The sequence below is a fragment of the Chenopodium quinoa genome, unplaced genomic scaffold (assembly GCF_001683475.1).
Source record: "Chenopodium quinoa cultivar QQ74 unplaced genomic scaffold, ASM168347v1, whole genome shotgun sequence".
NCBI lineage: Eukaryota > Viridiplantae > Streptophyta > Magnoliopsida > Caryophyllales > Amaranthaceae > Chenopodium > Chenopodium quinoa.
This window is the reverse complement of record NW_018745190.1, coordinates 611,500-755,678: the sequence shown is the minus strand read 5'-3', so window position 1 is coordinate 755,678 and position 144,179 is coordinate 611,500. Positions and strand designations below refer to the sequence as shown.

The window sequence follows — 144,179 nt, the reverse complement described above, 5'->3', positions numbered from 1 at the left end:
ATAGTTGCAAATAAACATCGCAAAGCAACAGGCAATTGACTGTATTTTGCCTCTGACATACACAAATCACCAATGTCATCATCTTCAAGCAATCCCAACTTCAAAGCAGCTTCTTGGAATGTTTCATATACATGGCCATTAACAGTTCGTAGGTCCTCAAAAGATGTTGGACTCCGAACATTGATCAAGAGTAATCTAAGAAAGAAGCGTTCTCCTTCGCCTGGATACACAAATGCTAGTCTTCCAACCACAATCTTTTTTGTCTTTCATTCACACCATTCTTTAGAAGAAGGATCCCACCGATAACGCTCACAGAATTCAGAATATAAATATCTAGTGCCTCCTATCAAAAACAATAACTGAGTACTGCCTAATTGTTGCACAACAAATAAATAAACTATAGACATATTAACGATAACCATTCTACACATTATATATCAAATGTCCTGCAGCCTCACCTGACAATGCACTTATGGCAAGTATTTTCTGGAATCAACCTTTTATCTATCACTAATCCTAAGGCAATACATCATGTGAAAGAATATGGCAGATTATTATATATGGTATTTTGACAATCCAAATCAAATTCTTTATTCATAATTTTCATTATTATATATACTATTTCTTTTCCATAATCCAAATCATTTGAATCCCCTTAGACTTTTACTCTTACCAGCCCTGCCATATAATTTTCCCTAAATACCATTTCTTTTCTAAGCAACACTATCTGCTTCTTTTGCTCCTTTATTCCACTCTTTACATGGTTCTCTGGAATCAGAATGACTGTAAGTATTACACAATTCTGAATATCCAAACTCTTGGCCTTCAGATTTGTTTAGTCTTTAGGGTTATTCTGATTCCAGAGAACGGTATAAAGTGTAGCATGAACTGGTAAAACAAACTGATAATGTAGTCTTGAGGAAAAAATGCTATTTAGGAATAATCAAATACCAAGGGCGGTAAAGATAAAAAGAAAGAGAGTTCAAAAGGGCTGAAGCATGGAATAGGAAAACACAATGAATGGAACACTACATGTAACTAATAATCTTAAATACTTTACATCATAGAAATAGTGAAGAGAAAGGAAATACAAATACCTCGAAATCCTAAATTGAACAGGACATTCAATGAATATCTATGAGGCAATATAAAAAACCTGTTAACTCTATCACACTTTCTAAATGATCCATAATCAAAACTGCATTACAGAAAAGTAAACTACAGCCACAATACAATAATGATGAATTAAGAAGATAGAATCGCATGCTTGTCATAAGGACTTATAAATTAATAGCAGTAAAATTCCAGTGTAACATATTAGGAGTGCACTTTTACCGTTCACTCAATAAAATATGATACGCCTAGTAGAACATTTACATCCAAATGAACACTCGACCATACTAAGTAACCTAACAAGAAACCAAAGGAAAATGTGACTAATAAAAAATGGGCACACATCACTGATAGCTTAATAGGAAATGCATAATCTAAATATAAATTAGTTAACTATCAATATTGGTATACAATGCTTGTAATATGTAATACCTGGAACATCAACATTAACTGCAAAGAACTCAGCCAATGGAGTCCTGCTGCGTTTATCATCTGCAACAACAGATCTAAGTCGTTCATGTGGCCTAAGAGAAATGCTCTGCATATTTGGAAAATGTACTGGCAAGAGGAACACTGGTGGATGCATTTCAAACAAATCAAAACCGAAAATCCTCCATGCAGCTTCACATGGAGATATCCATCTCCCAGATTGATATTCTTCAATTTCATCCATCACATTCTCTTGTTTAGAGGTAATATTATATTGAATGCGATCATGACCCTTGTATACATATTTATATAAATACTTGACTGCTTTAATAGTTGAGCAGACCTCAACATTAATATGACAATCGAACAACATCGATAAATATGGATTGTATGGTATGACCCACCGATTATCAAGCTCAGCACCCCGTATATTTACAGTTTCACCGGTATTCCTCCTCCTATATAAAGGATAACCATCTTTGTTTACACAAGTGTCATCACAAAATTGTCTAGGAAACCTAGATTTGCAAGATACTTGCATTCCAAATTTTCGCATGCTTGAACATTTTGGATTTAAATTCCCACATGGGCCATGCATCATATGACGAAGCACAATCTTTTGCAGAGCAACAGATGAAAGAGGAGGTATCTCTGCAGATACAAACTTGTCATAGTCTTCAATACATTTCATCTTGAATTCTGGATTTAAAATTACCAGAAAATGAGCATGTGGGAGACCACGCTTTTGGAATTCAACTACATAAATCATAGCTGCAACTTCTCCAAAGCACTTATTCTCCATGATTTCTTTTTTCAAGGCTATCAACTTAGCACGAAAGATGCGGGCTACTAAATCAGGACGATCCTGTGCCTGCTCCCGACCACTTAAGGCAGCTTTAATTTCTGGCCAATTACTATTACATGTCATGGTCACAAAGAGATCAGGCTTCCCATATTTCTGCACCAAAGCCATTGCATTATAATAGCGACGTTTCATATCTCGTGGCCCACCAATATATGTAGGAGGTAAAATAACTCTTCGACCAACATTTGCTGCTAACGTCTCACCACAATATAGAGAATCCAGTACACCTTGATATAGATCAGCTCTGATAGTATCCTGATGATTCCGAAAATAATCAAGCCGCGAGTTCTCTATTTTCACATACATGTCAACAATGTACTGTTGAAAGCATCTACCAGCCCGAAGAAGCAAATTATTTGGCCTAATTTGCAATTTATAAGCATAATACTCTCTTGCAAACACATATTTATCTGCCTTTGTGTTTTTCCTTTCAGAACCTATCAATACATAAATGATTTAGATATATCACAAAAGATTGCTTCTGTAAAATTAAATACATACATTTTAAAATACATAGCATTCAGAGAAACTTACGAGTTCCTTCTTCACCAAGGAGTTCATCAGCAGTATGAACAACACAAGACATCACTGGGTCTACTTGTGTGGCTGCTTGATGACGACCACCCCATGTTTTTTTCTTAAGCCCTTGTGTCCATCCACATTCACCTTTTGGAAATAGAAGTGGGTACTGCAATGGATCATATCAGCCAAATAGTGCTGAATTCGGTATGACTTTGTAAGCTTCCCTTGAACTATAACATGAGGACTACAATTTTCACTGGAAATAGAACTTTCTGGCAATATTCCAGCAACTTCATCAACAGAGGGAGCGTTGTAAATTCTCTGATCAAGTACCGTGTTCTTGTTCAGAGCAATCGTAGTTGTTTCATCTATAGGAATCTCTCGTAGAGATCTGAAAAACCTAGCATATGGATTCTCCTTGCTAACTTCCATCAGGATAGATATCAAATCATCCCTTATCTCTGGAAAACTTTGTGTGCGGTTATCAGCTTCATGCATTCCATCATAAAAGTACAGCTGCAGGTATTTTGGTTTTCCATCAGCAGGAATTAAATCTAGCAAAGAATGATACATCTGATCGTGTGCCTTAAATACATAGATTCCTTTATAAGACCGAGCATCTGTTTTTCCTCCCAGTGAACTAAAAGCAAAGAGATTGTTGTATAGGCGAGCATACTTCTTAAAATGTATAGCATCTTCATCATCAATCATAAAAAGTCTTCGTAACTCAGTAGGATATTCATTTGTAGCTATCTCAATTTCACCATCGCCACAACAAAAATGTAAGCTCTCATATGCAAACTTTTTCGCATAGCATTTGTGACAATAATGCGGAGCAGGAAGCTAAATAGATCACGCAAGCAGTTCCAAGCCAATAGTTGTTGCTGGTAAAACTGCATTAACTATTATTTCTTAGGTAGTATATAGGCAGAAATTGTGCATTATTATAAATTATATCCATGTAAATCACTTCAATTAAACTAAAGTTTACCAGTGTTATTTTTACAGTTTTGCCTATGTGGTTGCTCGGACATTCTGATGATGATTTATCAACATATATATAGCATAGACATGTAAACAACAGCATAACTATGAGTAATGAAATCAACAAAAATGCATAAGTACAATATTAATTAAGAAAATGTTTCATTATGGACTAACCTCAAAACCAGTGATTGTGACATGGCCTCAGTAGTCCTCATTCTTTTACTTCTGCGTTGACCACTCCGTGGCATAATAGATGCATCACATATGAAGTTACATCCAGTAGACACTGGTGACTGACCTGTAACAGATGACCAACATTATGTGAAACGTACTATGATTCGATAATCACTACAAAATACTAAACTACATAATTCAAAATACAAAATACAGTAAACCACGTCTACAAATACTGGCTACATAAATTAATTTTCACAGTGACTTTATGTTCTCATCCTCATTTTACAACACACATGACACAACAATTTAACTATCAAAAGTCAAAAGACTTTTCATTAAGGAACATTAAGCATAGTCCTCCTTATGTGTAGCAATTCTAAACCTAAATTTATGATCATACGACATTGATATCTTTAGCATACATAATCTACATTTACACTTATTATCAATAACACAAAAGGAAAAATATACCACTGTCATTATTATCAACCAGGTGTCCAGCACCCAACTGTTGAGGCACTCTAGCAGGCATACGACCTCTTCCCCTGTCACCATACAAATACACAAAATTGTCAATACACCCAGCTGCTTACTGAATAAACAGCTTAAACCACAACGAACTGCACTTGCACAAAGTACAGATTATAATTACCTCAAAAGTGCAGTTTGAGGCATAGCCTGTATTCCACGCCTTCGCCTAATTATATTAGGTGGAGCTTGTGGGAGCATTTTCAAATGAATCTATTGACCATATACTATCAGTTACAACAATATAATATAATAATAATTAAAGTATAAGAACACTGGAATATATATATCGACCACGTTGTAAAAAAAACAAGACATAAATCAAAAGGGCAGTAAAGCATAACAAATAATACCATTTTCATAGTACTATAAAATTTGAATAAGTAAAATTACAAAACTGAATTCCATAACATAATTTTAAAATACTAACATTCTGAATACTGTCTTACATCAGCTTGCATCTATATCTTACATGAAATTTTAATAAGCTTACAAAATAAATGGGCATAGTAATAATAACAATCACCCATAGACAGATACAATTAACTGAACCTAACACGTTTTGCAGATGGATTCTTTCCTACAAATTCTGGAGTACATGGTGATCCCACCGGGCGCTTAGGCACTAATTTAGCAGGGGTACTCGGAGCAGCAACAATGATCACATCTTCTGAACTCTCGCTAGATGGACTTACATTAACTTCTTCAACTAAGAAAGGCATAAGCCTCGCAGTATCCTTTTGTCCTTTCTTCCGTTCTTCAAGAGATAAGCAACTCTCCCTCTCTAAAGCACAAAATACACCTTTCAAATTTGCACCTCCATAATTTGCATCCACGATGTCCAAATTATACTGATGCATAATATAATATATTGCTTTTTTCGCAGCCATCTGTTGGGCCTTAGTACTATCACCACACAGTTCACTAAAAAAACACTCCATACCAGTCTTACTATGTGGACATGTGACTGTAAGCCAAGATATATACCCCTGATCAGCATAATACGCTGTTTCTATACTTGTAATCTGAACTCCTGTCTTTTTAATAACTCTAGGCATAAATCCCACATAATCAAGTGAAACATGTACAACTCCACCATACACCTTACTACCACACAACTTTGATATATCACCAGATTCCATGGAAATCCGCTTCAATCTATATAACTTCTCACAGAATTCATACATACGAATCCTATCCATAGTGAAATCACCAACACAAACACTATATTTCCTAATTAAGAAATTTATTGCTCTTTGAGCTGCAAATTCTCTAGGCTCATCAGCACTTAGTGCCTCTTCACCATTAAACCAAAAGATACCACGTTCACCCTCGGTCCTTATATATACAGTTGACCTAAACTTGCCAGCAACATTAGTCACTGAATATGTAGGCTTAGGAAAATCAAGACAGTCAGTGATCTGAATCAATAATGGGCAGAAAGGGATACAAATCTTTTCACCAGAAGACGAAGCCATAACCTGAAACGATGACATTTCTAACGTTCAGCAGATCTTACAAGGCAACACAAGTGATTACCATACATGTGTACCAATAAATGTAGGCTACAATAACTCAAATTCCATAATAAGAGACCTAAAAAGAACTTATAATAACAAGGTTTACTTAACTCCTATGTATAATGGATTAATTGATTACCATTAACATACATACTTAATTAATGAATGTTATTATACTATATACTATAGCCTATAATTATATCAATAGCAATCAACAACAACAAAGACGAACCAATTTCACATATATATCATATATCATATACTATACTACCATAAACCAATAAGTACACCTATTCTAGCAAATACATTCCACACATATATATATCATACATACTATACCACCAAGACCAATAAGTAAAATTACTCTAGCAAATAAATCCTATACATTAACATAACCAGTAATACCAGTACACAAAAAAATACATGCAAAACTCTGTAATATATAACTTGCAAAGCTCTTGAACTCACCAAATTGTAAAACCTCAAACAGAAGCAGCACCTTGAAAAGAATTCAACCAACACCCCTATATCCAGAGGACAATAAACCTGCAACCCACTGTGAACAATTAGTGTTCAGGGGATAACATGCAGGGGAACAATTACTGTAATGAATTGGGGTGTAATTTATTTTACTGTAATCCGCAAGTAAATCAAAGAACAGAGAAAAAGTGTAATATACTAACCAAAAACCACTGACCTCTGGAGACAGAAAAGTAAACCTAACCAGATGCAAAACTAATGTACTCAATCGCTATATATATATGTTAAAAGTCAGCCCATTGATTAGTTTTTTTCAAAAATATTTACTCTACTACTCTGAAGTACAAAAACAATATAATATATTGATTTGATAGTACATGAATAAGGACAGAAAATCAATTTTAGATTACAAACCTTACACTCCAAGCAATCACAAGTACAAAACACCAGAAAACCCCATGATAAAAGTGAAACTTTAGTCAACCCATAAACAGTAAAATAAATTACTCCCCAAATCATTACAGCTGTAAATTTTACCCAGAAATAACTATCCACAGGTATATATATATATACATATTCCACAGCTAAATTACAATTTATCAATAAATATCTCTATAATACTAACATTTGCCAGAAAGTAGATATTCATTAACCAATGTAACAAAACCAGTTAAATTACAATTTCCGGAATGTTTTTAAAAACACTCTAATAGCCAATTTATACAATTAATTTAAACAGTATGAAAAATACCTATCTAAGCGCCATAATGCATGTATGACAAAATACTTAATTGAACCGCCACAATGAGGTCGCACACCTAAATTAGAAACGAACTCCATTAATATATAATATATATGTATTAAGCAATAATTAATAGAGGGATTTATTTATATGAAAAAAAAACAAGCGATATTAATAGAGGGATTTATTTATATTTAAAAAAAAAAAACAAACGAAGCATTTATATAATATATAGCATTTGATTTTAAAATTAAAAGGGTTTTAGATAAATCAATATTAGTTTTTAATAAAAAAAATGAAGCATTTATATAATATATAGCATTTGATTTTAAAATTAAAAGAGTTTTAGATAAATCAATAAATATATAGCATTTGATTTTAAAATTAAAAGAGTTTTAGATAAATCAATATTAGTTTTTAATAATAATTGGAACAAAAAAACCGATGCTCACCTCATTGCTTCTTGATCCTTGACTTGATTAACAGACACCATCTTCAAGACAATCGTAAATAAATAACTTATTGATCTCAAAAAACCCAAAGAGGAGGTGAAATAGAACCCATCAATAAAACAGCCCATCAAAAATAAAAAGGCCACAATAACAGCCCAACAGAGCCCAAAGCTGAACATAAATCCAATGGCAAAAGAGGAGGGGCACTATTCATTAGCAGACAACAGTAGCAGAAGTTCGCATGTTTATTAAAAGGGTTTTAGATGTATAATATAATTGAATAAATAAAGGTAAAATCTTTTAAGAAAATAACTTTTCTATAAGAGAAATTAATTAAATCCAAATTAAAACATATTAAATCTAATAAATATGATTAAAATTAATTAAATAGGCTTTAAAAATATGAGGTATTACAGTTTGGATGGCACAAAAAAGAAAACCCATTGGAAAAATTGGGATTCTCTTTGCGCTCCAAAGTTCTTAAGAGGTTTGGGGTTTCGGGATTTATTGGTATTTAATGATACCCTCTTAGGGAGACAAGCTTGGAGGCTTGTTAGTCATCCTCATTCACTGCCGAGCCGGGTTTTTAAAGCAAAGTACTATTCTAGTACAGTTCTTAGTGCTCGTTTGGGATTAGCGGGTAGCTATTCTTGGCGCAACATCTGGTCTCCAAAGGCCCTTGTCTCGGAGGGGGTAATTTGGAGAGTTGAGAATGGTTCAAAGATTGACATATGGCAAGACCCATGGGTTGCTAATAATAGGGGGCTTTTTATCACATCAGAGAAGATCCCAAATATCAACTTAGTTGATGATCTGATAGACGAGGCAAATGGGTGCGGGAGGTTCAATGTCATCGAGGAGCTTTTCAAAGAAAGAGATTGTCGCTGCATTCAAGCAATTCCCTTGAGTGAAAGTGGTCAACAAGACGAGCTGACATGGGTTTTCTTAAAAATAAGAGATTATACTGTGAAATCTGCCTACATGCTTGGGAAAGGTTGAGAATTGGATAATTTTCACAAAGCTTGGGTCTAAATCTGGAAAGCGGAAGTCTCACCTAAAGTGCGCCACTTCTTTTGGAGGCTATGTACGAGTACCCTGCTGTAAGAGCCTTGTTGAAACACCACCACATGATTAAGGTAGCTAGCTGCTTGTGGTGTTCTTCAGTGGTTGCTGGCTGCATTCGAGTCAAAGAACTGTACACCACACTTGACCTGACATGACCATAACTCTGTTTGTGATATGATTGCCAAGGGAAAGCTTGAGAAGAAGATGGTGCAACGTGGGATGTTCCTGAGTATTTAGTCATAAAGAAATGTCAAAGTTTTTCAGAATAACTTAACCCCCATCCATGTAATTATTGATCGGGTGTTTAGGTATGTTGATGAATTTGGGAAATATTTTGTTCGTATTATAATTCTGTGATCAATAGTACAGCTCGCAGTCCCAACTCCCGGGTTGCTCCTCCTGCACACATGATTAAGTTGCATATGCCTTCTTAACAGAGGAAGGTCATGTTGATACGGTTTTAGAGAGTAGTCAATTCGAGTGTCCGGATCATATCTAATTTCAAACTTGAATCATGCTAAATTATCGTGTGATCGTGCTTGTATAAGGCTTTGTTCACTTTACCTTAATTTTACTAAAATGACATTATTTATACTGAAACAAAATTATGTTTGCTGAACTTAAATTATTTTTACTCAACTTAAATTAATTTTACAGAACTAAAATTATTTTTACTGGTTTTCTATTATAATTTTTTTTGAATAGATAATTTTTCTATAAGATAACTGAATTTTATTGAAATGAACTTATTTTTAGTGAACTGAAATCAATTTTACTGAAGTGAAATTATTTTTATTTAATATTATTTTTTTTAAGGTGAAGTGAATAGGGCTAAAGTCAAAATTTAATTTTTTTTTTTCATGTCGGTTTCAACTCAGAATGGTCGAATTAGATTTTGACATCTCAAATCATCATAAATAAAAAATTGAAAACGTTGATCGAACGATTTCTCATAATATTGTTGAAATTAAAATCAATTCCCATAATACATTGATTTAAAAATAAAATTCCCTACATAGTGTCCATGTAGGATCGTTTTTATTGCTTTTGGTTCAACTTAAAACCGTTAATGGTAATAGCGGTTTTAAAAAAGAGACCGCCTCTAACAATAACAGGTCTCTTTGCGTCATTGGTTAATTCACAAGGCACAGTCTACAGGAAAATTATTTCAAAGAGACCGCCTTTCAATATGACAGGTCTCTTTGTGTCCTTGTTAATTCTTAGCCCACAACAAGAAAAGAGAGCGCTGGCAAATATATTTATAACTTTAAAGAGACCCCCTTTCAATAAAAACAGGTCTCTTTGACTTTATTTTACAAAAATTGCAAAACCGCTAATACCGTTAGCGGTTTTAAGTTGAACCGAAAACCAATCCTACGTAGACACTATTTTGGGAATTTGTTTTTAAAACGAAGTATAATGGGAATTAATTTCTATTTTAACAATATTAAGGAACATCGTTAAACATTGATCATCAATTATTCAAAAAAAAATAAAAAAACAAATTGTAATCAAGTCCACATGGGATGTAACACACCGGAACATGCACTTAAATCTCTTACACTACAAATATCCCCAAATCGTTTGAACAACGACCTTCCAAAATCCGAATATTCGAATTAGGGCTCCATTTCTCCAACCCTTTTTATATTTTCAAAATTTCAACCTTCTTACAGCAAAAATTCCACCAAATCAGAGGAGAGAGAAAGTGAAAGAGAAACAGAAAGAGAGAGAAATTTCGCGAATTCGGCAACTCAGTTCCTCCGCATCTAATCGTATGTTATTAGAAGCAGGTATGTTGATTTGGGGAATAATTCAATGTTGTTGCTTTTCAATTTAGGGTTTCTTTTGTTGAAAATTTCTAGTTTATTTGTTAATTCGAGTATTATGTAGTGTAATTTGGTGAGAATTCAATTCTCTATCTCTTATTGATGTGTTCATAGCAAGGGTTTTCGGAAATGAATCTCATTTTTCAAATTGTTGTTGAATTGACTTTTTTAGTTTTGCAATGTAATTATAATATATTCATTTTCAATGATTTTTGTAGGTATAGTTCTCAAGGATTACTATAGAACAAGTAGACCTCCGCCGCCTCCGCTACCGCCTCGAAATCCCGTCTGTAGAATCGACTCTCAATTAAATCATGAAGTTTCTCGAATACACTCAGTTAAATCGGTATCTATTCGTAATTTCTAGTTTATAGAGTGTTTTATTGAGCATTTGTAGTAGTTGTATGCAGCTGAGACCTGGAGATTGTCTGTATGATTGGTTTATTTTTTATAATTTTGATTCTTATTTTAGGTTTTGATTGATTGAATTGATTTAGTAACAGTTTCGGTTTTTATTTCCAGTATAAACGATTTCTTGAGTCATGTAAATCTCGGCGAGCGTACTATTAAGGGATGTTTGGAGGCATATTCTTGTAAGCAGAAACTCATCATGAATATATGTTTGATTATTATTGCCTACATGAAGCACTTTTATAATTATTGTTAGGTTGAATGGATGTCGTTAGGGTGCGGTTTTCGTCGATCTTAGTATGTGTTTTTATTGGTTAACAGGTAAGCACACAGGTTTAGACAAAAGACTTTCGTTGAGTTTAGAACATGAGGTAAATTAATCATTTGCTTTTGTCTTTTGGATTTTCTTTGTGCTGTTGTTTGCCAATTTTCAGTATTCCAATGTCTTTAGAAAGTTGCGACATATGACTGCAGACCTATAGTGATCTTAATCTATGCTGATATTTATTATTATATAAAACAAATGAAAAAAATGTACAAGTGAATAAACTAATAAATAAAGGTTTGGATCAGGAAGTAGGACACAAGGAAATTTTTAAATGGTTGCATTAGTTGCTCTTGTTTTTAGAAGTGATATTTCCAATTCCATTCAACTTCTATTGGACATAATATTTCTTTAGCATGGGTTATGCTAGGGTTTTTGCAACTTTTATATGGGAAGAACCGTAGTTGTTATTAAACTAGTCATTTCCTTCATACGCATGAAGAAATCTGAGACATACCAGTATCAATGAGATATTATGGTTGATTGAGTGTGAATGCTATGAGCAGTCTTTAATTTAGCCTCAGAGTATTTGATGGAGTACTTTGGTTACCAAGGTATGTTTAACGACAGAGATAGTTACTCTATTTGATGCTTGTGGATGTTGAGACCACACAAAGAGTGTAACTCTTTTGATTGGCCCACAGGATTTGACTTAACCTTGGCCATATGAACCTGTGTGCTCTTTTATCACTTACAATCTCCTTATAAGTGTTGACACAATTTATCTTCCTTCATGTTATCATATCCATTGTATTCTTTCGTTCATAGATCCCAAGCTCTTTTTTGGAAGTTCAATAATATGTTCATTATGTTGTACTCTTACTAGTCTAGTGGTAACATTTTAGATCCTTTCTTTTCAGCTTTTATATGAGCATGGATTGATAATCAATAAACTTTATTTCTGTTGCATCATAGTTTAAGTATTTGACATTATAAATGAATGGGATAAGGATGACTCATTAGATGAATGGGATTAGGATGCTTCATTGGTACTCATCACTTTTTATATAGGTGTGAATGTTTTGTGTTGTGGTTCTGGTGGAGAGGACAGGGAAGAACTATTAGGACAGAGGGCGGCTTAGTGACTTCTATTATGATGTTCCTGCTTATTTTGTTCCACTCCCTTTTAAATTCATATATTAAGCTCATTTGTGAGCATATATTAAACAAGTTTGCTTTCTTATTCCTTTCTTTTAAGCTTTAACCTTAATCAATGTCTCCAATGTAAATGAGGTGCGCTGAGGTGATTGAAATGTTTGGTAAATATTCCATAATCCATATCCTTGCCGGAGGGTCAAGTGTTCAATATTGGTGTCTGTGATAATGAAAGAGGCAAAGTAACTTAGGTGCTAATGCAGTCTCTGATTTCTTTGACAGAATTATATTAACTCTATTATAAGGTTACTTCTGACTTTTCTAGTCCACATCTATATACATCATGTATTCATGTTCACTGAGGCCATGCTTCTCTCTTGCTTCCTGGAAATGCATTCTGCTTTCTTTGCTTTTATATTTTAATAAAAAAACTTAACTAGTTGTTTACGTTTACACATAAGAAAGTTGTGGTGTTATGTTTTGCTCGTCTCCTTATTAATTGACCTTTTTGAATGTTGAAATATATTGATGTTACTTATCTAAGGATAACAATTACTGTGATTGTATTCTGCAACTGTAATTGCATTAATTTTACATGTGGATCTTTCTTCATAGCTGCCAAAATTTTAATTTTACCTGTGGATATTAATTGACCTTTTTGAATGTTGAAATATATTGATGTTACTTATCTAAGGATAAAATTACTATGATTGTATTCTGCAACTGTAGTTGCATTAATTTTACCTGTGGATCTTTCTTCATAGCTGCCAATTTGTTTTTTGCAGATCCTTGATCAACTTGGAAGATCATCTGACACTGATTCTCCGTCACCTGCAGAAAATTTGATTAGCAGATCCAGGTTTCTACTTATTTTTAGATGAGTTTGGCATGATATGCCTTTTGGAGTCAAACTAACCAAACTACTGTTCCTTCAGCCGGAAGACACTGATTTACTTGGTCCTTACTCTGTACCACATGTACCCAGATTATGACTTCAGGTAACTGGGTTTGCTGATGTTTAATTTTGAATTTCTTTAAAAAGAGGATTATGGGTAATGTCATTGTCAGCTTTATGGGCGACATGGCAACCCACATATAATCCTCTCGTAATTGGTATTGGGAGTGTTGTCAAGAGGTTTGACAGACGGTTCTGAAAACTGTCGCTCCTGTAGGAGCTGAGAGTTCAAGTCTCTCCATTTCCCACAGTAAAGTTTTCGTAGCAAGTTTTGACAAATAAGTAAATCTTTTTTTTTTTTCAATATTTTTGGGTTTGGAGCCTTCTGGGGGAGGGGGTGCATTCAATTGCAATTCGTTATAGCTATGTGGTTTTGTATGTTGTGATATTACCCCACTTTGTTTGCTGCCTCGCAGTGCAGTGAAGGCTCACCAGTTCTTCATAGATGAAACCTGGGACAGTTTTGTGCAATTATTTGATTCTTACATGAGAGAAGCATCAAAGGTATCTATCTTTTTCTTGTTTTTATGATAATCTGCTAGTCAGCTACCCTAGAACCTGGTAAAATAGACATTAGGGATAAAGAACGAGTTTTTTTCCCTTTTTTTTTTTTTTTTTTTTTTTTTTTTTTTTTTTTTGTTTTGTTTTGTTTTGTTTTGTGGTTGGGGGTGTTGTACTATTGTTGCTGCTTTAGTGTAGGTATTAAGAAGCTAATTCTAAATGCTGGTGTACTAGATGGGTTGATGAAATAACTATCCGTAAGTTATTTTTGTAAATATATATTATTTATGTTTATATTCTTTTTTAAAAGTAATTCATTTATTTTGATAAGTATAAGATTGAGGATTCAATCATTTTATAATGGAAATCTCATTGTTATTGGGGAGTCTAGGAAAAGTTTTGTAGGGAGTTAGGGACAAAATTGCAGAGGTCTTTACCTATGTTTCTTATCTTTGACTCACTTAGTTTAGCTTGTTACTTAAATTTATTTGTATATTATTGCTTTTATGGTGAATGTATTGGTCTAAAGAGTTAATGATATTAGATTTTTAGGTGAGCTTTTGCCTTCATGGTTATTGTCGTAGTTGTTGACCTTTTTTTATGGTGCTTGTTACCTTTGCTGCGTATAGGAATGGATTGAAGCTAATGGTGGTAGTTCACTCCTCGAAGATTTGTACAAGGCCTTAGATGAAGTAAGTTTTCAGCAGTTATCAATTATGTCAATGGTGGCCTTTTATTTCATGAGAATTTATATTGCTAATATAATCTGTCATAACCTTTTAATTCTTAGTGGAAGTCGTTGACTCAGGTTGATTTGTTTGACTAAAATATTTGTTATATGTATTGCAGGTGGTGAAACTCTCTGAATGTGAAATTTACAGTTATAATCCTGACTGTGATGCAGACCCTTTTTTACAAAGAGGAGCCATGTAAGATTCCATCACTGTATGTTTATTACTAATTTATCTGCTTGACTATGGGTGATCATTATGACAATGTTGTGTTTGTATTTTCTCCTTTGCAGATGGTCGTTCAATTACTTCTTCTACAACAGAAAGCTGAAGTGTGTTGTGAGCTTACGGTTCTGCTGCCTGAGGTAGATTTTACAGTATTTTATATCCTTAGCGGCATGTTAGGCATGGGAATAGGAATAGGATGATGGGATAAAAATTAAAGGATGTAATTTCCTTTTTATTTTTTATTGGTATGGATTGAGATCAATATTGGGTTTAGAACTAAGTAACATGAATACCCTAATAAATCTCTCTCTCTCTCTTACTTACTCCCTCCGTGCTTCATTTTTCCATGTGCGGAGTTTTAGGAGAAATTGGAGAAAGTAATAAAATATGGAGGTAGTGGGGTTGGTGGAAAAATAAAAAAATTGTAAAAAGCAAAAGTAGGTTAGAGTATTAGAAGAGAGAGAATATGAAATTAATTAAATATGATTTATGTTGGGTAACTAGTTGAGGAGATAAATGAACTAAATATTGTTAAAGTTTTCCAAATAAGGAAATGGAAGTATTTTAAAATGGCCAGAAATGGAAAGTGGAGCAAATATTCAAAAACGGAGGGAGTATAAGGTTAAATTTGTATTTTCTTCATTATCCTTGCCCCTCTTCCCATTTACGAACTACGTAGTATTATCTTGGCAGGATAAGAGGGACTTTTTCCTATCCTTGTCTTCCTGATTATCCCCATGACATCTTCCGGCCATCCCCCTTATTATCCCCATCCGTTTATAGTATACCAAACAGCCTAAGCATTTTCCATTTTCCATTTTCTTCTATCCATATCCGTTTATAATATACCAAATGCCTTCTAAGTGAGAATTGTATAGGAGTATTCTTCTGTTTAGTCTGGTTATGTGCTTTGTTCCGTTTGATGGGAATGGTAATCGTATAGTAACTTTATTTCCTCAGATTAGTACTTAGGAAGTCTTTAAACATCAGGTGTTGCTCAAACTAGAAGTATTTTACATCTATAAAGTACCTAATTATTTACGTTATGTTGAATCACATAATGCCTTTTCTCAAAAGTGTTGAAATAAGGACAGTGTAAACTTAAGTGAAAATATGATTGAAAGGTGATGATTATTTTGAATTTAGAAGTTCCCTTTTATGTTGATTCTGATTGTGCAAGTGGTTTTTCTTGCAGCAACTTGGTGGCTGATGAATATCTGACTGATGAGTTGGATTTTGAGGAAGATGGGGAAATTTTCGACAACATGGATATTTGAGTGCGGAATCATGTTCGTACGACCTCTGTATGCTTGTTGAAATTATGTGATCTCAGGTCTGAATGCTTATAGTAGCCTTTACCTTTTGTATCTGATCTCAGACACTGTTGTCAGACCCTGTAATTAAGGTAATGTGAAGTTTTTAGAGGTTAGAATTGCTTCCCAACTCGGGATGCTGTGATGTAAATATGTATCAGGTTTCATCCAGGCCTTAGGGCTTTGGATTTGAATTGCTGAATCATAGACTAAGACACCATTTAGTTTCATCGCACTATCAGTTGTGAATAACTGAATCGTATGCCTTCATTTGTTATTCTGTAAAGATTGTGAGTGCCTTTGTTATTTTATCATGTGCTGAATTTGATCAGCTGTGTTAACACTCAAAATTCAAGTGGACATCAGAATACTGACAAAGAGACTGGAAATATTAGAGCAGTATAATTTTGTTTTATCTTCAGCAGTGTTGTTTTTAACTGGAAACCTGAGCTAACCCTTGTTTTGCAATTTCTTGTTGTAATGATAAGTGAACACGTTCATTTTGTGAGTAAGCCTTAGCTGGCTTCTATTTAAGTTTAACACTGTGTTTGGATAAATAAAGGGGAAGGAAAAGAAGGTGAGTTTTCCTTCTAAATCTCTCCCTGTTGGAGGGATAAATTTCTTGTAATTTAATTCCTCCATTTCTCTCCCCTTCCATTTCCTTCCTTCCTCATTTGTTATCCAAAAGATATTTCATCTCTTCATTTCCTTCCTCTTTCTTTCCCTCCATTTCTTTCAATCTAAACACACCGTAAATCAGTAAATTGTTCCAAAAAAGAGAATGAAGAGAAATATGTAGTATTAAACTTAGGTTTATGTGGGAAAAAAAAAAAGTGGATTTCATCACTATTGCACTCTGACACTTTGTTATGCATACATCTATTTAACAGTTATCTAAAATTTGTTTGGCCAAACTTTTTATGTTGGGTGGAAGATATGATTATGAATGATAGTTGTTTATGGGAAATCTTAATTAAATGTCCAAACCCAAATCCAATTTCTTCCATTTCTCACCAAATTAGTAGTGGATATTTTTGAGGTAGTTCCAATTTCCAAGGTTAAGGCATCACTCAAGATAATTCAATCCATTCTACAGGTACAATTTTCAAGTTAATTATGGCTCATCAATTGGGATTTATTGATAAATTAATTGTTATATTTTGAGAATTCTATCCCGTTTTATTTTAGAAAAATGCTATATATAGCGGGATTGTTTATAAAAAGCTGAAAATGAAAAAAAAAAAAGAAAAGAAATGAAATGATAATATTAATTATACTCCCTTCGTCTTTTTATTAAGGAACTACTTATTTTTCACAGGAATTAAGGTTTTTGTATATTCCTTAAACCATATAATATGGAAGCACCAAAATACACTAAGTGCATTAAATGATAAATGAAAGAAAAAAGTGAAATGAAAATAAATACACTAATCATAAATAGGATGCATATGTAAGCAATCTTTAACAAATGAAAAAGACGATCACATTCAATGCATGGGACAAAAAAGAACTAATCATTTGCTTCTTTAACAATCACACAGACTTTGCCAAATGAAAATTTTCAAAAAAAAATGAGGAATGAGGGAAAATCTTCAAAAAGAGGAACAAGATAAAACTTTCAGAAAAAATGAGGAATGAGGGAAAAATTCCAGATTGAAAATCTAGGTAAGGGAGGAGTTTTTTTTTTTAAAAAAAAAAATAAATAAATAAAATAACCAAGGAATTTTTTTTGGTAAAAAATTTTCTCAAGATCCGTAATAAACCATAAACCCAAATCTAGGATTTTTTGAAGAGAGAAAATGTGAACAGTGCCCGGAGTAAACTTCAAATCTTAACAAAATGAGCGATAATAAAGCCAAATTGATATAGGCTAAAGCTTTTGTAGAGGGGATTATTTGTAGAGGGAACCTAAAAAGATGAAGAATCCAGAATAATGAAGAAGAATCGGGAGAGAGAAAATATTGTCGGTTGACACAATAAATGCCAAAAATATATGGCACAAAAAATTAAAAATGACAGGACAATTTGGGGATTAAATTAGGAGAATGAGGTTAGAATTGTAAAAAACCACTTACTAAAAAGGGAAACATTCTAACAATAGGTCCTTAATAAAAAGAACCTAGGGAATATTGATTTGTGCTTGATTTTGTCATGCCCTCTTAAATTCATACCAAACTAGTTTTGGGCCTGGGAGATGCCCTGAATTATATTTATATACAAAATGAAAAAAATATCTTGAGTATAAATAATATTTTGGAACCAATACCTTAAGTTTAAAAAATAAAATAAAAATGGTAAAGTTAGTTGGGGATAGAAAGAGAGATGCAGTAGTTTTGGTTTTACAATTAAGTAGGAAATTGTATAAAATGCTTTAAAACTTTTAGAATCCTAAAAAAAAAGTTACAAATCATGTATGAATGTTAGTTGTGGAATAGTGGTAATGAAAGTTGGGAATTTCAAGGGATGTAATGGTTCAAATCTAATCCAAATATTAATGAGTTGTCATGTCATCATCTATGTGGCGGTATGTCATAAATTTTATGATGATAAAGTATGACACATGTCGTCAATATGTTAATCCCTTGGGTTTTAATAATATTATAGATAAGAAAAGTTATTAAATGTTTATTCATAGCCTAAGAGCTACAAACAAGTAAACAACATTACCCTTTATTTTATTGTTTGTATTCATATTAAATTAAATTGACAAATGAAACAGGTTGTAATAATTGAAACACATATTTATAAGGAAAGTAACTTAAAATAAAAAGAACATGTAATTGTGATGAAATAAAATGGGACACAAAAGACATACATGAGATATGTTCTTTTTACATATCTCTATGAGCTTATCACTTTGAGTTATATATATACGCTTTTCTAAAGTAGAAGTTCAAATTTTGAAGAGACTCGAGGTTTCACACAGTATAACATAACTATAGTTCCCTTCAAGAATTTTTGTACCTTATATCAATTTCACAATCTGAAAAAAAAAAAAAAAAAAAAAAAAAAAAAAAACTTCACAAAAAACAGTGATAAATTAAACAATTAACTAAGTTTAGTTGAGTCCCTCGCTTAGGGTTTGTATGTCCCTAGATTAGGCCTTGTTACATTTGCTCTATCTCACTTTTAATTCCAGTTCCTCAATTTTAATTCTTAATTGTTGCTTGCTATCTTCTACCTTTGTTTCTCAATGACGGAGGAGGATTTGCTAACAGAATTTGAACGTTTCTAGTTAACAGAGAATGAGGTTAAGGTTGCAGGGGGAGATGTTGAGGGAGATGAAGATGCCGGCGAAAACAACAATAAGATCTCTTTGTCGTTAATTGGAAAATTATGGGCCTCAAAATCTTTCAATTTAGAGGCGATGAAAAGAACATTAACGAATGTTTGGAGACTGCAGGACAAAATTGCCATTAAAATGATTGATACAAACTTGTTTGCTTTCCAGTTCTTCCGCGTGGCGGATAAAGAAAAGATTAATTATCGAAGGTTGTCCATGGTTCTTTAATGAAAAACTTCTGGTATTGAAGGAAATTACAGGAGATGAACAACCATTAGAAATTGAATTCAAGCAATCCCCAATGTGGGTTTGATTATTAGATGTTCCTTTTAACAAGCGCTCTTTGAAGGTTATGAAGGAGATTGGTGACTATCTGGGTGGTTTCATCGAGTTTGATGAGTCATAACATTTAAGGTGGGGAGAATTCATGCGAATCAAGGTGCTTGTTGATATTGAAACTTTTTTGCGAAGGGGTCTATTCTTGGCTACCGGCCTCACCTTGTCAAAATGGATAACCATTAAATCTGAACGTCTCGTGGATTTCTATTTTTTCTATGGACGATTGGATCATACAAAGAGTATTTGCTCTTTCAAAGAAGAAGCTAAAGACTCTAGCAAGGACATTGTTTTCAATTATGGCCATGTTTGGTAAATGGCTTTTTTGTGGCTTTTTTGGTTTTTTTATGAGGTCAAACAGCCAAAAAATGTGTTTGGTAATTGGCTTTTTAGCCAGTGAAAAAGCTGGCTTTTAAGCCAAAATGAAAAAGCTGCTTTGAGTAGCTTTTTTGTTGGCTTTTGGCTTGTTAGCCCACAAATTATCTAATAAACAGCCAACTACAAACAATTAATTTACCAAACACTTTTATAAACAGCTAGCTTTAACAGCCAATTTCAAAAGCCATTATAAACAGCCAAACATACCAGCTGGTCAAACAAGCCAAGTGAACCAGCCAACAGCCACTTGCCAAACAAGGCCTACGACCCATGCTTAGAGAATCTCCTAGAAAATGGGCACGTCAATCCTTGGTTGAAATCGAGAAGGAAAAAAGGTTGAAAGAAGGGTTATCTTTTTCTATGAAGAGCAGAGCAACAAGTTACAATGACTCTGACGCTATTAAAATGCCCCCCCTGGGGCTGCTCGAAGGTTGTGGTTTTCACCTTCTGTGGAACGTGAGCTATCGCAGTCACCCAAAGCTAGAGAAGCTTCTCTAATCAGGGTATTTGACCAGAGTAGCTCGAATTTAGTTTAGTTATCTCTTGGTCTAAGGCAATAAGTTTAGTTATCACTTTGTCTAAGATAATATGCAACTTGCCCTAATTAAGCACGAATGAAATAGTTAAAGATTCAAGGGTTGCTTTTTTAGTGTTAATAAGACAAGAAGATGAAAATTATCAAATGAGAGGTGAATACGAAGATTATTTAATGGGAAAAGAAGATATGCAGGGTTGTTTGGTTCATTAGGAAAGTGTAAACTCCCATGATATTTCAATGTGCGGGGATTAAATTTCATCATCAAAATCATGAGAATTCAATAAATTTGTTTGTTTAAGAATGGAGGAAGTAAATTCCCATAGAAATTTTAACTTATTTAGGGGGAATAAGGTAAGTAAATTCCCATGCTTTGTGGGAAGCCAAAATTCCCATGAATTGTCATTGCCCCCATTTTCACTTTTTTGTGTCAACAAAACAAGAAGTTGAAAATGAAATTCATGGGAATTTTGAATGCCCACAAAAATTTGAGTCAACCAAACAATACCGAATATTAAATGGAAGAAGAAAGGCGTATTATAGAAGATTAATTGAGGAGAGAGAGTTAAAGTTTTTTTTTTTTCCCTTGTGTAGTCAATTAGTTCTTAAACGGTAAAGTAAAGCTCTATTTTTATTTTTATTTTTATTTTTATTTAATTTTTTTTTATTTAGGATTAGTTAGGTTTTAATTGGATTTTCACTAGAATATGACGTCATAAAGGCCTTAAGTCACTAAAACAAATGTTTAATTAAGGCGGGTGTACAATAATTTAGTGAATAGCGAAAAGAAAGAGGAAAGAAAGTGGGTTACCATACGTGTCACGTAAGACATTTAGCCACCCAAATTCATTTCATTACTTTTCTCTCTCCTCATTCATTTGTTTCTTCTTCCTGAAAACTTTATCCCTCTTCTTCAATTTTTTCACTCTCTTCTTTTTTTTCCTCTTGTTTCTTTGGTGGTTCACTACAACTATGTTCACCGGACTCGGCTGAAATCCTGGAGTGTCCGTGTTGACACGACAAGACACGGACATGAAATTCGCGTCAGATTCGATTGTGTGCGCTCGGACACTTAAGAGAGAGACTGAAACTCCATTGTTGATGACTTGATGCCTGCTCGATCGAGTGAAAGGCAGGGGTAAGTGAAGACTTATGTGTGGGAATAGTGAGACAGCTGGCAACAATCCGGCAATTTTTGATAAATAAAATGTTGGTCATCAATTATTATTTTTTTAAATTGAAATGTTGACCCCAACATTCTGTATATTTTTCTTTGACAAGACACTTGTACAAATAAATGGAATCGCGTGACTCTTTTTTGTTAATCCTAGCTGTGGTCATTCTTTTTGACACTTAAACTATTTGTAAAACTTATTTTTAGTTTTCAGTTTCTATTACTCCCTTTTAAATCATTGTAAAATAATATTATATTCTAATTTCCTAGGTATTAGATAAAGAAAATTAATGAAAGATTTAAATATTTTGTAATGTGTGTGTATATATATATATATATATATATATATATATATATATATATATATATATATATATATATATATATTTGCAAAAAATGAAAGTGTCATGTCTCTGCACCTGTGTCCAAATATAGGACAGAGTCCCCGTGTTCTAAAATTTTGGAAATTGACAAATCAGACACTCGACCACGTGTTCGTGTCTGATACACATACCCGAGTCCATGTAATATAGCACTGCAAATATGCAATTTCGAAGATTGAAAACTACGAAGAACTATGTTTTCTAACCTGTTTTTTCTTGAAATTTGTTGCCAAAGATTGTTATCTTCTTAAATTTGTATGTTTTTGGTGGTACGGTTTTGGTAAAGTTTTGTTTTAGTTTTTAATTTAAAGGTAACTTTTGTATATTTTAAGGTAACTTTTGTATTTTTAAGGGTAACTTTTTGTGAGATTAAGAGTAACTTTATGTGAGATTAAGGATAATTTTGTGAGATTAAGGGTAACTTAATTGAGTTTGAGAGTACCTTTTATAGATAAAAGGGTAATTGAGTTTGAGAGTAACTATTATGGATTAATGGATAACTTTTCTAGAGTTTATATGAATTTGTTCCATTATTCAATTAGTTAGAAGAATGAGTTATATTTTGATTTAGACGTTTGGTCTAATTTTTTCTAATATATGAGGAACAACTTGATTTCTATATTTTCAATTACTACATAATGATTTTAAATAAAAAAATTCAAAAATTTAACAAACAGATATCTTAAAAAAAAAAAATCGAATACTCTCAGTGATAACTTCCTAAAACTTATTTTCCCTAAATTTAGAGTTTGAAATGCTTTTTCCATCATCAATTGAATTTATTTCATATCCAATATAATTGCAAAATTTAGGTTGATTTCAATGGAAAATTTTCAGTTCCCAGATTATTTATCAATGGAGTTACGCCTCTATCATCAATTGAACACGCCTCTAGATTAGGTTTTTTCTCTTTTTCTTTAATGGCAATTTTTTTTATACTGCATGGTCTCACTTTCTCTCTCCTCAAGCAGAGTGGCAGCGTACATTAATTCAGAGGGAATTAATTTGGCACGTGCGAGTTGATCTACCCGATTTACATTAATATATTGTAAACTGGGGAATGCAAAATTCTACCACTGGAAAAAGGAAGATTGTAGTAATAATAAAAATTATACTTCCTTCGTTCTTTTTTTATTGCACCATAAAGGATTTCACGCTTGCCAATGCCTTATTTTGACAATTAATATATTTAATTATACTTTTGAAAAGTAGATTTCAAGACGAATCTAATTAGATCTCACATGATTAAGTTCTTCCTAATAGATAAATCGCAAAAGATAGTCTAAGTAAATTAGGTGAATAGTGTAAAAGTCCTTATGGTGCAATAAAAGAAAAACAGAGGAAGTATTAGTTTTGGGGTAGTAATTAGTAGGGGTGAGTAGAATTGGGTATGGTACTCGGTCAACAACAATGTAACCAAAATCGAAATTTGTTAGAAGTAGGTTTAAAATTGGAATTGGTTTTGGAATCGGTTCTATTCAGGTCCATTAATCATGGAACTAGTCTCGAAATCGGTTGGATTTAGTTCCAAAATTGGGTATTTGATTTATTTACAAGATAAAATTAAAAATAATGGGCAAATTCAGATACATCAGTCGTGTAACATTACCAAATCAGATAAATTTTTTTACGAGAGATTATAGATAAAATTATCGTCAATTGAAATGATGAAAATTAGGGTCTGTTCTCATACGTTTATTTTCAGTTTAGTTCAGCTCAGTTCAGTTCAGCTCCTAATTTCCTTCTCTTATAAAATATTCATTTTAGTTCAGTTCAGTTTAGCTAAGTTCAGTTCAGTTCAGTTCAGCTGAGTTCAGTCAATAAGAACAGACCCTTAATAATTGAAAAAAAAAACCTTGAAGTTAAACAAAAAATAAAATGAAAATGAAAAAAAACTTCATACCCCCTCCGTGTTTTTTTAAGTGTTACAGTTTGACCGGCACATAGTTTTAGGTAATTTAATTGACTTAAATAAAATAATGTGTAAGTGGGGTAGTTGGAGTATTAAAGAATTGTAAAAAAAAGAAAGTGGGGTTAATAGTTTATTGAAAAGTAATCAATGTGAGAAAAAAGTAATAGTGGGTTTGGGTGGGGACAATGAGAGGAGAGAGATATAATATTTTAATGTATCTTTTTGCCAAAAAAGGAAGTGTGACACTTAAAAAAACAAGGAGGGAGTATAGTATTTCGCATAACAGATCATGAATGATTAAATTGCTATTCATGACTATCGTGCAAGACATGCATATATGATAATTCAGTTTAAATCTATGGATTAAAAAAAACAATGAAATTGTAATGGGATAGTAATATACCGTATTTTTATACGTATTTTATTAAAGAAAGGGATTAGGAAAGAGTAAAAAGGGAAAGTTTGGGCAAGGGTTTCTAGAGAAAGGGGTATAAATATTCAACACTTGGGAAAATTAAACTTTGCCCAGAGTGGAGAAAAACCAAGGTAAACTTTCTTTTCCTTCTCCTTTATTTTTTCTCTCTTTTTCTTTCTTTTTCCCCTTCCCCTTTTTTGGATCACCACCGCCGGCCACCACCAGCGTAGCAGCGGCGCCACAAACAGGCTGGTAGCAGCCGGCTGTGGTGTCGGCCACCCTATTCTAAAAAAAGAAAATTAATCTTTTGTTTTTATTTTTGTTTAAATCCTAGATCTAATTATAAATTATGGGGTTCGTGTTAATTTTATGATGATTGATATTAAGTATGGTGCAAATTAATTTTCAGATTTTAATTCTAATTAAAAATCCCCAATTTTAAAACTCTAGATTCATAAATAGTTGATAATTGAAGGATTATGATTTAGGGTGGTTTAAACCTTTAATTCAAGAGTTTTAAAGTATAATTATAGCAAGTTTTTATTAATATATATTGCTGGAATTTTTGGTAAGATGCTAAAAATCAAGTTTTTTTTGTAAAGGATTTTAATTACCCATTAATTGGAATTAAAGTATAAGGTTTTAAATAAAATTTCAGCTTATTTTAATTAAATTATGAGTGGTTTAATAAGAGTATATATTGCTGGAAATTTGTGCAGAGTTGATTTTAATGCTCGATTATGATTTTAATTTGTAGGAGACTTTGAAGTGAGCGATTTCTATTAGTCGTGGCGATATTATGATCGTATTCAAGGTATGTTCGCATACTTAGCATATTTTTGATGAGGTAGTAGCATGCTAGATGTGATTAATTAATTCTAAATAGTATCACGCCAGATTATGATTGGAAAATTGTGATTTGGTTGTTATTGGTGATTGAATTATGAAGCATGATTTATTTGTGATGGATAATTGATTGGAAATAATCGTTTAGCACGTTGAATATGAACCACACTTTTATTTGTGGCATGATAGAAAGCATGTTTAATTAAACTAAATGTTTAATTTGGTTTGGAATATTAAAAGGAAATTTTATTATGGTTCATATACTTTTTACTGATGATATAAGTATGAGAAATGAGCTATGTAAGTGTAGGGAATAAATTTCAAGCGTTAAACCCTTAGCTTGAACCCCACTGTGATCATACACTAAAGTACGGTGGCGTCCAAAAGGGAAGAAGATAGAGCAAAAGAGTCGTCAACAAGTTTTAGGAACTTGTAAACCGTTCACAGGGTGAAGGTTACACCCCTAAACAATCCAAGAGATCGTCAACTCTATAAGGTCTTGAACCAAATAAGGGTTCGGGGATGAAGGTACAAATCCAACCTAAAAGAGATTGAACCTGCCCTAATAACAGGCCTCTACTTTATTCAGATCGTATTCATGTGCGCTTTCTGACTAACATGCAATCAATAGGATTACCCTAAACCTGTTTATCTATGTTTGTTGAATATTAATGCACAAACAAATCTATTATTGGCGATCACTTGAAATTATAATCAAATTAACCCTAAACAAGATTATCAATTATCTTATTAAGCGTGATTACAAGTACAAAATCCCTTTAAACATGCATAAAAAGGTGTGATCAAGCAATAAATATAAATCAAGCAACATAATAAATAATCATCATCATAATAATCATGAAAATAACAATCATCATAATAACAATAATATTAATCATAATAATAATAATATCATCATGAATAAAATAATCATCATCAAAATAATAATAATATTCATAATCATCATAAATTATAACAATTATAATCATAATCATGTTCATGTTAATATTAAAGCATAATAATAGCAAGATCCTAGGCATGATACTAACAAGATTAATAACAAACCCTAGCATGTCACTAAGCAATAAAAATCAGCTTTAACCCTAACATGATACTAACAATCATAAATATTAGGAAGAACATAAAAGACATCGTAACAATCATATTTAATATTAAAGTTACCCTATACATGATACTAGAAATATCATAACAATTTAAACATGATTTCTACATCATAATATCAATTAAAACCATTAAAGCACTTACTTTGATGCCTCGTACCTCTTTCTAATAACAAAATACACACGTTAGTAACTCCAAGGAAAATAATAAACAAAACAACTAAATTAAATAATTGAAAGAGAGATTTGGGACCAAACCCTCAGAAATTAAACCTTTCACGTCTAGGGCGAAGGCAACTTCGAATATAGGTAGGTGTTTCTAGATCTTGCGAATGCGGAATTTTGTATGTAAAAGCTAGTTTTAGAAAAAGAAAGAAGGATGAATGATTAAGGAAATCTCGATGATTATTGGTGAATGAAAGAATAAGAATTAGAGAGAATAAGAGAGAATTGAAAACTGATTGTAGGTAAATCAAAACGGAGTTTTTAATACGTTATTTATAGAGAAAATCAGCCAAAAAGATAAAATTAACAAAACAGAGTCTGGCGCACGCAAAACAGAGCTGGCGCCAACCCTGGCTAACTAGCGCCAGACACCAACAATAGCGCCAGGCGCCAATGGCTGGCGCCAGGCGCCAGGCTTAGCTCCAAGCGCCAATGCCTGGAGTCAGGCGCCAGGCCTATTTTTGACGCGCTTTCTCAAATCAGATAAGTTTTGCCGTACAGGAGGATAAAATCGTATATTTTCCTCAAAAATGCTATTTGATTTTAATTAAAACTCTGAAAAGTCAACAAAAGTCAATTTATCAATGCTAATTGAATTAGGATTGAAAAGAACCTTCTAGAAGAATCTAGAAGACTAAAACCATTCCTAATTGCACTAGGAATGATAAATCATATTAGGCCCTCCTCTAGATCGTTGGGCCGCATATAAGGCTCAAACCGGGCCCAGTTTAGTAAATTGGCCATAACTTCCTCAATATTCATCGGAATTGAGCTTATAATATATCGTTGGAAAGATCTTGTTAAGCCCCATCCAACTACACTACTATTGGACCCATATCATGGACCAATCAAACTGGATTGGCTGTTTTCTTAAAATAAGTTTTCAAAAACAGAGAGAAAAGAAAAGAAATTAAAACTATCCGCAACACTAGACTTTCCACACTTTCACTTCATTCGATTATGATTCGACGCGAAAGGTACTCATCACCGGGTTTGGTTTTGGGGAGACACAAATGGGTGTCTATAGTAAGTGTCTTTGTACACGAGGAATAAATTGATGTTGATGCCTCAGTGCACTTAAGGTGTTTTTAATACTGAGAGATATGATTTTTGGCGCATTAAGCGTTTAAGGTGTCTTTGACACCGAGGTAGATTTAAAGAGGGTTCACCATTAAATATTATGTGGTCATTAATTATTCAAGAATTAAATTAGAGTGTTTAATTGTTTGAATAATTATAATGTTTGATGATTTTATGATTTGAGAGTCATCACCAAGTTTAATAATATGCAAAGAATGTAAAGTAAAAGAGATTACGCTACAAAACTCTTGGAACGCATATACCTTGACTATGAACATATGTGGGATAGTTATGCGAATTTATATTTGACCAAAACTTCTACTGTGAGTACAGGACGCTGTATTTTCTTTTTATTATTATGCGCTGGAATTCCGCCACTTACGAGTGGTTCTTTTATACTGGCATAGTTAGCTCTCGTGTTAGTACTCCTTCATTAGGGCAGGTTAGGGGGGAAGCCCATTTGATGCGTAATCAAAACTAAATAAATATTTAGTTACTTAGTTGAGAAGTTTTGTTGTATGTTGTGTGATTGAAAATAACAAGGTAAGTTGTGTGTTGATAGGTAAAAGCATGTTAGTGTGTTTAACTACACTTATGTACTCAGCTTTGTTGATTGTGTGTTTTATGTGTTTGTTGGCCTTGTCTTTACCTTAGCCCTATGTTGACCCATTTTTAATGGAGAGTAGTGGAAACAAGTAGAGAGAAGCTTTTCAGGTGATGAAGCATATTCATATATTCATGATGGACATTTAGTGAAGAGCGAATCATGCTAGTTTCCATAAGTTTATGATATGTTTATTGCTTTAACTATTTTATAATATTATTGTTTGTGATACTAACGCAACGGTTTTGAATTTGATTTGGTTTTGTTTGGCTTGACTTTTTAAGTTGAGTCATTTTAAATATTTTAAAGGAAAGTTTTCCGCTATGTGTCTTTTGTAGTTGTCTTAGTCGTTCTCACGGTGGCGGTAATGTCTTATATTTTCCTATTTAAAGTTTTAAACAGGTCAAAATAGGTATTTTAAAAGATAGGAATTTCTAGGGTGTTACAGGGATAATACAATGAAAATGAAAAAAACAACCAAAATAAAAATTACATATGATAATTAATAATTACATAAACACAAAAAGTCCAAAAAATCTAGAATTTAGAATTGGAACTAGTTCCAACTGGGTCAAAAATATTGGAATCAGATCAGACCCTAATTCGTTGAGATTGCGACCAAGTCTAGACCGGGTACCCAAAATTGTTGCTCACCCCTAGTAATTAGAAAATTTTTTAACGGTAGAATATGACAAAGGCCTTTTTGGGTAGTAAACTAGTACAATTGACAAATTTTCTATTTTAAAATGAATTATGTCATAAATGATATCAACATTACATATTTTTATAATTGTTTGTTTTTCTATAATAAACAATATCTTTTTAATGATTTGGGAAAAATATTTTATAATCCTTAAGTTCATTGAAAATTAAATTATAAAGTTAGCGTGGCAGACACTGCAGACAAAGTAAGGAAAAATCGCTTGGGTTGGTTTAGGCATGTAAGACGGAGACTCAATGGTGCACCGGTACGAAGAGTGGGACCATTGAGGGATTAAACGAGGGAGATCGAAATTACTTGGTTGGAAGGAGTTAGGAAAGATATAAAATATATGGATTTGCATGAGAATGAGGCATTGGATCGTCGGGTTGGAGAAGGAAATTTTTTGTCGATGACTACACGAAATAATCACTTTTGATTCATGTAGTCGACCCCACTTATGAGATTAAGACTTTGATTGATTGGTTGAAACAATAATTTTAGGAAATTTTGATTTTTACCACCTTATAAAACTCAAAAATTGCTTTTACCACCTCCACATCCAAAACTTTTATTTTACCACATGATAAAAAAATTAAGCATAGCTTTTACCACCACAATCGTACTCCGGTGACGAAAAGTTGTTGTGGGCCCCACAGTAACAACTATTTTTTCAAATTAACCCTATTCTTCCTCGATTTTCTGTTATAAATAGGGATGGCAACGGGTCGGATCTGGACCGGGTCCGGATGGACCCGGGTCCAGATCCGTTTTTGTATATAGGATCCATATCCGACCCGGATCCTTCGGGTCCAACGGATCCGGGTCCAATATATTTTGTCTAATTTTTTGCAATAAATGTAATGTTCGGGTCAAAAAATTTATTTCAAACTTACATTGTTGGTTATTAAGTTCAACCCAAAATTAACCAATTTGTACACTCATATTTTGAGTTAAAATTATAAACAAAAAAAAAATATGATGTTACATATGAGCTAGTGAAAAAACAACAATGATGTATATAATATGAGCATCCACAATTCATCCCTTGAAAGGGTCAATCTTTATCATTACTAACATTATCAACATTTTTAATAAAGAAACAAACAATTTTAGTTTTTTCTAATAGGAAAAATTAAAAAACGGGTCCACGGATCTGGATCCGAGTTTATGGCCCAGACCCAGATCCAGATCCATTTTTGTCAGCAGGACCCGGATCCGACGCGGATCCATCGGGTCCAAAATTTGAAGACCCAGATCCGTGAAAAACGAATCTGGATCCACGGATCCGGGTCAGGTCCAGATCCATTGCCATCCCTAGTTATAAATAACCCAGGTGACTCTTTTCTTAACAAAAATGATTAAATCCTTGATTTTTTTTTTTGCAAATTTCTTCCCAAAAACCCAAATTCGCTGTACCTAATCAATCCCAACATCCAATTGTTCCAGATTTGTGCTCATTTAACAAAGTCCTTTGAGACAGAAATCGAAAGAAGGTACAAAATTCAATTAAATTGCAAATACCATGAATTAGTATGCATTTTTTCGCAATTCTCGTCTTAATTATGTTCCAACTCTTATGTTTGATTGTAAGTGTGGATATGAGTTATGAATTGAGCCCCAATTTCAGATTTAAAAAATTAGGGTTCATGTTAGTGTCAATTAATTTGGTGTTTTTTAATTTAGAATTGTTTAATGTAATTAGGGCTTGACAATGGTAATTGTGTTCAATTAGAAGTAATGTTGATGCTGGTATTGTCAATTACAGCAGGAAATGTCTTCGATAAGTGTATCACCATCAAAAGAAAAAGATGTCAATGTGAAGTACCAATGACAAGGCTTACTTCCTGGACAAGGGAGAATCCTGGACGCAAGTTTAGTTCTTGCAAGTTCTATGACCCTGTGATAGAGACAAGGGGTTGTAAAGCCTTTGAGTGGGTGGATCAGCCAGATGGAACACCTTGGCAAACAGAGGTCATTAATAACTTGATACTTGACAAGAAATTGATGAAGGGTGAGATAAATGATTTGAAGAGGGAAGTAGATGATGTTAGTGGGCAAAGGAGGTGCTTCCCGAATGAGATTGATTGCTTGAAGGTCAAGTGCAAGGCACTTAAATCTAACAGGAAGAAGATGAGTAAGGAGCTTCATGGAAAGGAAGGAACAACAAAGAATTTGGCTATTGTAATCAGTGTTGATGTGTTGGTTTGGTTATGGCTTTGTATTTTTCTAGATATTAGGATTAGTGTGGACATTTAGAACTTTAGTTAAGGTTTTATGGTTGTTGTAAGGGTTGCAATTCGTGTATTTGGATAGTTTCTTAATGAAATGAAATGACATGAATACTCTATTATTTGTTGCCAAGTAAAGCTTGCTCTAATTTTTAGTGCCTAATTTTGTCATTCCTTTTTCATGTTAGTAGCATAAGGCAAGTAAAGCATGCTCTAATACATACAAAATGTTGAAATTGTTTTCACCAAAAGAGCACAACCCAAATGCATCTAGTATTTTGTCCAACTAAGTAGTTGGTACACAAAAGATAACCTAAAAAACTAAGATGTTCATGAAGTACAAATTATCTAAACTATTACAAGCTGCTTAAACTCTTCATCTTGCTCCTGGTAAGTGGCAGCTTGGCTCTTGGTTGTGGTGGTGCTTGAGCTAGCTAAGATGAAATCACTGATGGGGGTTGACTTAAAATCTGCTTTTTGGCTCTGGTGGTGGGTTGACTCAGAGATGCTAGAGCTGCTGCTGTTGCTGAAGGCTAAGATGATGATGTTATTGCTGCTGTAGTAGGCTGGGATGATGCTTCTACTGTTGTAGAAGGCTGTGACTATGGAATTATCAATGCAGCCTACAATTCAAAAGAACATAGGGCTCAGTTTGCTATAACTCAACCTAAAACACATAGAATCAAAAGTGAATTGTTGCACACGTGTCTGGCAGTTTTCTGTTCACTTTTCTTTCTTTGTTCCTTCATCCAAGGTGTCTACAACTGTGGCCTTCCTCCTTTGGGATTTGGTGTAGGATGTTGTGGTTGCTCTGGTGTAGAAGCTTTCTTACATGTTTTTCCATAATGCCCAAACCCCCACAATTACTACATTGCTTATTGATTTTTTTCCTTGGGAAGTACCAGTAGAAGACCCTTCTCCATGTTCAAGCTTTTTTTTTTTTTTTTTTTTTTTTTTTTTTTACTTTGGTCTGCCTCGCTGCACTTTCATCACTGGTGGCAAAGGCTCTCTTAGCTTCACTCTCTCCCAATGCTTTGAACCATGCATTGGTTGAATGGGAGACTCATATGCATCTAGGTAAGTGACCTTATAGTAATGTGGATGCACATACAACTCTAGGTCCTCTCTCCTATCCATAATGCAAGCAAATGCATGAGTACAGGGTATCCCTGTCAACTCCCACCTATTACATGTGCAGGTCCTAGCTGACGAGTCAATAGTGCACTGATCATCCTTGTATTGCACCTCATAGTTGTCTTCCCTAGATGCTACCACTGTACATTCCCTAGCATACTTCTCTAAGCCATCAAAAAGCTTGTTCACATATGGGGTAAGTAGGCCCTCCCATTTGCAAGCAGCATCCCACTTATCATTACTCCTCTTCATCATGTACCTTCTTAACCATTCCATTTGACTAAGAATGTACTTATCCCTAGCTAATGACAGCATTAAACGTCTCACACATGTTGTTTAACAACATGTTTTGCAACTTGTTGAGAAAGCATGTCTTGACCAGTGTTGGGGGGATGTTTGCAAGGTATTCATAAGCTTCCTCATTCAAGAAGTTAATTGATTCCATAGCCACCTTAAATTTAAACTGACAGACACACACACATATACACATACACAACAGATTTAATAACCCAATTACTACATACAACCAAATGGAGGATACATTAACACAAGTATTACACACAGATGCAAAGAATGGGTCAAAGTTAAGAAATTACCACTGTGCTAGCCCTAGCTGCTGCCCAAAAAAGCTCCTTGAAAGTTGCCCCATGAAATTGCAACTTGAAATTTGCCCAGATGTGTCTCACACGGAATTTGAGCTTTGCTTTTAGGACAACCTTTGCAAATGCTTCAATTAATCCCTAAAACATTGCAAATCAAAGTGATGAATCACATTTATATAGGATTTATAGGCACGTTTATGCTAAGTTTGTAGTAGCTTTTTAGGTCTTTTTGTTGCTTTTTAGGACGCAAATGCATAAGTTGTTTTTTTGTGCTCTATTACGCCCCCTTTGTGTATTTCTTAATGTTTCGGGTGATTTTATAGTCATTTGGACGCTTTTGAAGTGTTTGGAGTTGATTCAGATGATATTTAGGTGGAAGCTGATGAATCGAGTGTATTAATCAAAGATACCATGTTTGTAAATGTTTATTTTGAGATTTATATGCACGAGGAATGAATATAGCATTCATAAGGGTCGCTATGCACCTTTCGGAATCAAATTTAAGTTAGAAACGAAGTTAAACGATTGTGTACAAAGTGTCAAAACTTACCTTTGTCCACTCTTTTGATCATAACTTGAGTTCTACAGATTGGATTGAAGCGACTCAAGTTGCGTTAGAAACTAGACTTGCAGAGAATTCCAATGATAGGTCAAACGCTCCCAGAAACTTCCTAGAACAGAAGTTATAGACGTTTGAATCCAAGTGATGCAATCAGCCACCCGCGGGATAATTGCTGCGCCCCTGTCCCGCGACCACTCGACACCAGCAGGCGCTACTGCCAGGACGCAGGATGTGCCTGCGCCCGCAGGTTTTGGCGAGCAGCCCACAAGCCTTCGTTGATTCACGTCCTTTGACCTCGCTTACGGTTTTATGCCATGTCATCATCTATCGCCCAATAGTAATATAATGCAACTTGTGTAATTTGTATTTTCTTATTTCTTTTCTTTAATTATTTTTAGATTAGTTTTAGGGTAATATACTCAAAGGATATTATTTTTCCCTTAAGCCATTTTTACGTCCGTTTTCTTAGCCCTAGTTTTCTCATGGGCAACTCCATGGATTGTTCTTGAGTTTAATATTTTTATTTATTAAGGTATTTTATTCTCTCTTTTAATTATGCTTTCTTTTTTAGATTTAGTTTTTAGTATTTATTTCATACTTGAGTAGTTTATTTCTAGGGTTTGGGATTCCATGTTTATACAATGAATCTTGATTGATGTTTTTAATATTTTGATTATTAGTTTCTCTAATTGATAGTGTTTTATTGTTAATCTTGCAACTTGATCAATTGTTTGATTAATTCATGTTAATAAGAGTTTGAATCGAAAGATCTTACTTTTAGAGACTTCCCTGCAATTAGCAATTCTGATTATGTTAGCGATCGAACTATATATGTTAAATTGAGAGCGTGAAGACCCAACCGTAGGCTTAGCAATTGCTCTAGATAATTGATTGATTGAATTGTTATTGATGTTTGATAGATTTAGAATTATAAGCATGGTGAACCATATCCCTAGGTCTTTTTATTAATTATTTTATCCCTCTTTTAATTAGATTACTTTCTTATCTTAATTTTGCGATATAGTTTAGTTTCTCCATACCCTAAAAGCTAGATTGAATAGCCATCTATCTGTGGATTCGACCCTACTTCAACTACTACATTGTTAGTTGGTTTTGTTAGGAATTTATTTTTGACAGGTGTACAGCAACCTATCACAAAGATTGTTAGAAGAGGGAGCTATTAATGCTACATAGAGTCAAAAAAGCTAGTAGAGTTATGAATTACGTACTTTCTGCCTATCAGACATGAAAGTAAGGCCAACTCCTTGATCAAAACAACCTAGTGACTCCATTAGACTTTGAAGAAACCACACCCAAGTCTCCTTATTCTCAATCTCACAAGTAGCATAGGCTATTGGAAAAAGGTTGTTATTTCCTTCTTTGCTTACAGCCACCAATATTTGCCCAGGATATGCTCCTTTAAGATGGTACCCATCCACCCCTATGATGGGTCTACAACCAAAAACAAACCCATAGCTCAGTGGAGCTAGACACATATACATCCTCATAAAGATAGGCCTTTGAATTTGGTCCATTGAATCCACAACCACATTGCAGCTGCTGCTTGGGTTATACTTCAGGAAAGCTTTACTATAGTCCCATACCCTAGAATATTGCTTAGCTGCAGGCCCATATATGATGAGTTCGGCCCTGTTCCTTGCTAACCATGCCTTGAAGTAGCCAACCTTAATCCCCAAATCATTTAATGCCCTCTCTTGAATCTGTCTTATCTCCCACCCTGGGTTACTCCTAAATTCTTCCAAGTACCCGTCTGCCAGAAATTCAGCTGTAACCTTCTTGTTTATCTTTGTCCTAAAACACATATGCTTCAACCTTACAGACTTAATCTGCCAGGCTTCTAATTTCACTAACCTAGAAACATAGAACTTGAATTTACACTTCCTCCCTTTCACACATGTACACTTAACCAACCTACAACTTTTTTTGTTGTAGTTGCAGCTGCACCTTCTTCTGCAGTAAGTTGTAATCCTTTTCCTATCATTATGCAATAGGTAGTACTTATACTTGTTCTAAATTTCATGTTGCCTCAATGCTTTCCTAACCACTTGAACATTGCTAAACCTTAAACCCACTTCAAATTGGATATGCTTACTGAAATATGTGTCAACATTAAACCAAGTACAACCAGCATTGTCATCATCTAACTCACCATCTAAGCTCCTAAGCTCATCAAAATCACCCTGAACTTCTTTTTCAATACTCACTTCAATAGATCTCAAATTGGTGTCAATTTCAAACCTAGGATCCTTAGCCTCCTCTGGATCTTCATCTTCACCTTTCAAGCTGCCCTTGACTTCACTTCTAAGTTCCTCTAGGTTTTGCCTTAATCACTCCTCCTCCTCATCATCTTCATAAAAATACTCCTCTCCCTCCTCCCACTCTAGTCCTAGATCACTGTGTTCAGAATCAGAAGACTCAATTTCTCCCTCCCCATCCTCACCCTCTTTGTCATCCTCATACATCAACTTCTTCCCTGCTCTTTGCTTAGTTTCTGTAGCTCCCTCAACAACCTTCCTCTTCCCCTTTTCTTTTGCAGTTAACTTACCAGAACCTCCCTCAGCCAACTTTCCCTTTCCCTTATCTTTTGCTCTCACTATCTCTCCAGCTATGGTAACCCTATCACTCATGTCCTCACCCTCTTTGACATGAATCACAATACCCTTTAACCTTGGGCTTCTCCTCACTTCCAGGCCAGTATCCTTACTCTGTATTGGGCTGGTCTTTAGTTTTATAGGCCCACCCAACTTCTTTCTTAGTTTGGTCCTTTCTTTTGAAGTCAACTCATTACCATCTATAAGCTTAAAAGGTTTTTCTTAGTGGCCTGAATTGGCTCATGGCTAGTCACATACATCTCTATTTCCCCATCTTTATTCACTGTCTTAAGGAAGCCTTTACCTCATCTTCACTAACCAACTCCCTTTTACCAGTTACCCAAGACCTCCCTTTTTGTTTATACCAACAATTAAATCCCTTTGGCACCCTCACATTAGCATACACAAAACCATGTATAGCTGACTCCCTCAAGAAGTGTACATCAATATTAGAAATAGTAACATTTTTCCTCCAAAAAAAACCAACCACCATCCCAATATAACTGCCTTCTATTTTTACCACCTATTGAGGGTATAAAGGCACCCCCCCCCCCAATGTAATTTTAAGGTTCACTTTATCCATTCTAGTTGTAAAATATTCAACAACAAAACAAACACAACAATTCAACAATTTCAGTATTTAATTGCACAATTGCTAATTCCAAATTACATCTATTCACCGATTGCTAATGCAACAACAAAAAAATCCAATTAACCTTTATTACTGTGCACTTATTTAACAATATCCAAATAAAGCTAGCCCTAATTAACTAATTACTTAACAATTACACAGTGTAAACAAGTCAAAGATTTGCATAATTAGGGTTTATAATTGTTTAGTTCACATATTCCCAAAAATAGCTTATTTTACCCCAAATTACACCCAATTACCCACATAAAGTACAATATGGAACTTAGAAATACCTCTTTTGTCAACAAAGAATCAAGCTTTTGGACCCCTACGCGTTGAAGATGACACCTTCCTGCTGAGTTGTTGCGAATTTTGTGGTCCCAACTCTTCTCCAGATGCGATTGATGATTGTGAGACTTAGGGTTTACCTTTTTACAGTGAGAAAGAACAGAAAATGAGAAGAGAGAGGGTTAAATTTCAGAAAAATTAATGGAGGAAGGTGAGAAATTGATGACAATTTAATGGAGAAGGTGAGAAAAAGGAAGAGATAGAGGGAAATCGGGTTTATTACTCTTAAAAGTGGAGGGAAATGAAAACTGGTAGGGCTCACAGCAACATTCCGTCACCGGAGTCCGATTGTGGTGGTAAAAGCTATGCTTAATTGTTTTATCAGGTGGTAAAATAAAAGTTTTAGATGTGGAGGTGGTAAAAGCAATTTTTGAGTTTTTGTAAGGTGGTAAAAATCAAAATTTCATTCCTTAATTTTAAGAATTTCAAATTATATTAAAAAATACATACTTTGTATATAATAGTTTTTGAAAAAAGGAGATCACTTTTTTCCTTGTCAATGGTTAAGCTAACTCAACAAACCTTATGATCCTCATCTAAAAAAATCAATTTAACTTAATTGAAGTGATTTGATTTTTCCTTAAAAATAAATTAAAATAGATTTGGTTTATAAATTGACTTAAAGGAGAACAATTACTTAATTAAATACAAAATGATTTAATCCAAACTCGACTAATAGCTGGAAGTGACGAGCAAGCTCCCGTTAATCTTTACGATTAACAAATTTTGTCAAAATAATGACATTGTTGTAATATTGAAGAACAATACTCGATGCCACTTCACGAGTAAAGATAACGACCATTACTCTACCAACACCACCATTAAAATTCCCTCCATTTAAAACTTTCTGCTTCTTCCTCCGTTAAAGCTTCTACGACCTCAACCACTATTGAAACTTCCCCATCTCCACCACCATTGAAGCTTTCCCAACACCAACACCATTGAAGCTTTCCCGATCTCCACCCACCTTCCTCTATCTTCAACAAAAACTCTAAGAATGAAGGGTGAAATTAAGGGCACGGTCAACCCAAAGGGTAGAGATGACCATGTCTTCTATTGAAACTACCGTAAAGTCCGTAAATGGGCTTGATTTTTGAAGATAGGTAAAAAATGATGAAATAAGTTATGTTGGCGGCAAAAGGAGAGGAAATAGCAGATGACAATGGTTGTGATGTGTGGTAGTGGCAATGTGTGGTAGTGGCACTGAGGAATTGAGGTCGAAAATTTTGGAGTTGTAGCGCTAACTGTTGAGTTAGAGAAGGAAAGAGGAAGAAAGATCAACTAATAACGTTAAAAAGCAAGTCCCAGTAAATTTACAAATATATCCCAAATAATTACCCCAAATAATTTACAAAAAGATCAATTTTACCCTTATAATTACGGAGTATTGTATTTTGTCAATAATAAAGATTAACTTGTATTTATCTGAATTGACACGTCTTGTTAGAGGACCAACTCAACCAAAAGCTTAAGCTTATAGTTGAGGCCTAGAACTATGTTTTATACTCTATCACTTCCCCTCACATGAAAGGCCCTTTAGGCTTGAAATGTGGATGCAACACAGGCCCACCCATACCTGGTGCGAATTAATTCTATTTTGAAGAAGGGGCGGATGAGATTCAAAGCCGTGACCTTTGTATCACGCTGGTTCCGATACCATGCTCACGGGCCATCTCAACCAAAAGTTTAAGGTGATGGTTGAGGCCCAGAAATATGTTTTATACTTCGTCTAACTCGAAATGAGAGAGAAAGAGAGAGAGAGTGGTGGTTAGTCACATATTCTTAGGTGCACACTCATGCACCTAGAAATAGGTGTAACAACAACACAATATGAACATTAGCTTTTCAGAAAGTGAACATTAGATTTCTTCTCCTTTATTTTTCTCCTTCATTTTTTATTTTCTCTCTCCTCTGTTTTTTTAATTTTCCCCCTTTTTTACACTTTTTTGATTGAATTTGTTTCTTACAACATGAAAGTAGTTATTAAGTATGAATTTTTTCGATTTTGTGCTTTAATTTCGATTGATTAAGGTATATATGAATCTTTGAATTCACAAATTATACTCTATATTTTCTCCTTCCTTCTTTAATTCCCTTTTCCTTTTTTTTCCTATTTTTCTTGTTTTTTCGATTTAACTATTGAATATGTTACTTACAATATGGAATTGGTTGTTTATTTGATTTTTTGAATTCATATGAATTGATTTCTTTTTTTTTTTTTTAGTTTCGATCAATTTCATTTGTGTATGAATTTCATTTGATTTTCTGCATTTTTTTTATCAATGAACATAATCATGCAAAATATGAACATATGCATAGGTTCCCTTAAATGTGAACATTAGCTTTTCAGAAAGTGAACATAAGTATAAAACTATGAACATATGCATTTCAGAAAGTAAACATAACAATTCAAAATATGAACGTAAGCATTGGTTTCCTTAAAGTGAATATAACAAATTAAAAGGTGAACATATGCTTAAAAAATATGATCATATGCATTTAAGAGAGAGAAGATATGCATAAATAGACTTAATGAAAACAACAAATATTTACTATGAATATTTACATTATGAACATATAAAATATTATTATGAATATAAGGCATTTTATTATGAACATAAAAAATTGAAGAAATAAAAATAATATGATTATGAAACATATGCATTATAATTCATAAGTACTAAAAATATGAACATATGAATTCAAAATATGAGCATATGCATTGGTTCATTTTTGAATGCATATGAACATAATTAAGCATTTCAGAAGGTAAACATATACATAAAAAAATATGAACTTATGAATTTAGAAAGTGAATATAAGCATTTTAGAAAGTTTACAAACGAATTCAAAATATGAACATAAGAATTCAAAATATAAACATATGCATTTCGAAATGTGAACATAAAATATCCGTTTGATTTCACTAATTTTTTTGACAATTCCAATAATAAATTTCGAACAACATTCAAACAAAATTAAGTGATAATCATATAAATTCAAACAAAATTAAGTGAAATTTACATAAAATTGCCTTTTTGGGGAGGATCCTTTTGATTTTGCATCTCTTTCCTAATGTCCATTGAAGTTTTTGCAAATTTTTTAGTGAAAGAATGAAATAGAGGAGAGAGATAGTAAAAAAGAGGAGAGAGAAAATCATATAGAAGAAGAAGATTTTTGAGTTTGGAAATGACATTACATTTATTGGGTGTGGGTGGGTGTATTGCAGATTCCGTGTTTTTTAGTTTTAGGGTTTTTTTTAATTGGGTTGTGTGTAATTAGATTTTTGGGCTACCTTCTTACACCTATTTAAGGTGCACAAGGGTGCAAACTAATTGGTGGTTAGTTTAATTGTTGAAACTCCCGCTCGGGATCAAACCCCAAAACGGGTTAAAATCTGTCCCCTCAAAAAATTTCACTCCCACGTGTCCCCACAAAATTCTCAATAACAAATTAACAACAACAATAATGATTTAAATTCCCCCTTTTTTGTCCAATCTCAATTTCTTCCTTTCTTACATTCCTCCATTTTCTTCTTCTCTCTCCTCCATCTTCCTCCTCTCTCTCCTTCAATGGCGCAAGTTCATCTCTCTGAAACATACGCTTGCGTACCTTCAACAGAGCGTGGTCGCGGCATCCTAATCTCCGGCGATCCTAAATCAAACAACATTCTCTACTGCAATGGAAGATCAGTGATCATCCGAAACCTCGATAATCCTCAGAATGTTGAGGTTTATGGCGAACATGCTTATCCTGTTACTGTTGCACGATACTCTCCTAATGGTGAATGGATCGCTTCTGCGGATGTTTCTGGGATCGTTAGGATCTGGGGTACCCATAATGGGTTTGTTTTGAAGAATGAGTTTAAGGTTCTTTCCGGTCGGATTGATGATCTTCAATGGAGTCCTGATAGTCTTCGGATTGTTGCTTCTGGTGATGGCAAGGGCAAATCGTTGGTTCGAGCTTTCATGTTAGTGGTTTTTTTTTTAATTGATTGATTGGTGTTGAATTTTGATGGGTTTGTTAGCAATGTTGTTATGGTTGACTGATTGGTTGATTTTTTTGTGGAATTTGAAATTGTTTGATGTTGGATTGTGATTTTTATTTTTTTTTCTTCTGATGATATTGATTGTGAATTTTTGGTAATTGTTTATACAAATGCTGGGTTAATTTGAATTTTATTTGTGTTGTTTGGATATGTTTGTTGTCTTGTTGAATTCTGTGGTTTGATATGGTTATGATTTTGAGTGGCATTCTATATGGGTAAGCTGATTTAGAGAATTTGTTCGAGAATTTGTTGTGGTTTTGATTTTGAGGGTGGCATTTTATATGGGTAAGCTGATTTAGAGATGGTATTAATGGTAGGAAAGTTGTATTCTAATCATAATTGTGTTCTTAGCTTCTATTGACTTGTTTTATTGGTTTGATTTTTGATTGAGCTTAGTAGAAGTATCTATTCTTTTGCAGCTCTTTAATCTGATGGCCTTTGTTATCTTTGTAATCATTTCTCATAAGTATCTATGCTAATTTACTCCAATCATTGTTTCATGCAAGTTGCCAAGGAAAGCATATTTTCCCCATTAATCAATTTGATGATTTTTTCTTTTCTTCTCTTTTTTTCATTTGATTATCTTCCCAACTTCCCATAAGTTCTGCATGTGCTTGACTTTATCAAAGATTATCTTGCTGTGATGATTGAAATAGTAATCTTACTTTTCATGATGATCTTTATTCAGGTGGGATTCAGGATCTACTGTTGGAGAGTTTGATGGTCATTCAAGGCGGGTTCTTAGTTGTGCTTTCAAACCATCAAGGCCATACCGGATTGTTACCTGTGGAGAAGACTTTTTGGTGAACTTTTATGAAGGCCCTCCTTTCAAGTTTAAGCACTCTCAAAGGTTCTTTTTCTTATAGTACTTCTGTGGTTTGATGTGGCCGTTTTTGGTATAATATTTGAAACATTATGTTACATGCCGTTGTCTAATTTATAAGAAGATTGTTATATGGACCACATCGTATTGTGTCAACCTTCTAGTCCTATGTTCTTGTATGGTGTGTGTGTGTGTGTGTGTGTTTTTTTTTTTTTTTTTTTTTTTTTTTTTTTTTTTTTTTTTTTAAAGGGTGGGGGGCGCACAATGGTATTTATGTCCGATTCCAGATTTATGATATAGGATCATATGCCCTTGTACGGTGTGTTTGTGTGTGTGTGATTTGGGGGAGGGGGGACTGGATTGTCACATCCTTTAGAGAGGTGGACTGCCCTGGAATCCAGGTGTGTGTCTTACCAGAGAATATACTTCCTCCGTTCGCTTTTAGTTGCATTGTTTTGACTTTCATGCTTGTTAATGCATAATTTCAACCCTTTATATATCTAATTATAGATGAGTAAAGTTTGATATTGTGAAAGTACAAATTGAGACGCTTCTAAAAAGACCCCACATGATTATATTTTCCCAACATCAAAATCATCAATCATGGTCAAATGGCAGAATGGGAGAATGTGAATTGTGCAAACTGCAAATCTCCAACTGTTGCAACTAATAGAGAACTGACGAAGTTGTAAAAATGTGGTTTGATAAGAGGATTTCCAAATAGTACGGTGCCCTACCACTGTTTTGGCTCCGCCATGACATTGGGTTTGCTTTTCTTTAGTTTTGTCATACCTATTGATATCTGATGTGAACTTTGGAAGAAATGAAAGGAGGAACTTTGGTGATAGTATGGCTGGGTGTTTCTTGTTTTGTAGTCTGAGAAATGACTCTGCAATTTCAATCAAAGCTATGGTTGGGAGGAAATAGTATTGAATCTTGCATTCATCTGGTGTCGCTCTATGTTGGATCTTCCTGGCTGCATATGTTAATTTAGAGCATGATTGGGTCACTCTTTTTTCTCATTAATATGTTTAGAGGATTCCTTAACTATTGGGCTCTAATCTTCATCATATAATTTTCCATGTTTCTTAAACAGGCTGATAATTGAAACATGCTGATTTGTCAGTTTGCTGAACTTAGTTTTCATTGGAACTAACTTGTCTATTAATTTGTAGGGAGCACTCAAATTTTGTCAACTGTGTGAGGTTCTCTCCTGATGGGAGCAAATTCATTACTGTTGGTTCTGATAAGAAAGGTATAGTTTATGAAGGAAAGACAGGAGAAAAACTTGGGGAACTTTCTGCACAGGATGGACATCAAGGTAGTATTTACGCTGTTAGCTGGAGTCCAGATAGTAAGCAGGTAATTGTTATGTTGTAGGAAGATAAAGAATAAGCTGTGTTGCAAGTCATGCCTTGTTTATGTGTTATGTATGTACTCTGACTGTTTTATAATGATCTTCCCATTTAGGAATATCGATTGATTGCGAACATATCTAATTTCACATTTGCAAAAACTATAAAAATTGGATTTTAATAATGTTCTTACTGAGACGAACCAAACTAGACCTCTATGACTATGTTCTTATACATGGGAGAGGAATTTAGAAGATTCTCTATCATTTTTGGTAGTCAAAAGACTCCAAATGGTAAGATCATTGTGAAACGGAGGGATAACATATTGGTTACTTTTCAAGTGGTTCTCTTTTCAATATATTTTGTTGACTGACCTTTTTCTTCTCTTTTCTATTTGATATTAAAAGAATCAAGGATTTACTGTTCTTTGTTTTTTTTGGATTACTAATTGACAACATCAACTACGGTTCATTTAATTGATCATTCTTCTGTTTCCATCATATTTAATTTGACACTTTTATTCTTTCATCCTGCCAAAGGCAGGCACCTCTTTTGAGGTATTTGGAGTGTTGTTGGTGGGTTGGGGACGAGAAAATTCTTAGTAAAGTTATTTTTATATATGAGGAAAAGCTGACCACTTTCGTAAGACAGATGATTAACCAAGAAAACAGTTAAAATATCCTGATTTCACAATGTTGCTGTAAAATATTAGGCTTAAACCTTGAAAGCATCATGCTAATCTGTTACACTGCAGATGTTTATGTCAGTTTTATAAATTATGGAAATTAATATAGCCATAGAGGATAATTTTTTGTTAGCTAGAAAGCCTGGAATGTTAATTTTTCTTTAATGAAATGTTAGAAGTTCAAATGTTTAAATTGTTGGTTACCAGTTATCGTAGAATGTAGTGATTTCTGAGATAAAGACTATGGTTCTATAAAATATCTAGAGAAAGAAAACAATTAGATGATAGATAATTGGGTTTGCTTGCCTAACATTCTTGAGTCTTGCCTTAGTGTTACTGACATTCAAAATTTGATTTAAGGCTTTTTGTATGTCAAGAGTGAAGAAAGAAATGCTATTTGAGTGCCGAGTTTCGGTTCTTGCATTTCATCTTTGAGATTTTCAAGGGTCTCTTCCTAGTCACCACTAGAGGATGATCACAAGTCACAGCAAGTGATGTTTTCGATTAACAATTAAACAAGCAGTGCTCAAAGGATTAATTTCCAAAACAAAAACTTTGAATTTTATTGATAATTTTGTGGCCTATTTATAGGCTTTACAAGAAAAAGATATAATAGATAAAATCCTACTAAGTTTAGGAAAACTAATTCTACTCTAACTTGAATTCCAAATTTCCAAGTAAACCACATCAAACTAAACTGTCTAACTAAAAATCAGATTTTTTTAAAAAACTAGTTAATTGAAATAACACATGACTTATCAAGGAAACCTAAAGAACTTTAAAGAAATTGAAATTTTAAGGTGCTTAAAACAAGAAAAACCCTTTCAAGCGAAAGGTAAAAACTTGCGAGCAAAATTCTATTTAAAGAAACATTAAAACTTATCAAGAACGACTGAAAGAGTCAAGAAAGGAAATCTTAGATGCTCCTGCATCATTAGTGATCACTATTTGCATGGAATTGATATAACTTATCTAATCGAGTACATATTTTCTTCTTCACGTAATGTTCTCTTATAAAACAAGGCCCTTTAATCTAGTCTTTTAACTCTTCTTGTGTTGTACTGCAAATATCTTTTGCTTCATTGCTGCTAAAATATTCTAGTGGAGTTTTATAGCCTTAGAAACAACAGCTTTTCAACTGCACTGGTCATTATAGAAGCAATCAGGCAGACCTAGGTGCAAATCAACAAACCTGATCACTTTTCAAAGCTTAATGTAGGAAATGGCAGTAAAGCTCTTCTTAGGAGGTCTTTGTGAGCAAGGTTGGTGAAATGACCCCATAACATGTACAATCGCCTGCCATTTTTAGAACTTTCCTTAGATATGGTAGTTTTCTCTGTTTCCTGGCAAAATACATTATCCAGGCCCAACTTCCCCTTGTGATAGGATAGGACAAGAACTGTTTTTATTTTTCGATTCTTATATTTTAAAATTTAAAATATTACTTCTTATATTTTTAAAATTGAAAATGACTAGAAATGAATATAAAATTACTTAGAGACGTTCCATTAAGCATAACTTGTCAGTTGTCTCCTAAAAAATGACTTAGATATGGTCCATTTTTTCTATACTAAGTATGATTATGGCCAACTAGTTTGGATGTTGGGCTTAAATCCAGTATCACCAGCTTTCCTCATTCATTTATTTATTGCCATCTGCTTTTTATGCCCCAATTAGGGAAGTTCATCCTACATTTCTTAAATACGGAGTAATTGTTTATTCGTTCTCTCATTTGGTGAGACATCTCCTGTCTCCTCCATAAAGTTTGCATGATTATGGAATGATCTATAGTTAAGGGGTACCAGCTTGATTAAAGTAAAATGCAAATTTGAAGAAGATATCAAAGAGAAGGAAAAGTGGTCTGTATCGTAGCTCTCTAATTGGCTTGGTTTATGTCTCTTCCTAATTATAGTCTTTTGAATTTATATGAAAAGACTTTGAATATCATTTTAATTTTCTTTTGTGTTGCTGCATCTGCTTGTTAGATTATTCAAATTAGCCGTCTATGACTCTATACTAATGGAACCTTATTTAGGTACTGACTGTATCAGCGGATAAAACTGCCAAAATATGGGAAATTTCACAAGATGGCAATGGGAATGTTATTAAAACATTGATTTCTGGATCTGGCGGAGTAGAGGACATGCTAGTTGGATGTCTTTGGCAGAATGATCATCTAATTACTGTTTCACTTGGTGGTGTTATCAATGTATATTCAGCAAGCGATTTGGAGAAAGCTCCCCGTACTCTCTCTGGACATATTAAAAATGTCTCTTCTTTGATTATCTTCAAGAATGATCGAAATATGGTACTTTCATGCAGCTATGATGGAGTGGTAGTTAAATGGATCCGTGGTGTCGGATATTCTGGCAATATAAACATGAAGGATCATGCACCCATTAAATGTTGTATTGCTGTGGAAGGCGAGATCATTTTATCTGGATTTGATAACAAGGTAGGTATTATGGATTTTTCTGACCGCAAATTGTTACCACATATTGCTTACGTGTTAGAAATGATGATAGCCCACTTAAGTTTTATATATCTGCTTCAAGCACAATAATCTTTGTTTAGGTGCACCATGGGAAATTTTTAAACAGGTCACCCACCCTAAGCAACTCTTAGTATTGTTACATGGTTAATTGTTGCCTTGTTAATTCTAATATAGATAATACTCTGGCTTCTTCCTAGGCCGTGATTAAGAATATATGTGGTGCTTGCAAACAGTGACATCTGGCTACACAAACCAACAATTTTTTCCACTATACTTAATCCCCTCATATAAACATCCTGGGAAAGTTTGTAGGTCACCTATTCCAGGATTTGTTTTTAGTATATAGGTTTTCTAAACAGAAGATGCGTTATTGTGCTATTATTATATCATTAAGGACTCTTTCAATGATCTACTGGGCTAGTGGTATAAGTACCCTTTCTCAAAAATTCTATTTCAGGACGAATGCTCTATGCGGAGGAGTTGTTGGAGATTTCTAGTTGGTTGAGCTTATATGAGTCGATTTCTTCTACAATTTTTCACCTGCGATTCATTTTTTAAACATTCTGTAGGAAATTCTGTAAACGTATACAGAACACCTAAATTGCCAGTAGTTACCCTTTGATTGTTTTATACTTGAGCATTGCAAGTGTAATTTCAGAGTGTTCTATTTTTATGGTTACGTGATAATTGTTCTGATCCCTACTGGTGCACACTGGTATATTTGTGTCATTACTCTGTTTGAAGTTTCCATATATTTTACATGGTTTATTGATAAAGTGCAGTTATGCTGTATTGATATCTTTTAAGACAAAAACTGTCCACATTGTGGTGCTTTGTTTTCAACAGAAGCTTTCAACTTGTATTTCTGGGATGTATGGTAGTTTCTGATTCCATGATGTTTGAGTGCTAGGTGTGGAGAGCTCCCATCCAAGCAGATACATGTGGATCTGCTGAGCATGTTGATATAGGAAGCCAGCCAAAGGATTTGAGTGTTGCTCTAAATGTGCCTGAACTTGTGTTAGTTGCTACTGATTCAGGAGCAGTGCTTCTTAATGGTTTGAAAGTTTTGTCAAGCATTGACCTTGGATTTACTGTGACAGCATCTGCCATCTCACCTGATGGAACTGAAGCTGTATTGGGTGGCCAAGATGGAAAATTGCATATATATTCTGTGTCTGGTGATACTTTGACAGAAGAAGCTGTTCTGGAAAAGCATCGGGGTGCCATTACTGTGATACGATACTCTCCAGATGTTTCCATGTTTGCTTCTGGTGATGCCAACCGAGAGGCTGTTGTTTGGGATCGTTCTACCAGAGAGGTATGTTGAAAAATGGCCTTTTCTTTTCCCATCTTGTTTGTAAATGGAAGGCAGCTGGTTTGCTTTACTGAAATGCTGATGTCCTCCCCAATTGATTGATTTTTAAAGCTTTTTTCATTTGTTATATATTTACAAACCCCTTTCAAAGTGCTGCAGATTACTAGCAGGTTGCCCATTCTAATTTCTGGTTCTCCCTGGGCATGACACCTTGTACTTTCTGAGTATTTGACCACAGAACTGTAAACTTTGCTTTATCAATGAACAGTGAAGAAAAACAATGTATGATTAGAGGGTGATTTACAGTGCAATTTTGTAACACATCCATTTTAGGATAACAAGTGTCTTCTTTCTTATTGCAAATTCCCATAATAACCTTAGGGAGAAATATTAATTAATGGTTGTAATCACATCGTTAACATGGGCAAGTTTGTAATCTTTCTTTCTATCCCTTTCTTTTTCCTACAACCTAATTTTTTTGTGCACTCCCCTCATGTTGCAATTTTAAATGAACAGAAAAATCAACCTAAATTCCCATAGTACTATAGTTGGATTTATTTTGGAGGATAGTAGAATATGTTGATATCATAAACTACCTAAAAATTATACATGCATCAATTTCTTGTGATGTGATCTGTTTTTTCTTTAATTCTAATGTGTGCTTGCAGGTAAAGCTTAATAACATGCTGTACCATACTGCTCGTATTAACTGCTTAGCCTGGTCCCCTGAAAGCACTATGGTTGCCACTGGATCTCTTGATACTTGTGTCATAATTTATGAACTTGGAAAACCTGCTTCATCTAGGACAACAGTAAAGGCTGCTCACTTGGGTGGAGTTTATGGTGTGGAATTTGCTGATGAATGCAGCATCTACAGTTCGGGTGAGGATGGCTGTGTTCGTTTATGGGCAATAACCCCACAATGAAGAGAAATTAAGTTGCAATCGAAATAGCTACTTTTTGGATGCAGAATGAGTAGTATTATTTTGGATTTATCATGATGTAGTGATATATTTTTTTGCCTGGTTCATGATTTTCTGGATTCAGAGGTTGCATACTTTTCAGAGCCTAACGAACTGAGAGGATAGGGGTATTGGTTGAATGTATTTATTGCTCAAGTTTTCTGTTTGCCAGGTTGGTTTTCTTGCATTGCTATTAATAATTGTTGTTTTTGTGTTATGCTTTTGCTTGAGTGGCTGTTTAGGTCATTCCTAGACTTTCTGGTTTTGTAGGAAATACGTAAATTTGTTTGTTACAGCTTCACATTGGAAATATCTTTAGTTGTTTGCATTCATTCTGTTGCCTGATAGTTTTTCTTTGAAATTACCCTCTTTATTTTGAGTATTTGGAAACAGTTGCAACCTGCTTTTATCAATGGAAGATTCCCTATCTTAACATGCCCATACTTTGTTGATTTATCTGCAATTGCTCCCTAAATCAAGAAGGAATTTAAGCTGTGATGTGTGATCTAGAAAAGACAATTAATGGAGTCTATGGTGGAAAAATCTTGGAAATGGCGTTTCTTATCCTCTGAACTTGTAACAGTATAGTTGAACTAGATAAAACAGGATACGGAGTAGCATTTTTCTGTTCTTAGTGAAATATTTATCTGCTTAATGTAAATCAAATGTCTATATGATTCCTCTGAACTTGTAACAGTATAGTTGAAGGAGCATTTATTTGGAATGGATTTTGACGTATGTTCATTGCTTAATATCTCGCGCAGGCTCGCATTGGTGGATCTTTGTATTATGGTTTTTTTCTTCTATACTAGCAAGTATCATTTGTTCTGTTTTCCCACTTTCAGAGTTGGCTTTAGTGTGAAGATTGAAGAATTCAGACCAAGAAAGCGTAAAAGGGAATTATTTCCAGACTTGTTTAGTGCTGAGACATTGTATAGTCTCCCAAGTTTTCTGGAGTGTGTTACACCCTCTTCACTTTTGAAACTGTATAGCAACAGCTTTCTATTGGTTTGAGTAGATAAAATTGTGGTTATAACTAGAAAGATTTTGACAGTTTGATGCTTTTTGAAGTGGGATGTTTTATTTAATTTTGATGTGTTACTGCCATTTTGATGCTATGTTGCCATCTTATTGCAATGTCTATTTTCTAGTGCTGCTGTTGAATTGGCATTTTCAGTGTTACCTTTGTAGTGCACTGGACGTAGCTGCCGCAGTCACACAGTCTTAATATGGAATTAGAGAGTGGAAATCGTTGATGAACAATGGAACACAAACGAACTTATCTCTAAGGTAGTGACTTTAGGTCGCAAGTCTCAAATTCTACTCGCCAAATATCACACCAAATCCTCCCCCTTCCCACCTCGCCCCCTCAACACTCATCTCAGACATCGAACCGCCCACCCTCCCCCTTACTAATCTCAGACATTGAAAAAGAGGGAGTATTGTTTCTTACAAATTCTTAAATAAACCTGGTCCACAATAAACTTATTGTGGACCAACTACCTCTCACGTGCGTGTGGAGGAGGCAACAAAATTTCAGACAACTTAATTCTATTTATTACTCTTCCTTCCTTCGTCCTTTTTTACCCTCTTTTTATTTTTTTCCCCTCTTTATATTTTTTCCCCTCTTTATATCACCAGTCAATTTCTCTCTCTTCAAACCTTCTCTTCTGCCACTTTCTCTCTCTTCATAGCTCAAATTCTCTCTTCAATTCACAACAATAACTTCAATATTGCTCAATTTCTTCTTCAATGGCAAAACACAGAAGCAGTGGGATGTGTATGAGTAGAAGAGGTCTTCGGTTATCAGACGCAAAACGCAATAATCAACCAATTCCTGGTACAATTTTTGTTTCTAAGTTGATTTATGTACTTTTATGCTGATTAATTGCGGTTTTTTTTTTCAATTGAAGCTATTTGCATGATTTTTTGTTTGAATTTTGTTTCTTATTGAAGGATTTGTGAAGATCTAGGGTTTCATTTTGTTCGATTCATGTGTTTATTTGTATTTAAGTTGAATTTTGTTATCAATTAGTTATGTCATTCTAATTTGATGTTGATTTCATAAATCAGTAGTTGTTTACTCGTATTTGATTTCAGATCTTCTATATGTGTGTGCATTTTGTTCAATTGTTGCTTAATTTCTTTTTAAGTTGATTTTTCGGCTTTTTTGAAGGTATTTTTTTGGCTTTTTACCTTCAATTTCATCTAGTATATAAAAATTGGGTTTCAATTTTTTTTTTTTCAATCCGTGATTAATTGTAATTAATTTCAATTTCAGTGTTTATGAGAATTAGCTATATAATTAATTTATTTAAGATTTTGATTTCGTATTTCAGTGCATGCACTCTCATATTTGGTTGAGGCAGAAAAAGGTGAAGAGAGGAAGAAGGAGGTTACAGAGAGAGGCAAAAGAAGGCTATAAAGGCACCTCAAGACAAGGCTACGTATTAGCATAAATGCTACATTCCAGAACAAAAAATAGTAGTAAAAAGAGCTAGTTTTTTTTTTAAAAAAAAAAAATTAATAAGGTATTGATGTTATAAAAAAGGTGGCTATGTTAATAATAGGGTATCTATATTTACAGGTCATTATAATATCAAAAAGGACATTATGTTACAATTAAGGTCATTATGTTAATATTTTATGTTTCATTAGAGATAAATAACTGACAATAAGAAATTATCAAAATAGATTGTTATTTTGCATTTAAGATTTTATGATCAGCATCATTATAAAAAAAAAAAAAAAAAGATCAAAGAAAATTAAGAAAAAAATATAGAGTAAATAAAGGTTACTATGTGATTATAAAGATAACTATATCAAATTAATCAGTTCTACTATTTAAAAAGGTAACCATGTACCATCTAAATTTTTGTTGAGAGAAGAGAGAAAAAATTTCGAAATTATGAAATGATAATGCATTGTTGTTCGTGATGTGTATAAAATAGAAAAGATGAAGACCCTAATTTTGTCAAGCAATATCAGGGGCAGAGGAGAGAAAAAATGCAGTAGTTGGGTTTGGGGTTTAGAAGGGGTTTATTTGCACTTGGGCTGTTTGTATGGGCTTTAGACTGGGATGGTTTTGTGGCACGTGAGACACTTTGATCCACAATAAATTTATTGTGGACCAAGTCCACCCAAGATTTTTTTTATTGTTTCTTTATACCCTCGTATTAAAAATGTCCCATTTTTATATATGGCAATGTTAATTTCTATTTTAAAAATTTATTTCTTTGGAGTTTCTCTTTCATTAAAAAAATATATTGCATTTAATGAAATGTTCATTTCCAATTTTCGGATATTCATTTACAGTAGGAAAATTTGCCAAAAATAATACCACCTTTCACCGATCTTCCATAAATGAAACGACCTTTGATTTATTTCTTAATGAAACGACCTTAATATGCATCTGCCAAAAATAGAACAAAAAACATGTAACCTATTTTATAGGTTACATTTGACATTTGTCACTTGGTGTTTGATTAAAATATTTTTAATTTATTTTAACATTTTTTCTTTAATAATAATGATTTAAAAAAACAAAACTTAAATTAAAATAACTTTAAAAAAAATTTAAAACTAAAAACAAAACTGAAATTAAAAAAGAAAAATATCTTCCCCTTACTGGCAGCAACCCCACCACCCCACCACCGCCCAACATCACCGTCGGCAACCTAAGCCCTTTACCCGCGCCGGTGATACCCTCTTCTGACCTAGTGCCCGACCATCCAACCCCTCTGTCCCCTTTTCCTGAACCATCTTCCAACCACCCTAAATTCTATCTCTTTCCCCTTGAAAACACTCCTCTCCTCACCGAAAAACGACCAAACTCACTTCCGATGCTGGTGAACTCGTTTATCCTCTCTGTCGGCCGTCTCCAACCACTTCCCCCTTGAACCACCACATGAAAATCCTAAAACCCCAAAATCGAGTGGTGGTTTTAGGGGTTCTTGACTTTTTGGTGGTTCACGGGGGGAATGGGTGGAGATGGCCTATAGAGGGGCGAAATGGGTTTTCCGGCACCGGGGTGTGGATTTGAGCGCAGGGCGGTGGCAGGTGGTGGTGGGGTTGTTGCCGTCTAAGGGGGTTTGCCTTTTTAAAAAAAAAAAAAAAAATCAGTTTTTTTTAAGTATTTTTTATTTTAAAGTTTTTTTTTAAAAAACAAAATTGTTAAAAATATGGAAATTTTCATTTTTACCACCTTCGAATAATGACTTTGTCAAATTTACCACCTCAAAAAAAAAAACATTTACTTTACCACCTCATAAAAAAATTAAACATCAGTTTTACCACCTCATCTGAGCTCAGGTGACGGAAAACGCTTGTGGGGCCCAGCATAACGGCTAGTTTTTGATTTTTTTTCCCAAATTTCTCTCGATTTCCCTTTTATTTAAACCTAGTTCTTCATTTGTACACCAAATTCTTGCAGATTGGAGATTAATTTTTGCGATTTTCTTCACAAATCAGTATTTTTGGGCAACCTTAACAATCCCAAACCCTCTAATTATCAAACAACCAATTGAACTCCTCGACAACAAGCATCAAAAAGGTAAGCCATTGTCGTTAATTCTCTAGCAATTTTCCTGATTTCTGTTGTAATTTTTTGGCAATTCGTTGCGTGATTATGTTGCATTTGCTAAGAGTAATTGAAATTGGGCGTTTTGTGAGGTCAATTAAACCCCAATTTCAATTAAAATACTTAGGGTTCATGTAAGATTAAATTAGATTGGGGGTTTTTGTTATGTGAATTGGCTACTGAAATTAGGGTTATATTATGGTGATTGTGTTCAAATACAATTAATTTCATTCTTGTTCTTACTGAATTTCAGAAGGGAATGTCTTCAGTTAGCATGTCACCCTCAAAGGAGAAAAAATGCCAATGTGGAGTTCCAATGTCTAGGCTCACTGCTTGGACTAGGGAGAACCCAGGACGCAAGTTTAGGACCTGCAAATTCTATGATCCTATGACTGAGTCAAGGGGGTGTAAAGCTTTTGAGTGGGTGGATCAACCAGATGGAACACCTTGGCAAACAGAGGTGATTAACAACTTGCTGTTGGACAAGAAACTAATGAAGGGAGAGCTGAATGACATGAAGAGGGAAGTTGATGATGTTAGTGGACAAAGGAGGTGCTTGCTCAATGAGATTGACAGCTTGAAGATGAAATGCAAAGCTCTTAGCTCAGACAGGAAGAAGATGATCAAGTAAGTGCATGGCAGCAATGCAACAACAAAGAAAATGCTCACAGTACATGCTATTGTTGTGTTTTGTTGTTTTGGTTTGGTACTGGCTATGTATTTTAGATCTTAGGTTCATTTAGGAATGCTTAGAAATGTTGAATTATTATGTGTGGATGTTGGGATGACATTTCTTGTACTACTTTTAACAAAATCAATGAGAAATGGAACTTTTTGGTAGAAACATATCACATTTCGTATTAGTACTTGCAACACAATGTTTTTAATTGTTTTACATTGGCTGAGACAAAAGTTAAGGCACCTTTGTGCAAAATCATTGTTCAACTATCATTGTTCAACTACCAAATAAACTTGGCTGTCTATTACAAAATACTAATGAGTAGACCTAGGGTCACAGTTGATTGAGATCCTTGTCCTTCTTGCTTGTCATTACATGAAGCTTGGACCTGGTCTGTATTTTGACTTTGGGAGGAGTAGTTGTTGGCACTCTTGTGGGCTGACTCAGGCTCCTGTTGCTCCTGGTAACAGGCTGAGTTGGCAAAGGCTCTGTTCTTGTTGCAGGCTGGCTTGACACAGCAGTTGCAGGTGCAGCATTACTTGACCCAGCCTGTGCTGTTGTTGGAGGCTGATATTGTGGCAACTTCAGTGCAGCCTGCAATCACAGTATGACAAGACTAAAAAACAAAGCCACTAAATACACTCAAGTCACAAAATACACAAAATACCTATCTTGCTGCTTTCTCTTCACTTTTCTTTCTCTGTTCCTTAAGCCAAGGAGTCTACATCTGTGGCCTCCCACCCTTTGGATCTGTTGCAGGTGGGTTAGGCTGTTCTGGTGCTGCTTCAGCCTTGCATGTTTTGGCAAAGTGGCCAAACCCACCACAGTTCTTGCATTGTTTCTTCACCTTTGGCTTCTTGCCCTCAAGTGCTGCAGAAGTGCCCTCCCCTGGTTCAAGCTTTCTCTTTTTTGCCTTAGGTCTTCATGGCTGCACTTTCAGCATAGGTGGCAAAGGCTGTCTGAGCTTGACCTTTTCCCAATTCTTAGGGCCAGGCATTGGCTGTATTGGGTTCTCATATGCAGCCAAGTATGTCACCCTATAGTAATGTGGGTGCACATACAACTCAGGATCATCCCTTTTGTCCATTATGCAAGCAAATGCATGGACACAAGGTATTCCTGTCAACTCCCATCTATAACAAGTGCATTTTCTCTCTTGCAGATCCACAATGCACTGATCATCCTTGTATTTCACCTCATAAATTTCATCCCTTGAAGCTGTAACCTCACATGTCATGGCATACTTCTCCAACCCATCAAAGACTTTGTTGACAAATGGGGTTAGTAAACTTCCCAAGACTTTGCTGCCTCCCATTTGTCATTACTCCTCTTCATCATATATCTTCTAAGCCATTCCATTTGAGTTAGAATAGGCTTGTCTCTGGCATCTCTAATCACTGAATTAAATGTCTCACACATGTTGTTTAACAACATGTTAGACTTGCAGTTTGTAGAGAAAGCATGCCTTGACCAGTGCTGGGGGTCAATGTTTGACAGCCACTGGTATGCTTCTTCATCCAAAAAATTGATACTTTCCATAGCAACTTCAAACTCAAACTGATACAACCACACACATGACAACCATTCAATACAACATAGACACATGGCATACAGTTTTCACAAAATAGAAAGACATGCAAATATGTGCAAAACTAAATGTTCCTAGCATACATTATAGTTCACCATAAAACTGACATAAAAGAACCTAAATAGAAGCTTACCAGAGTGCTTGCCCTAGCAGCAGCCCAGAACAATTCCTTGAAAGTTGCACCATCAAATTTCAGTTGAAGGGTGTTTTGTTAGTCCCTTCAATTGGCTCATGACTGGTAACATACATCTCACATGCCCCCTCTTTGTTCACAGACTCTAGGAAACCATTCACCTCACCATCAACAAGCTCCCTTTTACCATTCACCCAAGACTTGCCCTTTTGTTTATACCAGCAACTAAACCCCCTAGGAACCTTCACATTCACATACACAAACCCATGTATAGTTGCTTGCCTCAAAAAGTGTACATCTATCTTATTTTTTTTCCACTTTTCTCATCCAATAAACCCACCCACCATCCCAAGTTAACACCCTCCTATTTTTACCAGCTAAAGAAGGTATAAAGGCACCCCCTACTGTAATTTTTAAGTCCACTGTGTCCATTCTGTAACAACACCAACAAAAGCACACACAACAATAACCAATTTCAGTAATTACAGTAAACAACAACAACCAATTCACCAATTACAGCAAGTAAAAGCAATTCACATTGACTATGCACTAAATTAACAGTAAACAAGTAAATCTAATTAACTAATTATTTAACAAATGCACACTCTAATTCAGTCAAAGATTCGCATAATTAGGGTTTATAATACTTTAATTCACAGATTCCCAAAAAAGGCATACTTTACCCCAATTGACAACCATAAATCCAACGAAATGTACTAATAAAGGGTTTAAAGTACCTCTTGTAGTCAGGAATCTCGATTTCTGTCAGCAAATTACCAAGCTTTTGGTCCCCTCACCCTGTGGAAGATGACAAGAGAAGCTGATGTGTTGCAATTTTGTGGTTCCAGCTCGATTTACCCCACCTAAATTGATCTAGGGTTTCAGTTTTTACAGAGAGAAAGAGAAAAATCAAAGGAGAGAGAAGCAGTTACAGTGAAAATCAAGAAAAATCAAAGGAGAGAGAGACGAAAATTGATGAGGAAGTGAGAAATTTGGTGAGACATTGATTATGGAAGGTGGAAGGTGAGAAAACGAGGAGACAGAGGGAAATCGATTTTAAAAGAATTAAATTGGAGGGAAGTGACAGTTAACTGGGCCCCACAAGCGTTTTCCGTCACCTGATCTCAGATGAGGTGGTAAAACTGATGTTTAATTTTTTTATGAGGTGGTAAAGTAAATGTTTTTTTTTTTGAGGTGGTAAATTCGACAAAGTCATTATTTGAAGGTGGTAAAAATGAAAATACCCTAAAAATATTGACCAATGATATTGTGACACGTGTCACATGTAACATATTAAACAGGTTACCAACCGGTCACGTTTCATTTTTGACAAATATGTGTCAAAGATCGTTTTATTTTGAAATAAATTAAAGCTTATTTCATTTATGGAAGACCGATAAAAGGTGGTGTTATTTGTGGCAAAATTTTCCTTTACAGTATCGATATTCCTCTCAAAATATGTTCAATTAAAAAATGTTTGTTCTAATTTCAAAATGAAGGATCAACGAGAGCGCAAATTTTTCCCTGGTCTCGAGACCAGCCATAGGAAGCTATAAAAATGAACATTTGCTAGAAACAAACTGAACATTTACTAGAAAAAAAAAATGAACATTTAGTAATTGAACATTGCACTATATAAAAATGAACATTCATAATATGAAGCCCACTCTTATTTGGCTGATTCTTCCTCTAAACGATGTTGCTTACTTTTTTAGCTAATATCTCCGATTTTATTTTCTAGCTATATTTGTTTCCTTTGTTGAGTATATAAAATATTCATTTTCATTTAATTCAAACTTTCTCTCTTCTAGATTTTACAATATTTTCTTTCTCATCGTTCATATTTGTTTTTTTTTTTTTTTTGATTTTTGGTGTTGAATCGTTCTACATATTCAAGGTATTCAAGACTTTTGATTTTTTTTTTTTTTTGTTTATGAATAACAATGGAGCTTGCTACTGATTGCTCATTTGCAATTCTTCCTTCATTATTGGATGAGTGTAAGTTTATTTATTGCTATTTTGATTCAATGTCGTTTTTTTATTTATTTTTTATTATTTTTGTTTATTGAATAATTTTGTGTGTTTTTTTTCCTTTCTTTACGGTTGATTGTGAGTATATTTCTTGTTTAAGTTTATTTACTAGAAAAAAATGAATATTTACTAGAAAAAAGAATGAACATTTATTAGAAAAAAATGAACATTTAGTAATTGAACATTGCATTATATAAAAATGAACATTTATAATATAAGAATAAAATATAGAGACTATGAAACCGAAAAAAAAAATTGTACATCTAATGTTATATAAATGAACATTTAAGTTGTAAAAAATAAACATTCCATTTCATAGTCTCTTTAATGTTATCGTTTAAAATCTATACAATAAAAAGTGCACATGTGATTTTGTACACATTCATGTAAGTAAGTGTTCATTTAGTAATGAACATTGCAACATATAAAAATAAACATTTATAATATAAGATAAAATAAAGAAACTATGACACTAAAAAAAAAATATACATCTAATATTATATATATATATATATATATATATATATATATATATATATATATATATATATATATATATATGTTAGAGGTGAAACAAGGAGGATATACCTATATACACTTTATTATACCTAATGTAACAAAGAATGTTCATTTAACAGGACACATATGTACATTTGGTTCACTTTCATGTTTATGAAACAATTATTACATGTAATAGTATAGTTATATCAAAATGCATTATTATTGTAATTAAATTAAATTTATTTTATATTGAAAATAATTTTTTAACAACGTTTTATTTAAATAAGTAGAATTCTAAGACATATGTATTTGTATACATCTTACCATGAGACTAACACATATCTCTTGAAATGAACATTTGATGATAAAATGAACATTTGTTGAAACACAAATAAACAAAAACTAGCATAGTGCTCGTGCGATGCACGGTTTATAAATCAAATTATTAAACCCGTAGGAAAAATAAAAATAAAAACAAAGGTAATTCATTTACTATTAAAGGACTTGGTTACTATTTGTCAATAAAAAAAATAAAGGAACGTTATTTGAATAGTATTTTATGTTATTTGAATTTCTTTTAATTTTTTATAATATTATTTTATTAATTGAAAAATAATTGAATAATACCCCACATAGCTATATAAGAAGTGGACTAATTTATTTATATCTCCTGTTGAGAAAAAACTAAAATGTTATTATCATACCATCCGCATCAGTAGCTACAATCAATCTAATATATACATGTTTTATTTACCCGTCGCACTCATTAAATCTATAGACACAATAATAACCTTATATTTGACCTACCAGAACATATATTTTCCTATGTTAACCATTGTGCCAAAAAATATATATTATATAATAGTCACATATATAACCAACAGCTGATTAAATATAGTATACAACACAAATACTTCGTATATAGGTATAGATACTGATAATTTTATATAAATAAAATATACGGAGTATATATTACTAAGATTTATCCCTACCTTAATTATAAAAAGGTTATCAAAACTCTTATAATAGTGCATGGACATTTATATATCTAAAAATGTTCTTTTTACATATATTTTCCCCCATTTAATTTTAAAAGCCTTAAAATTGTCTCTTGAATTCGCTAAATTGATTTAAAAGGTTATGTTTATTTCAATATTTAAAGCCATTTACTATTTTCATTTCCTTTTGTTTTAATTTTTCTATTTAGAATTTATTAGACTATTAGGTTTCAAGATCGAAGTCAATATCTTTTTACCGTACAATCACTAAATCAAAGTCGCTCAACTAAAGTTTTGGACATTGCATAGCTACACAACATCCAACACATTTAATGATTACATGCAAATGAGAGTGAGGTATAGCTCAAGTGGTTAAAGTTTCCCCCCCGATTCCAAGAGATTCTGGGATTGATTCTCACCCCCGCCCTTTGTGGCTCTCTAAACACCAAAAAAAAAATGATTACATGCAAATAAATTTAATAAAACTACGCATTTGATATAAGTTATTAAACAATTTAACTATATATACATTTTGATAGGTTTATATCTTTCATATTAACAAAAATTTACAAATGTTATTATTATATTTTGAAAAAAAATTTAGACTTTGGAGTTTTGTATAAGATAGATAAAGAATAAGTTGATTCCCGACATATATGCATTGAGTTTTGGGTGTTCTATCCGGTTCACCCTTTGAGCTAATCCAGATTTGAGGATCAGTTCTAGGTTATTAGGTTCCATTCCCCTTCCGATTGTTGTTGCAGGGGAGCGAACACAGGTCCTCCCTACCTAGTGTAGTCTCAGTCACCACTACACCAACAACCAATTGGTGTAGTGGTGATTGGGACTACACTTGGTATGGAGGACACGTGTTATAAAATATTATATTATATACATATACTTTTTGATATTATAAAAAATATTATATTATATACACATACTATTATAGTTAAAAGTATTATTATGTATAAAACAACATAAATTATTGCACATGATTGTTGTATATCTAGCATAGTACATGAGCAATGCACGATTTTTAAATCAAAATGTTAGTTTTTCTAAAAAAAAATTCATAAGTAATAGCATTATTATTACGAATATTACAATTTAAAACACGAGTAATAGTTATAATATATTTTATATCTGTCCCTTTTCCGTCAAATGTCTAATTCAATTTAACTTTTATTCTTCTTGTTTAGATTGGTTATTGGGTTTTTTTTTTTTATGCAAGAAAAACAAAAGGTCATTGTAAAAGACATTGTATAGAAAATGAAAGGCTGATTAAAATTAAATTTATGTTCAAGATTATGTATTTTATTTACAAGACAACATTTCGGCTCAGCATTCAGATTTGTCAAAGAGTACAACAAACGATAAAAGTAATTTTTACACTATTTTGTATCTTTATCAAAAACTTTTGGATTCATCCGATTACTTGAATTGAATTTAGGATAACTTGTAGACTATTTTGGGTAACTTTTATCAATAAATAACTTTCATTCATTACAGGGTATCTTTTATAATAGGTGCACAATATTTTATTGTACATCTGATTTTTTTAAAATGTTTGTATTGATTTCATAATTGACGTCAAACTAAATTTTATCGATTTTATTTAATTTTCATAAAAAAAATATTAGCCTTTCAAAATACGAAATATTTGTTCCTTAATTATGCCACTTTAATCATATTGCTTCAAATTAGTTATTATTCTTTAACTTGACTATAAATAAAGATTAGAAAGACTTTATGGATTATTTGTAGTATAGGAAAGTATATATTTATTATAAAAATATTAAATCAATATTTATGTTAGGAAATCATGAAAATCTTATGCATGTATAGAAACTTGCTTTTATTGTTTGAAGTTTAACAAAAATAACTATGCTTGAATATGTAAACAGTAATTATATAGATATATTTTATACATAAGATAAGCCAATGAGAGAGTAACATTTGTCATCTTCACATTGAGGCGCTTGTCTTTTAGTATAATATATAGATAGATAGATAGATAGATAGATAGATAGATAGATAGATAGATAGATAGATAGATAGATAGATAGATAGATAGATAGATAGATAGATAGATAGATAGATAGATAGATAGATAGATAGATAGATAGATAGATAGATAGATAGATAGATAGATAGATAGATAGATAGATAGATAGATAGATAGATAGATAGATAGATAGATAGATAGATAGATAGATGAACATTAGATGATGCAATACTTCTTATAATAAAAATGATTTGAATGCAGTAATCCTTATAAATAATTTTTTTTTCTCATTTTTATTTATAGAAAATTCTTAAAATTCAATTCAGATTTTATATTAATTTGAACAAAAAATTCCTTGTTATAAAAATGAGCATCTAATGATACATATATGGAGGATGATTCTAGCGTAGTCGTCGACTACGGACGACTATGAACGACTATGGTCGACTATAATAAGAAACTAAATCTAAACCGTTGATATTGTTTATTACTTAATCTTAGCCTTCGAATATTACATTTTAAAAAAAATTAAAAAATCTATGTTACACATCATTTAAGTCATGACAAGTCAGCGTCCAGTCAGCAATGAGTCATCTAAGTGTTGTTTGGTTTATTACTTTTAGAGGTAAATTTTTTTTTTCCCAAATTATACTATTATAATTTTATAAACAACCTTTCAACATTATAAAACTGAAGTAAGTCGTCCAAAATAAATTAAAAAAAATTTATGTATATTTTCATCCCATTTTAAAAGCTTTATCTCAATTTTGATAGCTTCATCCATCTTCAATGGCGCACCACATCTTAGATTTTTTAATGAGACACTTTATCTGATTTTCAATCTCCAATCTTCATTATTAATCCAAAATACATCAAAAAAAAAATTACTAAATTATATATCATATCAATAAGATTAATGTTTAATCACCATTATGGTTCAATAATTACCAAACTATATATGTATTGACATATTGTATCACCATTGTTAAGCTTTGATATTCTAAAAGATCATTTTAAGCCTATTATTTAGCAATTATACATCCATTTAAAATGATATTATATCAAATTAATTATTTGGTATTAATTCATATGTATATTGGTTTTGTGATCTAAAGGGATGTTTTCCATTTTTATTTTGTATCACCATAGATGAGATTTGAATATCTCAAGTAAATTGGTGGTAAAAAATAAACGATAATGCAATGGTTTTTTTTTTATTATTTTTTTTTAATTTTTTAATTTTGTTTAAAAAAAACGGAAAGAAATGAAACATGATAAAAGTCAATCTTCTCCTTCCTACGTATCAATCATTTTTTTTAACTTCAGTGATTTATTTTAAAAAGTATCAAACACTTTCCTTTAACTTTAGTAATTGATTTCTGTTAGCTGTAAATTATATCTTTGACTTTATTCTCCTAATTTGTATCTCTTGATCAGTACAACTGTATTACTATAAATTCGTGTATTATTCTTGTCAAAAAAAAAAAAAATCGTGTATTATCTACAATGAAATACTCAGCTTGTACATACAAATTTTTTTATGCTCTTTACAAAACAGAGGTAGAAGTTATTTTCCCGATGATATATTTGACTAAATATATCTTTAATTCTTTTTTTTAATAGCAAAATATATCTTTAATTATCTTTGCCAAAAATGATTTGTTAAAATATCTTAACAAATTAACATGGTGATTTATTTTTTGAAGAAACACATGGTAATTTATTTGATTAACACTGTTCTAATGATTTTTTACTAACAATATTATAACATATTAAGACAAATTAAGAATATTTTTTTTTTCCAATAAATTTGTATTTTTAAAATTTTAATTTAAAAAATATTTAGTTATAGTATACATATGATTAGTAATTTTTTTTTATCCTTTTGTTGTTATAACTTTCTAATTTGATTTGGCTTAATATTTTTTTAAAAAATAATTTGTTATATAAATATTAAAAAAATGTACATAATTTTGTTTTTTAAATGGTTATTATTTAATGCTGCATCATAATATAATATTTATTATGTTATTAAAAAAATATACTAAAATGATGGTTAGATTAAATATATTAATGTTGTATAAATGTATAATCATTAAGCTTATATGTTTAGAGCGGAAGCTAAATACATGTGTATTTACTATTAATTTTTATTTTTTTTAAAAGGTGTATTAATTTGTTCAGAAAAATGTGTATAATTAGCTACCCAGAAACACTTGCGTGGACCTGGTTCAGAATAATATTATTATGGACCCGAAGTTTATACACACGCAACTCACATTATATTGAACATAGTGACGTACCCTTATTTTTAACATAATAACTTTTTTTTAACATATTAACCTTTATTAAAACTTGTATAACGTTTAAAATTATTGTGAACTTGAAGTACGGCGTTATGACCCTAGTTTTAACATAGTGACTTTTATTATTTATATTGCCCTTATAAAATTTTTCATTAAAAAAATTAACCTCTTATAGCCTATATATTACCAAAATGACTTTTATTTTAAACATAGTGACCTTTATTTAATTATAGTGACTTTTTTTTTTATTAATAAAGAACCATAGTATCTCTAATGTTAGTGGTCCACAATAAATTAGTGTGAACCAGGTCTATTTAAGAATATATCTGTCTGTTTAATTAATATTATTGTAATATGAATATCCAAAAGTAGTGTGGAGTATATACAACAATATTGATGTCAAATTCAAGTTTCACACCTAATTGTATCTAGTTTCTAGGTATCTAGTTTCTAGCTAGAAAAGGCAAAAAAAAATTAAAAAAAATAATAAAAAAAATGATGACATCATATGTAACATTTGGAGGGAAATTTTTTTATGAGAGTTTGACACATAAGCACTTTAAGAAATTGATGTACATCATCAAGGTTTTGTTTTACTAATAGTTAATAGAAATATTTGTTTTTTTTTTTCAAAACCAATTTCACATATATTAAGATATACAGATACATCCTACAAACCTGTAAAAAAAAAAATTTGGTTGATGTATTTTATTTTATAAAAGTGTAGAGGTAGATGTGTTTTTTTTATTTTATTATTATTCTTTTCATTTTTTCTTTTGTTTGTTGTTCTGTTTATATTTCAAAAGTTAAAATTTTATGCAATAACATTTTATCTTCTCTTAGCACTTTATGATAAAGTAGTAAATTTTTACGTTTTTTTTTTTTTTTTTTTTTGAATAGTAGTAAATTTTTATGTTAAGAGTATTATTATCATTTTTTTAAAAATTTTTTTAAAGAGAATTATTACTCCATATCACTTTTTTTTTTTGGAAACAAATTCCCAACGGAAACATACTACTCATTGATCAACATTAAATCATCCAAAGCAAACTTACAAACATTTGAAGGAAAATCATTCTGCCAAACTCTAGCTACTACTTGGGACCCAAGGAATTATTATCACTTTAATGGAGGAAAAGATCATTATTTAATTATATTTCCTCCCTTAAATAATGCTCCTTTTTTATTCTTCAAAAAACATAACCCTTCATTTTAATTTAAGTGTTTTTGTCTTTAAAAAAATAGTTTTATTTAAAAACTTTGAATTAAATAAATAAATCTATTACAATATTTTACCTAAAATACGACCTTTTTCTTTTTCTTTTTTTTTTTGAAAGAAAAAAATACGACCTTTTTTTAGTATATGATTTAATGTTCAAATGTTCTTATCAGTTTATTACCAATAACAATGCTCTTAGTCAAAATATGTGTATTATATTATATAATAAAAATTTATAATTAGACCGTCCCAAACAATTATAGGTAGTCCCAAAATAAAAAGCTAAGATTAAATTGTCTTTAATCAAAATAAATAACCATTGACAATGGACTACCATATTTGATTGTAATAACCTTCAAATATTCTTCATAAGGATATGATTACACAATATATTCTCCCTCTGTTCTTTTTCATCTTCCTATACTCCGTTCAGCTTGCTATATGAACTTTTTTTTATCTTCCCATCACTTACCATTTATTTCTTTAATGGTTAAAAAAAAATCATTTCTATCACTTCTTATGTCACCACATAGCCCACACAAAACTCTATATATAATGGAACGGGGGGAGTACTTAAATAGAACTGGCTAATTTGATTGTAATAACTTTTAAATTTATTGGGACTCTACAATACTTAGGGCCAGTTCACATCTACTTAATTTAAGTTCAGTTCAGCTTTAATCAATTCAGGTCAGTTCAGTTTAGTTCAGCTCCAATCAGCCCAGTTCAGTTCAACTCTTAATTTTCCCCTCTCATAAAATATTCATTTCAGCTCAATTCAGTTCAGTTCAGTTCAGCTCCAAATATTGTTAGGACTGTCTAATGATTTGGTTTTAATGACCTTCAAATATTGTATTAGAACTCTACAATATTTATTTGAGACTGCCTAATTTGATAGTAATAATCTTCAACTAAATTTTTATTGGACTCTATAATACTTAATTAGGATTGCGTAATTTGATTGTAATAACCTTCCTATTTTTTTTTTATTGGGACTCTATAATGCTTAATTAGACGGACTAATTGATTGAAATAATCTTCAATTATTTTTTATTGGGACTCTATAATACTTGACTGGGACTGCCTTATTTAATTGTAATAACCATCAAATATTCTTAATCGGGACTACATATGACTCCCTCCATTCTAATTCATCTTCTTATATTCTGTTTTGCTATGTTCATTTTGTTTATCTCCCCTCTTACCTTGTATTCCTTTTACAATACAAAACTTTCACTTTTATCACTTCTTACGTCACCACATAGCTCACACAAAACTCTATATTTAATAATAATAATAATAATAATAATAATAATAATAATAATAATAGATTATTTCTTTCAAAAAAAAAAATAATAGATTATATCTCGTGCATTTTTTAACTTAATTTTACAAGTTATGGAATGAATAAGACTTGGAAAAAGACTTTAATATTAAGTAATATATTTATTTTAATCTATCCTTTAGTTATATTAAAAACCGTTCTTAAAACAGAATATGTGTAACATGTCACTTTTTTAAGCACTATAATATGCCATGTCAGCAATATGTGACGTGTCACACCTTTAAACATTAAGATGTCATGTTATTACCTCCACAACATGTATAAGATTCGATAACTATAAATGCTTATAACAAGACTTGAACCCCGAGAGTGCTAAAAACGTACGTACGTAATTATCAAAAATATCTTGTATTTTGTAAAAAGAACTGAATTCCTTTGTTTTAGGTATGCCTAAAAATATAACTTAGGTATACCCAAATTAGAAATGCCCAGTGAATCATGTTTTAATCAAGTCTTATCTTAGTCAATCCTTATGATTATTAACATATAAAATCAACTTTTGGGTACGCTCAAAATTAAAGTGGGGAAATCTAAAAGCAAAATTTATGTATGTATGCTCTATTATAAGGGTTGAGAGTTGTTTCCTACGCAAGAGTAATCCTTTGTCGGGAGCAATAGAGTCATTGATTAGATAGTATAATTGCTAAATAAAACGCTAAAGATTAGTTTGTTTTAAATCGAAGGATAACTATCGAAATTCATACATGCAAGAATTCTGACAATTTTGATTATATTGTTAGTGTTATTATTCACAACGAAGGATTCTCTTGCGTAGAAAAAAACTCTCAACCCCAATAGTGCAAACATAATTCCATATATAAAGTTCGCCTTTTGACATCCCCAATCTAATTTTAGGCAAACCCAAAATTTAATTTTGGGCATATCCAAATACTTTTTTTTTTAGTTAATTAGAATTGAACGATTGACAAATATAAGACTTGACCTAGACATAAATCACGGTGTATAAAATGTTTCCACTTTAGGTATACCTAAGTTATATTTGGGCGTACCTAAAACGAAGTGGTTTAATTTTTAATTTTTTATTATTTTAAATACAGAAGTTTAAGGTTATTTCAGATAAATTAAATAAAAATACATTCGTTTTTAGTACTCTTGAGTAGGTTTATCGGCACTCTATCTAACCAAGGTCTTATTAACTTATCACGGCTCTTATTAAAATTGAATGACCAATTTTAGATGCTGAAATAGGCGTTTAGCCAAAACCTAGGTTGCACAAGACTGAGTACTAACACGGATACGGAAAAACGTTTATCTCAAAAAAGGGACACATGTACGGAATGATAAAATTCATATAATATATTTTACAAAAAAGAATTTGACCATATTTTTGTCATTCCGTGCACTCATTAGATCATATTAACAATGAGATATTTATATGAAGGCACTCATATTATTTAATAATTACCTTATTTATTTTAGTTTATTTAAAAATTTTCACTAAAAAAAAGTTGAACAACCCATATCATAGTAGGATACGTTTTGAGACGTATCGTCGTGTATTCCACGAGTGTTGGTGTCCGACACGGTGTCCGATATAGACACGACAGTTAGATGAAGTGTTCATGCATCCTAGGCCAAAACATTACCTATTACATAACAATCCTTGTCTAAAACATAGATCACGGTGTATATAATGTTTCCCAATTTGGGTATACCTAAATTATATTTGGGAAACATGAGTTAGGGGGAATTTTTTTTATTTTTTTTAGGCCGTTTAATTGGTTAATCAAGAGTTAAACGCGGGTTAAGGGAAAGGATGACGTCATATATGGTCTAAAGGGGAGGCTAGTAGTAAAATCAAGTTTTTAAAAAAAATTAGGGTAGTAATTTACAAGATTTTTAGTTTGTGATAGTAATTTTCAAAATGACATTAATACGCGGTAATAATTGGCAAATTTTCCATCTAAGAAACCAAATTAGTTCAGTATTCATTTATTAGAAACGGTACAAAACGAAATCATTAGAAGTAAAAAATATAAAATAAAAATAAAAGTACAATAAACACTATGATATATCATAAGTTTAATAATACTTTTTGATAATATCCTAAGTAGGATTTTATATTATTACATAACATTTCTTATTTTGTAGCACTTTTTTTTTAATTTTATTTAAATTATTATCGTTTGGCATATCATTTCTAAATATAAAGACTAAGGGCCTGTTCATATTTACTTATTTTCAGTTCAGTTCAGTTCAGCTCCAATCAGTTCAGTTCAGTTCAGTTCAGTTCAGCTCCAATCAGTTCAGTTCAGCTCTTAATTTCCCTCTCTCATAAAATATTCATTTCAACTTAGTTCAGTTCAGTTCAGTTTAGTTCCAATCAGTTCAGTTCAGTTCAGTTTAGTTCAGTTCAGCTCCAATCAGTTCAGTTCAGTTCAGTTCAGCTTAGATCAGTAAATATGAACAGGCCCTAAACTTCTCCATGCAATATAACAAACTTATTTCAATAAAAAAAAAAACACTTTTTTGGACGGGAAAATTTATTATGAGGTGATCCGATGTGTAGTTAGGGGATAACTACGAGGAATACTTTAGTATATAAGTATAGATATTATTAATTTACGGTGAAGGGAACCCAACCCCCTCTTTTTTTCCAAGAACATTAACCTTATATTACAGTTTAACTTTAATGCAAAAAATAAAAATAAAAATAAAAATTGGACCTTTGTATTTTTAAAATTAAAAATAACTAAAAATTAAATGTATTTGCTTTCAATAAAAAAAAAAATCTATTCAAAAAATTTATATGTCGAATTATTTGAAATTTCCAATATATTTCATTGTATTTTAATGTACACAAAGTTTTATATGCGGTTACTTTAGGGGTTACTAATAGGGCACCCTGCCGCACCAGAAACACACTGTTTAATGTATGTATAGTTAAAAAAAAAAAAAGAAGTAAAAATATTGATACATATATTAATTTTTTGAAACCAATATTATTCCATATATTAAAAATATATGTTACTTTAATGTATAAATAAAATTACACCATCATGTATAAATTAAATTACACCATCATTTGATTTAGAAAGTAAGTAAAATAATCTAATAACAAAAATCTTATAATCTTATCTTAGGCAAAGCTAGTGGAGTATTGGAGATCAAAAGATTTTCGAGGAAGCCCCAGTTAATCAATTTGATAAACAAAATTTGTTTATCAAATGACAAAATGGTAAATAAAACAACATAAATGCCCAGTCATCATGACATTTTCGTAAATATATCAACAATAGTGGGACCCAAATTTACTAAAAAGTTGTTGATTTATTTACAATTTTGCCATTTGATAAACAAATTTTGTTTATCATATTGATAAATTTGAATTTCTCAAGATTTTCCTATGATCACGCATATCAATTACCAGACGGAAAACTTTTGTATACACCCGATTTTCAGTAATTTACTATACATCGGGTACACTTTTGTCAGATTTAGTGTCACTTTTGTCAAATTTAGTGTCACTTTTGTCAAATTTATCAATAAAGCATAAATAACTCTTATATATGTCACGGTAACTTTTGTGCGTTTTAGTGTAACTTTTGCACATTTTATTGTCACTTTATAACGGATGTTCAGTAATTTACTGAACATCCGTTTTATTTAAAAGTTTGTGTTACCAGACTTATCACGTATAATTTTTCATTTTTTTTAAGAAAATCAATGGGATGAATCTTTAATTGTTTTTTTAATTATGAAAATAACTGCTAAGCATTTTGACAGGATAATCATTTACTTATATTCATCAATGGCACCCCTAAAAAAAATATTCATCAATGGAAGATTACTAGATTAGACATAAAACCTATAATTATATTTAGGAAAATATCTTATAATATATTTCCCCAAAAAAGGCCTCTTAATCAAGATTATAATAACTTGTTTCCCAAAAAAGGCACTTAATGAATAGATTTTTGTAAAAAATATTTTACAATAATATTAGCCATCTTCAACCTTATATACTTCTACATTACAAAGATACTGTATGTATCTTCAACATTTAAGAATGGCGGATTAATATATCAAAATTAAGCACAAAATCGTTTTAATTAATACTAAAATAAATGTTATTCGAATCTCGAAATAAATACCGCAACTCGATTAATACTACAATTTTAAAGTTTATTTTAATCTACATAATATTTGAACAAATTTATCGTAAGGAAGAAGATGACATAGGTTGATGATTAAGTTCAATTTTGATGTAAAAGATTATTTAAGTTGGAAATGATACGTTTAAAATTTGCTATTTTTTTCGATTTTAGTTCAAATAAATTTCATGTGGTTAAAAAAATTATTTAGTAACCAAACAAGATCTTGATGACTGTGTAGCATAGGTGTTAGATTGGATGGCTAGGATTAGATGAATAAATATCAATGGTTTAGATTTAATTTCTTATCGTAGTCGAACATAGTCGTCCGTAGTCGACAACTACCAATACAAAAATGAACATGTTATAAAAATTTGCTGGAAATTCATAAATAAAAAGGGGCGGGGTAGGGCACGCACAGAGGGTAGGGGGGTGCAGGCAGTGTTCCCTATCGTGGAATGTAGGTAAAAATTTGTACAAGGAGGCAAGTCCTACGCATTTAATAGGATGGGTATAGACAAGTTGTCAAGCTAGCAAAAAAGAGTTTGATTTTGCTAAGAGCCAATTGCATAAGGCCATATCAATAATTCTCTTAGGGGCTGGACATCTTGTTGAGATAAATCCTTATCCAGTAGTGATTAAATATCCAGTTTAGAAAAGAATCGAATCGGGCTCTAATACCATATTAAATTTTGAGATAATATGAAATTGGCATGGGCAATCTGAACAAGGAGGAGGAGAAGAGTTTGGTCCACAAACAAGGCTTAGGAGCTTCCATACTAAAACCAATTGGCAATAGTAGACGGTTACTCATCTGCCTTATAAAGTAGAACCACCTCTTCTTTTTCTCCAAATTAGGACACTCACAAGTGGGCTACAATGGGTTCATCAGTACATGATCCACTAGACAATCAATTTAATTTGGAGAATAATTAAGCAAAAAGTGGTCGAAGCTTCATCTTGGTTTAAGGCTTCCTTTTGAAATCTGATTAAGTAAAGCTAGTTCAAAAAAGAGATTTTTAGCTAGCTAAAGAAGATGGTAGAAAAAAGTAGGGTGGTCTCAAAAATATTATTCTTCTATCTTTTTGAATATATACCCAAATAAAGTAAAATAATAAGATGAAGAAAGAATATTACTACTTGCTTATATCATTGTAAACGTATAGAATTCAGCCTATTTTGTGGCTATCAATCTTGCATCGACATGGCTTACACAGAAATGTTTGTGGAAAAACTCCATAAAGTATACTCTTACGTCTGAAATTATAGATAATCAAGTATGTGTATGTAATAGTATAAACTTTAACATGTAGCAATTAGAAAAATCGAAGGAACTAAAGTATACGTGACAATTAATCCAAGGGAGCAATGAAGTTAGTTAGTTCTTTTACTTTTTTTCTTTTTTTAGTGTTACACCCGGTTCACTTTTTGGGCTAATCTGGATTCGGAGATAAGTTGTGGGTGGTTAGGTTCTAGTCTCTTCCAATCACTACAAGATATTATATCAAAGAGGGCAATTTAAATCGCCCTCTTAGGTTCAAATTTCGCCCTATTAGGCAAAGAGGGCGATTTTAAAATCGCCCCCAAGTCGCCCTATTAGCTTCGTCCTATTAGCTTCAAAGGGCATACAAATTTTTTTCGCCCTCTTTGTTAAATATCAAAGAAGGCAAAAATTTTCGCCCTCTTTGATCAAAATCAAATAGGGCAAAAATTTCGCCCTCTTTGATCAAAATTAAATAGGGCAAAAACGCCCTCTTTGATCAAGATCAAATAGGACAAAAATTTCGCCCTCTTTGATTGAATCAAGCAAGACGAAATGTTTCTTTGCCCTCCGAAAACAACTCAAACAAGTCAATTGATATTGCCCTCCTTGCTCAAATTTCGCCCTGTTTGATCAAATTTTAAAGGGCAAAACCAAAGTCGCCTTCTTTGTTCAATTTTTAGTTTTTTAAAAAAATAATTCTAGGAGTATTAACAAAAGTATTTAATTGCCTCAAAAAAAAAAAAAAAAAAAAAAAAGTATTTAATAATTCTAGGACATTTAGTTAATATAAATTCTAATTTTGTCATTATATATTCTAATTTTGTCATTATATATACAAAAGTATTAACCAAGTTTTCCAAAAAGCAATTATTTAATAATTCTAGGACATCTTTTCATCCTTGCATCTTCAAGCATCCCCTTTTTCCATCCAAGAAATGCAACCAGCCTTTGGTGTCCTCCATCCCCAAAACATCAGCACACTGACTTGATCCCCTAACTGCAAACATGACAGAAACAAGCTGAATGTAAATTAATATAAGAATATATTAGTAGCAATGTAGGAACTTGATGATGAATAATGACTATGATTACTATAAGAGGCAACTACTCGGAGCTAAAAAAAATCAGACCACACTTGATATGATACAAAAACACCCAAATATCAAAGTAGAAAAAGATACTTTGTATAAAATATTACCTTTATCAAGCATCAAGGCCAATCTTCTCCATGATTAACCGAAGCTTTTGTTCTAGGTCTTCTTGTTTCTTCTTAGACGCTTCCAATTCAGCTCGCATAATATTATTTTCATTTTGTAGTTTTTCAACATTTTGTTCCAGCTCAGCTCTTCCTATCTTTCCATCTTTAGATGACACCGGGTGCCCTTTGCCTAAACCTCGGGCATAACCTGAACGATGTCCAAGAACCTTCACATAAGCTTCTTCAAGAGTAAGATTATCAACCCCCTTTTCACCAATTTCCTTCTCATGCAACTCCTTTAATTCCTTGAACTTCTCCTCGGCCTCATCGTCAAACTTCCCATTTTTATGCCTTACAAGATAAAACAAAGTCAGAATTTTAGTATAAAGAAAAATGAAGTGTTCGTGCATTAGACAAATATTCAATATACCTCTTTGACTTCTCCCATAACTTTAAATACATGGGATCATCTTTAGCTTGGGATGAGGTGACGTTTGAACTAGAACCATTAATTTCGGTGACCTCATTCTCATTTTCACAAGCTTGCGCCTCAAGTTCCTATCAAATCATATACATACACTTATTAATTTCTGTTTTCTGATACAATCTGAAACTGCTTAATTCTACAACATCAAACTACCTAGATTACAAACTACCTAGATTTACTTTGACTATTTTCATAATTTATTTAGGAGTGTCATGCATAAGAGCAACAACTTATACTCACCAATTCATAAATTAGTCTAGCTGTAATGCGGTACATTAGTAAGATCAAGTCAGCAGAGTTTCAGAGTCACAGCAGCTAAGACAGAGACAAATTCAGCCAAGAACAGATTCAGCTAAGACAGAGACAGAGACAGACATTAACAATAACTTATACTCACCAATTCATAAATTATGCGAGCTGTTGATTTCGCACCACATGCCGACTTGATCTTCTTTGCAAGAGCATTTGCCCGATTCTTCTCGCTCCTTTCCTACAGATTACAAAACAACATATAGGATTAGTAAAGGGGAAGAAAACAATCTTCTTTGCAGAATTCTGATTACAAGAGCATTCCCATAACTTACCTTTTGTTTAGGAGAGCTCCAATAGTTATAAACAAGCCACTTCCATTGTTCAAGTTTTATTGAAGGTGGGCAAGCATGCTCCGCCTCTAATAAAGATTTGCGATTTGAAAAATAGTCGGCCTTCAACCTTTCAAATCACATATTAATGTACATTTCCCTATGAGAAAAAACCTTATTAAATGATGCCACAAATTAAACAATCACATATTAATGTAGATGAGCTATAAGATTACCTTTCAAATCGATATTGCCAACGATATTGCACTGGCCCAGCAAGCTTGGCCTCAGTAGCCAAGTGGATTGGGAGGTGAACCATAATATCAAAGAACGATGGAACAAACACCTTTTCAAGCTTACAAAGAGTTATTGCAATACTCTTTTCCAATCGCTCCAACACATCAATTTTTAGAGTTTTGGAGCAAAATTGCTTAAAAAACAAGCTTAGCTCAACCAAAGGTTCTAACACTTGCTTAGGCAAAATGCCTTGAAATGCCGGTGTAAGCAAATCTTGCATAAAAACATGACAATCATGGCTCTTCATGTTCGAGATTTTTCCATCTTCTACACTTGCACATCGAGCTATGTTAGAAGAGTAACCATCTGGCACTTTAACCTTAGACAACCACTCCGATACTCTACGCCTCTCAAGCAATGTCAATTGATAAGGAGCTCTAGGAATGGCATATTTATCACCTATCTTGATAGGTCTCAATTTCTCATGCATGTTCAACTTCAACAAATCCTTTCGTACGTTCAAAGTGTCCTTTGTCTTATTAGGAATATCAAGTACAGTTGCTAAGATACTATCACAAATATTTTTTTCAATATGCATCACATCTAAGTTATGCCTTACCAAAAGCTTACTCCAATAAGGGAGTCTAAAGAAGGTACTAAACTTCTTCCATTGGCCAAACAAGTATCTTTTGGTTCTCTTTCTCTTCTTCCCAAATATCACATTCGGAACACCATCAAAGGCTTCTACTATCTCATCCCCCGACAAAGGGATAGGAGGTGGTCGTCTTTCTGTTTCTCCATTGAATGATTTTCTATCCATTCTCCATCTATGATCGGGATCCAAGAATCTACGATTAGCATCAAAGAATTCTTTCTTTCCAAGCTTCAATCTCTTGTGTGAGGTATCTATGTGACATGATGGACAAGCAAGTTTACCACAAGTACTCCAACCACACAAATTTCCATAAGCAGGAAAATCACTCATTGTCCACAATAGGGCTGCCTTCATTGTAAAGTTTTGGCGACTATGTGAATCATAAGTTTTCACCCCAACTTCCCATAATTCTTGAAGTTCATCAATCAATGGTTCTAAGAACACATCAATATCCATTCCAGGAGACTTGGGACCAGGAATTAGGAGTGACAACATGATGTATGGACTTGTCATGCACATCCATGGTGGAAGATTGTATGGCACCAAAAACACTGGCCAAATGCTGTAATTAGCGCCAAAATGTCCACCGGAATTGAAACCATCAGTCGAAAGACCTAATCTCACATTACGTGGATCGATTGAAAACTCTGGAAATGATTCATCAAGCTTCTTCCATGCCATTGAATCGGATGGGTGTCTTAATATGTTGTCATCAAGTTGTTGCCTCTCTTTATGCCATCGCATGTGCTTTGCAATTTTCGATGACATGAAAAGCCTTTGAAGCCTTGGCACTAAAGGAAAATGGCGTAGAACCATACGCGGTACCTTAGGCATTCTTTGTGAGGCCCCTTGAGATTCCGAGAAGGTAACACTATCATCAAATTCATTGCTACCTTCCTTCCATCTTGACTCCTCACAAATAGGGCATGAATCAGCATTTTCATACTCTTTTCTATAAAGTATGCAATGATTGACACAAGCATGAATCTTCACATAATTCAACCCGAGGTCTTTTGTGTACTTCTTGGCTTCATAAGAGCTTTTTGGAAAGTTTGGGTCATAATTAAAGGCCTTTTGTAATGCACTTAGGAGCCCACTAAATGATTTCTCACTCCAACCCCCACTAACCTTAAGGTGTAAGAGAGTTACAATGAATTCAAGCCTTGAAAATGTTTTACAACCCGAAAATAGCTCTTCTTCTGCATCTTTCATCAATTTATAAAACTTATAGGGAATCTCAGAACAATCTCCACCCCCTTCATCCCCATCGTGCTCCTCCCGCACTACATTTGTCGCATCATGTACCAAAGAAGTCATCTCTTCTGATACAAGAGGATCTTCATCATATAACTCATCACCTTCCTCCTCGGACATCTCCATCTCACCGATGTCAAGGGATTGTTCCTCTCCATGGAATACCCATGGATTGTAATCAGGGTCTATTCCCACTCGAAGAAGATGAACACGCATTGTCGATCGGTCATGGTCAAAGTAATTTCGACAATTCAAACAAGGACACCTCTTCTTATCCCCAGAATTAGGGTTAGTGTCCTTGAAAGCAAAATCAAGAAAGTATTTAACACCATTTCGGTAACTTGGTTGAAGCCTACCTTTCAACCCTTGAACATGCATCCAACTTCTATCATTATCCATTCTATATTACATAAAACAATATATAAGTTGATACAAGGGATGGGTGGAATAAAACGCAACATTATAGCAACATAAATAAGTTGACCAATAATCTAATGAAACAAAAGTACAAATTGACATAAAAATTTCCACATATGGACATTATGCTACTGAAACTGGACATACACAATTAAGCATAATAAAGTACAAGCATAATAGCCATAGAAACCATCTCTAACTGAATCATTTTATTTGTCCATGTTAATAAAAGAAAAAAGTGTGAAAGTCCTCCCAAAAGCCAAGGCAATAACATTCTTTATATATACAAGTTAGACATCTGGATCTTACTAGCTAAATAATGGAACCAATAAATTTGTATATTATAAGTTCATAAGTAGACAAAATAGTTATAAAATTATATGAATAGATATGATAAAATACTAGTTATTGGGGTAATTGGCATGTAGCAGACTATCTAGCAGTTGACTAATGCAACCTAATTCTCCTGAATTGATAAAGTAGCAACTCATCAAAGGGCTTATATAATTAGATTAGAAGGGACTATTTTAAGTAAGAGTGTTTTAATCAAATTAAGCATAAAAGTCATAAAGTACAAGTATCCTTAAGTCACACCAAGAATCCATCTCTAACCGAATCATTTTATTTGTCCCATAACATAATCTGAACATAAATAAAAAATGTCTGAGTAAACCAATTCAATCATCAATGATATTCCATACTATTAGTAATCATCTATCACATAAACTGCATTTATTCTTAACTTGCTTCATAGTAATCATCAACAAATTGGCAAAAGAATATTACCTTACTGGCTCACTACTAGCTAGTATAATACTATCAGATAGAGTTATCAATTATCACAATTCATAGTAATCAAAACAAATTACAATTATCCCAATTCACAGTAATCAATAGCTCATACGATCATTTAAGCAATTAAATCGATAAACCACTGATAAAATACGAATAATTCTGATTTGCTTCTCCATAATCTATCTGACATTACTAGCATAAATAACAACTCCCAAAAACTTGCAGAATCGACAAATTGACAAAAAAAATTGACAAATGTAGAGCAATACTAACATGCAGGAACAAATTGACAAAAAAAATCAACAAATTAAGAGCAAGGATTTCGAGAACAACAAATTCGTACAAATCAAAAGCTTAATCACATAGTTTTGAGCCAAAATTTACCAAAATTTTGCGACACAATTAGAGCGACTTCGAGCAATGATTTGGAGCGAAATCTGACTTGCAATCTGACCGACTTCGAGCAATGAATCTGAACCTTAAGAGCAAGGATTAGGAGTGAAGAATTAGAGCGAAGAATTAGGTAGAAAAAATAGAGCGAAGAATCATAGATTAGCGATTTGCGATTTAGGGTTCATGCATATTTTGGGGAAAAACTTTTGTTTAAACAAACGTTTATATTTGCTTAAACGTTTAATTTCTTATGTCCTTTTGTTTTAATAGAGAAAAACCTTTGTTTTATTTTGTTAAAATGTTTATTGACCAACGAGGGCAAAAAAGGAATTCGCCCTTTTTGCTATTGACCAACGAGGGCGAAAATGGAATTCGCCCTGTTTGTTTGAAATACAAAGACGAAAGTAACATTCGCCCTATTTGTTTCTTTTTTGTTTTGTAAAATAGCCAAAACGTTTACTTTGTTGATTTATTTTATTGAACAACGAGGGCGAAAATGAAATTCGCCCTCTTTGCTCTATTATAGAGGACGATTTTGTGAATTCGCCCTCTTAGCTCTATTATAGAGGACGAAAAATTAATTCGCCCTGTTTGCTTTGAAGTACAAAGACGAAAGTAACATTCGCCCTCTTTGCTCTGTAATAAAAGGGCAATTATTATTTCGCCCTCCTTGATAGAAACTAACAAGGCAAAATTAAACTCGCCCTCCTTGATCAATGTATATCACCCTCTTTGATCTTTTTTCTTGTAGTGAATTGTTATTGTGGGGGATCATACGCGGGTCTTTTCTACCAAGTGTAATCTCAATCATCACTGCACTAACAACCAAGGCAATTGGTAGTTAGTTCTTTTACATGATTTGGGTATGTGAATTCATTATTCCTCCTCAATTATTGGTTAGTTTTTTGCGATAAACACATAAGAATTATGTTAGTTCTTGTTAATTAATTTAATTTGTTGATCTAAGCGAATTTTGTTAATCTTTTCTGTATTTATTATAGTATTTTCAACTATTAATATTTGTTATTACTGATAAAATCACAAATGGAAATTTTCTATTAAATATATAATTCACATACAATAACTAATTTATAGCAATACAATATAAAATTCAAAGCGTTACAATAACAAAAGGCGAAAAAAATATGCAACTATTAACTCGAGGTAGAGATGGATCGATGAGGTTAATTAATTAATATACTATACTTAAATAGCAAGAAACATGATTATGATATGGGAGCGTAGATTCATCACCCTTTGAAATAATTGGTTATTGATTGTCGATAAACACAAATATTTTTTGACGGCTGAAAAACAGATTGAATTAAAAAGATCGAATTATATTGAAAGAGACGACACAAATAACACTATGACACGGTGGTATTCAACATCTCTACTCTCGGTATTTTGTTTATTAACCTTTTACTTGAGCTTCAAGTAATACAAGTGGACATCTTATTTTCATACCACGACTCAAATCACGGAGAAGAGTTTTCTTATCACAATAACTTTGATTTTATTATTAATTATTTATTAAACTTCTACGAATGTGTTTACTTTGATTTTATTATTAAACTTCTACGATAATATTGAAAATTCTCAACTTGGATAGTTTGGTAGACTACTAATATTGTAATACCAAGGTTAATAAACAATGAAGCGTGAAGATGTAATTAATTGTGATATCTATAGGTCAGAAGACACAATTAAACTCGTGTTTTTAGTAAGATTATTTTTGAATTAAATTATTTTACTGATATAATTTAATTTATCGGTCAATTATTTTTTTTTTTTTTTTTTTTTGAAGACTTTATTTACTGATTAAGATTTATTTCAATCAGTTATGAAAACTATTTTTTAAAGTGAGGATAAGTCATAATATGAGGCTGTTCAAAATTATTACATTAGCTCCAATTATTTATGAAGTATTTTAACGTATAACCAACAAATTAAAAAAGAAAACAAAGAAAAAAAATACAAAACTACTAATAATAATTATTGTGCATGAATGAATGACGTAATAAAGAGTATTTATAAAATAAAAATAAAACAAAAGGAAAAATGTATTGGTTTCAAATACATTAGATTCACCATATGAATGAATTCTATACACTTATGCTAACTCTTGAAGATTTAATACCTATATTTTGAGTTAGGTAAACAAGTAATGTTCTTAACTTTCCATTTTATAGTGTTTTAAAATTTGTTTTAGGGCTTGTTCTATTCCGCTTATTTTCAGTTTAGTTCAGCTCCAATAAGTTCAGTTTAGTTCTAATCTTAATTTCCTTCTCTAATAAAATATTCGGTTCAGTTCAATTCAACTCCAATAAATTTAGTTTAGCTCCAATAAGTTCAGTTTAGTCCAATTCAGTTAATCGAAACAGACCCTTATGTGATGATTAGATGTGCTGAGTAACTTAATAACCTATTAAATCCAGATCCAAATACTCCAAACTTATTTTAAGGTGTGTTTTATTTACCTAATTTTTATTTATCTAAACTTATTTAAACTTTTTTCCCTTTATTTATACTTGAGAAAACTTATTAGACCTTATTAAAACTTATTTTAGTTCTTCTCAATTTTTTTTTTATTTTTTTATTTTTTTTAATTCCTAATAAACTTAATAAGATGAGATTTGAACTTGTGATTTCCTTATCATGCTGACTTTTGTTATCATGCATGTTAGATGATCAATTCAAATAAAAATTTTACCTACTAATGATTATAATCTTAAAATTGGTTTATACTCTAACAAAAAGGACAAATAGTAGGTGAGATTTATACAAAGTCATATAATTATAACTGTAAAAAATGAAAAAAAGAAAAAAAAAATGTTGTCCTAAATACATAAACTTTAAATAACACTATCTAAATACATTTCTCATACACTTACTTAAACATTGCATAGATCTTACCTCGCACTCTTACGGAACATGCATGCTATGTATACCATGATTATATATATGCAGATCTAAGCTAGCTAATACCAAAATCTTACAATTATAATTCGATGACGAATTTATAATTAATTAATTAATTACATAATTGAACAAGCATTAGGATTTTCATCACTAAACATCCAAGTGTATCTATCGTCAAGATCACCAGGGGTAGCGAATGCTTGAGGTGCATTCTTAACATAACCAGTAGGTGCTTTCTTATCATAAGCTTGAGGAGCATAAGGGTACGATACCAAATTATATGGTACATATGGCCAAAACTCCGCTCTTTTTCCTGTGCTCTTCACCATTTTAAGTACCCTCTTTGGCTCCACGTTTCCGGTTACAGTTACTTTGCTCTGCTTACGGTTCACATCTACTGATTTCACACCTTTTGTATTAACATAAACGTATACATTATTAGTCCATTGACAAGCAAACATCTAATAATTGAAATAAAGGAATAAGTTGATGTTGGCTTGATCCAACATGGTGATAGGACTTTTCAGGACTCATTCGACCACACGGGTTATTTTATCTATTCACACGATAATATAAATAACTAAGTTTAAATTCAAGCACACATTTGGATGATTTCAATAACAAATATATTATTTTTGTTTCATATTATTTGTAACGATTAGATTTTTTTTCCCCTCTCTACTTTATGTCAAATCGTTGCAAATAATATAAAACGGAGCTAGTAAATAATATAAAACACGCCAAAACATAGAAAATCAAATCAATGCTTTTACGGAGAAATTAATATATTAAAATAACTAGGTACACCGAGTTTATGCATGTGCTAGGTTAATATTTACCCTAAGAAGTATACATTAACTAATTAAAGCAATATTAAACTTTTTATTGACTTTTTGTTTGAGTAGTTATTTTAATAATGACACAAGTCAACCATGTTGATGAACAATATAACAGATATTCATCACTATTGTCCTGTTAGAAACTTTTGGTTGTCGTCTAAGCGGCTAAGATTCGAACCTTAGCATCATTTTACAAGTTAAAAAAAGTATAAAACTTTTATACCCTACTAGAAAATACTAGTACTCGACACTCGTGTTCTCACTTTAGTGTAGAATACCGAAAGTGGTCATATAGTTCTCTCAAAAGTTGTTCTTGCTTGCTTACTTACTTACAAAGTACTTCCTCCGATGTAACTCAAGTAAACTTCTTTACATTATTCAAACGTCATTTAGGTTATCTTCAATAAATTATATTTATTGGAAAATACAATTATATATGTGATCATGTTAAAATTTTCTTAATATAGACTTTCAATTTTTGATTTTTTAGAATTTTCAAATTTATAATTTTATATATACGGTTTAAGTTAAGCATTGACAACCATCAATGTCAAAAGCTCATACTCGGTAATATAACAAACAAGGAAGTATCGCTTCTGTTCCCGAAGTTTGACTTTATTTTCATTTTAAGCCATTTCAAAATGTTCATGTCACAATTACTTAATTATATGCTTTAATTTTATTATTATTGTTTAAAACTCCATTTTACTTCTCATACTATACACTATTTACACACTCACTTAAGCTCTATAATTTCACATTTATATTTGCTCTTTAATTTTAATATTATTAAAAATAATTGATTTTAACACTCCCACCATAAAGAGCACACCGTCTAAAAACGAAAGGCAATATGAAATCCCCTCATTAAACCACCAAGTTTGTGCTCATTAGACATGGGATTGTAGAAATTCATTGTCTCAACTACAAAATACACCATTTTTTTTGGCACAAATTTGATTATATGGACTGCTTCATATACTTGTATTTAATAACAAAGGTGTCGTTTGGTTGTTATGGGAAATTACTTCCCATAGGAATTTGTATTTCATGGGAATTAAATTCCTACATCAAAATCATAGAAATTGTATAAAGTTGTTTGGTTGGCATGAGGGAAGTAGCAACTCACGGGAAATTTGACTTACCTAGGGGGGTTAGGTAATTAACTTCCCATATCTTGTGGGAAGTCACAATTCTCATGAATTTGCAATTACCTCATTTACACTTTTTATTGTCAACCAAACAATTCATATATTTTCAAATTCCCATTATTTTCCACTTCCCCCATTTTCTTTGGGTAACCAAACAACCAATCTTTGCTTTCTTTACAAAAGCTTTACTAAACGCTTAAATTTTCCCAGTAGGAGTTTCATTAATCTTAATCCCTCTGCCCTTTTATTAGAGACCCATTTCTAATGCGGAGGGAGTCTATATATCTTTGATATTTCAATTATGAAAATAATCGCACAATCTTTTGAAGTTATTGGTAGCTATATTTGTAGCTTGATTATGAGTACCATATATTTTGACATTTTTATACGGAAACAATGGTAAAAAAAAAAGTACCTTTGATATTGGTGACAGCGTTTCTGACTCTTCTTTCACAACCATCACAGTCCATTTTCACCTTGATCTCAACTGTCTGTTAATGAACAAAGATGCAGTTTAGTTGAAATAATCGTTGTTATTGTGATCATCATACCAAAGCTATGATATCTTACCTAAAACATCAGATGGTAAAAAAGAGCTGAAAACAAAGGGGAGATTGGGAGAATTTACCAAAGACTTAAACTTCACAGTACAATTGTCATTGTCATTATGCATATCATTGCTTTTCTATGTAACCTTACGCAAAGCATACTGATAGAATATAAAACCAATCTTAATACTCGAGCTAGTATGAGAAGTAGGTCATAGGTTCAAATCTCATCCACTGTCATATATCATAGACAGATAACAGGATGGTGAAACCGAGCTGAAAAACAAACTAAACGGAGACAACTTTCAGTGTTGTACTAAACTTATACTATACCATTGCGACGATGTGAAAGACAATTAATACTTAGGAAGGTAAAAATCGAGGCCAAAACAAAGAATTACATGCATTGGTTTACGTTTCTTACGCTTCGGGAAGGTAACATCGTCACAAAAGTCTAAGACATGGTCTAAGAGCCCCATTTTTTTTTGGCTGTGATTCTTCTTATGAGAAACTTACTATTTATGGGAATCCAAAACAAAAGCAGAGTAAAACAGAGAGAAGGAGGTAGAAAAAAGAGAGGAAACAAGAAGAGTAAGAGTAGGAGAGATTTGTGATTTGGGAATATAAATGGAAAGAAAGAACAATTATAAAGTTGGTGATTGTTTTATGCTTGACTTGTTTTTGGATGTGAGCTACCTTAACCCCTACATCCCTATCATTTGAGTATGTGGGTTCGATTTTTGGTGGTTTATATTTAGTTTTGTACACTTCTCTACTTCAACCACATCAAACAAACAAACAAATACTCATGTGCATATGTTTTTTTTACAACAAGTGCAACGTTTTGTTTAGCACATATATCAATACAAACTTAAATTAATAATATTTTTAAGAAAAAAATTAGAAAATAACACCACAAAAAAGCCACGATTTTAATTATAACACCACATAAAAAAGTTTTGATTATAACACCTCCAAAAACCTAAAAATTTTGATTCCACCACCGCATAGAGGATGCCGTAAAAAAAACCGTTTGTGGACCCCACCAAATACACGTGTCACTTATATATTGATAAAGAAAATTTAAAAAAAAAAACCAAAAAAAAAAAAGGAACCCTATGCCCAGCCACGAAGCTCACCACCGATAGCCCCTACATCCCACCACCGGCACTACCCCCCACTGCTGCCAAGCCATACCAGTGTCCACCCAGCCACCCCCACCCTCCTTAACTAACCCCGGAAAACCCTAAAGACCACCAGACGCGGCGATTGAGACCCCAGCTCGCAACTCCATAAACCCTAGCCACCACAAAATTGGCGACTAGTGGTTGAAATCGGCCAGGTTAGGGCCTGAGTGGTCAAATTCAACCCTAAATTGGCCGATCTCGACCACTAGTTGCTAATTTTGTTGTGAAATGGAAGAAAAATGGTGGTGGTTGTCGGTTTTGAGTGGGAAAAGGAGGTAGTTGGGGTTGTTCGGTGCGAATTTCGTGATTTTTGGTTGCTGGAGGGGTGTCGGAAGTGGTTCAAGGGGTGTCGCAGGGGGTTTTCGGTGGCTGGAGGGGTGTCGGAAGTGGTGTAAGGGGTGGAATTCTTAGTGTATGGTGGCGGAGGTGGTTGCGGGGGTTTTTCGATGCGAATAACGTGGTTGATGGTGGGGCAAGGCCAAGCTGGGGCAAGGGTTCATGGTTTCTTGGGTTAGCCTGTCGGCGGTGGTGGACAGGTGGTGCCAGTGGTGGGGTTGGGTTGGGTTTGGTTGTTGAGGGTTTTTTCTTTTTTTTTATATTAATTTTTGGTTAAACCAATAGGATAGTGACACGTGTCTGTTATGGGCCCACTAACAGATTCCATCCAAAAATACGTTAAGTGGTGGTGAAATCAATTTTTTGGTTTTTTTTTGTGGTGTTATTTTTTATATTTTTTTTTTTTTTTTTTTTGGTGTGTGGTGTTATTATCAAAATTTTTGTTTTTTTGTGGTGTTATTTTCTAAAATTTCCTATTTTTAATTATCATCAAATAAAAGTTAAAACAACGAATATTAATAAATTATTCAATAAAACGATTCAGGCAAGTATCTACAAGACTATATTTTATACTTTAGTATAAAACTATGAATCACTAAGATTGTGGCACTAGTAGAAAAAAATGAAAAAGGCACCCCCATATTGCCACCAGTTCAGTCCAAACCAGTGGCAAAATAGGGTAAAAAATGGCAAGTGCAAACCGGGGCAGCTAAATGGCACCGGTTCAGTTCAAACCGGTGGCAAAAATATAAAGGCTACTGGTTTGAACCGGTTCCAATGTGAACCGGTGCCATTTAAAAAAAAAAACCCGCCTTCTCCTCTCCTTCCTTCCCCCTCCTTTCTTCCTTCTCTTTCCTTTTTCATTTTCGTTCAGCTTCACTTACTGTTGCATTCGATACACCCAGCAAAAACCCTCACTGCCCTTCTCTCCTTTTCCCTCCACCATAGCCGCCACTAGAGGTGGCCAGTGGGCCGGGTTGGACCCAGCCCACCCTAACTCGCACGGCTGGTGGGTCACGTGGGTCCGACCCGGTTTCAATCCGGCACAGCCCGGCACAGCTCGGATTTAATCCGGGTTGTGTCGTGGGTCCAAAATTTTCGACACAACCCATTTCAACCCAGCTCAGTTTAACCCGTTTGATTCGACCCAAATCGCACAACCCGTTTTGACTCATTTAATTCGACACACCTAGCCCGTGAACCCACCTAACCCGACCCACCTGGCACAACCCAGCCCGCACGGCCCACCCGCACGAATGACCCACCCAACCCGCACGAGCCAACCCACCTAACCCGCACGCATGACCCACCCAACCCGCACGCATGACCCACCCAACCCGCACGGCCGGCACAACCCGCACGGCCCGCACAACCCGCACGGCCCGCACAGCCCGCACAATTCGCACGACCCGCACGGCCCGCACGGCCTAACATCCATTTTAAAAAAAAAACGGCTAGTTTTTTGTATCTAACGGCTAGTTTTTTGTATCTAACGGCTAGTTTTTTAAGTGTATGATCATCCATTCTATTTTTCCTATAAATACCAATTCCATTTCACTCAAATTTCCACACAAATTCAAGCTTTCTTTCTCTCTTACTTAAAAATTCTTATTGTTCTCAAATTCTCAAGTGTTATATAGAGTTATATTTTTGTTAAAAAAAATCTCCTTAATATTATTATTAGTATTCTTAAGATTCTAAAAAAAAAAAGTTCTTCTCCATATTATAATTAGTAATCATACAAAAAAAAAATGAGCTCAAGAGGAGGAATGGGAAGGAGTCAAAGTGGTGGTCGAAGTGGTAGCCAAAGGAGTGGTGGTGCAAATTTTTCGTATGAAATTAATACGGAAAATTTAAACCAATTTCGTGTTGATCCTACTGAGTTAATAACCGAAAGTCATTGGACTAATGCTTCTTTTGTTCGTGATGTTTTAAATGCTTTTGATAGTGAAACTCATATTTTCTCTTATATTTATGAGCCTAACGTTCATTTAGTCATAATTGAGTGTGTTAAAGTTGTTCACACCATCGAAGAGCATATGAAGATTGATGGACTTCGTCCCGTTCTTGATAGCATGAAACGTAAGTGGCATACTTATTTTAGTGAATTTCCAATCATTTATGGAATTGCTGTTATTCTTGACCCCGGTGTCAAAGCTGAAGGTTTGGAAAATCTTTTAGAATTTTATTATACAAGTTTAAGTATCGATTATGATGTTAGTGAATATATTAACAAATGCAAATCTGTTTTGGGAGACCTTTATGATCATTATGCATCTATTTATGGTTTTGATTTGGCAACACCAACTACTACTAGCACTTCCGATTCTAGATTTGGTTTTCTTGATAAAGTTATGAAAAAAAACACAAAGCATCTACATCATTCTCATCATCATCTTCTTCAACACTTGCTATTAATGATTATTTGTCATATCAACATGAGACCAACAACAACTTTCAAATTATAAAATGGTGGCAAGAACATAAAAAAAGTTTTCCTATATTGGCGAGAATTGCAAAAGATATACTTGCAGTTCCCGCTTCATCTGTTGCTTCCGAGTCTGCTTTTAGTGCAGGTAGAAGAGTGTTAGATGAAAAAAGATCTCGCTTAACTCCGGAAAGCATTCAAATTTGTGTTTGTAAGAAAGATTGGGATCAAGCTGAAAGAAGAACTCAAGGTTTAAAGGAAGACGAAGACGATGAAGATGATCCTGTGATGATATTGGAGTCGTCAACGGATGATGCAGCTTCCGGGGATGATGATGCAACAAACATGGGTGGCTAGAAAAGTCTAAATCAGGTACGCTAAGAACTACGTGGGCTTTGATTCTTTCGGGATACGTAGGCAACTTATTTTTCGAAAATTACAATTTAATTGCAAAATTAAATTTTAGTTTTCTAAAGATAGGTCCAAGCCCCCCCCCCCCCCAAATTTCAAAAGAAGTACAATATAAGAACTACGCTGGCTTTGATTCCTTATTTTATAATATAAGGATACGTAGGCATCTTAATATAAGAGCAAGCCATCAAATTGTTAATTTTGTAAAAATTAAAACACCACACAACCCACCCGACCCTAACCCACGAACCCACCCGACCCTAACCCACAAACCCACCCGACCCTAACCCACCTAACCCACAAACCCACCCGACCCTAACCCACTAACCCACCCGACCCTAACCCACCTAACCCACAAACCCACCCGACCCTAACCCACTAACCCACCCTTCGACCCACCCTAACTCACTAACCCACCTTGACCCGTCTAACCCACGAACCTAGCTCGACCCACCCATGACCCGTCTAACCCACAAACCCAGCTCGACCCACCCACGATCCGTCTAACCCACAAACCCAGCTCGACCCACCCACGACTCGTCTAACCCACGAACCTAACCCTGGTGTGTCCAACTTCTCCGACCCAACCCACGACCCGGCCCACCCTACCCTACGTGTGTCGTGCCGTGTGTCATGAAACCCCAACCCGCGACCCACCTAACCCTAACCCAGCTCGCACGACTCGCACGGTGGACACCTCTAGCCGCCACATTCAACGGCGGAGGTTCGAAACCCTCACTGCCCTTCTCTTTCTCCCCTGTCCTTCTCTTTCTCCCCTCAACCCCCTCCACCTCTCTTAGTTTCCCTCTTAATTAGAGGCTCTGTCAAGGTGTTGAAGCCGCGCCACCGCCCTGAGGTTCACCACGCCACAGCCCTAAGAAACTCCATGCCACTGCCCTGAGGCTCCTCCACCACCGAGCCATTCTGCTTCCCTCCATCTCTTCTGCCCTTCAAGGTAGGTTGATAATACAAAAAAGCAAAACATTTTACTTTAAAAAATACGGAGGGAGTAACTATAATCCTTCCTTTTTTTTATTGGAACTAGGGGAGCCCACGCACGCGATGCGCGCGATATAGTGAGCCATATATAGTTGAAAGTTATTTATTTGAACCTTTGAATTTACAAACTTTTAGTTGTTGTTGCATTAGGAAGAAGCACCATTCAATTATAGTCATACTGAAATTGTTATAAATAAGGATATTATCTTGTTCACATAAGATTTCCCTCTAAATGTTTCTATTAAGGAAGCATAAGCTGGTTTTAAGAAGAAAAAACAAGGAAGCATAATATAAGCTTAAGAAGAGAGATTGTAAGTAGCATAGTACATAAGCCACTAACACAAGTTAAATACACGTGAGATAAAATAGACCTTTGTTTTTTTCCCAGTACACCAGATCATGATTCATTTGATCCTAGTTTGACAATAAATTAAAGATAGATTTTGCATAGGAGAACAAGTGTAATACCCCTCATGATTGCTTTAAAAGGATTTGATATACTACTCATATCAACAAGATGCATCTTCCTTTTAGGGATCTCATAAGCTAAAATACTCCACAGTTAAGCGTGCTTGGTTTGGCGTAGTCTTGGGATGAGTGACCTCCTGGGAAGTTTTCTCGGAGTGCGCATGAATGAGGACAAAATGCGCCGAAAGGACGTGTAGTCTGTGAGGACAGTTGTTGCCCTTGATGCGCATTTCGTGACAATAGGTCCCTCCTTAATTTGTTTGGTGTCGGGGTGTTACAACAAAAGATATATAGATTAGAGCTGTTCATGGACGGGTCAACCCGCCCAACCCGGCCCGCAAAATAAGCGGGCTTGGACAACCATTTTGAAAAAATTGAAAATTTGGGCGGGCTAGGCTCGACCCGCTAATATAAATGGGCGGACACGGACAAGACAATATGTACCGTGGACTAGTCCGCCCGGCCCGTTTATTTCAAAAAGTAATAGTTTAATGATTTTTTAGTTAGTTGATTATGTAGTATATTTTAGAAAATAAATACAAAGAGACTATATTGGACTCTAACCTATTATTAGCTACAACTGTTTATTTCAATTTTATATTTAATCATTATACTTGTATTAAATAAGTTCATTCTTTCCTTTTTTTTCACTAATATATGTCACAAGTTAAATACTTCCTCCGTTTTTTTAATATTGCACCACTTACCTTTTAAGGAAGTTTCACATTTATTGCACCATATCCATTTTAGGAAAAGAAATTTATGTGTTCACACTATAAATACCTAATATACCCTTACTTTTATTTTGTGCATACAATTACATGGGCAACTTGGTATTTCTACCTTTCTCTCTCATCCTTTTTTCCACTACCAAAAAATTTGTGCCAAACCCTTGTGGTGCAATAATAAAAGAACGGAGGAAGTATGTTTTTTTCTAGTATCATTAGTGATCAAGAAATTTTTAAGATAACTAAATCGAAATAATATTAACATATGTAAATGATTAAAAAAAAAAGTGTTAGATATATGTAAAAAAAATATTTTAGGCCCGTGAGCCCGCGGGCAAGCCCGACCCGTTAATAGATCGGGCTTGGACAATTTATCAAGCCCGCATAAAAGGGCTCGGGTTAGCTACAATTAACCCGTTGGACAAAAAATGAAGTATAGGCCTGGCCCGTTTCCCGTCCAAGCCCGCAAACGATCATCTCTAATATGGTGCTGAATAAGTGCCCTCCTTTGCTTCCTTCGCTTCCCAAAATGTTGCATTCTACAAGTTCAACTTCAGCTAGATGAAGAGAAGGCCCCCACACACATTATTTCTGCTATTTTATATCAACCACGCAATAATAATCACTGCAAAGCTCCATCTCAGTCTTGTTGATCATCTTCAAGCACCACTCGAGTCATTCAAGCACATTTCCAATATTATATTCATCTGACAACTCCACTAATCTTGAGCTCTTTCAAACTATAACTGTATATGGGTGTCTCCATATAGCATATTCACCTCTTTCTATGCTTTCACAACATAAACAATTAGATTACATAAACTATACATTTCCTTCACTTTTTTACAAAAAATTGAATTGCCATACAAGTACAAGCCAAAGGCATATTTAGTTAACAACCAATAATTATGTAAGCAAATGCTTGATGACCAAATTAAGAGGCCTTATAAAACTTGGAAAATACGTTTAATTTAAATAATATATACTAACTTCCGCAATTCAAGAAACTAACTTCAAAAACATTTGGCAATAACCCAAATAAAAGTCAACACAATATGAACCAGACAATAATCAATCTTTAGTATACTCATCTTTACACCTTGAAAGTATAGAAATAACAAACTTGATATCTTGAAAAAACCTAAAGTTCTTGTAAATGCAACATTGTGCTGATTGAATTGATATATGGAAATATCACGATTGGTTTAGAGAAGTAGAGCTTACTTCAAATGTGATCAGGTCAATTAGATTGTTCACACATATATTCACATAGATTGTAAGGGTACTCTAGTCAAGTTGTCAGCACAAACATAACTAGGCAAATGTAAGGTTAGTCAAACAAACAGTAATATAAAACCAGAACCTAGAAACCAGAATTCGAAAACCTCACTTCTTCCTTCACGGCACGGCGGCACCATAGCTTATTGCAGTTTAAATTGCTGACGCGAATGGAAGGCTTTCCCTAAGGGGTTGATATGGCCCTAATTTACACTCTTTTCTAGTAGGGTGTCTTTTTGTTGAGGAAGGATAGGACGACTGGAAAAAGAGGAGGACGACGGGAAGGATTTTGTGGGTTTAACCGGCAGAAGGCGGAGAGATGGTGGTGGATCTGATGGGTTTCGGATGGTGGAAGATCTAATGGTACGGTGATGGACCAGATGGCGGCTATGGAGCCTATGGTGGTGCTGGTGTGCTGCAGCCTGCAGCCTGCAGGTGGAAGATTGGAGATTCTCAAAAGGAGAAGATGGTTTTATTCCATTGCAACTAATATAAATTCTTCAATTATATGGCAAGCAGTAAGAAGGGTATCTATCCAATCCCAACACAACTATTAATTCAAGGTGGAGGGAGTACTACCAACCTCAAACATAAAGTTACCAAATTTTTGTTTAAGGATTCACAAAAACATATTGTATATTCAATAAGAAATCACCTTAATGCAGCTCTAAATTCTTAAACTGTCACATTCTCCAGCTTCCCTGAGTCATTATTTATGCTCAAAATTTCAGCTAATTTGCTTCCAACAACATTTTGCTTCACAAGTTCACAACAAGCATTAATCAACCCATCAACCAAAAATTAAAAAACCCCAAAAAAAATTGAAAGCCCCTACTTTTTAATTATATAGAAAAAAAAAAACCAACATTTGAGACATGCTTTTTGAGAATTTGGATTAACATTAACTGATAATTTTGTCGATTTCTTGTTTTTACCGGAACCCATTGCTTGTACTTAAATGGCAAACAACCCTTGACGAGTTTAATTTTGAGATCCTTCATAAGTTTAACAATCTACCCAGATTGAGAAATTGCTATTCAATATTTTTTTTTTTAAAAAAAAAAAAAAATCACTTAACCTTATAGCCTGAATCAATAGAGGAGAGAAAGCCCAGTTGTGCTTCAATTGAGAACTCATAGGCTACTTTAATTAATTGAGGAGAGAGGTTGGAAAAGATTAGATTTAAGTATGAACTATTAAAGAGGGTGAATACGTAAATATATATTTTGAAGGACATAATTGGAAGAATACTATTCATAAGAGTATTCTTCCACTTTTTATAAGGTAGGGAAATTCTTATTAGTATCACTCTAGATTTTCTCATTGGTAAACTATTAACTTATTGTCATTTTACGATTATACCTGTATTTTTGTCTTTTTCCAACCATGACTAACATTGTTAAAAACTAGATTAGTACCTCAGTGATGATAACTAATTTTTCCTAATTTATATTATATGAATAAGTAATGGTTAATGCTATATTTAGCCCTAAGGGCTATATATAAGCATTAAATACATTCTTGGAAATTATATAAAATTAGGAATTTATGACAAAAACACGCGTAAATCAGTGTAATTAGTGTTTATATTTGATGATTTCTTAACTTTTTACGATTTTCAAGTGTAAATTTAATACTTATATATAGCCCTAAGGGCTATGTATAGCATTTTCCATAAGTAATTTATAAACTTTTATCATGACTATATGTTTTTCATTTAGCAGTATTATTACACATTTTTATAGTTCAATTCTTTTCTTTTCTAATTTGTTTATTCTGTAATCAAATGAGTACTTTGAAAAAAAAAAACAAAGATTGACATTATTCATAAAATCAATTAAACAATGATTGAGGTTATCCATGTATGGCAGTTTTTTTAATAAAAAAATCAATAATGACATCATACATTAAATTGGCGGGAAATTATTTAATGAAAAAACGACACATAAAATAGGGAGGGAAGTTGATGATGTCAGGAATGTTTTATTTTAGTATTAATATTTAATAGATTAGTAAATTAAGTTAACTAATTAAGGAAAAGACATAACTATGTACTTTTAAACATCCAATGTCTCAATTTACGTATCGAAAATTGTTTAGTTGCCTTTGTTTTATTTTAAACATCTAATGTCTCAAAAAATGACAACGCTTTATTTTAGTATTATTAGTTAATAAATTAGTAAATTAAGTTAACTACGCATGCACCATCCAATTGCTATCATCCTTCGGTCGCCTTTATTGTAGTCGGGCTCCACCGCCTATGTTTGTCAGGCACCATCGCCTTCGCAACCTTCTCTTTTTCTGTTTGGTCTTGCTACATCGCCACCGTGTTTGTGGCTTTCCATCGCCTTTGACTTTGATTCTCGGCCACTGTTTTGTTTGTCGGATCGGACGCTTGCTTCTTGTTTCATTTTTATTTATTTAAACTTTACTGTATTTTAGCTTCTCATGGAAGCTTTTGGTGTAGCTTCTTTAAGAAGCTTTGTGGTTACACTTTAGTTTGCATTTAATTTTTTTATAGTTGTTCTTGTACTTAATCTATTAGGTTTTTTTTTTTTTTTTTTTTTTTTTTTTTTTTTTTTTTTTTTTTTTTTTTTTTTTTTTTTTGCGATAGGAGACTGGTAGATTCTAATGATCCTTACTTGTGATAGGAGACTGGTAGATTCTAATAATCCTTTCCTGTGATAGGGGGATTATTAGGCTGTTTACCTTACCTTTAAAAAAAATTAAGTCAAAGCTATTAACTAATTGTATCTATTTTTTGCTAGAAAATAACAAAACTTACGGGAATATATACATTATGCATGGTCAATATCTACACCACTCAATTAAAGAATAAGTCAAAAAAAGATTGAATGCAATACTTTTGTATGTTTAACATAAAATTGTAACTATTTCTTGATTAGATTAATACGATTGTATTTACATATGATAGACACCTAGAGCCCTTGAGGGCTTTGTAGGATGTATGGTAATCATGATAACAGAGAAGGAACTACTGTGGAAACATATTACTATGTATGTGGGGAAGGATTTGTTTGCTTTAATGAGTCATGCTGACATATCCCTCTCTAAAACAAATTGACGCCATTGCTTAAAATTTCTTTTTATTAAACTACCAAAGAAAATTTATGTATGAAGACATCCAGTGCAAACTTAGCAACTTGAACTGCTTGAGGCTACCACACTCCATAGTTTCTTGCGGAAACAACTCAATGTAGGGAATATTTCAAGCATTACCCCTAGCTTGAACCCCACTGTGATCATACACTAAAGTACGGTGGCGTTCAAAGGGAAAGAAGATAGAGCAAAAGAGTCGCCAACAAGTTTTAGGAACTTGTAAACCGTTCACGAGGTGAAGGTTACACCCCTTAACGATCAAAGAGATCGTCAACTCTATAAGGTCTTGAACCAAATAGGGTTTGGGGATGAAGGTACAAATCCAACCTAAAAGAGATTGAACCTGCCCTAATAATAGGCCTCTACTTTATTCTGATCGTATTCATGTGCGCTTTCTGACTAACATGCAATCAATAGGATTAACCCTAAACCTGTTTATTTATGTTGGTTGAATATAATGCACAAATAAATCTATTATTGGCGATCACTTGAATTATAATCAAATTAACCCTAAACAAGATCATTAAATTATCTTATTAAGCGTGATTACAAATACCAAATTCCCTTTAAACATGCATAAAAGGTGTGATCAAGCAATAAATAAATATAATATCAAGCAACATAATAATAACAATAACCATAAAAATAATCATGATAATAATAATCATGTTAAAGCATAACAATAGCAAGATCCTATGCATGGTACTAACAAGATTAATAACAAACCCTAGCATGATACTAAACATATAAAAATTAAATATATAACCCTAACATGATACTAACAACCATAATATTAGGAAAGAACATAGGAAGCATCGTACTTTTAATCATACTTGATATTAAAGTTACCCTAGACATGATACTAGGAAGATCAAAACGTCCTAACATAACATTAGAAATCATAATAAAAACCTAGCATGATTTCTAAATCATAATAACAATAAAATCAATTAAAGCACTTACTTGGATGCCTCGTACCTCTTTCTAATAACAAAATACACACTTTAGTAACTTCAAGGAAAATAATAAAATCAACAATTAAATTAAATAGTAATTGAAATAAAGATTTGGGACCAAACCCTCAGAAATTAAAACCTTTCACGTCTAGGGAGAAGACAACTTCGAATTGTAATAGGTGTTTCTTGGTCTTGTGAATGCGGAATTTTGTATAAAGGTTGGTTTAGAAAAGAGAGAAAGAATAAGCTTTAGCTTCGAGAGAGAAGAGAATTAGAGAATTGGTGATTGTAGATTTGGTGATTGTCGATTTGGTGATTGTAGATTTGGTAATTGTAGATTGTAGAAAACGGAGTTTTAGAAGGCTATTTATAGAGAAAATCAGCCAAAAAGATAAAAAAAACAAATCAGAGTTTCGACGTGAAAAAAGAAGTTAGCGTCAGACGCTAACCATTAGCTCCAGGCACTAACGCTAGCGCCAGGCGCCAGGCTTAGCGCCAGGCGCTAATGACTGGCGTTAGGCGCTATTCATATTTTTTTACGCGTTTTCTAAAATCAGATAAAGTTTGGCCTTACAGAGGGTAAAATCGTATTTTCCTTAAAAACACTCTTTTATTCTGATTAAAACTCTAAAAAGTGAACAAAAGTCAATTTATCAATGCTAATTGAATTAGGAATGAAAATAACCTTCTAGAAGAATCTAGAAAAATAAAACCAATCCTAATTGCATTAGGAATGATAAATCCATATTAGGCCCTCCTCTAGATCATTGGGCCGCATATAAGGCTCAAAACCGGGCCTAGTTTAGTAATTTGGCCATAACTACCTCATAATTCATTGGAATTGGGCTTATAATATATCGTTGGAAACCTCTTTTCAAGCCCCATCCAACTACACCATTATTGGACCCATATAATGGACCAACCAAACTGGATTGACTGTTTTCTTAAAATAGATTTTTAAAAACAGAGAGAAGAGAAAAGAAATTAAAACTATCCGCAACACTAGACTTTTTCACACTTTCACTTCATTCGATTATGATTCGACGTGAAAAGTACTCATCATCGGGTTTGCTTTTGGGGAGACACAAATGGGTGTCTACAGAAGCCCCCACTTTGACTGAGTTTGGAGAAACGCAAGTTTCAAAAACAAAAGTCAAAGTATCAATAGGGACGGAGAATGATTCAGAACGTTCTACGATCCTAAACCACTATTGTAACGCCGATACCTGCAAACTAGCGTTAGTTAAACAGATAGAAGAGTTAAGAAACGCGTAACTTGCACCGTCGAGCACACGTCTCTGAAAGTAACCGATTTACTGCTGCTTTGCTGTATTTCTGTATTTTTGACGACCTCCTACAAGCTAGAGAATGCCGCCTGAAGAATGCTACGCTTGTAACTGCCTCCAATTTCGCTATGATAGACTTCTGCAAGCTAGAGAACTCCATCGAAGATTGCTTCGCTTGAAACTACCTTCTAACATTTTTTGACCATCTTCCGCAAGCCAGGGAACATGATCGAAGACAACTTTGCTTGAAATCACCTCCAGTTGTTTGTGACAACTCTCCGCAAGCTAGGAAACGCTGCCGAAGATATCCTCGCTTGAAGCTAGCCTCATTTGTTGCGATAATATTCCAAAAAATTACCGAAGACCCACGCTTGTGGATCTTTAAAAGCTCGCTTGAACTTTGCTTCCGCGATGCCTGTACGTCGGCGCTTTTCCGCTTTTGAACCTTTATGTCGGTGCCTTTTGCTGAATTTTGAACCAGTATGTCGGTGCCTTCAGCTGTATGAACCAGTATGTCGGTGCCTTGTGGTGAGCCAATGCGTAGGCGCTATAAGCTAAGTGAGACGATCATTCATCAGGTTAATCACTCAATTGTAATCGAGCCAATTGCTAAAATCATGTCAAATTGCTTAGAGGGGCTAACTGGCGCACCAAGGGACCCAAAATATATTGCAAGAGGTTGGAACAACCGCACTAAGTGGCTGAGCAGTCTGTCGCCGATGATATAACGCTAGCGCCGCATATTTGGCTGTAGCGCCAAAAGCTGGCATTAGCGCCAGGCGCTAAGCCTTATCGACTAGCGCCAAAGCCTGTCGCTTGGCGCTAGAGTCGGGTTATCCATAAATACCCTTCTCTTCTTCATTTCCGCTGCTGTTGCTCGTTTCTTGCTCGAGAATTCGCTCAGAACTTCAATTCACTCATTCTTGCTCGTTTCTCAACCGAATTTGTTCAAATTTGTTGCAAATCAAAGCTTATTCCATCCATTTTCCCGATATATGTAAGTTTTCCTCAAACTCACTCCGTTTTTAATGAATTTTGCACAAGTTTGTTCACGAATTTCTTGAAAATTTAAAACTTAAATTTCTTAATTCTCTTTGAAATTGCTTGATTATGTTTATATTTGTTTTGGGAGTAATTTGAGACTTGTTTGACTCAATTTGGTGAAGAAATGAACAAATCACCATTGTTGGACCTCTTAAGGTGGGGAACACAATGTGGCTTGTTCTTGACGTTTTTTGCTAGCAATTCTTGTCCAATTTGTCACAATAATTACTATAGTATTGCAAGAAATTGTTTGAATGCTTGAAAAATCCGTATATGCTCAATTTGAATTTGTGCTCTGATGTACTCTTTTTTTTGCGAACATAGTATCATGCGGCTAGGCGAACCTTAGATACTATAGAACCTTAATTTATGATAATTCTACACAATGTAGCATGGATAGACAGTGAGGTTCGGGTTCACGGTCCCGAGACGTTCGACGGGAGCACAAGCCCGTAGAGGACGACGCCGGTCCGTCCACCTCTCTCGGTCCTCTCCCAGAGTGGGATGAGCAGACTTTGTACTTCTCTCCCGTCCACCACATTTCTGAGAGGGTGCGACGGGGAATCACAGTTGGAAGGACGTGCTGCCATGGTTCAGGTTGCGATACCTTGGGCGAACTGTACAAGATGTACATCAGCAATGACGGAGAGGCGAGACTTCTCTAGGAGTCTTGCGGACAGACTGTACTTTTCGAGACCTCAGAGGCCATGATTGCCTCTAGAGGGGAACATCACTTGTTTCGTGCTCTGGTGGAGTTCTTTTGGGACACTACCAACACTTTCCACTTTTCCTTGGGGTGAGATGATGGTCACCCCGACCGACTTCAGCCTCATTACGGCACTGGAGTTTAGCTCTGTTGCGCTGCCGTTCGACAACGAGATCAGCGTCTTTTCCCCTGAGGTCGAGGAGCTGTTGGGTCCAATTGCTGTTCGGGCTCGTGCTGAGGTAGAGTCGACTCAGTTCAGCGCGAAGGGGATTCGCCGTTCGACTCTAGCGGCGGCTTTTGATGATGATGCGACCACCCGAGAGCAGCAGCTGCACATCTTTGTACTTATCTTGCTGTCAGGGACGTTCTCCCCTGACAAGGGTAGTAGAGTGCTGCTTTACTACCTGCCTGCAGTCCGTGATCTATACTTGATCGGGACTTATGATTGGGCCAGCTTGGACTATGCTGACTTCATCCGAGCGTTACGAGACTCGTGTCGACACTGGTCCTTCACGGGGAACGTCGCTATATCCGTCTTTTGGAGGGTTGTAGAGGTATACTGTATCTCCCATAAAGTTTAGCTCTAAGCTTTGGTTAGCACTTGTTGATAATTTTTGCCTTTTGTAGATCTGGTTCTACGAGTACTTTCCCTCGGTTGCGCCGGCGAGACCGTCGTCGCGCAGGTTTCCAGTGAGTGCTTCCTGGGGAAGTCGCCGCGCTGGGATGTCCACTGCTTATGTCCGAGATTGGATAATCTTGGTATAGTTCTTTACATATTCGAACACTTTGTAATACCTTCGATAGATTCTTATCTGATAGGCGTTCTTTGTAGGAGCCTGACGTGCTGTACCGGCCGTGGGTCGGCTTGGTTGTCCCTGGGCTAGCCGCGCAGTATACTGCTGAGCGTCGCTACTTCTTGGGGACATATGGAGCGATTTCATACCTTGGAGAGAGGGTTGCTATTCAGCATTCCTCGGTCACTTTTGTCATTCCTGCTGCTCCACCGCGTCACATGTTCAATGTCGCGAGGTTGGTGAGCATGTCAGAGAGAGCTGGTACCCCTTGGCGATCTTATATGATCCCTGGGTGGTGGTATGAGGAGGAGCTACTATGTAACACCCTAGAAATTCCTTTATTTTTAAAATGCCTGTTTTGCCCTGTATAAAACTTTGAATAGGAATATCTAAGACATTACCACCACCGTGAAAACGGTTAAGGCAAATATCAAAGATACGCAGTGGAAGACTAATTTTAAAAACCTTTCCAAAACAAACCAACTTGAAAAGCTAACCAAACGAAAGTAAAGTTAAAACCAAAATGAGTGAAGTAAAATGAAAATCAACCTACAACTTGGAACCATTAAAGGCCCTTATTAAAAACCAAACCAAATCCAAACTTGATGTTAGCTTCACATATAAATATTAGCATAAATAATTAAAGTAGAAACACATTGTAAGTAATATAAACTAGCATGATTCGCTCTTCACTCGTGCCCCATCATGAATATGCCTCAATACCTGAAAAGCTTATCTCTACTTGTCTCCACTACTCTCCATTAAAAATGGGTCATCATAGGGCCAAGATAAAGACATGGCCAAAACACACAAACACACACAATCAGCAAAGCTGAGTACATAAGCGTAATTAAACACACTAACATGATTTCACCTATCAACACACACTTACCTCATTGCACCTGTTCACAAGCACACACACCAATCAACAAGACACAATGACTAGACACTAATTAATTCATTTTGCATTGATTACGCATCGAACGGGTTTCCACCTATTAACCTCCCCCAAATAAATTTGAGGTTAACTGGCACGGGAGCTAACCGTGCCAGCGACAAACCCACACAAAGGTGGCGGAATTCCTGCGTATAATAATAAATAATAAAAAAGGAATATACAACGTCCTGTACTCCATTGGAAGTTATGGTTAAATATAAAACCCCATAACTCCCCCCATTGTTCATACTCAAGGTATATACGTTCCAAGAGTTTTGGTGCGTAATCTCTTTCACTTTACGTTATTTACATATTATTAGACTTGGTGATGACTCTCAAAGCATAATAAGTCAATCAACAATAATTATACGATCAAACAAACATACCAATTTAATTCTTGAATAATTAGTGACCACATATTATTTATTGTTGAACCCTTTTTAATTCTACCTCAGTGTCAAAGACACCTTAAACGTATAATGCGCCAAAAATCCTATCCCTCGGTGTTAAAAACTCCTTAAGTGCACAAAGGCACCAACATACAATTTATTCCTTGTGTACATAGACACTTATATAGCTCCTTCCTCATACTTAAAGCATCAATAAAAATTATTTGAACCATAATAAAATTCCTTTTCAATATTCCAAACATAATTAAACATGTAGTTTAATTAATCATGCCTTCTAACATGCCATAAATAAAAATGTGGTTCAAACACAATGATATGTCCATTTTATATAGTGTTTTACCCCCGTCCCTTGGTCGTTATTAGTAGTGTTTTTGGCTCTTTCGGGCCACTTTTATCACTAATTTGTGTGTTCTAGTGTTTTCGTAGTTTTAGTTGTATTCTACAGGAAATTGCACTCTTGGAGCATTTTCCCGGGCTTTATGGATCAACTACGGAAGCTAGAAGGACATGGCCACTTTTGGAGCCCAGGATAGGTGAGAGCCGGTGATTAAGGGCTCAGTAATTGGGATCCCGAGGCATTTGGACCAAGTATTCGAGACCCGAGAGGAAATCCGTATTGGGTCGAGAAATCTTGCCCAATCGAAGTCCAAGCCTCAAGGAGAAGCAACCGCCCGATCGGGCTACCTCTAGCACGATCGGGCGCGGCAAGACTAGTAGGCTGAGCGTGCTGAGGCGCGCCCGATCGTGCGAGCATCTAGCACGATCGGGCAATGCTACTGGGTAGGAACGCGAAGAAAAAGGCGCGCCCGATCAGGCGGCCCTTTGCCCGATCGGGCGCGCGTTTCTGGTAGACCTGATTAAGTTTAGTTTTAATTCTTGTTTTAGGAAACGTTTAAATACGATTTTGTACGGAATTATTAGATTACCTTCTTTCTTAGACTTTCTCTCTCTACTTAGTATTTTTCTCTCTCTTAAATTCTCTCTAAACTTTTGTTCTTAATATTTCCTTTAATTCCAGATTTATTTTTGGTACAATTTGTTCCCTTTTAATTTCAGCTATTTTAATTGCTTTCTTGATTATGCTTTTACTTATTTACTTGATTGGCTTAGTTATGATGATTTATGAGTAGTTTCATTCTAGGGTTTATGAGGATCCATAATTAATATGAAGGGATAGTTTGTTAATATTGATTATTGATATTGCATGATAATTTCTTATTGAATTGTTTTAATTCTTTGCAATTAGATTATGAATCGAGCAGATGTAATTTGATTGTGAATGTTTAGCAATATTGAATTGATGAATCGAGCATATGTTAATTTAATATTAAAGGCTATTTTTAATAGGAACTTAGATCTAGTAAATTGCGAGAGCCTATTAGATCTATGTTGATTAATAAATTGCGAGAGCCTGTTAATCATGTTATCTGTGCATTGTTAATTATTAATTACTTCGTTCTATCCCGGAATATTAATTGTTGGTGAACCTGTGACCCTAGGCTTCCTTATTATTGTTTTTTTCTCCCTAAACTTATTCTTCGTAGTATAGAATTTATTCCCAAAAATATTGGTTACTTAGATAATTTAGATTATAATAATTAATTAGAAGTAAAAAGACCTGTTTCCCTGTGGAGTTCAACCCTACTTCCCTATCTACTTTAGTTAGAGGACTTAGGTAATTATTTTTTATTAGGGGATACAACTTTACCCTGTCACACAACATGCCCAAAATATAATTTTCCAAATCCATAACCATCACAAATAATTCATGCTTCACAATTCAATCACAAACACCATAAATTCTCAATTCCATACATAAACCTTAGCATGATACTACTTGTAATTGATTGAAATCAAACCTAACATGATTCTACATCATCAAAATATGCTAAGTACGCGTATGTACCTCAAATAAGCCCTTAAAGTAGCCGATTACACTACAACAATTCCCGAACCAAGTCTCCTACATAAAGGGACAATAATACTATATTAATTACCCTTGTATACACAATTTCCAACAACTTAAAATCACTTTAAATAACTTATAATAATCTGAAAATTATTTTAAAACCCCTAATTAAACTCCATTTTAATGGATAATCACACCCTTTTATTAAAAATCACAATTATACTACTTTAAATAAAATTCCAACATTTTAAACTAATCAAAAATCCTTTAAAACTTCATCAAAATACATCTTTATACTTAAATTATCCATAGAAATATTAAATTATCTCTTACCCCTTTTAAACTCAAAGATAAAATTTAAAGCATAAAAAAAAAAATTCGTTAAAAATCAAAAACTGCTCGAAAATCGTATTTAGAGGCTGAATTTGGCCACGAGAGGGTGCATACTACCAAAGGTAGTAATATTTCTTAAAACGTTGTTTCCACTCGAAAAATACTACTTTTTTATCAAAATCGGAGGAGTTTAGAACCTGATCGGGATTAAAACGGGATTAATATTAACGAACGGAAATCTAATAATTAAAACATGAATTTACGTGTTCAAAATAATCTGGAATTAATTTAAACTAATAAGTAGTTATAATCACCAAAATTTCAAAACATCATTACTATAAAAGCCCTAAATCAATTGTTCATAAAAACCCTAAAAATCAAGTCTTGAATGAATTAAAAACCCTAACTTTATAATACTTCATAAAATCTGAAAATTTAACACTTTATAATCTAAAATTTACAACATTTAATCATTAAAATATAATTATCAAACATATTAATCATGTTCAAACAATTTAAATCAAAACCCCAAAGTATATATTATAGGAATAATTATTAAAATAAAATAAAAGAGGAGAGAGAAGGGAAGAACCACCGTGGGTGGTGGCCGGCCAGCTGGGCGGCTGCTGGCCGGTGGCGGCGTGGCAGGTGGTGGCAGACCGGCGGTGGGTTGGCGGGCAGCAGTGGTAGCGTGAAAGAACAAGCAAAAGAAAGGAAAAAAAAATATAAGAAAAGAAAGAAGAGAAAAGGAAAAAGGAAAAGAAGAAAGAAAGAATAAAAAGAAAATAGCTTACCTTGACCATTTGACCTTTTTGGGTTGTAAAATTTTGGGGATAAGTAGAGTATTTATAGTGTAGAGTAGGTTAGGGTAGGTTTGGGCTTCATAAAAATAATGTACTTAAATGATGAAGTAGGTGGCCCAAAAGTAAAAATAAGATGATTGGGTTCAATAAATATGGGCTACGTTTGGATTAAATACTTATTGACCCAAATATAAATACTTGCTTTATCTATAATTCAATAATTAAAATAGTTTGACCCAAAATATATTTTATATTTACATAAATAATTTATAAAATACATTAAAAATACGGGGTATTACATACTGCCGTTGTTAGCTCCAATCCCTGTACTGGCTGAGGAGGTGGCGGTACGATTTTCAGCTTTTACCTTTCGTTAAGTAGCCCCCAAGTAATGCTTTATTGACTTTGATTTGCTTTTGTCAGGTTGGACCTACTGAGTTCGTGCCACCTCGTATGTCCATCCACTATCAGGGGACATATGAGCCGATTGAGGAGATGATTCCTCCGGCTCCCGAGGGTGAGCGCTTCGTGGAGCGATCGATCCCTCGTCACCAGACTCGGGTAAGCTTATTTATTTGCAACTTTTGTCCTTATATGTTATGCATCATTACTGACTTTAATTTTTTGACAGTTCTCACGCGAGGTGGTTACGGCGATGGCATGGTGCATAGATGTCTTCCAGAGCCAGCTCGCTCGGATGAGGAACGTGGCTACATGTCGTCGCGACGACGCCGTTCAGGAGGTATTTTCCCTTCTTTATTTGCCTTACTGGTTCTATTTTGCTTGTTTCAGATTTTAGTTTCTTTTGCAGGGTCAGCCCATTCCTTCTCGTACCCGTACGAGACCTGAGGTGTGGAGCTATCCGGCGAGGTTCAGCTCGAGACGTCGCCGTACTGGTTCTGGCGGTCAGGGTGGTCGTTCTGAGGTTGCCCGCACCGAGGCGGTAGAGGGCTCAGGCTCTTCATCTGAGGGTGCACATGTTGCGCTGGTAGGCCAGGGAGAGGCTACCTCGACTCTTAGAGGTGGTGGGATGTACGAGGTCGGCTCGTCATCGTAGCAGCCTCAGCCTCATGTTGATCTTGGGTGGACGGGTCCTGTGCTGAGTTTTCCAGCTCCTGAGGAGACAGGAGCTGGAGCTGGAGCTGGAGCTGGAGTTGGAGCTAGTGGAGAGGTTACTCCTCGTACGACGCAGTTTTATGAGATGATGGGTGTACGTCCCCCGGCGCCGTAGTTTTTTCCTGTGCTTTTTTTTTTTTTAATTTTGACTTTGTATAGAACTTTGCCTTTATTTAGACTCTTTTAGACATGCTTGTATATACATATTACTATGAGTTTATTCAGTATTTATTATTTATCATTTTTCATTTTTTTATGTGCATGTTTGTGTGTGCAAAGAATTGTGAAAATTAATTTTGCGCAAAAATTCCCTCATCTTTATTATTGATGGAGGGTATCCGACTTTCTCCCCCAAAAAGAAAAAATGAAAAAAATAAAAGTAAAGAATATTGGATTTATAAAAACTTAAAAGTTAAGTTTAAATAGAACCCGAAAAATAATATAATTAATATAATGGATATATTAATTAAGAAGAAGGAAAAAATAATTTAGAAAAAAGATATAAAAAAAGAATAAAAGACCGTAAAGTCATTGGTCAGACTCGAATCAAGCAAAAAACGCGGTTTTGAGAAGTTTGTATGATAAGACACGTCAGCACCATCTGGCGCCACGTGTTTTGATTTAGCGCCAGGCGCTACGCTGATGAGCGCTGACTCTGAATCCTTTTCGGATTAAAACTGCGCCGATTTTGTGCATAAATAGCCCCCTGCCCAGTCGATTTTCTTCATAATTTCAGTAGATTAAAAATATTCTTAGCTTTTGAATAAATAATAATCATGTCTCTAGTCTCTAAAAGTTTTACCAACTTCACTCATGAATGGTGTCGGTCTCTAGCTGCCAAGGAGAGAAAAGAGTTAGATGTTTTTCATATGGGGGGTATTTATGGTGTCAAAGGGGTAGATCTTGATGTAGATTTTATTTATACTGCCCTAGAATATTGGGATGTGGATCCTCATTGTTTTAGATTAGGGTATGATGAAATTAGCCCTTTGCCGGAAGAATTCGGTGCTATTTTAGGTTTCCCTGCATTAGATCTTGTAGTAATTCCTAGAATAAATGAGTATTATTATAAGGATTTTGAGCGCTTCTTTAATTTGAAAGATAAAGATATGACAAAAATAGTAGATGGTAGCATAGTTAATTTGAAAGAATTTGCTCGCCATTATTTTGATAGACCTTATTCTGAGTCTTTTCATGTTTATAGAAGAAGGGCTTTTCTTTTTTGCATGCTTAATCAATATCTTCTCACTAGCGGTAAAACTAATGAGGGTCAAGCATTCATATCAAATGTTTTGGAGCAGATTGAATCTGGGAGAAATCCAATGCCATTAATAGTTGGAGAGACTATGCTAAGTCTTGACGAATTAAAGAAGAATCCAAAGGCGCCTTTTCGGGGCTCTCCAATTTTATTACAGGTAGAAAAATAATATTTTTAATTACAGAAATCAAAAACATATTTTTTTATAGTAATAATAATTTATTTGCATTGAATTTATTTACAAATGTGGCTAATGGAAAGACTAGAATTAATTAGTCCCCCATACAATATTGAGAAGTACACTCCAAACTGCTTTGTGAGAAGGAAGAAACGCTTCTCTAAGATGGGGCGCCATGAATGGAAGAAGGTCTTCGGGTCTTGCAATTTTTCCATCAAGTGGGTCATCCCTTGGTGGAAAATAGAAAAGATAGTTGGTGTCAATAAGCAACCTTTCTGCCGTCTTCCAAGCTTGTCCCGAATGACTTTTTATTATCCCTGCAGGGTAAAAAGACAGTACGAGTTACTTCAAACAATTCCTTTCGGGGATCTTCATCGTCCCTATGAATTTCCTGTCTCTCAAGAAGTAGACAAATGTGATACTTATTGGAGCGCTAGACCTTTATGGGAAGTGATTACCCAAAAGGTTCCTCCGTCCTTGCCCAATGATGTGAAGAAGTGGCTTCTGAAGAAACCTTCAAAGGACATGAAGAGAAATCAGAGTAAAACTGATGTGAAGAGTCGTCTAGGTGACAAAGTGATTCCCGTTAAGGAACGCTTGGGTGAAAGAGTTGAGTTCAAAACACCTACAATTCCTAAAAAGAAAAACTCTACGAAGGATAAAGGAAAGAGAAAGGTTGACACTACAGAGAAGAAGGCTTGGGTAGAAAAGAAACATGGGGTCCTAGCTAAAGGAGAAACTATTTACTCCAAAATTGAATGTAGATCTTCTAAAGGATGCCTACTAGCTAAAGTTATGGATGAGGAAGAAGACGTAGATAAAAATTGGAAGAAGGCAAAGAAAGAGAAAAAAGATTAGAGCATTGCTTAACTTTTAATTATTAGACTTAGTTTTAAATTCAAATTTAATTTATTTAAGCTTTATTTAAATTCCATCAATAATAATGTAATTATTAGTTTATTTTATTAATGAAATTGCAGCTTTTTTAATTAATTAAATTATCTCCTTTAAATTTAATTTATTAAAGCAATGAAAACTGAAAATTTAATTTTCTAGAAATTTTTCGAGTACAGAAGTCGAAAATTTTCCGAAAAACACCGAAATATTCCCAGATACTTTACACAAAATTGGCGCCGCAATTTTACGATTGGCGCCAGCTGCGGCAGTCTGGCGTCAGGCGACAGGGGTTGTCGTCTGGCGCTAAGGTTCATCGACTGACGCCAAATTTTTTTTCTGTGACGCCGATGTTTCATCAATCTTCTGTTGAATTTTTTATTAAGTCTGGGATGTGAGATTTGAAAAAAATAAAGTGGCCGCATCCTTAAGGGGTTGCCTACGTATCCTTTCTTAAGGAATCAGGCCAAATGTAGCTCTCTTGAGTGTCCTACTCAAGTAATTATGGGTAGTACTTTTTAAGTTGGTCAAGATTTGTCATGTTCGAGAACTCATTGCCACCCATATCAGTTAATTTTGCTGCACCTCCTGACAGGATTGTTTTGACAATATAGGGTCCAGACCAATTAGATCTGAATTTTCCCCTTGGATTCAAAACATATTCTTCCTTAATGCTTTTAACACTAAATCTCCTACTTTGATGTTTCTTGTCTTGACCTTCTTATTAAAATGCCTAGCCATACGAGTTTGATAGCATTGAGTATGATGTAGAGCTTCTAGTCGTTTTTCGTCAAGTAGAATTAGCTCTTCATATCTCACTCTAGTCCATTCAACTTCATCGAGTTTGCTTTCTAATGCGATGCGTAGAGATGGAATCTCTAGCTCTATAGGTTTTACGGCATTGTGGGGAATAATTCCAAGCCTTTAAAAATCCCACTAGCTTGAACCCCACTGTGATCATACACTAAAGTACGGTGGCGTCCAAAAGGGAAGAAGATAGAGCAAAAGAGTCGCTAACAAGTTTTTAAGGAACTTGTAAACCGTTCACGAGGTGAAGGTTACACCCCTTAACGATCCAAGAGATCGTCAACTCCATAACGTCATGATCCAAATAAGGGTTCAGGGATGAAGGTACAAATCCAACCTAAAAGATATTGAACCTGCCCTAATAATAGGCCTCTACTTTATTCTGCTCGTATTCATGTGCGCTTTTTGATTAACATGCAATCAATAGATTAACCCTAAACCTGTTTAATCTATGTTGGTTGAATATTAATGCACAAATAAACTATTATTGGCGATCACTTGAATTTATAATCAGAATTAACCTAACAAGATTATTAATTATCTTATTAAGCGCGATTGAAAATACCAATTCCCTTTAAGCATGCAATAAAAGGTGATCAAGCAATAACAATATAAAATAATATGTATCAAGCAACATAATAAATAATCAACATCATTAATAATAATAATAAATAATCATGAATAATAATAATAATCATAATCAATAATCATGTTAAAGCATAGCAAGATCCTAGGCATGATACTAACAAGATTAATTACAAATCCTAGCATGTCACTAAGCAATAAAAATCAAATCTTTAACCCTAACATGATACTAACAATCATAAATATTAGGAAGAACATAGGAAGCATCGTACTTTTAATCATACTAAATATTAAAGATACCCTAGACATGATACTAGGAATCAAAATAACAATCTAAGCATCATAATATCAATTAGTCAATTAAAGCACTTACTTAGATGCCTCGTACCTCTTTCTAATAACAAAATACACACGTTAGTAACTTCAAGGAAAAATAATAATCAAGACAATTAAATTAAATAATTGAAAGAGAGATTTGGGACCAAACCCTCAGAAATTAAAAACCTTTCACGTCTAGGGCGAAGGCAACTTCGAATATGGCTAGGTGTATCAAGATCTTGCGAATGCGGAATTTTGTATTAATTAGCAAAGTTTAGAAAAGAATGCTAAAGAATTAATGTTATTGAAAATTGATGAAAAGAGATGAATTGTTTGTAGATGAAGAGAATTAATGAATGGTAATTGATGATGAAAACGGAGTTTTTGATACGATATTTATAGAGAAAATCATCCAAAAAAGAAAATTTATCAAAACAGAGTCTGAAGACCACAAAACAACCTTGGCGCCAGCCTTGGCTCATTGGCGCCAGGACCGGTGGCTAGCGCCAGACGCCAATGGCTAGCGTCTGGCGCCAATCCTGATTCCAGGCGCCAAGGCCTGGGGTTGGACGCCAAATTGGCTTTTAACGTGTTTTCAAAATTCTGATAAAATTCCCGTATTGGAAGATAAAATAATATAATTTCAATCGAAAATGCTATTTGATCTGATTAAAACTCTAAAGAATCCTAATTGAATTAGGAATGAAAAGAACCTTCTAGAATGTTCTAGAAGACTAAAACCATTCCTAATTGCATTAGGAATGATAAATTATATTAGGCCCTCCCCTAGATCTTTGGGCCGTACATAAAGCTCAAACCGGGCCAAGTTTAGTAAATTGGCCATAACTTCCTCAATATTCATCGGAATTGGGCTTATAATATATCGTTGGAAAGGCCTTTGCAAGCCCCATCCAACTACAACACTATTGGACCTATATCATGGACCAACAAAACTGTATTGGATGTTTTCTTAAAATAAAGTTTTCAAAAACAAAGAGAAGAGAAAAGAATTAAAACTTTCCGCAACACTAGACCTTTCCACACTTTCGTTTCATTCGATTATGATTCGACGTGAAAGGTAATCATCACTGGGTTTGGTTTTGGGGAGACACAAATGGGTGTCTACAGAAGCCCCCACTTTGACTGAGTTTGGAGAAACGCAAGTTTCGAAAACGAAAGCCAAAGTATCGATAGGGACGGAGAATGATTCAGAACGTTCTGCGATCCTAAATCAATCTTATAACAACGATACCTGCAAAACCAACATTAGTTAAACAGATAAAAGAGTTAAGAAACGCGTATCTTGCACCGTCGAGCACACGTCTCTGAAAGTAACCGATTGTTGCTGTTTTGACGACCTCTTGCAAGCTAGAGAATGTCATCCCGCCTGAAAACCGCTACGCCTTGTAAATGCTTCCAAATTAGAAGATTGCTTCGCCTGAAACTACCTTCTCCGCTGTGATAATATTCCACATCCAAGGGAATATCATCGAAAATTATTTCTCTTGAAATAATTCTCATCCGCATTATGATCATCTTCCATGCCTCAGGAACTATGATCGAAGACAATTTCGCCCTGAAATTACCTTCAGTTGTTTGTGACAACTTTCCGCAAGCTAGGGAATGATGTCGAAGACATCTTCTCTTGAAGCCATCCTTATTTGATGCGATAATTTTCCAAAGGAAAATATCGAAGATCCACGCATGTCGATCTTTAAAAGTTCGCCTAAACTTTGCTTTTGCTATGCCTGTACGTCGGCGCTCTTTACTCTTGAACCTGTATGTCGGTGCCCTATGCTCTTGAACCTATATGTCGGTGCTTTTTGCTAATGAGCCAATGCTTAGGCGCTTTAAGCTAAGTGAGACGATCTTTTCATCAGGTCGATCACTTTATATAATCAAGCCAATTACTTAATCATGTCAAATTGCTTAGAGGGGCTAACTGGCGTACCAAGGAACCCAAAATATATCGCAGAAGGCTAGCACAACCTCAACAGGTGGCTGGCTGCTTTGGCGTCGCTGAAAATCAATCAACGCCAAACATATGGAATTAGCGCCAGGCGCTGGCATAAGCGTCTGGCGCCAAGCACAGAATGTGACGCTAATGCCTAGGGACTGGCGCCAGCACGGATTCTTCTTTAAAATCAGTTTTCCGTTTTATTTCTTGCTCTGTTCGTCGCGAAACAGCCTGAGAGAAGTCCGAAAACTTCAATTGATCGTTGCTCATTCGTTTTTTCAACCGAATTCGCTCAAATTTGTTGCAAATCAAAGCTCTTCTCATCCATATTCCCGATCTATGTAAGTTTTCCTCCAACTCACACCGGTTTTTATGAATTCTTGGCATGTTCATTCACAAATTTCATGAAAATTCGAAACTTATAATGCTCAATTTGCTTTGTTTATCAAGTTTTATGCCATGAAATTGCTTGTTTATGTTTGTATATTGCCTTGGGAGTAATTTGAGACTTGTTTGACTCAATTTGGTGAAGAAATGAGCAATCCACCATTGTTGGACCTCTTAAGGTCGTGAAGAACAATGTGGCCTGTTTTTGATGTTTTTGCTAGCAATTCTTGTTCAATTTGTCGCAATAATCACTATAGTGTTGCAAGAAATTGTTTGATTGCTTGAAAAAATGATGTCATGCTCAATTTGAATTTGTGCTCTATTTTAGTACTACGTACTCTGTTTTTGCGAACATAGTATCATGCGGATAGGCAAACCTTTAGATACTATAGAACCTTAATTTATGATGATTCTGCACAATGTAGCATGGCTAGACAAAGAGGCTTAGTTTCACGGTCCCGAAACACTCGACGGGAGCATGAGCCCGTGGAGGACGACACTACACCGTCAACTTTGCTTGGTCGGTTCCCAGAGTGGGATGAGCAGACCCTGTTCTTTGCCCCTTTCCACCACATTTCTGAGAGGGTGAGACGGGGAACCGAGCCTGGGAAGACACGGCATCACGGCTCTGGCTGTGATGGTCTAGGCGATTTGTATAGGATGCACATTGCCAGAGATCGAGAGACGAGACTCCTATGGGAGTCTTGCGGACTGGTTGCCCTGTTTGAGACCTCCGAGGCTATGGTTGCCTCCAGCGGGGGTCACCACGTAGTACGCGCTCTGGTGGAGTTCTTCTTGGACACCACCAACACTTTTCATTTTCCATGGGGCGAGATGATGGTCACCCCTACAGACTTCAGTCTCATCACAGGACTGGAGTTCTCTTCTGTGCCGCTGCCATTCGACGGCGGTATCGACGTCTTTTCTCCAGAGGTCGAGGAACTGTTGGGGTCGATTACTGTTCGGGCCCGAGCTGAGGTCGAGACGACTTAGTTCAGTGCTAGGGGGATTCGCCGCTCGACGCTGGCAGCGACTCTTGATGACGATGCGACCACCCGAGAGCAGCGAGTGCGCATCTTCGTGCTGATGTTGTTGTCAGGGAAATTCTCCCCTGACAGGGGTAGTAGGGTGTTTCTTTACTACCTCCCTGCTGTTCGCGATCTCCGGCGGATCGGGACTTATGACTGGGCCAGCTTGGCCTATACTGACTTCGTTCGCGCACTGAGGGACTCGTGTCGCCACCGGTCCTTTAGGACGAACGTTGCTTTTGTCTTCTTTCTGGAAGGTCGTAGAGGTAAACATTATTCCCTATAAAATTTTAGCCCTATATGTTAGTTAGATTTTACTCATGCGTTTAATTTCTTGTAGATCTGGTTCTATGAGTACTTTCCTTCCATTGCGCCGGCGAGAACATCGCCGAGGGGATATCCGGTGAGCGCCTCTTGGGGCGTCCACCATGTGGACCTGTCTACTGCACGCGTCCGGAGTCGGATCATCTCGGTACGACTTTTAGTGTTTATCTTGCGCTTCTGTGACGTTTTAGACATGTTCTTACCTGATCGGTATTCTTATAGGGACCTGAGGTAGTATACCGACCATGGGGTGGTTGGAAAGTCCCTGGATTAGCCGCACAGTACTCTGCTGAGCGCCGCTACTTTCTGGGGACCTACGGAGCGGTTGTGTACTTAGGAGAGAGAGTTGCTAGACAACACTCTTTCGATGTTTTGTTGTTCCTACTCCTCCACCACGTCACATGTTCGACGAGAGAGAGTTGTCGAGCATGGCTGAGCGGTCGCATGTGATCTTCGGACGGATTTATGCTAAGGAGCTACTTCTTTTGTTAGCTCCAGCCCCTGTGCCGGCCGAGGATGTGAGGGTAAGATCCTTAACTTTTTTGTTTTTCGCTGAGTAGCCCCCAAGTAATACCTTGATGATTTCTTTTCTGTTTTATCAGGATGGTCCTACTGAGTTTGTGCCACCCCGTATGTCCATCCATTACCAGGGGATGTACGGGCCGATCGAGGAGATGATTTCTCCGGATCCTGAGGGCGAGCGCTTCGTGGAGCGGTCGATTCCTCGTCACCAGACCAGGGTAAGCCTAGCTCTAATTCAGGATCTTGTATTCAGTTATCATGCATTTTTACCGACTTAACTTTCCTTGACAGTTCTCACGCAAAGTGGTTTCGGCTATGGCACGATGCATAGATTCCTTCCGGAGCCAACTCGTTCGGATGAGGAACGCAACTACCTATCGTCGAGACGACACTGTCCGAGAGGTAACTTTTATTTACTCATTATATATGCACTACACTTCTTTTACCTTGCTTCTGATTTAATTCTTTTTGCAGGGTCAACTGATTGCTTCTCACACCCGTACGAGGCCTGAGGGGCGGAAAGAGCCGGCGAGGTCTAGCTCGAGACGTCGTCGCACTTCGTCCGGAGGTAGAGGTGGTCGTTCTGAGGCTGCTCGAGCCGACGTTGCTGAGGGCTCAGGGTCTTCTTCTGAGGGTGCTCCTGCTGCACCGGTGGGAGAGGCTACCTCGGCTTTCAGAGGTGGTGGGATGTACGAGGTTGGCTCGTCAACGCAGCAGCCTCCGCGGTCTCAGCCTCAGGTTGACCTTGGCTGGAGCGGTCCTGTTTTGAGTTTCCCTCCTCCTACGGAGACTGGAGCTGGTGCTGAGGCCGGAGCTGGTGGAGAAGTGACTCCTTGGACGGTGCAGTTTTATGGCATGATGGGCCCACGTCCTTCGGCGCCGTAGTTCATTTCTGTATATGCATTTTATTTTGACTTTTTATAGAACTTTGCCTTTGACTTGTTATTTAGACACTTTGTACTTTATGTTATTGTGAATTTATCTATTATTATGTTAGTGTATGTTAGTGTGTGCAAATGTGATAACAATTTTGCGCAAAAATTCCGTCATTTTTATTATTGATGGAGGGTATTATCCGACTCTCTCCCCCAAAAAGAAAAAATAAAAAGGAGAAAATAAAACGGAGAAAAAAGCTGATTTTTGAAAATTAATTTAAAAAAAGAAATAAAAATAAAAATTAACTAAAAATAACTGCTACATTTAATTAATAAATAGAAAAATAAAAACGGGGCCATAAAGTCATTAACCGACTCCAATTTAATATCAAAACGCAAACTGAGCATGCGCGGCCGTTCTGCTGACTTGGCGCCAGCTAGCGCCAGCCTGTGGTGCGTGGCGCCAGGCGCTACACCTAGCGTGTGGCGCCAAAAACAGATGGGTGACGCCAATTTCGGGTGTGTGACGCCAATTGACGCTGACTCCTTATTTCATTCAGATTGAAATTCCTCGTAATTTGTGCATAAATAGCCCCCTGCTCAGCCGATTCTTTACATAATTCCAGCGAAAAAATTATTATTCTCTTTAGAAAAAATAATAATCATGTCTTTATCCACTAAAACCTTCACCCAATATTCTCATGAATGGTGTCGATCTCTTAATGCTAGAGAAAGAAAAGAATTGGATTTATTTCACTTGGGGGGAATATATGGCATTAAAGGGGTAGATCTAGACATAGACTTCATACATACCTCTTTAGAATATTGGAACATTGATACACATTGTTTTAGAATAGGGTATGATGAAATTAGCCCTTTGCCAGAGGAATTTGGTGCTATTTTAGGCTTCCCTGCAATAGACCTGGTAGTAATCCCTAGAGTAGATGCATATTACTATAAGGATTTTGAGCGCTTCTTTAACTTGAAGGAAAGGGATTTATCAAAAATAGTAGATGGCAATGTAGTGAACTTAAAAGAATTCGCACGCTATTATTTTGATAAACCGCTTTCTGAATCTTTTCACATATATAAAAGAAGGGCGTTTTTATTCTGCATGATTAATCAATATTATCTTAGTAGTGGTAAAATTAACGATGGTCAATCAATTATAACCACTGTGCTAGAACAAATTGAATCAGGGAGAAATCCAATGCCATTGATAGTTGGAGAGACTATGATTAGTCTAGATGAATTGAAAAGGGACCCAAAAGCACCTCTTCGCGGTTCTCCAATTTTATTACAGGTAGAAAAATAATATTTTTAATTACAGAAATCAAAAAAAATATTTTTGTATTGTAATATTAATTTATTTGCATTGGAATTTTTTTTTTCACAGATGTGGTTAATGGAGACGCTAGGATTAATTAGCCCTCCGGACGACATTGAAAATTATATGCCCACTTGCTTTGTGAGAAGAAAGAAGCGCATCCCTAAAATTGGGCGCCATGGGTGGAAGAGAGTCTTTGAATCACGTGATTTCGCTATCAAGTGGGTCATCCCATGGTGGAAAATAAAAAGGATGGTTGGTGTTAACAAGCAACCTTTCTGCCGTCTTCCAAGCTTGTCTCGCATGACATATTATTACCCCTGCAGAGTAAAGAGACAATATGGCTTGCTTCAAAATATTCCTTCCGGGGATCTTCGTCCTCCCTATGAGTATCCCGTATCGATCTCAAGAAGTGGATAAATTTGACACTTACTGGAGTGCTAGACCTTTATGGGAAGTGATTACCCAAAAGGTCCCCCCTTCTTTACCTAATGATGTAAAGAAGTGGTTGCTGAAGAAGTCTTCAATTAATCAGGGTAGAACCGATGTGAAGAATCGTCTAGGTGATAGGGTGACACCGGCCAAGGAATGGTTAGGTGCAAGAATTGAGTTCAAGACACCTACAATGCCTAAGAAGAAGAAAACTACTAAAGACAAGGGGAAAAGGAAAGCTACAGACAAAAAGGTTTGGGTGGAAAAGAAGCATGGGGTGCTGGCTGAAGGAGAAACAATCTATTCCAAAATTGAATGTAGGTCCTCTAAAGGATGCCTACTAGCTAAAGTAATGGATGAAGAGGAGGAAACCGAAAAGAATTGGAAAAGAGCAAAGAAGGAGAAGAAAGACTAGAACATTGCTTAGCTTTAGATTTATTAGATTCTTAATTTTTTTAAAGTTAATTTATTTCAGCCTAATTTGAATTCCATTAACAATGTAATATTAATGAAATTTCAGCTTTCAATTAAATTGTCACTTTAAAATTACTTTATTAAAGCAATGAAAAACCGAAAAAAATTAATTTTCCAAAAATCTTTCGAGCACGGAAGTCGAAATTTTCCGAAAAAAACACCGAAATTCGTCCAGATTTTTATGACTGAATTGGCGTCAGTAATTGCAGATTGGCGCCAGCTATTGAGGTCTGGCGCCAGGCGCCAATTCCATCGTCTGGCGCTAATGGCTTTTGGCTGGCGCCAGACTTTGTTCTGTGAGGCCAGTTGCTTTTCCAACTTTTGTTGACTTTTTGTTGATTCTGGAACGCGGAGATGTCGAAAAAATAAAGTGGCCGCACCCGTAATGGGTTTCCTACGTATCCTTTCCTAAGGAATCAGGCCGAACGTAGCTCTCTTGAGTGTCCTACTTAAGTAATTATGGGTAGTATTTTTTAAGTTGGTCAAGATTGGTCATGTTTGAGAATTCATTGCCATCCATGTCAGTTAATTTTGCTGCACCACCTGACAGGATTGTTTTGACAATGTAGGGGCCAGACCAATTAGGTCTAAACTTTCCCCTTGGATCTAGAACATTTTTCCTTAGTGCTTTTAATACCAAATCTCCTACTTTGATATTTCTTGTCTTGACCTTCTTATTAAAATGTCTAGCCATACGAGTTTGATAGCACTGAGTGTGATGTAGAGCTTCTAGTCGTTTTTCGTCGAGTAGGATCAATTCTTCATATCTTGCCCTAGTCCATTCGACTTCATCGAGTCTACTCTCTAGCGCAATACGTAGAGATGGTATTTCTAGTTCGACAGGTTGTAACGACATCCATTCCATATACCAAAGAAAATGGTGTATTTCCTGTTGACGTACGGATTGACGTGCGATAACCCCACAATGCAAAGTGAAGCTTGTCAGGCCAATCCTTATAATTTTCTGTCATTTTCTCGATGATAGTCTTTAAATTCTTATTAGCTGCCTCGACTGCTCCGTTTGCTTGAGATCTATAAGGGACGAATGATGATGTTGGATACCATATTTATGTAGCAATTCTTCACATTCGGCTTGAAAGTGAGTTCCATTGTCACTTATCATTTCATGTGGGACTCCATATCAACAAATGATATTTCTGTCGATAAAGAGCGCTACATGTTTTGTAGTGAGTTTAGCGTATGATTGCGCTTCAACCCACTTTGTAAAGTAATCAATTGCTACTAGAATAAATTCGTGGCCTCCTGTCCCTGGAAGAGTGATCTTGCCAATTATGTCAATTCCCCATGTAGAGAATGGCCATGGTGATGTGTAGGTGTAGAGCAAAGATGGAGGAACGTGCTGTAAATTGGCGTAAATTTGACACTTAGGGCATCTTTTCACATATTGATGGTAGTCTAATAATACCCTTCTCGCATTATTTTCTGGACTAACATTTTGCCATTTATATGAGTTCCACAGATTCCTTCGTGGACCATTCCCATTATTCTTTGTGCATCCACCTTCCCTACACATAGGAGAGCTCGACCTTTAGGTACCCTTTTATGTAGCTCGTTGTCTATGAGTACATATTGAGAAGCCAAAAGTCTAAAGGCTCGTTTTGCTCTTTTGTCAGCATGAGGAGGGTATTCTCCCTTTGGTGACATAGTTGAGAATGTTTGTGTACCATGGTTCTTCTTCTTGTTCTTCATCTTCATCTTGGACTGGGTCGTCGTCTTCTATAGCCTGTATATTTGCCGGTTTGTGCCTTTTTTCGATAGTTAGAGGCATTTGCTCGATATCCGTGGGAATCCTAACCATTGAGGCTAATCTTGCAAAGGCATCAGCAAATTAGTTTTCTTCTCTAGGTAGATATGTGTATTCTACCTTCTCTAACTGATCGGTAAGAGTTTCCAGATAAGTTTGGTAAGGGGCTAGGCTTTCGCTCTTTACTTTCCACCTTTTAGATATTTGATTGATGATTAGAGAGGAATCTCCAAATATCCTTAACTTCTTTACTCCCAATGCCAGGGCTGTTTCAAGGCCTACCACGCATGCTTCATATTCAGCAGCATTGTTGGTAACGTCGAAATCAAGCTTTATTGAGATTGGGAAATGTTCTTCCTTAGGTGATACTAGTAGCACTCCGACACCACATCCCTTTTGGTTTGAGGCTCCGTCGAAATACAAGGTCCAAGTATCATCTTCGGTGACCATCAAATCTTCATCTGGAAATTCATTGTCCTGTATTGGTGTCGATTCTTCTATTGGAAAATCTGCCAAAAAGTTTGACACCACAGATCCTTTAATGGCTTTTTGTGGCATAAACCGCACATCGAACTGGGCTAAGTTGACTATCCATCTTGAAATACGTCCATTGAGCGTTGATTTCTCGAACAAGTATTTGAGTGGATCTAATCGAGATACCACGAAAACGGTATGCACCAACATGTAATGTCTCAACTTAGTTGTGGCCCACACCAAAGCGAGGCACAATTTCTCGAGTGGTGTATAGCGTGTTTTGTATTCGAGCATCTTCTTACTTAAGTAATAGATTGCATTCTCTTTGTTTTATACCTCTTGTGCTAGCATAGCTCCCATTGTCTCCTTGGTAACCGTCAAATATAACATAAGAGGTATTCTGGGAAGTGCTGGCGTTAATACGGGAGGATTTGCGAGATAGGCTTTGATTCGGTCAAAGGCTTCTTGACATTCGTCATCCCATGTTACTGGTACATTCTTCTTGAGCTTTTTGAAGATTGGTTCACATATCGCTGTTAGTTTTGATATGAACCTGCTTATGTATTGCAACCGGCCAATGAATCCTCGAATCTGTTTCTCGGTCTTGGGCGGTGGCATCGACATGATTGCTTTAATCTTGGTTGGATCTATCTCTATTCCTCTAAAGCTTATGACGTACCCCAAGAGCTTGCCTGAGGTGACTCCAAAAGCACATTTTGATGGATTTAACCTCATATTGTATTTTCTTTGCCTTTCGAAAAATTTCCTTAAGGCTACTTGATGGCCTGGACGGTCCTTTGATTTCACAATCATGTCGTCGACATATACTTCAACTTCTTTGTGCATCATGTCATGGAGCAAGGCAGTTGCTGCACGTTGGTAAGTAGCACCTGCGTTTTTCAACCCAAATGGCATTACCGTGTAACAGTAAGTGCCCCATGGTGTGATAAAAGTTGTCTTCTCCATGTCTTCTTCCGCCATGAGAATCTGATTGTACCCTGCGTATTCGTCCATGAATGAGAGAAGCGTGTGATTTGCTGTGTTGTCTACCAGAATATCGATGTGTGGCAAAGGGAAGTCGTCCTTTGGACTTGCCTTATTTAGATCTCGATAGTCGACACACATCCTTACCCTTCCGTCTTTCTTTGGAACTGGGACGACGTTGGCGACCCATTCGGGGTATTTGGATACCTTGATGAAACCTGCAGTTATTTGTTTTTGAACTTCTTCTTTTATTTTAAGTGCTACGTCGGGTTTCATTCGACGCAACTTTTGTTTTACAGGTTTCATTCCTAGAATTAATGGTATAGTGTGTTGAGCTATTTCTCTATTAATGCCTGGCATATCTTCATATGACCAAGCAAATACATCGATAAATTCTTTAAGCAAGTTAATTAAATCGGTTCTTTCTTGTTTATTCAATGTTAGTCCGATTTTAACTTCTCTTTTATGAGTTGAATCATTTGAGATGTCAACTGTTTCAGTCTCTTCAAATACTGGTGTTTTCTTTTCAAGTGTTTCCATTGCTTTAATAAATTCTTTATCTTTTTCATCGTTAGCTAAGCAATGTTCATCATCTTGGGTTAGGGAATAACACGAGAAGTAAGGAGAATGAGCGATATTATTATACTCTGAGATCATTACATTAAAGAGTGATATGTCCTCAGGGACTGGATCACTAACTATCCTAGGAGAAGAAATAGGAAGGGAAGGCGTTATAGTTAAAGCCTTAGAAGGTTCTAAAGGGGAAGACTCTGACTCTGACGATTCTTCAAACATCAGCCCTTGTCCTGTCGTGATCGATATCTTCCTTCCACTCGGAGTAGTCACCTTGATAGTCTTGCGCCACCCTTGCAGCGATCCTTCGGCTGGAGTAATTAGCTTTGAGGGGTCGAAGTTTTCACTTTGTAGGACCGTTTGAATGAGTGAAGAGTTATCTTCCTCATAAACTGACTCATTCTTTTCTCGCCCAAACAGTAATCCCATGACATTAAAGTCAAAGCATGGAGGTGCTTTCTCCTTATGGACGGGAGTTGGGATTTCGTCAATGAAGTAGCAATCCAAGAAAATCTCGAATCCTGGTTGTCGTATGCCATTTACAACAAATGGTTTGGGAAATTCATGGCATGGATAGTCCTCTCTTTCTTTTAAGCGGAAGGGGGTACTGATCCATTGGAATTGCTTTCTTTTGAATACGAGCGTCCCTACGTGCTTTCAATTTGTCCTGGGCTCGCTTGAGATCTTTCCTAGTCGGTTCGAAACCAAGTCCGAATGTATCTAGCTTAGGGAGGCCAGGTGACTCTATCGATTTTGCTATCCCCTTCTTCTTTCCTAGTGTTGATAATCATGTTGGAATGGGGGTCGTGGCAAAGAGATGTCCTTTCATCCTCTTGGATTAAGGAGACTTCTTCGTTAAAGCCCCACAGGTCTTCATCATCTTCGTCGTGCTCCACGTTGATGATTGGATTCTCTATTGATTTGATCCTCATTGGCGAAGCATCAATGGTGATGGGGATTCCTCCAACTATGGCTTTCACTTGTTGGTGGAGAGATGAAGGGACAGCCTTTAGGTCATGGAGCCAAGGGCGTCCTAACAACAGATTGAATGAGGCTTTGTTGTCTACCACTTGAAAAGTAGTAGCATGTTCTATTGCTCATGCCGTCACATTTAGGGTTATTTTTGCCGAGAGCTTGACATCGAGTATTATCGTAAGCTCTTATTCCTTGTGTGGATGGAGTTAAATCCTCATACTTTATGCCAAGCATCCTTGCAGTCCTAAGTGGACAGACATTAATAGTCGATCCATTGTCTACAAGAGTCATGGGAACATTCATTCTTTTGCAGACTACCGTGAGGTTTAACGCCTTGTAGTGTTTGTCACCTTCCGGTGGTAAGTTTTTATCAGAGAAGGTGATTAGATTAATCGGACTAGGGAGGTCACTCGTGAGGAAGTTAGCTAGTCCCTCAGGAGTGGTGTCAGAATCTATCCCGATTTTGTCCAAGGCATTCATCACAGCTAACCTATGTTCTCGAGATGTTGCTAGAAGCTTCCATACATTCATCTCCACTTTTGTCTTCTTGAATTGTTTAACGATGTCATTGTCTTCGATGATAGGTATGGGAATGGGTTGTGTTGAAACGGGAGGTTGTACTCTCCCGGATCTTGTAAGGACGTCTATTGATGAATCTTCTTCAGCCCAAATGTCGTCCGTGGTGTATGATACAGAAGGTGAAGGTCCTACTATGTCTTTTAAATAGACAACTTCTTCGTCACTGTCCCATACTCCATTAACATTTATGTCCTCTTCTTGTTGAACTCGGACTAATTCCTTTCTATCAATCATTTTCTGCACCAAATCCTTGAACTTGAAGCAGTTTTATAGGGTGTGTCCTCCTGACTGATGGTATTGACAGTAATATCTATCTGTCCTTTTTAATGATTCAAATGGTCTCGGTTCGAGAGGTTTGACCTTGCCATTCTCGGAGAGCATTTCAAAAATTTGTGCATACGGGATCCCAATTGGAGTATAAACTTTATTGCTCTTCTTGGGTCTTTCGGTGACTTGTAAGGGAAAGTATTTTGCCTCGTAAGTCATTTTTACTGGTGTGAATTCTCTCTTAGGTTCTTCATCATATTCCTTGTGAAGTTCATTCAAAATTTTGAGAGTTTCATGTAACAGTTGCGATGTCTCCCTCAGATACAGTGTGAGTATTCGTATTTCTACCTCATTTGCTGGTTCTGGAAGATTATCTTCGACATCGAAAAAGGTCTCTTCTTCTTCCTCTTCGACGTTGGTTGCTTTGACAGGTTTAATGAGGGATGAGGGGTCAACTTCGCTTTCTTCATCGGAGATAGCCAATGTGTGAGCTAGAGGTGCATTGTCAATACTCGGTTTCTTACTGGCAGGAGGCAACGGTAGCTTGTTACTGTCAATTAGGTCTTGGATAGCTTCCTTAAGCTTCCAAAATCTTTCAGTAGAATGGCCCCTACCTTGATGATATTTGCAATGTGCATTGGGGTTCCAATTAGGCGACCTCTTCTTGACTGGTGGATCTCCAAATGGTCCAATGGGAGTTATAAGACCTTTTTCGTTTAGCCGATCAAACGCGGTGTCATAACTCATGCCAATAGGAGTGAAGTTTCTCCTAAACGGTTTCTTTTGTCCTTGATTATTCATGGCGAGGACTTCTCCTAGATTAAAGGCACTAACATTATTTGAGTGGGCGGTTTTGGAAGAAGAAGGATTGTCGTTCTTCTTTCCTTTCCAGCCACTGTTGGAGTTATTGTTGGCAGCTTTAGATTTAGCTAAGTCATCTTCAATATTAATCCCAATATCATAAACAACCTTAAAGGTATGAAGGTTATTTTGATATTTAAGATGTTTTGAATATTTTTCTTGGAGATTTTTAATGAACAGTCTCACGGACTCTTTTTCACTTGGTACCTCAATCATTTTAACTGAGTTTTCTCTCCACTTGTTAAAGAAAGATGTGAAGCCCTCATTCTCCTTCTGTTTGAGGATTTCAAGTTCTCTATGGTCAGTTTCGACTTGAACGTTACACTTGTACCTATCGACGAAAGCGTTTGCTATGGATTCCCAGGTAGAGGTCTTTTCTTTTTCAAGAGAAAAGAACCATTGTTGGCAAACGGTCTCGAAAGATAGCGAGAACAGAGAAGGGAAGACTTTCTTATCGATACCCTTGATACTCATTATTGTTTCAAATGCCCTTAGATGGAAGTATGGGTTGTCGATTGCCCTAAACTTTGGGATGTCGTTGGCACTGAACTTTTGCGGAAGAAGTTCCTTATCCACCGAGACCCCTTGGGATGTGAGTTCTTGAAACTTGTAGTCGCTGGACAACTTTTTTAGGCTTTCTTGCATGAGGTCCATTTGTTGTTGCTTTGCGGGATCCTCGATCTTAAGTGCGAGAAGCTTCAATGTCTCAGTTACAGTAGCCAATTGGTTATTGAGATCGTTAACTTCTTCCTGAGTTGCCATTATAACTCTTGCTTTCCTCTTGCGAGCTATAGGTTTGTCGAAAAGTTGGACTTGTACGAAGAGGTTATCTTTGATTAATCGTCCTTCCTTTCTTGACCACGCGCTGTAAATTAAGCCAGTTTGCGTTTTAATTACTTAACTCGAATCAATTTGACTTTATGGTTTTTATTTTAAAAAAGAAAAAAAAAAGGGTATGTAAAAAGTATGCATATTTTTAGGGAGCAATAATGTATATTTTTAGGGAGCAATAATGTACATGTGTTTAGGGAACTTAAGTACTATTATTTATTGGAGGATTAATATCCGACTTACCCCCCTTAAAAAAAATGACGAAAAATGACGCGCGCACACAAGACTCCTTTAATCATGGCCAAGACATGTGTATTGGTGTGTGTATTGAGTGTAAGTGACATGCTTGGACTCTTGTGTAAGACCATGGGACTTAGTGCCTAAACTCGAATATTGATTCAATTAAGAATTATTGCCAGCAAAATTAACCGAATTAAGCAGGAAACTGATTAATTAGACATTAGGTGATGACTCGACAAATAATCCGAACTGTCGGCCAAGCGACAGGACTGGCGTCACAATATGGTGATTGGCGCCAGACTTTTTAGTAAATGTCTGGCGCTACACACCATATAGTGGCGCTACAGCTAAGACTTTGGCACCAATATTGGAGCCTCGGTCTGGGACTGTTTTCGATATTATTAGTCAAGTGGGGTATGCCTAAAGTCGTACTAGGTCAATTCCGATTAAAAGAAGAAAAAACTTTATTGACTCAAATTAATTAATTAATTAATTAATTAGGCAAAGTTCTTTAAGTCATTAATTATAATCTCAACACAAATCAACAAACGGTTAAGAAGAGCATAGGATATATATGCACAACAAATAATGCACAATTAGGCAAGTAGGCACAATATGATGCAATGAGTTCGCAACCTAACCATGGCTCTAGTTCTCTAAAGTTCGGGATATGGTTTAGTCAAATAGGGTCCATGGTTAATTGTCCAGATGCACCGCGTAGAAGCCTAACCGTGAAGGGTTAACGCGTGTGGATAGAACACCGCGAGTTTTTTTTAGAAAAACTCACTTCCATGGTTTGGTGAATTCAACCTCTCAGATGTACCCTTTGTTGCCATGAGCGTTCAATCGGGTAGATAGAGCATGAATTCCCAGAGGGTTTTGTCCATATGTAGAACACATATGAGTTTCAAAAAAATGAGAAAAAATTCAATCAGGAAGTAGGATCGAGCAAACAATACGAAAAACCGGTCGAAATTAGAACGCATATTTCTGGCTCGGTATTGGGGGAAATTGGCGCCAGCAAACAGAGACTGGCACCAACTTTTAACTGTAGCGCCTGGCGCCAATACTGGCGTCTGGCGCTACGGCTAAACGTTTGGCGCCAAGCTCTGGCCCCTGACGCTACTTCCCACATGCCTCAGCAACTTTCTGTGCTCAATAAAATCATCTTGTTTTGCGCGGTGTTATTTCAGTCCTAGTTGTGAAAGACATTTCTCAAATTTCCTACGTGTAAAATCCTATATTTTTGACTCATTACGGATGGTCTTTCCAATGAGAACCTTTTTATGCATATGACAATAATGTTAATCAAAATTACGCACATAACACTTAGAACTTTTCCAGTCTCATCCACTCATTCTAAATCATTGCCGAAACAAATTCAGGAATTAAAATAGAAATCCTCCCCAGTGGAGTCGCCAAAAACTATGGGGAATAATTCCAAGCCTTTAAAAATACCACTAGCTTGAACCCCACTGTGATCATACACTAAAGTACGGTGGCGTCCAAAAGGGAAGAAGATAGAGCAAAAGAGTCGCCAACAAGTTTTTAAGGAACTTGTAAACCGTTCACGAGGTGAAGGTTACACCCCTTAACGATCCAAGAGATTGTCAACTCCATAAGGTCATGAACCAAATAAGGGTACGGGGATGAAGGTACAAATCCAACCTAAAAGAGATTGAACCTGCCCTAATAATAGGCCTCTACTTTATTCTGCTCGTATTCATGTGCGCTTTTTGATTAACATGCAATCAATAGATTAACCCTAAACCTGTTTAATCTATGTTGGTTGAATATTAATGCACAAATAAACTATTACTGGCGATCACTTGAATTTATAATCAGAATTAACCTAACAAGATTATTAATTATCTTATTAAGCGCGATTGAAAATACCAATTCCCTTTAAGCATGCAATAAAAGGTGATCAAGCAATAACAATATAAAATAATATGTATCAAGCAACATAATAAATAATCAACATCATTAATAATAATAATAAATAATCATGAATAATAATAATAATCATAATCAATAATCATGTTAAAGCATAGCAAGATCCTAGGCATGATACTAACAAGATTAATAACAAATCCTAGCATGTCACTAAGCAATAAAAATCAAATCTTTAACCCTAACATGATACTAACAATCATAAATATTAGGAAGAACATAGGAAGCATCGTACTTTTAATCATACTTAATATTAAAGATACCCTAGACATGATACTAGGAATCAAAATAACAATCTAAGCATCATAATATCAATTAGTCAATTAAAGCACTTACTTAGATGCCTCGTACTACTTTCTAATAACAAAATACACACGTTAGTAACTTCAAGGAAAAATAATAATCAAGACAATTAAATTAAATAATTGAAAGAGAGATTTGGGACCAAACCCTCATAAATTAAAAACCTTTCAGGTCTAGGGCGAAGGCAACTTCAAATATGGCTAGGTGTATCAAGATCTTGCGAATGCGGAATTTTGTATTAAAAAGCAAAGTTTAGAAAGAATGCTAAAGAATTAATGTTATTGAAAATTGATGAAAAGAGATGAATTGTTTGTAGATGAAGAGAATTAATGAATGGTAATTGATGATGAAAACGGAGTTTTTGATACGATATTTATAGAGAAAATCATCCAAAAAAGATAATTTATCAAAACAGAGTCTGAAGACCACAAAACAACCTTGGCGCCAGCCCTGGCTCATTGGCGCCAGAACCAGTGGCTAGCGCCAGACGCCAATTGCTGGCGTCTGGCGCCAATCCTGATTCCAGGCGCTAAGGCCTGGGGTTGGACGCCAAATTGGCTTTTAACGCGTTTTCGAAATTCTGATAAAATTCTCGTACTGGAAGATAAAATAATATAATTTCAATCGAAAATGCTATTTGATCTGATTAAAACTCTAAAGAATACTAATTGAATTAGGAATGAAAAGAACCTTCTAGAATGTTCTAGAAGACTAAAACCATTCCTAATTGCATTAGGAATGATAAATTATATTAGGCCCTCCCCTAGATCATTGGGCCGTACATAAAGCTTAAACCGGGCCCAGTTTAGTAAATTGGCCATAACTTCCTCAATATTCATCGGAATTGGGCTTATAATATATCGTTGGAAAGGCCTTTGCAAGCCCATCCAACAACAACACTATTGGACCCATATCATGGACCAACCAAACTGGATTGGCTGTTTTCTTAAAATAAAGTTTTCAAAAACAGAGAGAAGAGAAAAGAATTAAAACTTTCCGCAACACTAGACCTTTCCACACTTTCGTTTCATTCGATTATGATTCGACGTGAAAGGTACTCATCACTGGGTTTGGTTTTGGGGAGACACAAATGGGTGTCTACAGGCATCCATTCCATAAACCAAGGAAAATGGCGTATCTCCTGTTAATGTGCGAATTGACGTGCGATAACCCCATAATGCGAATTGGAGTTTGTCAGGCCAATCCTTGTAATTTTCCGTCATTTTCTCGATGATAGTCTTTGAATTTTTATTAGCTGCTTCGACTGCTCCATTTGCCTGAGGTCTATAAGGAGAAGAATGATGATGTTGAATACCATATTTTTGTAGCAATTCTTCACAATCGGCTTGAAAGTGAGTTCCATTGTCACTTATCATTTCATGTGGGACTCCATGTCGACAAATAATATTTCTTTCGATAAAGAGTGCTACATGTTTTGCAGTGAGTTTAGCGTATGATTGTTCTTCGACCCATTTTGTGAAGTAATCAATTTCCACTAAGATATATTTGTGACCTCCTGTTCCTGGAGGAGTGATTTTGCCAATGATGTCAACTCCCCATGTAGAGAATGGCCATGGCGAAGTGTAGGTGTAGAGTAGAGATGGAGTTACATGTTGTAAATTAGTGTAGATTTGGCACTTAGAGCATCTTTTTATGTATTGATGACAATCCCTATTCATGGTATTCCAATAGTATCCTTCTCTTATTATCTTTTGGACTAGCATTTTGCCATTTACGTGAGTTCCACAAATTCCTTCGTGGACTATCCTCATTTCTCTTTAAGCATCCTTTTTTCCTACACATAAGAGAGCTCGACCCTTAGGTACCCTTTTGTGTAACTCCTTGTCTATGAGTACGTATTGGGAAGCCAAGAGTCTTAATGCTCGCTTTGTTCTTTTGTCAGCATGGAGAGGGTATTCTCCTTTGGTGACATAGTTGAGTATATCCATATACCACGGTTCTTCTTCTTCTTCTTCTTCTTCTTCTTCTTCTTCTTCGTCTTGGATCACTTCATCATCTTCTATAGCTTGGATGTAGGCCGGTTTATGCCTTTTTTTTATAGTTAGAGGCATTTTCTCAATTTTCGTAGGAATCCTAACCATTGAGGCTAGTCTTGCCAAGGCATCAACAAATTGATTTTATTCTCTAGGTAGATATGTATATTCCACCTTCTCTAACTGATTAGCGAGAGTTTCCAGATAAGTTTGGTAAGGGGCTAGGCTTTCGCTCCTTACTTTCCATCTTTTATAGATTTGATTGATGATCAATGAAGAGTCTCTGAATATCCGTAATTTTTTCACTCCCAATTCCAAAGCTATTTCAAGGCCTATTACGCATGCTTCGTACTCAACAGCGTTGTTGGTAATGTCGAAATCAAGCTTTATGGAGATTGGAATATGCTCTTCTTTAGGTGATACTAGTAATATTCCAACGCCACATCCCTTTTGGTTTGAGGCTCCGTCGAAGTATAAGGTCCAAGTATCGTCTTCGGTGACCATCAAGTCTTCGTCTGGAAATTCATTATAGTGTATTGGCGTCGAATCTTCTATTTGAAAGTCTGCTAGAAAATCGGAAACCACAGATCCTTTTATAGCTTTTTGTGGCATGAACCTTACATCGAAATGGGCTAGGTTGACTATCCACCTTGATATGATCCCATTGAGTGTAGACTTCTCGAATAAATACTTGAGTGGATCCAATCGAGAAACTACAAAGACTGTATGCACGAGCATGTAATGTCTTAATTTGGTTGTGTCCCACATTAAAGCGAGGCACAATTTCTCAAGTGGTGTATAGTGTGCTTAATACTCGAGCATCTTTTTGCTTAGATAGTAGATCGCATTTTCTTTGCCTTCTACTTCTTGCGCTAGCATGGCTCCCATTGTCTCTTTGGTGACTGTTAAGTACAACCTAAGAGGTATTCCCAAAAGTGCTGGTGCTAATACGGGAGGATTTGCGAGATAGGCTTTGATCTTTTCAAAGGCTTTTTGACACTCGTCATCGCATATCACTGGTACATTCTTTTTCAGTTTTTTGAAGATTGGTTCACATATTGTTGTCAATTTTGATATGAACCTGCTTATGTATTGCAACCGGCCAATAAATCCTCGAATCTGCTTCTCGGTTTTAGGCGGTGGCATTGACATGATTTCCTTGATCTTGGTTGGGTCTATCTCTATTCCTCTAGAGCTTATGACATAACCCAAAAGCTTGCCTGAGGTGACTCCAAAAGCGCACTTAGATGGATTCAACCTCATGTTGCATTTTCTCAGCCTTTCGAAGAATTTTCTCAAGGCTATTTGATGGTCTGGGCGATCTTTTGATTTCACAATCATATAGTCCACATATACTTTAACTTCTTTATGCATCATGTCATGGAGCAAGGCATTCGCTGCTCGTTGGTAAGTAGCACCCGCATTTTTCAACCCGAATGACATTATCGTGTAGTAGTAAGTTCCCCATGGTGTTATGAAGGTTGTTTTCTCCATGTCTTCTTTCGCCATGAGAATCTGATTATAGCCCGCGTATCCATCAATGAACGAGAGGAGTGCATGATTCGCTGTATTATCTACCAGAATATCGATGTGTGGTAAAGGGAAGTCGTCCTTTGGACTTGCCTTATTCAGATCTCGATAGTCAACACTAATTCTTACCCTTCCATCCTTTTTCGGAACTAGGACGACGTTGGCGACCCATTCAGGGTATTTGGATACCTTGATAAAACCTGCAGTTATTTGTTTTTGAACTTCTTCTTTTATTTTAAGAGCTACGTCGGGTTTCATTCGACGTAACTTTTGTTTTATAGGTTTTATTCCTGGAATTAACGGTATGGTGTGTTGAGCTATTTCTCTATTAATGCCTGGCATATCTTCATATGACCAAGCGAATACATGGATGAATTCTTTAAGCAAGTTAATTAAATCGGTTCTTTCTTGTTCATTAAGTGTTAATCCGATTTTAACTTCTCTTTTATTGGTTGAATCATTTGAGATATCAACCGTCTCAGTTTCCTCAATTATCAGTGTTTTCTTTTCAAGTGTTTCCATTACTTTAATAAGTTCTTTGTCATTTTCATTGTTAGTTAAGAAATGCTCGTCATCTTGGGTTAAAGAAGAACACAAAGAGTAAGGAGAAGAAGACATGTTATTAAATTCTGAGATCATTACATCAAAGAGGGATATGTCCTTAGGGACTTAATCGCTTACTCCTAAGGGAAGAGATAGAAGGAGGGGGCGCTACAACTAAAGACTTAGATGACTCTATAGGGAGAGACTCTGACTCTGTCTCAGACGACTCTTCAAACATCGGTCCTTGCCCCGTTGTGATGGAGATTTTCCTTCCGCTTGGAGTAGTCACCTTGACGGTCTTGTGTCACCCCTGTAGTGATTCTTCCGCTGGAGTGATGAGCTTTGAGGGATCAAAGCTTTCGCTTTGTAGGACTATTTGGATGAGCGAGGATTTATCCTTTTTGTATGTTGGCTTATCTTTTTCTCGCCTAAATAGTAATCCCATGACATTAAAGTCAAAGCATGGGGGTGCTTTCTCCTTGTGGATAGGAGTTGGGATTTCTTCTATGAAGTAGCAACCTAGGAAAATCTCGAATCCTGGTTGTCTTATGCCATTTACGACAAAAGGTTTAGGAAATTTGTAGCATGAATAGTCCTCTCCTTATTTTATAAATTGTCCATTGAGGGTAAGAGGATACTGATCCGTTGGGATTGCTTTCTTTTGGATGCAAGCATCCTTACGTGTCTTTGACTTTTCCTGGGCTCGATTGAGATCTTCCTGAGTCGGTTCGAAACCAAGTCCGAAAGTGTCTAATTTAGGGAGGCCGGGTGATTCCAGCGGTCTTGATATTCCTTTTTTCTTTCCTAGGGTCATCCCAGGAAAATGTCCTTGCTTCTTCAGAATAGCGTTCACTATCATATTGGAGTGGGGGTCGTGGAAGAGAGGGGTCCTTTCATCCTCCTTGATTAAGGAGACCTCTTTGTTAAAGCCCCACAAATCTTCATCATCTTCATCGTGCTCCACGTTAATTATTGGATTCTCTATATCTTTAATCCTCATGGGTGAAGCATCGGTTGTAATGGGAATTCCTCCAACTATGGCCTTTACTTGGTGGAGAGATGAAGGGACGACCTTTAGGTCATGGAGCCAAGGGCGTCCCAACAATATATTGAACGAAGCCTTAATGTCTACTACTTGGAACGTAGTAGCGTGCTCTATTGCTCCCACCGTTACATTCATAGTGATCTTACCAAGAGCTTGACATCGAGTATTGTCGTAAGCTCTTATTCCTTGCGTTGACGGGGTTAGGTCTTCATCCCTTATGCCTAGCATTCTCGCAGTTCTAAGTGGACAGACATTAATGGTCGATCCATTGTCTACAAGAGTCATATGGACGTTCATTCTTTTGCAAACCACTGTGAGGTTTAACGCCTTATAATGCTTGTCACCTTCCGGAGGTAAGTCTTTGTCAAAAAAGGTGATTAAGTTGATATGACTAGGGAGATCACTCGTAAGGAAGTTAGCCAACCCCTCAGGAGTGGTGTAAGAATCTATCCCTATCTTATACAAGACATTCATTACTGCCAACCTATGCTCTCGAGATGTTGCTAGAAGCTTCCATACGTTCATTTCAACCTTGGTTTTCTTGAAATGTTTGACAATGTCATTGTCTTCTATGATAGGTATGGGAACTTGCTGTGTGGTTGGCATAGGTTGTGTCAAAACAAGAGGTTGCATTCTCCCGGATCTTGTGAGGACGTCTATTAATGAATCTTCTTCAACCCAGAAGTCATCCATGGCATATGACACTGTAGGTGGAGGTCTTACCATGTCCTTTAGATAAACGTCTTCTTCATCACTATCCCAAACTCCATTAATATTTACGTCTTATTCTTGTGGAACTTGGACTAGTCTTTTGTTATCAATCATTTCCTGAATTAAATCCTTAAATTTAATACAGTTTTCAATAGTGTGACCCCCTGATTGATGATATTGACAATAAAATTTGTCTGTCCTTTTTAACGATTCAAATGGTCTCGGTTCGAGAGGTTTGACCTTGCCACTCTCGGAGAGTATTTTGAACATTTGAGCATATGGAATCCCAATTGGAGTGTAGAGTCTATTACTCTTCTTGGGTTCATCGATTACTTGCAAGGAAAAGTGTTTCTTCGTTTCCTCGCTAGCTAGAGGTAATGAGATCTTGTTCGCTTCCATAAGATCTTGAATGATGTTTCGAAACCTGTAGCATTCATTTGTGGTATGACCGTTCCCTTGATGGTACTTGTAGTAGGACTTGGGATCCCATTTTGCAGATCGCTTTTCTGGTGTTGGATCCTCAGTGAGGCCAATAGGTTTGATTAGTCCTTGATCATAGAGACGATCAAAAGTAGCATCATAGGTCATTACCATGGGTGTGAACTCTCTAACATGGATAATTTAAGCAATTGTACATCCTCTTTATTTGCTAATTCGGGAAGATTATCCATGGCATCAAAAAAGATCTTCTCCTCTTCTTCGATAGCATGGATTTCTTCGACAAGTTTGATGAGAGATGAGGGATCAACCTCGTTTTCCTCATCAGAGATGGCCAAGGAATGAGCGAGAGGCGCATTATCAATACTTAGCTTCTTACTGGCAGGAGACAATGGTAGCTTGTTATTGTCGATTAAGTCTTGGATAGCTTCCTTAAGCTTCCAGCAATTCTCGGTAAGATGGCCCTACCTTGGTGATACTTGCAGTGTGCATTGGGGTTCCAATTATCCGTCCTCTTCTCAACTAGTGGGTCCCCAAATGGTCCAATAGGAGTTATAAGACCTTTTGCATTTAATCGGTCAAATGCAGTGTCATAACTCATACCAATAGGAGTAAAGTTCCTCCTAAATGGTTTCTTTTGTCCTTAATTATTCATAGCGAGGACTTCACTTAAGTTAAAGGTGCCAACATTATTTGAGTGGGTGGTTTTGGAAGAAGAAGGATTGTCGTTCTTCTTGCCTTTCCAGCCACTGTTGGAGTTATTGTTAGCAGCTTTCAGCTTAACCAGGTCGTCTTCTATATTGATTCCAATGTCATAGACGGCCTTGAAGGTATGGAGATTATTCTGGTATTTGAGATGCTTCGAATATTTATCTTGAAGGTTTTTAATGAATAACCTCATAGATTCTTTTTCACTTGGCACCTCGATCATCTTAGCAGAAGTCTCTCTCCATTTGTTGAAGAAAGAGGTGAAACCTTCATTCTCTTTCTGCTTGAGGATTTCAAGTTCCCATAGTCAGTCTCAACTTGAATATTGCACTTGTATCTATCAATGAAAGCGTTTACTATGGACTCCCAAGTAGAGGTTCTTTCTTTCTCAACAGAAAAGAACCATTGTTGGCAAACGGTTTTGAGAAATAGTGAAAACAAGGAGGGAAACACTGTTTTGTCAATACCCTTAATACTCATTATTGTTTCGAAGGCTCTTAAATGAAAGTAAGGGTTGTCAGTCGCTTTAAATTTCGGGATGTCGTTGGCATTGAACTTCTGCGGAATAAGATCCTTGTCCACCGAGACCCCTTGTGAGCTAATTCCTTGAAACATATAGTCACTAGAAAGCTTGCTTAGACTCTCATGCATGAGGTCCATCTGTTGTTGCTTCACAGGATCATCAATCTTGAGGGTTAGAACCTTTAACGCCTCGGTCACAGTAATTAGTTGGTTCCCGATCTCATTGACTTCCTCTTGAGTTGCCATTATTGTCTTAGCTTTCCTTTTACGAGCGATGGGTTTGTCGAAAAGTTGGACTTGGATAAAAATGTTGTCTTTGATCAAACGCCCTTCCTTTCTTGACCACGCGCTGTAAATTAAACCATTTTTGTTTTAATTACTTGACTCAAATTGACCTTGACTTTACGGTTTGAAAGAGAAAAGGCAAAAATAGGTGCATATTTCTGGAAAAAAATAAGGTATATATTTTTGGGAGTTAAGTATAAGGCTTAAAAAAGTTGATTTATTTGGAGGATTAATATACGACTTACCCCCCTAAAAAAATGACAGAAAATACGCGCATACAAGACTCGCTTAGACATGGTTAAAGTGTACATTAGTGTGTGCTTTATATGGTGAAAATATGCCCCAAGGTCAGCGTTTGGCGCTAACTTGGTTTTTCGCGTCATAACTCTGTTTTTGATGTTTTATCTTTTTGGCTGATTTTTTCTATAAATAACGTCGTAAAAACTCCGTTTTCATTCACCAATATCAATTCTTCTCATCAAAATATCATCAATTCTCTTCAATTCTTATTCATTCGAATTCTAACCAACTCTCATCAAAAAATTCTTGATTCTCTCTCTTTCTAAGCCTAGCCTTTTACAAACACAATTCCTCATACATTAGCACTAGACATACCTAGCATTGTTCGAAGTTGCCTTCGCCCTAGACGTGAAACGTTTAATTTCTGAGGGTTTGGTCCCAAATCTCTATTTCAATTATTTAATTTAATTGTTTGATTTATTATATTTTCCTTGAAGTTACTAACGTGTGTATTTTGTTATTAGAAAGAGATACGAGTCATCCAAATAAGTGCTTTAATGGTTTAATTGATATTATGATGTAGAACTCATGCTTAGGTTGTTATTTTAATTCCTAGTATCATGTCTAGGGTAACTTTAATATCAAGTATGATTAAAAGTATGATGCTTCCAATGTTCTTCCTAATATTTATGATTGTTAGTATCATGTTAGGGTTAAAGCTTTGATTTTTATTGCTTAGTGACATGCTAGGGTTTCTTATTAATCTTGTTAGTATCATGCCTAGGATCTTGCTATTATTATTATGCTTTAACATGATTATGTTAATTATGATTAATTTTATTATTTTAATTATGATTATAATTGTTATAATTTATGATCATGTATTGTTATTATTATTATTATTATTATTATTATTATTATTATTATTATTATTATTGCTTGGTCACACCTTTTATGCATGTTTAAAGGGAATTTGTACTTGTAATCACGCTTAATAAGATAATTAATAATCTTGTTTAGGGTTAATTTGATTATAATTCAAGTGATCGCCAATATTAGATTTATTTGTGCATTAATATTCAACCAACATAGATAAACAGGTTTAGGGTTAAACCTATTGATTGCATGTTAGTCAGAAAGCGCACATGAATACGATCAGAATAAAGTAGAGGCCTATTATTAGGGCAGGTTCAATCTCTTTTAGGTTGGATTTGTACCTTCATCCCCGAACTACCAGTCATGGTTCCAGACCTATTGGAGTTGACGATCTTCTGGATCGTTAAGGGGTGTAACCTTCACCTTGTGAACGGTTTACAAGTTCCTAAAACTTGTTGGCGACTCTTTTACTCTATCTTCTTTCCCTTTGGACGCCACCGTACTTTAGTGTATGATCAAAGTGGGGAACATTTTGACGTTAGCGCCAGGCAACAGCTTCTGTCGTCCACTGTGATCATACACTAGCTTGAACCCCACTGTGATCATACACTAAAGTACGGTGGCGTCCAAAGGGAAGGAAGCTAGAGCAAAAGAGTCGCCAAAAAGTTTTAGGAACTTGTAAACCGTTCACAGGGTGAAGGTTACACCCCTTAACGATCCAAGAGATCGTCAACTCTAATAGGTCTAGAACCATGACTGGTAGTTTGGGGATGAAGGTACAAATCCAACCTAAAAGAGATAAAACCTGCCCTAATAATAGGCCTCTACTTTATTCTGATCGTATTCATGTGCGCTTTCTGACTAACATGCAATCAATAGGATTAACCCTAAACCTGTTTATCTATGTTGGTTGAATATAATGCACAAATAAATCTATTATTGGCGATCACTTGAATTATAATCAAATTAACCCTAAACAAGATTATTAATTTATCTTATTAAGCGTGATTACAAATACCAAATTCCCTTTAAACATGCATAAAAGGTGTGATCAAGCAATAAATAAATATAATATCAAGCAACATAATAAGGATAATTAATATCAAGGGATGGAGGGAGAAATTGTGCAAAGCAACAAAGAAAACAATGGAGGAGTGAAACACCTACCCTTTAGGGTTAATTAAACCCTTAGTTTCTCCATTTTTCTTAGGGTTTTAGTTTAATTCGGCGGCAAAGCCTCCAGAAATGGTAGTGTTTGAGTTGAAAATACCACCTTGTACTTTGAGTATGGAGGCGCGTCGGGTTGATGAGCGATTGGGCGTGATGGTGGTCGGTGGAAATTAATGAGGCAGAGGAGAGAGAATGCTTGTGAAGGAGAGAGGCGGGTCTTCAATTTTGGCTTCGTTCCTCCAATGTCGAATGAATTTGGGTCTTCTCTTTTGGTTTCGTTCCTCCATTGTTAAGGGAGAAAGGTGGGATTGTGAGTCTTTTGGTTTCTTTCCTTCATTTTTTGTCAAAGGGAGAGAGGTGGGGACAACAAAGTCAAATAACGGGGTCTAACTTAGTAAAACCATTAAACAATAAATATATTTCAAAAAGCAACTCTTATAATTTCAAAAATGTCGTTATATCAACAACTTTCGTTGGTATGTGATATCAATATAATGGGGACTACCTCAAGGCAATTTCTTATATGTACATCATAGGAACCTTGCCGTTTCTAATATTTTGGTGATCCGGAGCAAAATGATAATACTTTTGTTGAATAAATCATTTGCTTCTACAATTATAAATATTTATGTAATTTGTTAATTCATATATAAACAATTTTATGTATTTGTTAATTACTTCATTCGTTATTTTAATTGCATTATTTACACTACTATGTACACTCCTCTTTTAAATTTCTTTTGTGATTTATCCGATAAAATATCATATTTTTAAATATTATATTTTAAATAGTTATCTTCTATATAATATACTAAAACATGGCACACTAGCTTCAAAGCTGACATGTGTCCCTATTTTAGTTTTTTTTTTTATTTTTTTTTTATTTTTTTTGTTTATTGTTAGAATGTATATAATTGTTACAGATTCTATTGATTGCATATTATAAAACAATATTCATAATCTATAATCTCCTATATATTTTACACATGAATATTAAATATTTTAGTTAAGATTATATTACAGTTTAGTAAAGATATAATTAACTGTATATTAAATGTAGATTATCACTCAAATACACTAATTTTATAAATTATTTTATTTATAAAATATACTACGTTATATACTACCTTCATTTTAACGTTAGGAATTGTAAATGGATAGAACTCGGGAAGGCGGGGGTGGTATTAAGTAGCAAATTAATTTGGTAAAAGATGTTGAATAATATTTTTATACTTTTTTTAGGAAAAATATTTTTATACTTTAATTATAGTAAATAATTTTTTATCCTACATACATAATCTTAAGAACACAAAGTTTCATATGTGGCTGACCACACCATGCGGCCAGCCACAATTTTTCTATTTTTTTGTTTTAAAAAAAATCTTTTTCTCTCTCTACTTTCTCTATCCTCTTTACTTCTTCTCTAAGCTAGAATCTTCATCTCATTTACTTAGAGAACACAAATTTCGCAAATAGGCGTCTTTATGGTTCCTTCGTCGAAGGTAGTGGTTTCGCTGGGAGGGTAGTGGTGGTTTGGTGACTCCGTCGCCGGAAAACAAGTTCAAGGTTTTAAGGGCCAAATTTAGCCATTAAAACTCTAAATCTAGATTTTTCATGGTCAAATTTAGCTTTTTTAGCCATATTTTAAAGTAATATTCGAAACCAAGACAAATTTTTTTATTTTCTTTTCAAGGCCGATTATTCTGGTTGGTGAATTTTGTTTTTGAGGATGGCTAAAGTAAGGCATCAACCGATAAAATACGCTTCTTGCTTGATATTATTAATTTAATAATTTTTAAGAAATAGGATGGTGCTGATTTTGTTGTTTACTTGTCATGCTTACAGGAGGGTCACATAGTCACTTTGATTCTTTGAATGTGCTGATTTTTAATGGTTTGGGTATGGGATGGAGTTGGTGGAGTTGTGGGTTCGGTCAGTGCAACGGTCGAAGGTTACATGATGTTGGTGGTGGTTAGAGTGGGTTTGGGTGTGGGTAAATAGTTACTAGGTCGGGGTTTGCTAGGGGTTACTAGGTTAGTCAGGGGTTACTAGGTCGGGGTTATTAGGTCGGTCAGGGGTTACTAGGTAGGGGGTTATTAAAGGGGTACTAGGTCGGTTAGGGGTTACTAAGTTAGGGGTTACTAGGTCGGCCAGGGGTTACTAGGTCAGGGGTTACTTGGGGTTAGGGGTTACTAGATCGGTCAGGGGGTTACTAGGGGTTACTAGGTTAGGGAATACTAGGTCTGTTAGGGGTTACTAGGTCGGTCAGGGGGTTACTAGAGGTTACTAGGTCAGTCAGGGGTTACTTGGTCATGGATTACTAAGTTAATTAGGGGTTACTTTGTCTGGGGGATTACTAGAAGTGGGAATATTGATATGGCACCTTGCGGCACCAGAAACGCGTTGTCTTAAGAAATAAATTTTTTGTTTATATTCTTGTATGGAACTCAATATAATATATATGTATTGAACATATAGATCACTCATTTATCACTCAAGTATACTATTCCTTAAAATATACTACATAGATTTTATAATATTTAATATTCTATCTTTTTCATAGAATATAATATATTATTAAGTAGAATATTATTAAAAGATATGGAGTGATGCGTATAATTTATAGAAAAGATATATTTATCCGATATTTTACCACTCGATATACTACTATAAATCTATGTATTCAAAATCTCTTACGGTTTGGTAAAAGATTAATTAACAAGGGATATTTTTTTCCTACAATGATAGTTAATAATAGATTATGAATAGCTACAAATTATATGCATTCTTGACCATTTTATGAAGCTAGAAAATTTTATAAATTATATTAGTACTAAGTGTGCATAAGAATGATTTTATTTATCATATATAAATTTGCATAATAGACATACATAAAAGCATATAAAAACAATAATAATATGAGGCATGTAGGTGTATATGTACCACCCTATAAGAAAAGCTATAATAGCCATATCCTAAAATCACATTCTAAAATAATTTTTTGAATTAAGTATTTAAAATCAACATGCATCAAAAGAGAGAGATAGTTGATTCAATGATGTTGAAAATGCAAGATGGTAACTTACCTAGAGGCTACAAGGTGGAATTATCAGTCAAATTCAAGGTTCACAAATCAACAATCAAAAGAATTTTCACAGAAATAAAAAGGCAAATGGAAGAAGGGAATTTGATTGATGTCAGGTCCAAAAAGATAGGGAGGACAGGTCCAAAGCCAAGGGAATTCTCTGATGAATTCCTACATTCAGTCCCACTACACTTAAGGCAGACAGAAAGATCATATGCTGCAGCACTAAAGATTTCACATGTAACTCTTCATTATTTGAAGAAAAAGGGAAGGCTGAGAACTCACACAGCAAGCAGTAAGCCAGCACTGACATCAGATCATAAGCTAAGGTTGCAAGAATGAAATGGGTTTTGTCTCACATAAACCCAATCCAAGGTAACGAGAACCCCACATTTGAGGACATGCAGTATGCCATACACATTGATGAGAAATGGTTTTATCTCAACCCAGATAAGAGGAGATTCTATCTACTACCAAGTGAGGAAGATCCCTATATGGCTCAACAATCAAGAAGGTTCAAATTAAAAGCTATGTTCATGGCCATTATTGGGAAGCCTCTGTATGGGAGAAATGGGGAACTCCTACAGGATGGAAGTATAAAATATTCCCATTCACACAACACGAAAGGGCAAAGAAGTCAAGTAAAAACAGAGCAGCTGGCACATTGGTCACTAAAGCAATTCAAAAAGTGAACAGAGAGGCAATAAGACACATGTTACTAAACAAGGTCATACCAGCAATAGTGTCAAAATGGCCAGAAAGTTTGCCCAAAAATGTGGTCATACAGTGGGATAATGCAAGGCCACATCAAATACCAAGATATGAAGAGTTCATTGCAGAAACACAAGCACATGGATTCTACATTCAGTTTGTGTTCCAACCAGCACAATCACCATATTTGAATGTATTGGATTTAGCTTTATTCAGATCAATTCAATCTTTGCAATATCAGTCTTTTCCTAAGAATGTAGATGATCTTGTTGAAAAGGTTATTGAGTCTTATAACAATTTCAAACCAGAAGTAAACAATATATTTGGGTGACATTACAAAGATGCATGATCAAGATACTCAAGGCAGAGGGAGGGAACAAGTACAAAATTCCGCATATGAACAAGAAAAAACTAGAGAATCTTGGCATTTTACCAAATCTGATTGAAGTGGACAGGAGATTAGTTTTGGATGCTGTAGAGTATCTGAACACAATGTTCAGGCCAGCACCCCAGGGAAATCATGAAGCAGAAACAGAAGACATGGAGGTAAATGCAGACTAGTTACAAAGAGACACAGAAGACAACCAAACACTGCCACACATAACCACTTAGGAGTCTATAATGCTAGATTTATTTTATTTCTCCTTTGTTTAGTTCTTTTTTTGTACCAATCAATAGGTGGTTAGGTGTATTTTCTATGTAGGTAATTGAAACAAACATCAAAGGCAGTGATGGTTTAGTTCTAGTGCACATGTAATAGGCTTTTTGTAGCCATATTTTGAATGGAATGAAATTAGGAAAAGTACTTAAGTTAATGAATCCATCAGGAGATAATTTTTTTTAAACACAACTCTTCAAACATGGTTACCTCAACATCAATCAATATATAGTGATTGGTGGAGCAAAACCTTTGTTCAAAAAGTATTTCATAAGAGTCCCTTCATCATTTGGATTCCATTTCAACACTATAGTCATTAAAAGGGGGACTGAACCATATCCACCACAAGAATCATGTAAAGGGAACTCCATTACACAATGTTCTCTACAATATGATCATTGAGAACAATTTACACACAATTACCCAAAAGCCAACACAACAAACCATCATTAAGGCTCGTCATTCAACAATCAAATTCCCAAAAGCCAAAAGCCATGAATACAACATCAACCAAACATTATCAAAACCAGAACATGCATCATGAGTGAACATGTCAAACATAAGGAAACCAACAAATAAGGCAACCAACACAAACACTACAATCCAGCAGGGCTAAGACAACCAAAATCGTCCACCATAAATTAATCCACTAGTCCTCAAATAGCCAACATCATCAAAACCAGCATAAACAAATCCAAGATCAGAACAGAACCATCATAAACAATCATCAAATAAAAGGGACTCGTCAGAACAGAACAATTTAACCAACCACAATCAGAACAGAACCAGCACAATTTAACCAACCACAATCCAAGATCAGAACATAACCAACATAAAAAAATCAAGTCACAAGCATACACAATCATCAAATAAAAGGGACTCAATAACATATATTAAAGAAGTTAGGGTTAGGAATCGTTACGAGTGCAGCTACTCAGAGGGATGAACCGAAGGTTTCATCCGCCTCACATAGCGCTTCACAATAGGAATAGAACAAGAGGGCTCTTCTGGTTTCTTGGAAGGAGGTTCCTCATCAGGCTCCTCATTAGAAGACATCACAATGAACTAGTGGTCGGGCAGGCCACGCATCCTTCTCAGAGCAACACGCGCGGCCTTCCTCGTAGCCCTAACTCTTGGGGGTGGCCTTTCCCTCTTAGATCTAGGTTTTGTTGGGACCACAAAACTTCCCTCCCCACTCTCAGCAACCAGACCTACAACAACCTCAGAGAAATCAAGCGATTTACAGCGGGACTCACCTTCACCCTCCTCCCTCTTCTCTCTTTCTTCCTCCTCAACACTTTTGAGGACTTGAAACTACAAGAAAAAGGCGAATTAGCGACGGCCAAATTCGTCGCAAATCCGTCGCAAAAATGAATTTGTGACGGATTTGCAATTACTTTGGCAAGTCGCTGAAGACCTCGTCGCAAATTCATTTTTGCGACTTATTTTTGGATAGTCGCAAATTTAGCGACGGATTTGCAACGACTTTGTGACTACAATTTAGCGACTAACTTTAAAATTTTAGCAACTAAATCACTTTCCGTCGTAAAATATTTGCGACGGATTAGCAACTATGAAGACCAATAATTTAAGACTACGGAGACCAATATTTTGTGACGGATTAGCGATTGCAAGGCTAATAATTTGCGACGGATTAGAGACTACTAAGACCAATTATTTTGCAACTAACCATTCAGTCTCTAAAACAAATCTGCAGTCGCTAAATTTTTGTAATTGACTATAAATATTTGGAGACCATAATTTAGTGATGACCAATATCAGTCACTGAAAGAAAAGAAAAGGGTTCCCAAGCGTAAATTAAAATAACCAAAATGTCAATTTTATTAAAATATCAAAAATATCATCAATTTGTATCAATATAATAAAAAATAATATTCTAAACCACATGACTAATTGTTTCAAAATCACCACCCATATAAAGGAAGCTACTTCAAATAAGAACTAATGACGATATACAAATATGCCTCCAAACATTAAAGATCAGTAGTTATCCACAAATAGTTCTTGAAGTACATTTATGAAGCGCTCCCTAAACCGTAAACTTTTCCTTTCTTTTGCCCACATACAACCTCTAAGTAGACTTTGTTGGAGCTTATCTCAATTTCTTTGTTCTTATAATCCTCAAATTTTTCCATATATTCTCCCTGCATTAAGATATGTATTAGTAAATATGGTCTCAAATGTTCAAATCATAAAACATGCACCAAAGGACTTATGTGCCAGCATAAAAAGTAAAATTAAAGACCCTTAATTAGATTACAGATAAGAACAATCACCAACACTTGAAAACTCTCAAGACTAGTATTGGTACTTTGTAGGTATCTAAATAAAAGACTAACCTGAAATTCATACTCATTGTTTCGGGAAAAAATGAGCTAACCGGGCCTCGAAGGGGTGCCTGAGAACCTCGAATTTGGGCCTTGAATCGACCTGCAAAATGAACCCCGAGCCCCGGGGGTGGAGCCTCCGACGCCAAAGTTAGTAGCCAAACAATGCATATATTGAGAGGAGTTAAGGGGAGAGAGTGAAGGAGTATGGTCATCTTAGATGATAAGAGTGACCTTCTTTACCTTTGGCCCCTTGAGGGGTATATATAGGAGTACATGGTGGGTGTTAGTGAACCCTTAGAAGTACATATGTGGGCCGTTGAAGGCCATATTGATGCATTTTACTTATTTGGGACCTTTTAGACCTTTTTATGCCCTTTGGGCTTATATGGGTAGACTTACCCAAGACTAAAATGGGTATGACCATTTTAGTACCCAAACACTCATGAAGCAATGCATTTACGCCCGGCTTTAAAAGTTTATCCAACATATCAAGAATAACCATAATTAAGCAACTCTGTATCACAAATCAGTACAGAGATGAGAAAACTTATAAGAACAAAACAATCAATACAATGAATTCACATAAACCTAAAGTCACCGTACCTATAATTAAATCTTGGATGTAAGGATGTAAGCTCAATCAGGGTATCTAGATCAAATTTAAGTAGAAAATGAGTCACATTTGGTGCGGCCTGCTGATATTGCCAATAAGAAGCTGTAAAAAAAAAAGAGATGATATCAATAGAAAGCCACATAACAAATTCAATAGTATAAGCAACTCACTAACAATACTCTAGCACCTAGAGCATAAGCACACCCAGATATCACTGCTATTATCCGCAATCTGGCCTTCTTGTTCACGTGTCTCTAGGCACGGAGCATAATCATCTATCAAGGAGCTTGCAGAATTAGATTTCAGCAGCAACTGAACTAGCACAACCATACGAGAGTTGGCAAAGATAAGGACAGTAGACATGACTTAGTTTCCATTGTAAGTACAATGAATATTTAATAAAATAATCCACTAGCAAGTGATGCATGAAGTATGAACTATGAAGGAGAGTAAGACAAAATAAAGTTGGGTATTGGCTAACTAAGAAACATTCACTAATGTTATTAAGAACAGTTGATCAGTTATAGATGTAAACAGCCTCAAAAACAAAAATCAAAACTTTATAGATTAAAGAATATTGAGGCAGAATGATACATAAAATGAATACCTCAAAGAGCTCATGATTTTGATTGAGTATTGTTGAATAAGTGGTTATAGATCATATCTCACATAATCTCACCAATCAACCACATTTAGAGGAAAAAAAAGTTGGAATAATATAACTTGGGATCTTTACATTGAAAATAATTAGGGCTTTTTGCATAACAATCAATTTTGATAGGTTTTTCATTAATTGACTATGATAATCCTAAAATTTGCAATTGGCAGCCAGATTAAAATCAATTCTCAATGGAAACCAGAGTTAAAATCAATTCAATCAATTCGCAAATAAATCAACTCGAAATTCAATCAATTTAATTAGATTAAAATCAATTCACAAATCGCAATAGAAACCAGATTTTAAAAAATTGGGCAAA

General features: G+C 35.0%; 5 protein-coding genes and 1 long non-coding RNA gene across 14 annotated transcripts in view; 3 read left to right on the top strand and 3 right to left on the bottom strand.

Annotated features, from left to right (window-relative positions):
• Window positions 1-10,195: 10,195 nt before the first annotated feature.
• On the top strand, window positions 10,196-16,646 carry LOC110710946 (repressor of RNA polymerase III transcription MAF1 homolog). The gene is made up of 11 exons (XM_021889286.1): window positions 10,196-10,673; window positions 10,928-11,055; window positions 11,232-11,302; window positions 11,442-11,491; window positions 13,326-13,399; window positions 13,476-13,538; window positions 13,912-13,999; window positions 14,626-14,688; window positions 14,846-14,925; window positions 15,021-15,092; window positions 16,151-16,646. The coding sequence occupies exons 2-11, from the start codon at window positions 11,024-11,026 to the stop codon at window positions 16,230-16,232; spliced, it is 675 nt and encodes a 224-aa protein (XP_021744978.1). The 5' UTR covers window positions 10,196-10,673; window positions 10,928-11,023; the 3' UTR covers window positions 16,233-16,646.
• Window positions 16,647-40,856: 24,210 nt separating this feature from the next.
• Window positions 40,857-51,815, top strand: LOC110710957 (actin-interacting protein 1-1-like). Of its 2 annotated transcripts, none has more exons than XM_021889299.1 (8): window positions 40,857-41,350; window positions 42,117-42,278; window positions 43,427-43,613; window positions 46,327-46,746; window positions 47,696-48,103; window positions 48,769-49,234; window positions 49,908-50,902; window positions 51,402-51,815. In XM_021889299.1, the coding sequence occupies exons 1-6, from the start codon at window positions 40,953-40,955 to the stop codon at window positions 49,024-49,026; spliced, it is 1,833 nt and encodes a 610-aa protein (XP_021744991.1). In that variant the 5' UTR covers window positions 40,857-40,952; the 3' UTR covers window positions 49,027-49,234; window positions 49,908-50,902; window positions 51,402-51,815. The 2 variants fall into 2 exon arrangements, with proteins under 2 accessions (XP_021744991.1, XP_021744990.1); XM_021889298.1 differs by having other exon boundaries at window positions 49,827-50,902.
• A 1,617-nt stretch (window positions 51,816-53,432) lies between these two features.
• On the top strand, window positions 53,433-54,397 carry LOC110710958. Its single transcript, XM_021889300.1, has 2 exons — window positions 53,433-53,614; window positions 53,895-54,397. The coding sequence occupies exon 2, from the start codon at window positions 53,901-53,903 to the stop codon at window positions 54,270-54,272; it is 372 nt and encodes a 123-aa protein (XP_021744992.1). The 5' UTR covers window positions 53,433-53,614; window positions 53,895-53,900; the 3' UTR covers window positions 54,273-54,397.
• Window positions 54,398-72,569: 18,172 nt separating this feature from the next.
• Window positions 72,570-78,087, bottom strand: LOC110710970. Of its 5 annotated transcripts, XM_021889312.1 has the most exons (7): window positions 77,834-78,087; window positions 74,328-76,637; window positions 74,095-74,221; window positions 73,908-74,000; window positions 73,454-73,581; window positions 73,024-73,374; window positions 72,570-72,822 (listed from the first exon to the last, which is right to left on the bottom strand). In XM_021889312.1, exons 2-6 carry the CDS (start codon window positions 76,634-76,636, stop codon window positions 73,029-73,031), a joined length of 3,003 nt encoding a protein of 1,000 aa, XP_021745004.1. In that variant the 5' UTR covers window position 76,637; window positions 77,834-78,087; the 3' UTR covers window positions 72,570-72,822; window positions 73,024-73,028. The 5 variants fall into 5 exon arrangements, 3 of the variants coding, with proteins under 3 accessions (XP_021745004.1, XP_021745005.1, XP_021745006.1); XM_021889313.1 differs by having other exon boundaries at window positions 74,328-78,087; XR_002509244.1 differs by lacking the exons at window positions 72,570-72,822; window positions 73,024-73,374 and adding an exon at window positions 73,751-73,825 and having other exon boundaries at window positions 73,458-73,581.
• Window positions 78,088-80,615: 2,528 nt separating this feature from the next.
• Window positions 80,616-84,759, bottom strand: LOC110710964 (heavy metal-associated isoprenylated plant protein 22-like). Its single transcript, XM_021889304.1, has 3 exons — window positions 83,704-84,759; window positions 83,170-83,245; window positions 80,616-81,173 (listed from the first exon to the last, which is right to left on the bottom strand). Exons 1-3 carry the CDS (start codon window positions 83,779-83,781, stop codon window positions 80,881-80,883), a joined length of 447 nt encoding a protein of 148 aa, XP_021744996.1. The 5' UTR covers window positions 83,782-84,759; the 3' UTR covers window positions 80,616-80,880.
• Window positions 84,760-142,056: 57,297 nt separating this feature from the next.
• The window catches only part of LOC110710955, a 2,320-nt gene continuing 197 nt past the window's right edge, over window positions 142,057-144,179 (bottom strand). Inside the window, exons 2-4 of one of the 4 annotated variants that reach the window (XR_002509234.1) lie at window positions 143,390-143,519; window positions 142,599-143,304; window positions 142,057-142,403 (exon numbers count right to left, since the gene is read on the bottom strand). This is a non-coding gene — a long non-coding RNA (uncharacterized LOC110710955). The remainder of the gene's footprint in view (window positions 142,404-142,598; window positions 143,305-143,389; window positions 143,520-144,179) is intronic. The other 3 variants (XR_002509233.1, XR_002509235.1, XR_002509232.1) reach the window with 3 other exon arrangements.

Coding starts and splice junctions, on each gene's coding strand:
- LOC110710946 (XM_021889286.1), top strand. CDS start 11,024: ATGAAGTTTCTCGAATACACTCAGTTAAATCG. Junction 11,056..11,231: donor GAATACACTCAGTTAAATCG/GTATCTATTCGT, acceptor TTTTATTTCCAG/TATAAACGATTTCTTGAGTC. Junction 13,400..13,475: donor AATTTGATTAGCAGATCCAG/GTTTCTACTTAT, acceptor CTGTTCCTTCAG/CCGGAAGACACTGATTTACT.
- LOC110710957 (XM_021889299.1), top strand. CDS start 40,953: ATGGCGCAAGTTCATCTCTCTGAAACATACGCTTGCGTACCTTCAACA. Junction 41,351..42,116: donor TCGTTGGTTCGAGCTTTCAT/GTTAGTGGTTTT, acceptor ATCTTTATTCAG/GTGGGATTCAGGATCTACTG. Junction 46,747..47,695: donor TATCTGGATTTGATAACAAG/GTAGGTATTATG, acceptor TTTGAGTGCTAG/GTGTGGAGAGCTCCCATCCA.
- LOC110710958 (XM_021889300.1), top strand. CDS start 53,901: ATGTCTTCAGTTAGCATGTCACCCTCAAAGGAGAAAAAATGCCAATGT.
- LOC110710970 (XM_021889313.1), bottom strand. CDS start 76,636: ATGGATAATGATAGAAGTTGGATGCATGTTCAAGGGTTGAAAGGTAGG. Junction 74,222..74,327: donor TGGCAATATCGATTTGAAAG/GTAATCTTATAG, acceptor GTGATTTGAAAG/GTTGAAGGCCGACTATTTTT. Junction 73,582..73,907: donor CTCGCATAATTTATGAATTG/GTGAGTATAAGT, acceptor ATGATTTGATAG/GAACTTGAGGCGCAAGCTTG.
- LOC110710964 (XM_021889304.1), bottom strand. CDS start 83,781: ATGGGGCTCTTAGACCATGTCTTAGACTTTTGTGACGATGTTACCTTC. Junction 83,246..83,703: donor AGAAACGTAAACCAATGCAT/GTAATTCTTTGT, acceptor GTTCATTAACAG/ACAGTTGAGATCAAGGTGAA. Junction 81,174..83,169: donor CGCTGTCACCAATATCAAAG/GTACTTTTTTTT, acceptor TTAATACAAAAG/GTGTGAAATCAGTAGATGTG.